At 36.6% G+C, this 142,784-nt stretch overlaps 5 protein-coding genes, 1 long non-coding RNA gene and 2 pseudogenes across 12 annotated transcripts; 3 read left to right on the top strand and 5 right to left on the bottom strand.

Annotated features, from left to right (window-relative positions):
- Positions 1 to 42,735: 42,735 nt before the first annotated feature.
- On the top strand, positions 42,736 to 48,730 carry LOC114261522 (E3 ubiquitin-protein ligase ORTHRUS 2-like; annotated as a pseudogene). The gene is made up of 9 exons (XR_014331097.1): positions 42,736 to 43,328; positions 44,543 to 45,073; positions 45,832 to 45,957; positions 46,807 to 46,897; positions 46,993 to 47,053; positions 47,116 to 47,218; positions 47,395 to 47,521; positions 47,642 to 47,859; positions 48,383 to 48,730. The product of XR_014331097.1 is annotated as an E3 ubiquitin-protein ligase ORTHRUS 2-like (transcript).
- A 32,389-nt stretch (positions 48,731 to 81,119) lies between these two features.
- On the top strand, positions 81,120 to 82,016 carry LOC145792101 (G-type lectin S-receptor-like serine/threonine-protein kinase At1g34300 pseudogene; annotated as a pseudogene).
- A 5,301-nt stretch (positions 82,017 to 87,317) lies between these two features.
- LOC114261523 (uncharacterized) lies at positions 87,318 to 88,457 on the top strand. Its single transcript, XR_003628977.2, has 2 exons — positions 87,318 to 87,957; positions 88,037 to 88,457. It is a non-coding gene; the product is annotated as an uncharacterized LOC114261523 (long non-coding RNA).
- A 913-nt stretch (positions 88,458 to 89,370) lies between these two features.
- Positions 89,371 to 94,562, bottom strand: LOC114261524 (ethylene-responsive transcription factor ERF113). Of its 3 annotated transcripts, none has more exons than XM_028201791.2 (2): positions 92,937 to 94,562; positions 89,371 to 90,399 (listed from the first exon to the last, which is right to left on the bottom strand). In XM_028201791.2, exons 1-2 carry the CDS (start codon positions 93,073 to 93,075, stop codon positions 89,702 to 89,704), a joined length of 837 nt encoding a protein of 278 aa, XP_028057592.2. In that variant the 5' UTR covers positions 93,076 to 94,562; the 3' UTR covers positions 89,371 to 89,701. The 3 variants fall into 3 exon arrangements, with proteins under 3 accessions (XP_028057592.2, XP_028057593.2, XP_082727645.1); XM_028201792.2 differs by having other exon boundaries at positions 89,371 to 90,393; positions 92,937 to 93,697; XM_082871519.1 differs by having other exon boundaries at positions 89,371 to 90,390; positions 92,937 to 93,697.
- A 5,893-nt stretch (positions 94,563 to 100,455) lies between these two features.
- Positions 100,456 to 111,612, bottom strand: LOC114261526 (protein MEI2-like 4). Of its 4 annotated transcripts, none has more exons than XM_082871514.1 (15): positions 110,666 to 111,612; positions 109,627 to 109,810; positions 109,418 to 109,463; positions 107,718 to 108,071; positions 107,085 to 107,518; positions 106,815 to 106,973; positions 106,507 to 106,623; positions 106,272 to 106,420; positions 104,895 to 104,992; positions 104,385 to 104,801; positions 103,521 to 104,154; positions 102,543 to 102,627; positions 102,385 to 102,453; positions 102,064 to 102,243; positions 100,456 to 101,270 (listed from the first exon to the last, which is right to left on the bottom strand). In XM_082871514.1, the coding sequence occupies exons 2-15, from the start codon at positions 109,702 to 109,704 to the stop codon at positions 101,121 to 101,123; spliced, it is 2,970 nt and encodes a 989-aa protein (XP_082727640.1). In that variant the 5' UTR covers positions 109,705 to 109,810; positions 110,666 to 111,612; the 3' UTR covers positions 100,456 to 101,120. The 4 variants fall into 4 exon arrangements, with proteins under 4 accessions (XP_082727640.1, XP_028057594.2, XP_082727641.1 ...); XM_028201793.2 differs by having other exon boundaries at positions 107,718 to 108,047; XM_082871515.1 differs by having other exon boundaries at positions 102,076 to 102,243; positions 107,718 to 108,047.
- A 6,083-nt stretch (positions 111,613 to 117,695) lies between these two features.
- On the bottom strand, positions 117,696 to 118,091 carry LOC145792100 (uncharacterized). The gene has a single exon (XM_082872595.1). The coding sequence runs from the start codon at positions 118,089 to 118,091 to the stop codon at positions 117,696 to 117,698; it is 396 nt and encodes a 131-aa protein (XP_082728721.1).
- A 3,475-nt stretch (positions 118,092 to 121,566) lies between these two features.
- Positions 121,567 to 122,565, bottom strand: LOC145792099 (uncharacterized). Its single transcript, XM_082872594.1, has one exon. It carries the CDS (start codon positions 122,563 to 122,565, stop codon positions 121,567 to 121,569), a length of 999 nt encoding a protein of 332 aa, XP_082728720.1.
- Positions 122,566 to 132,347: 9,782 nt separating this feature from the next.
- On the bottom strand, positions 132,348 to 135,068 carry LOC114261494 (protein FAR1-RELATED SEQUENCE 5-like). Its single transcript, XM_082872592.1, has 3 exons — positions 135,003 to 135,068; positions 134,050 to 134,067; positions 132,348 to 133,925 (listed from the first exon to the last, which is right to left on the bottom strand). Exons 1-3 carry the CDS (start codon positions 135,066 to 135,068, stop codon positions 132,348 to 132,350), a joined length of 1,662 nt encoding a protein of 553 aa, XP_082728718.1.
- Positions 135,069 to 142,784: the final 7,716 nt, after the last annotated feature.

Raw genomic sequence — 142,784 nt, 5'->3', positions numbered from 1 at the left:
AGTTCCTGACAAAATAGGACAGGGAAACCCTACCCCAACATAGGGGTGTTTTGGCTCTCACTTGCTTGCTATGTGCTTTTAGAAGTGCGTCTCTACCGGAATGCATGTATCAGTTTGCAAGTTTGGGCATCCGGCCTATGGGCACCAGTATCGGTATTTTGGGAATCAGTTATCTGCGGGTATCAGATTCAGTTTTGGGACAGTAATTTGGGGAACAACGATTAGTGGTCGAATACAGTTATTCAGCTATGTATTGATTGGGCTGAGATGCTACCTGTTTTCTCTTTCAGTTCAGAGATTCAATTCAGAGCAACCAGTGTTCTCCTTTGCTGAGGTAAGACAGAAAAAGGCTCATTAGTTCATCAGATCTGTCAGTCACCAGTCCGGTCCATCTGATTCGTTGGTCACCAGTCATATCACTTCTGTTTGGTTTAGCAGACTCGTGATGACGCAAAATTCGGAAGAAATTGTGGTCATGGCAGCGGCATTGAGCCAGGGCCAAAGAATCATCTTGCAGAGTGAGACCGACGTTGAAGTACTACACCCACCCAGGACGCCTGCCGCACACCTATTCAAGCTCGTGAGCCCACCACGTTTGAGTTGATGGGAATAATTGGTGACCTTCAGAGGTCTATGGCTGATCTCGCCTATGGAATGTCAGCCCCGCCACCAACTGCATCGTATGCTGGGAACTTCATGCCACAAGAGCCCCCGCTATTAGGGCGAATTGTAATTGAGCTCAGCCAACCTGAAGCTGTCTCAAACTTCGGCAATGACATGTCGACGACAACGGGGTTTCGCACTGAAGCAGCAACCCAAACCGTCCACCAAGCTGAGGCTAATGGAAAGAATAAGATGAAGATGGACGTTGGTCCCGTTAAACAACTACTGTGGGCAGTCGAGGCTTTGAAAGCCGGGGGGTTGAATAAACAACAAGTATTCGGCTAAGATTGTGGATGACGCTTTCCCCACTCTAACCGAGGGCAGTTCAAGCCAAGCGAAAAATCAGGATAGGCCCCGTCATGCCAGAACCGTTCCCTCCAATCCTACACCTACACCCGGAAAGGATCAGAGAGCCAAGGCAGCACCTGCCGATCCTTTTGCTAGTGCGTCCGGCAAAAGTCAGCAAACCTCGAAGTATCTGCCCCGAGGTCGCAGGGTATTCCACGCTCTTTATATGCCTTTATCTAAGGCGCTCCAAATCCTTGCTAAAAAGGGGCATCTTAAACCCCTTGAGCCTCGGCCTCTCCCGAAGAATCTCCCTCTCTTACATAATGCTACCTTGTACTGCGCGTACCACCAGCAAACCGATCACAGCACCGATAACTGCTTTCGTCTTCGCCATGAAGTGCAAGATTTGATCGACAATGAGGTCATCCTCCCACCTACCTTAGCGAAGTCTGTCACCGCTGAGTTGTTGGACTTCGAGGATAGAGGATAATACAAGTATGTGATCAAGGGTTGAACCACCTACAGGCGGCGTTCTGTTTAGTTCAGATGTGGCGTTCGGTACGCACTATTTTGAGCATTTGCGAATGCTGGTTTTGTAATTTCTGGCTTGGGTGCTGAGTCAGTTCTACGATTTTGTTTTGAGTCTATCTCTTTATTTTGAGTCAGTCTTTTGATTAAAGGTCTGTCTTGTTGTATCGAGTCAGTCCTGTTGTACAGAAGTTGGGTGACTCCGAGGGTGTCACCTCGGACACCATTTTTGATTTTGTGATTATCCTTTTGCTTTCTCTTGAGTCTGTCTCTACTGTGGAGCCAGTTGCAACCAGGAAATCTGAATGAAACAGCTGTGGCTGTCATGTTTTGTGCTTATTGCTACTTCGAGCCTGTTGTGCCAACAAGTCTAGAATGAAATGGCAGAGCATCTCACCTGCTCTTTTGCACCTTTAAATCATTGCATTGACCTAAGTTTTTCAAAACTTTTTGAACACTGCGGTGAAAACGAAGAGGAAGGAATTCCTCGGGATTTGCAAAATTTGATCAAACTGCGAGAAAGAGAGGCATGCTAAGCCTTTAATGAATGAAATCATGCTTGTTGGTGTGAGTACTGAGAAGGATCCTGGCTTGATCCAGATTGGTCCTACACTATCTTCAGCGCGAGCGATTTGTCGCTTTCTTAAAAAATTTTCAAAAAAATATTTTGCGCGATCTTGTGAAGACCTGTGTGGAATCGCTCTTGAGATTGTGCAGCCTAGGATCGCTCTCAACCTCGAGACTCAACCCCTTGCTTTCAAACCTCGAACTCGGACTCAGAAAGTTCAAAAGTCAACCATAATGTGAGGCCTGTGTGGCCAGATTCGAAGCAGCCCTCGAACTAGGGGCAAGGAAGTCAGATCAAGAAGATCAGATGTCATCAAAAAAAGCTTGCGAAGCTAGATCAGGAGCACCCCTCGAACTAGGGGTAAAAGATGTCAGATTATGCTCGAAGAGTCAAGAGATAAAGATCGACAAGAATGCCAAATCCCAGAAGGGAGGAAAGAAGAAAGTATTGCTGAAAGATAACCGAGTTCCTATCCACAACACTAGGGGCAAATTCAGCCCCCCATTGGATGGACTCTTGCATCGTCAGCGAACAACAGTCATTCTCCTGGATTCAGATGACTTCAGGATCTCAAAACCATTTGACATGGACAAAGCTACACTTTTACCCTTGAGAGGCTCGCTGGGCCGAAAACCCGGAAGGGCAACCCAGGCAAAAGTTAGAGCAAGAAAAAGAACAAAAAGAACAAACAAAAAAAAACAAAACAAAAATATAATAATAATAAAAATAAAAATAATAATAATAATGAAAAAAGAAGAAAAGAAATGAAAAGAATTGAAAAGAAAAGAAGAACAAAGCTCGCAAGGTAGAAAACCTAGAAGGGTGGCCTTGGTAAAAGTTAGAGCGTTAAAAGTGAGAGGTTAATACCTGAGTGTACCTTAACCCTGAACGACGTAAGGCTTGATTCCCATCTTTGAGATACGTAGGCAACTTCATCCTGAAGTCCAGCCATAAACACTTCTAAAATGACCATGTCCATGTAATGGTTCTGATCATCCTTGCCTTCTCTGTATCCGAGAGTTCGGTTGTGATCGTCACTTTGGAGACTGATTACGATGCGCTGCGGTGCCATTCAAACAAGGGACAACTTTCCGTTGTCATACAATGTGCTGCGGTGCTATTCAGACTAGGGGCAACTTTCAGTTGCCATGCAATGCCGTTCAAACAAGGGGCAATTTTCCATTGTTTATGGGTCCGAGGTCGTGCATCTCAAGAGTAGGTTCTGTGCTCATTGAGCAGTGACTGTTTGCAAAAATAGTTTTTGAAAATTTTTACTGAGGTTGACTAATTTCTCGAAAATTATTTCATTTTCCCAAACTGGACCATTTCTTAGACCCAAAAAAGGGAAATTTTCAGCGCTCATAACCTGACTTGCATGATTTCAAATCAAAAAAATCGAACAAGTATGTTAATCTAACTCTCATATTGGTCACAATTGTTTTAGTAGAAAACCAAACCAAAAAAATGGTCAAAATGATGAACTAGGGGCACATTTGAGTCAGGTGTTCTGTCTTTTCTCCATTTTCAACATACTTGCCAGAGAAGGCAATCTACTTGCCAAGAAGGGCACTCTACCTGCCAAGAAGGGCATTCTACCTGCCAGAAATGGCACAGCTGAAGCTATCAATAAAAGCTAGAAGCTCTCTCACCCTCCAAGCAGTGAGGTATCAAATCAAGTGCGAAACACGAATTGGAATGGATCAAGATACTCCACTCCCTCATCTCGAATGTCGACTAGACGTCGCCAGAGGAAGTAGCTGCGAGCTAACAATGTTGGGCATAAACCCACAACTTTCTGTTCATTCATCAACCACCTAGGAAAGGGATGAAAAATGAGAGATTGAAGAATAGAGAGATGTGCGATGAGAGAAAAAGTGAGGAAAAATGAGTTTTTCAAAAAAAAAAAAAAAAAAAAAACACAAAGCCTGAGGGCCGAGTGATGTGAGAATCACAAATAAGGAAGGGTTGAGAAACAATACCCGGAGAAACTGTGTTATGAGCCGTGTGTTCAGATCGAGCAGAGTTGTGATATGAGCTGCGTGTTCAAAATTGAAATGAATGAGCTGCGTGTTCAGAAATGAAATATAGAAGCTGCGTGCAAATGAGATGAATGAGCTGTGTGTTCAGAAGTGAAGTGTATGAACTGTGTGTTCAGTATGAGCTGTATGTTCAAAATTGAAATGAATGAACTGCGTGTTCACAAGTGAAACCTATGGGCTGTGTGTTCACCATCAAGAGTTTGGGCTGCGTGTTTAACTTTCAAAAACTGTGGGTTGTGTGTTCACTATCAAAAGTTTGGGCTGCGTGTTCAACTCTCAACAAGTGTGTGCTGTGTGTTCACATTCAAAATATGAGCTGCGTGTTCAGAGATTCAAAAGTTTGGGCTGCATGTTCAACTTCTTTCAACAAGTGTGTGCTGCGTGTTCACAATCAAAATGGATTGCATGTTCAGATATTCAACAATTTGGGCTGTGTGTTCAACTCTCAACAAGCCTGTGCTGCGTGTTCACCTTCAAAATATGGGCTGCGTGTTCAGAGATTCAAAAGTTTGGGCTGCGTGTTCACAATCAATATGAGTTGCGTGCTCAGAAATTCAACAGTTTGTGCTGCGTGTTCAACTCTCAACAAGTGTGTGCTGTGTGTTCACATTCAAAATATGAGTTGCGTGTTCAGAGATTCAATAGTTTGGGCCGCGTGTTCAACTCTCAACAAGTGTGTGCTGTGTGTTCACATTCAAAATATGAGCTGCGTGTTTAGAGATTCAAAAGTTTGGGCTGCATGTTCAACTTATTTCAACAAGTGTATGTTGCGTGTTCACAATCAAAATGGGCTGCGTGTTCAGAAATTCAACAGTTTGGGCTGCGTGTTCAACTCTCAACAAGTCTGTGCTGCGTATTTACCTTCAAAATATGGGTTGCGTGTTCAGAAATTTAACAGTGTGGGCTGCGTGTTCAACTCTCAACAAGTGTGTGCTGTGTGTTCACATTCAAAATATGAGCTGCGTGTTCAGAGATTCAAAAGTTTGGGCTGCGTGTTCAACTTCTTTCAACAAGTGTGTGCTGCGTGTTCACAATCAAAATGGGTTGCATGTTTAGAAATTCAAAAGTTTGGGCTGCGTGTTCAACTTTCAATCAGTGTGTGCTGCGTGTTCACGACAAAAAGTTCGAGCTGTGTGTTCAAATTTCAAGAAAATGTGGACCGCGTGTTCACCGCAAGAGTTTGAGCTGTGTGTTCAAATTTCAAGAAAATGTGGGCCGCGTGTTCACCGCAAGAGTTTGAGCTGTGAGTTCAGATTTCAAGAAAATGTGGGCTACGTGTTCACAACAAAAGTTTGAGCTGTGTGTTCAGATTTCGAAAATGTGGGTTGCGTGTTCACGACAAAAGTTTGAGCTGTGTGTTCAGATTTCAAAAATGTAGGCTGCGTATTCACAACAAAAGTTTGAGCTGCATGTTCAGAAGTTCGAGTGTTTGAGCTGTGTGTTCAAAACGCAAACCGAATGCTGTGTTATGGACTGAGTGTTCAGATTGAGCAGTGTTATGAGCTGTGTACCCGAAGAACGAGCTGTGTGCCCGAAAAAATGAGCTGTGTGTCCCAAAACGAGCTGTGTGCCCGAGATCTGTCGTGTGCCCGAAAATGAGCCGTGTGCCCAAAAATGAGCTGCGTGCCCCCGAAACGAGCTGTGTGCCCAAAAAGTGAGCTGTGTGCCTAAAAAAATGAGCTGTGTGGCCGAGATCTGCAGTGTGCCCGAAAAATGAGCTGTGTGCCCCAAAACGAGCTGTGTGCCCGAGATATGCCGTGTGCCCGAAAATGAGCCGTGTGCCCAAAAATGAGCTGCGTGCCCTAAAACGAGCTGTGTGCCCCAAAACGAGCTGTGTGCCCGAAAAATGAGCCGTGTGCCCAAAAATGAGCTGTGTGCCCCAAAACGAGCTGTGTGCCCGAGATCTACCGTGTGCCCGAAAAATGAGTTGTGTGCCTGAAAATGAGCTGTGTGTCCAAAAAGTGAGCTGTGTGCCCCAAAACGAGCTGTGTGCCCGAGATCTGCCGTGTGCCTGAAAAATGAGCTGTGTGCCTGAAAAGGAGCTGTGTGCCCAAAAAGTGAGCTGTGTGCCCAAAGAATGAGCTGCGTGCCCAAAGAACGAGCTGTGTGCCCAAAAAGTGAGCTGTGTGCCTGAAAAACGAGCTGTGTGCCTGAAAACGAGCTGTGTGCCCGAGAACGAGCTGTGTGTCCGAAAAATGAGTTGTGCGCCCGAAACGAGCTGTGTGCCCGAAAAATGAGTCGTGTGCCCAAAAATGAGTTGTGTGCCCCCAAACGAGTTGTGTGCCCGAGATCTGCCGTGTGTTTGAAAAAACGAGTTGTGTGCCCAAAAAATGAGCCGTGTGCCCAAAAATGAACTGTGTGCCCCAAAACGAGCTGTGTGCCCGAGATCTGCCGTGTGCCCAAAAAATGAGTTGCGTGCCCGAAACGAGCTGTGTGCCTAAAAGAGCCGTGTGCCCAGACAAACAGAGTGCTGTGTTTTGAGCTGCGTGCCAAATGAACAGAATATTGTGTTGTGAGTCGCGTGCCAAACAAACAAAGTGTTGTGTAGTGAGCTGTGTGCCGAATGAATGGAGTGCTATGTCGTAAGCCGTGTGCCATTACTTGCATTGTGTATACATTTTATCGCGCTATTTTGCGCATCGCACTGTTTTGTGCACTTTACTTGCATTGTTTATGTATCTTATCGCACTTCTTTTGTGCACCTTCTTCACACTTTTTGTACATTGTATTTCACTCGCATTGTCTTGTGCACTCGCGTTGTCTAACGCATCGCGCTATTCTGCGCATTGCACTGTTTTGTGCAGTTTACATTCGCGCTATTTTGCGCATTGCACTGTTTTGTGCAGTTTACATTCACGCTACTTTGCGCACCTCAATCGCACTATTTTGTGCAGTTTACATTCGCGTTGTTCTGCGCATTGCACTGTTTTGTGCAGTTTACATTCGCGCTATTTTGCGCACCTCAATCGCACTGTTTTGTGCAGTTTACATTTGCGCTATTTTGCGCATTGCATTGTTTTGTGCAGTTTACATTCGCGCTATTTTACGCATTGCACTGTTTTGTGCAGTTTACATTCGTGCTATTTTGCGCATCGCACTGTTTTGTGCAGTTTATCATTCGCGCTATTTTGCGCACCTCATTGCAATGTTTTGTGCAGTTTACATTCGCGCTATTTTGCGCATCGCACTATTTTGTGTAGTTTACATTCGCGCTATTTTGCGCATCGCACTGTTTTGTGCAATTTATCATTCGCGCTATTTTGCGCATTGCACTGTCCTGTGCATTACATTCATTTGTGCTATCTTGCGCACCTTATCTGCATTGCACTGTTTTGTGCATTCTCTCTGTATCGCACTGTCTTGTGCACATTGTATTTTTATATCATTCGCACTGTCTTGTGCACTTTCTGGTCTAGGAGACCTTAAATCCTCTGGTCTAAAAGACCTTAAATCCTCTAAAGGTGCAATTCCTTTGGTGTTTGTCGTGCCCGAACGACTTCCGGTGGTCTGGTATAGCCACCTGCCTGTATTTGCGGTGTGTTCCTAGGAGACCAACTTAGACGGTGGAAACTAGAGTTCGAATGACTCTTGCCTAGAACGCAAAGGTTCGGAATTTCCGAGACTAAAGTCTGGTTTAAATACCCAGAGGTATATCCTCGGCTTGAAATCTGTATGGCAGCCCCGTAGATTGAGATAGCATGTGTATGCACCTCAATTCTGGATACTGAACCAACCTAGTCTGTCACCCTGTTAGAGAATAGGGAAAGCTACGACCACAGTCAGGGAGGAAAGCAGTACCTGTGGTTCAACCGAAAAGAAGGGGAAGATTCCCACATCAGTATGAGGTAAGACATTGCTGAGGTAGGTCATTGCCAATTGCCCCTGTAAGGTACCTTCATTTCCTATCTATTGCATCACATTATGTTTATTGCATTGAATATAGCATCCATCGCATGCATCCTTTCCATGTTAAGCCTAGTCTGGCATGTACCCATACTTTTCACGTCAAAGCATAGTTATGAGATTTTGTGTATGCACCTATTCCATTAAAGGGATTGTGGTTTGAGGGTGACGGCACCATTTCCGTGTTAGACGTGGTTTGTTTGTGTCCATGCCTTTCCTAGGCAAGATACGGTTTGGCCGTACGCCTTATCCATTGCATTTATTGCATTGTAGTGTAGTGTATTGCATCCAATATTTAAGATCGTGATCTTTTCTCAGCAGATCATTCCTCACTTATATCATGCCACCCAATTACTTGTATCTTGTGTTTCGTCTACACACACATTGTTCTGTATGTGTACGTGCCTATTCCACTGATGGGATTGTGGTTTGAGGGTGTCAGCACCTTTTCTATGGTAGACGGATTTTGCATCTCCATCATCTTTATGATATTTGTGTGGTTTTATATTGCTTGTGGTTTGATCATCTCAAATGCATTGCATATCATTTGCATTGTTTACTACATTGTTTTGTAATATAACATATCATTTCGCATTTTGCCCCTGCCTACGGGCACATCTCTTTGATTATCTTGCTTGTTTGTCTAAGTATTCGGGCTTGTCAAAAATGGATCGTCTTTGGGCATTGACATTCACTCCCGTCACTTATGACTTTCGAGTTCTGTCAAAGAGAGGCAACTGTAGACACCCCATTTTTGACCGACCTTAAGACTCAGACGTCACCAATTGAGTGCTCGGTGATGATGCATATTGTGCTTGTTCTGAGGTTTCAGAGTCTCGGCTACGAGCCTTGCGTCCAGACTTCGGGGCTCTTTTGTGCTTTGCCTCGGTTTGCGAACCAGGTCTTGTTTTCTCTGTTTTCTCTTCTCGAACGGAGGGAGAGGTCTTGTAGACCATCTCTCAATGGCCGTAGGCTACGTTTCGTGGTCGTAGGCCATTCTTCCCGTTTGGAGCCCAGTTTCCGATTTTCGAAGCCGTCGACCGTGTGCCTCGATTCGGGACCGCTTAACTACCTCCGTTTGCTCTGGTTTTTGGTACACACCTTGTTTCCTCTCTTTTGAGGGACACTGTGGCCCGAGAGACCACCTTCGTGGTCGCACGCCACTTCCGGTATCTAACAGCCTGTTTTCGGGGCCCCAGGTCGCGTATTTTAGCCCCCGAACCCTCGTTTTGCATCGGTTAAGGTTCATTTTTGGTATGGACCCTATTTTCATTGTTTGGAAGGTGGTAGGATGGTGGGAGACCAGCAATTATTTTGAAAATCATTTTCTCTCTCCTCCAGCTGGTTTTCTTGACAGAAAGCTGGTTTTTCTCACTTTTGGACATTAATTTCTGGTCTCTCATACCACCATTGTGTTGTACTCATCTGGGAGGCCATCAATATGGGTAGGCCGACCAGCTTTTCTTCCTGACCCTTTTGAACCTTGCTAGAAAGCTGGTTTTTCTCTCTCCTGGGTCACATTTTCTGGTTTCCCACCATACAGCTGTATTCTACTCATCTGGGAGGCCACCTTTCTAGTATGGCCGACCACCTTTTCAACTTGACCTTTTTGACCCCTGGTCAGCCAACCAGGGGGAGTGGCCGGCCGACCACCTTAACTGGTCAGCCTGCTTCCTGCTTTTTGGTCTCTTTGAGTGTAAGCCAACTGTGCCAGCTGGAAGCCTCATAAGTGATCCTCCATACACGTGTATGGAGAATTTTTGAGATTGGTTTGAAGCTTCTTAGAGAAGCTTTGGCCTTTCTTCTCTATAAAGGGAGGCCTCCTCTTCCATTGCTAGTGTTGAACCTTTTGGTTAGGGCATACATACACTACCCTCCATATCTCTCTCTTCCAAGCTCCAAAACTCCATTATTCTTGGCCATTTGCACTACACCTCCTAACACAACACCTCCACCATCCATCCAAGCACCTTGGAACTAATTTGCAGAGGTTGAAGGCTCATTACCTTGGTCCAGAAGTTGCTGAGGGTCGGCTCTACAAGGGTAAGCCTCTGTTTTCCTTTTTTTTGCATTATTTTGCTTCATTGCTTAGCCATACTTTCAAGCATTTTTGGACCTCGACATAAAATGGAAAAAGTTTTGTTTTGAGCTTATAAACATATTTGTTTAAGATACTTTTTCTGTTTGGGGTTATCTTCTCCTTTGCATGCTTCATTTCCTCATGTTTTGAGCTATGCATTAGAGCATTTGTGTTGGCCTTGGTTTGGCCTTTTAGCCACTGAAATAGATGTGTTTTGAGCCCTAAAATCAGAGAGGGGTGACCCTCTCACTCCTTGTTCTCTTTACTAGCTTTGTTGGCCTTCCAAAGGAGCTCCATTTTGCATGTTGAGAAGTCTTGTTTCAAGCCATTATTTGTGAGTTTCAAGGTCTACCTTGACTCTGTCCAAAACCCTTTTGGCCATATTTTGTGTCTTTGATGCATGTGTAGAACAACCCCATTCAAGGCCTTTCAAAGGGACCTTTATTTGCATGTTTCCTAGACCCCTTTCAGGCTCTTTTTAGTGGGTCTTAGGACCCTCAAAACCTCTGTCCATAGGTGGTTTTGCCATTGTGTGTGTCCATCATGCATGTGTAGAACAACCCCCTTATTGGCCTTTCAAAGGAGTCCATCATTCTTGCATGCATTGACTGAGTTTCAGTGGTTATTTGGGCATATTCTGGCATCGCATACTTCTGTTTTTGGCTGGTTTGGTGAGCCTTCATATGCTCCATATAGTTGTAATGCAACTCATGGTTCACTAGCTTTCTTTGCATGCTTTGTTGACCCTTGATTTTAACACTTTTTGGCCATGCCTTAAACTGATATTGTGCTTATTTTGGACTGTCTTAGCTCTGTTTTTGGGTCTCATGGTTGAATAATGTTGGTTTTGCATGCTTGTAGTTCAATACCCATGCTTAACTTTGAGTTTCGAGGTTCATTCCATGCATATACTGAGGTATGTTCATGTTTTGGGCTCATTATACATCATATTTTAGAGCTTGTTTGAATGCCATATTGCCATGTTTTATACTCTTTAAATGTGTTTGAGAGTCAGACTTGTATGCCTTGTTTTCAGACCATTGAATGAGCTCCATTTCGTTGCATTCCGAGCCATCATTTTAGGCCATTTCCCCACTGTTTCAGACTTGCCTAGGGTCTGTTTGGGGTTGGTTTTTCCATTAGTGCATTGCTTTGGGTACCTTTAGTGTAACGCACTTCACTAGTTTCGGTACCTGGGCTCCCCCTAGCTTGCATTGTGTGCCATGTTTGCATGTTTCGGGACCATTGTTTATCATGTTTCAGAGCTGGAGAATGTGTATTTTTTATGCCATACTTCATCCTTTGCCATGCTTAGTTAGAGTTGCATGTTGTGCCTTAGGATCGGTCCTTTGCATCAGTGCATGTTTGCATGTATTTCGGTTGTCTCATTCCATCATATGGCCACTGATTTGAGTGTGGCTGAGGTCCACTCATATTGGTTTAAGTCCACCTTGCATTGTGTATGCCATGTTGCAATGTGTTGTGCATGTTATGTTGTTAGCATTGTGTATGCCATGTCATTCCTCGCATTGTGTATGCTAGGTTGTTAGTCGCATTGAGTATGCCATAGGTTGTTAGTCGCATTTAGTTCATGAGCATTATGAATGCCATGTAGTGTTAGCATTGTATATGCTAGGTGCATGTTTGCATTTCATCCCTTGCATGTTTGCATCATTCAGTGGCATTGTATTTAGGTGGCGACTCTGTATCTGGCAAAGCTGTCCATGTTTGACACTTCTTTAAAAAAAAATCTGTTTTCAAAAACGATTTGTCGGATTTGGACTCTTTGATGATTCATCAATCTTGCATTGCACTCTGCGAGATTAGATACAGGACCGTGACATTTGAGTCCTGAACTGTAGTGAGCCCATACGAACAAAACGAGATTTCTCTCCCGGGACGTTCGGGGACGTCTACAACGGGGAGTGTGATCTCCGGCCCCGCCCCGCTCCATTGCCATTCCTAGTTATACAATGATCATTGTATTCTCAAGTTTAATTTACTATTACTACTCTCTAAATTAATCTGCATATATTATAAATAAAATTGTCATTTATTATTATAAATGAATGTTATTTTGTAAGAAAGCTAAGGAATAAATATTTATTAAAGTACACACAAATAACTTTTATTTCGTACAAAAGTTAAGGAATAAATATTTATTAAAGCACACATAGAATTAGAAGTTTTCTACAATAACTTACTTTGCCTTGTTCGGAAATAATAAATGTGTTCTTTGGATAATTTTATCACATAGTTGGTACACTATATCCATGATGTATCAAAAGCAAGAAGAGTTAAACACTGCAAAAACGAAAGAAAACAAAATACATTAGCTTCCCATTCAAATCAAAATACATAAAATCAAATAGAAAGCAATTTAAAATTTTTAGCAGGGCAAAGGCTTATCTGAAATTCTTTTTGTTGAGTGAGAAGTGGATTTGTAGCTTCCAAAAAATGTTGCCTCCATTATTCTTCGATGAAACTATGGTCCGAATAATGGTAGCTGTTGGCTACATATTTTGTACAAGCCAATTACAATTCGACGCGTGGCAGAATAAGGGTAATACAGAAAGACTATTCAAGTCTTCGATCCTGATCGTACACGTGGCAATTAGTATTGGTTATTACGAGATCTGAGTAGTAGTGGATCAACAAAGAGATGCAAGGTGATGTGGCTTCAACAGTTACTCACATTTAAATTCAAATTTAAGAGGGAAGCCTAACTGCAAGTGATAGCATAGTGGAGCTAATTATAAGGCAACATGATCAGCGACCATGGAGGAGCAATTCGACGGTTAGAAATGCAGTTCGATGGTCATCCTTGAGAAGTATGAATAGCAGAGAAGGCCCACAAAAAGACCCCCAGACTCAGATCCAAAAAATCAGTCTTATTATACTTATTTTCCTTTCCAGTTTTACATTTCCAGTCTTACATTTCTTGTACTTTAAATTCCTGCATTGCACTTCGTTCATAGTAGTAGTTTTAAGTAAATTGTTGCTGTAAACCTCTACGAGGCTGAGTTTGGATCATTATAAGTTTTTCATTTTAATAAAATACTTCAACTGTTCTTCATTTAATTGTTATTTTGCTTAATTCTCCTAAATCAAGCCACCAGTAAAAGTCCTCTTCATTGAGGCTGAAAGAAATAAAGCACAATCGTCTGATAATTGGTTGGCAATTAATTTTCTGTAAGGACTGATTGATGGCACGCTCTCAATTACAATAATAACCTTCGAAAGCCAAAAAACCAACATATATTTTTGGTACGCCCGGTGGGACCAATTAAAATGGCTAGACGTAGGAGACAAGGAGAAATTGAGCATTTGAAAAAAGGCGTGGAAGGAGAGGTAGAGATACCTAATCCAGAGGATAATGTGATAACACATCCTATGGAAACTCCCATTTTATCAGAACCTATGGTTGAACAGACCAGCACTTCAGAACAAGTACCACATGTTCATAATATTATATGAGACCAAGGAATTGGACCATCCACTGTTCCATCTACTTAGCCAATAAATCCATGGGGTGGCCTAGTAGATGCCATGGGACAGCAGTTAATGAACACGATGGAAAGGTGGGCAACATCCTTTTTGGATCGAATGAATAACCACCAACCAACAAACGCAAGACATATGGTGGAAATTTTAACTGTCCCTCAACAAAGATTGGCTAGAGATAAACTGCCTATGCAAGTTAACGGACATTCTAATGGTCAAACTAGTAATCAGAACAATGAAAGACCATCACCTCAGTCTTGGTATGAACCTATTTTGAGGCCTATGGCAGGTCAAAATGTCTCAGTACTTAACAGTAAAGCCATGCAAATTGGTGGATCTGGCCCAGTACAAGAAAATGGTATAAGAATGATTCCAAATCCCATGTTCGAAGCCATACCTGGCACAAGGGGGTTCATTAATCCCTTATTCGAATTTATACCCAAGGGGTTGGAAGATTTTCCTACAAATGGAAAGGACACAACACGTGTTCCAGCACCTTTCGCAGGTCCTTTCGCAGGACAAGCTCAAAAGGGTTACCTACACCCCCAACAGCAACCTGTACCACAGGGACAACCAATCCCAAATATACCACCTTATGGACCAAGAGGACCACAGGTACAAGGTTGTCCACCAAATCCTGTGTTTGTCCCTCCAATAGTGGTTCAGCAGGTACAAAATATGGTCCCTAGGGACCAAATTGCTAACATTGTTAGAGAGATGTGTAGACCGATGGCTCAGGGGGTCCAGACTCTTGTATACAGGAAACCATACCCAGAATGGGTAGATAGGGTACATGAATACCCAAGAGGTTTCAGGATACCAAATTTTGTCCTTTTTTATGGGAATGGAAACCAATCAACAGTGGAGCATATTGCTAGGTTTGCTGCTCAATGCGGTGAATTTACTAATAATGACTATATGAAGTTAAGGTTATTCCCAAATTCCTTGACTGGGGGAGCATTTGTATGGTATATTAACCTTACACCTGGCTCTATCCAAGTGTGGCAACAAATGGAAGAGGCATTTCATGCCCAATTCTTCCAATCGGAGCCAGAGGTTTCCATGGCAGACTTGGCAAGATTGAGTCAAAGGCCTGATGAGAAGGCTACCTAGTTTATTACCAGATTTAAAAGGGCTCGAAACAAATGTAGGGTCATCCTACCAGAGCCAGAATTCGTGAGATTGGCTCAAAATGGTTTAGAGTTTAGGCTTCGAAAGAAGTTTGACTCAACTGAGTTCAGAGACTTAGTGGAACTGACTTATAAGGTGTCTAGGTACAAAGCATTACTAGAGGAGGAACAAGATCGAAATAATGCATCGTACAAGACATATTATAGAGATCCTAATTATGAGATTGATGCAGCAGAGATTGTGGGGAAAGAACCTGTGATCTGTGAAACATTAATTCATAAGGATACAACAATTGACTAGCAGTTTAAAAACAAAGACCTTCACAGGAAATACTCTTTCGATTTAACTAAGGCAGATGACATTTTTGATCATTTGCTTGTGGCCAACTTCCTTAAGTTACCAAAAGGAGTTAAAATTCCATCTCCAGATGAACTTAAAGGAAAAGTATATTGTAAGTGGCATAATTCTTGGTCTCACTCGATTAAGAACTGTATTGTTTTTCGAGACAGGATCTAAGAACAAATTCGAAAATGAAGTTTGAAATTCCCAGCCAAAGCAGAAAAGGCCATGTGGATTGACAGTAATCCATTTCCAGAAATTGGAGAGGTGGCAACCAATGTCATAATGCCAGACTTTCGAAGCTTGCCCTTAAAAGAATTGGGAGAAGTCAATTTGCAGATGCATGTTGCCAACCAGACAACTATCAAGAAGGACATTGGAAATCTACTAGCTATTTGGACAAGGTTTCTCACACCAGAGGAAAGACTCTGAAGAAGAAGCACTGGATGATGATTCTTTAGAGGCAGTTGTAATGCAAAGGATGTGTCACAGGTGCAGACTGAGCTACAAATGGTTGAAACGGCTTCCAATTGATGGAAAACAATATTACAAGGATGTGCAGAGGCGTCCTAAACCAACCAATGCTTTCAATAAAAGGTCATATCCATCTGGTGTTAGGTAGCAGCCATTGATGGTTGAACCAGTAGCCGATAGAATGCATTCCAAAGGCAAGAGGCCTTTATATGAGTCCAGGCCACCTAATTATCACAGAATAGAGAGCAGTCATTCTGAGAGGAGACTGGAGAGAGGTTCAGTTTATGGGATCAAAGCCAGAGATTGGCCCCCTAAACCAATCTCACGCAGGACAGAAAGTGGACACCTTCATCAAAGGCCTGAGTTAGGCCCAAAACATGAAGTCAAGACCAAACAGTGGCCTTCACAGCCGCCTTCGAAGATGGATTCGAAGGAAAAAAGAAGCAGTTCAACAGCTAGGTCAGTAGGTTCGTGGGTACGTGGAGTTCCAGACTAGTTTGTGATGTAGAACAAACCTAGGGAAGTGTCTACCCAGAGAGATATTGTTGGAAACCAAGGTAGGATCATCAAACCTCCTTTGGTGGCTCCAAATAATTGGGTATTGCTTAAACATCCAAAAACAAGGGAACCAGATATGATTCTCGTGATTTCTAGATCACAAATGAGGAAGATTCAGCGTAGATACACTCAGTACCAGAAGGACTTGAAAGAAAGTGGAGAGAGTTCTTCATTGGTCCAGACAGAAGGAAAGAAAAATCCAAAGTCAGACCATACTCCAAAACCAACTCTACAAGGTAAAACGGTTTGCAACAGAGAACAGTTGGCCAAAGTTCACTCTGAACTGAAAGCCATAGAGAGGTCTAGTTTAGCAGGATTGGAGAAGGCATTGATGGAGAGTGATAGCGAGACAGAGAAAGAAGTTGGCTTAGGCCAAAAGAAAGAAATGGTTGAGGAAGAAATGTTCGAAGCCTTCATGGCTGAACAAACATTTTTGGTTGAAAAACCGGTCGTGAAAGACCATTCGAAGGAGTTTGTTAGTAATGAAGTGCCAGAATGCAGCATGGAGGATGCTTCTGGAGTAACTGAACAAGGTGGCCAAGAGGAGAAACAGACATAGCCAGCCATCCACTTTGGCTCAGTGTCAGTGAATATGGTACACATACTATCACATGAATTCCAAGCTGGAGATGAGAACCAAGAGGGGCAAGAAATTGACCCAATTCTAGTCTCTAGTGAAGACTCACAAGTGAGTATGGTGCAAGATGAATCCGGAATGGCTACCCCAATGGAAACTGAATATGAGAGTGAAGAAGAGGTGAGCATTAACCTCTCATATCCTTTTGAGTATCCTTCAAATTCTATGACACAGCATGTCAAGCCTTTGTATATCAAGGCCTTTTTCGATGGGATACAATTGAACCGAGTCTTTGTGGATAATGGGGCAGCGGTGAACTTACTACTGAAATCTTCTTTGAAGAAACTAGAGAAAAGGAATCCCAGGTTAATCTCAACCAGCACAACCATTGCTGGTTTCGCTGGAGATAGACAGATGGCTCAGGGAATTCTGCCCATCAACCTGAGTGTGGGAACCAGGGACTGCATGACAGCATTCTTCGTTATTGACAGCAATGCTAAGTACAATGTTTTACTTGGTAGAGCTTGGATTCACACTAACAAGCATGTGCCTTCCTCTTTGCATTAGAAAATAATGATGGCCTTGGGTAATGGAGAGACAGAGGAAATTGATGCGGATCCTCAACCCTTCATAGCCTGTGCAGACTTCGCAGAGGCCAAATTGTATATTGAAGGAGTGACACCACTCAATATACTGAGGAAACCTAATGACTCAGCCGAAGTGATAGCTGATGAGGAAGTGACACACCTGAAGCACTTAGTCCAGGAGAGTGCTGATGAAGAGGTTGTCGTTAAGGATGACAATGATGCCTGGTTATAGGCAAAGAGGTGAAGCACAAGAAGCCAAGTCTTTGGCTCTAATTAAGTTCTCAATGTTGAATGTAAAATCAATAGTCCAGAAAGTGCAAGAGCAAGAGAAAGAAGCCATGATAATTGGCTGCAAGCAGGAGCAGCAAGAGGCCAAAGTTTTGGCCCTGGATAAATACTGTGCATTGGACATTGAAACAAAAGTCCAGGAGATACAGGAAGAAGAAGTCTTGTAGACAGACTTTGTCTATGAAGAGGAACGTAAAGATGTTGAATCAAAGAACCTGGAAGCAGAACACAGCAAGGAGATTGCTTCGAAGCCAAAAGGAATCAAAGAAAGAGCTTCAGTAAGTTCTCAGATACAAGACCCCTTAGAAGAAATAAATTTAGGGGAAGGTTCTATACAACAGCCCATTTATATAAGTGCTTGGTTGAATGCTCTTGACAGGAAACAGTTGTTGGTTATTCTGAAGTGATATAAAGATTGTTTTACATGGTCTTATAATGAACTACCAGGATTGGATAGGTCATTAGTGGAACATAGGCTCCTTATGAAGCCTAATTTCAAGCCATACAAGCAAAAACCAAGAAGAATGAGTCCAGAAGTGATTCAGAAAGTTAAGGAGGAAATTCTTAGACTACTCAAGGCAGGCTTTATTAGGACAGCCAGGTATGTTGAATGGCTATCTAATATTGTGCCTGTAGTTAAGAAGAATGGTAAAATGAGGGTATGCATTGATTTCAGAAACTTAAATCTAGCAACTCCAAAAGATAAGTATCCTATGCCTATAGTAGATTTATTGGTAGACAGTTCAGCAGGGCATCAAATTTTATCAATGATGGATGGGCACTCTGGTTATAACCAAATTTGCATTGCAGAGGAGAATGTTCACAAAACAGCATTCAGATGTCCTGGGAATATTGGCACCTTTGAACGGGTTAAAATGCCATTTGGTCTAAAGAATGCTGGGGCTACATATCAGAGGGCTATGCACACTATCTTTCACGACCTGGGTATTTAGAGTGTTATATTGATGATATTGTAGTTAAATCCCAATCCATGAAGGAGCATCTGTTTCACTTAGAAGCAGCTTTTGAAAGAATGAGAAAGTTCAAGTTGAAACTCAATCCTCTTAAGTGTGCTTTTGGCGTATCATCTGGAAATTTCTTGGGCTATGTAGTACACAAGAAAGGAATACAAATTGACCAGAATAAAGCCAAAGCCATCATTGAAGCCAAACCTCCATCAAGTAAGAAGGAATTACAAAAGTTCCTTGGACAGGTTAATTTTCTTCGAAGATTCATTTCTAACACTGCAGGGAAAACTAAAGTATTTTCTTCCTTGTTAAGATTAAGAGATAAAGAGGAATTTGTGTGGACAGCAGAGCATCAAATTGCTTTCGAAGGAATCAAAGCGTACTTGGCCAATCCTCTAGTGCTAATGCCACCAAAGGATGAGAAGCCCTTGAAGTTATACATAGATGCAGCAGAGGATTCATTGGGAGCTTTCTTAGCCCAAGACAATGAAGAAGGCAATGAGCAAGCTGTTTATTACCTTAATAGGTGTTTAAATTCTTGTGAATGTAAATACTCAGCTGTAGAAAAGCTATGCCTTGCATTGTATTTTGTTGCAATGAAATTAAGATACTATCTTTTACCTACAACTGTCTTGGTAATTGCAACCACAGATTTTGTTAAGTATATGTTATCTAGACCTATGTTGAAGGGAAGAATTGGCAAATGGATACTAGCCTTATTAGAATTTCATTTAGAATATGTTCCCCAAAAGGCAGTTAAAGGACAAGTTTTAGCTAATTTTTTGGCAGACCATCCATCTCAAACAGAAAGCCAAGAGATAATGGAACTTGGTATGGCTAGTGTTGAGCCATGGCAAATGTGGTTCGATGGATCAAAAGCCAATGGCCTAACTGGAATTGGTATAGTGATTAAGTCACCACAAGGAGTAGAAACCACACATGGTTTCAGAGTGGATGAAATTACTTGTTCTAATAATCAAGCTGAGTATGAAACCTTAATAGTGGGACTGAAAATTCTTATTGGGTTACAAGTTCATGCAGTTGACATATTTGGAGATTCTCAATTGGTGGTTAACCAAGTAAAAGGAATTTTCAAATGTCAAAGTATAAGCATGTTGCCATACTATGTTGTTGCATTACATATGCTTTCTCAATTTCAAATAGCAAATGTAACTCATGTCCTAAGATTCTTGAATAATAGAGTTAATGATGTGGCTCAGAAAGCTTCGAATTTCAAGAGAATGGATAATGCTCAAAGGGACATACGCCAAACAACATATCAGAAATTAGTACCACCCTTAAATAAAAGGAATGTGGTCCTGGAAGTCAACCTGAATGACTTACAAGAACAAGATTGGAGGCATCCAATAATGCAGTACTTGGCTGGCCCATCTTCGAAGGCCAGTAGAAAAATTAAATTGCAATCTATGCAATACGTGATGTATGGTAATGCTCTCTACAAAAGAGGGGGAGATGGTTTTATTGCTGGAATGTTTAGGCTCATAAAAAGCATTAACAGCTATGGCTGAGGTTCATGAAGGCATCTGTGGTGCTCATCACCCTGTGGTGAAAATGAGATGGTTGCTTTGAAGGCATTCCTACTATTGGCCAACTATCCTTAAAGACTGCATAGAATATGCAAAAGGTTGCCAGGCATGTCAAAAGCATGGCACAATAAGGCATGTGCCCATAACTGACCTGCATGCAGTAGTGAAGCCTTAGCCATTTAGAGGATGGGCTATGGATATGATGGGGAAAATACACCCACATTCTTTGAAGCATCATTGTTTCATTTTAGTGGCCACTGATTACTTCACTAAGTGGGTTGAAGCTAAGCCATACAAGGCTGTAGACCAGACTGAGGTCATTGGATTCATTAAAGATTTAATCTATAGATTTGGTATCTCACAGACTATAACTGTTGATAATAGGACTGTATTTGATGAGAAGATGGTAAAGTCTTTTATGGCAGAGTTTGGAATTAGCCTTGTTAATTCCACTCCCTATTATGCACAAGCCAATGGTCAAGTTGAATCATCCAATAAGTCCTTGAAAAAAGAAATACAAAAGGTTGTGGAAGATAATCGTAGGGATTGGCATAACTTATTGTTGGATGTGTTGTGGGCTTATAGGATTTTCCCAAGGTCAAGCACAGGAGTCACTTCTTATGCCTTAGTATATGGGCATGATGCAATGTTACTTGTGGAAATTAATGTTAAGTCATTAAGGGTAAGATGCCAAGACCAGTTAGATCCTGCGTAATACCATCAGAGTATGTGCTTGGAATTAGAAAGCATAGATGAAGCTAGAATTCTGGCATTAAATAACATTCTTTTACAAAAGAAGAAAACAACCAAAAACTATAATAAAAAAGTCAAGTACATTGGCTTTGATGAAGGTGATTTGGTATGGAAGATAATACTCCCAATAGGGATTAAAAGCCATAAGTTTGGCAAATGGTTACCTAATTGGGAAGGACCATATCAAATTCATAGAGTCCTGTCTTTTGGAGCATACCATTTGAGAAATTTGGATGGATACATACATCCCAAAAAGATTAATGGCAGATATTTGAAGCCTTATTTTCCAACGATTTGGGAAACACAAGGAATAAAGTAAACACTAAGTACAAGAACACGAGAATACTCAAGTGATAAATAAGAATTTGTTCTTCATAAAGAGTTAAATATATTCTGCCATAAATTGGCCCAGAAATCATTACAATGCCTCAGTTGTTCTTTTACAATGGATGCTCTATTGTTAAAAGATGAAAACAATTGGATGGCCGTGGTCATTTCCTGCTTTTGGTCAGCCAATCCTTAGTTGGTGATCTGCAGTTTGGTGTCAGTTCGAATTAAGGCCTGGTTCACTGCAGATAACTCCTCCTCAAGTTGAGCTTTCTTCTCCAGTAGTTGAGTTCGAAAATGGGAGACAGAAGAATGTTGTTCCTTTAATTCTGATACTTCAGTATGCACTGTGGAAACAAAGCTCTAATCTTTAACCAATTTCTCCTCTGCAGCCTTGGCAGCATGGCAAATGCTAATATAGAAATCAATAGTGGCTGCTGCCTGAGATAAATGACTTGAGACAGTCATGCCAGATTGCTCGACAATCTTGCAGCACTGGAGAAAGCCGTTTCTTATTATTGTTCTCCCTAAGGCCTCAAAGGAAATCTTCGAAAAAGATGTCAATAGCTCCAGACAGTTTTCCAAATCTATCAGAGATGAAGAAGGCTTACTATTAGAGTAAGAACTCTAAAAAATTTCTAGCAAGGAGTCAACCAGAACTAACGGCTCAATCTCATCACTAGCCATTGGAGAGGTAGAAGGCATGTTGAAGAGATTAGCTAGTCTTGCTTCGAAGATGTCTACCTCATCCGTGGACATAAGGGGTACAGAAAGAGCTTTGGTGGAAGGCATGAAGGACTGCATAGGGATAGGAGAAATGGGTGGAGCATCTTCAGCAGTCTCTATGGTTCTAGCCACCAATAAATCAAGGGAAGAAGGGCTAGAACTAGACAAAGGTAATAAACTACGAGTTGGAGAGCTGCCAACACCCTCTATAAGGGAATCAGCTACCATCGAAGAGAAGGTAATAGCTGGGATTTCCTTAGGAGGAAAAGGAAGAGCAAGGCTCGAAAGAGAATAAAATCGAGATAGATCAAAGGACAAATAAGGGAGGTATGGATGTAAGCCAAAAGAAAGAAATGCAGGAATACTTGGCCTCAATGAGGGTACAGAGGATGTAGGCCTAGGAAGTGGGAGTATTATCTGAATGGATCTTACATTTTGCAATTGATCAACTTCAACTGAAACTGAGGGAGTCCTTATTGGAAGAATAGGCTCAGTAGTTGTTGTTGCAAAAGAAGAAGTACAAAATAATGTCAAGTCTCAATACCAAAAGTTTGACAAGGAAAAACAGTAGAGGCTTGAAAGAAGTTACTTGTTTCAGAAGTGATAGCAACAATAGGAGAGCTACGAAGGGAATAGTGCTCAGTAATATGTTGCCTTCTTGCATTTTCCCTTTGGATTGCATCAGCAGCAGTAGTTTCATCTGTTAAGAATTGCTGCTGCCGTCTCTTCTCAGCTCTCTTAAAAACAATTATGGCCTTAGAATGTTCCTGTTCTACTGCCTTAGTAGCTGCTTCATGAATAGGGTCTTCGACCAAATCAGAAGGAGAGATAGTCATCTTACTTCTCTTTTTTCTCTGTATTGGTCTTGCTTGTTCCTTCTCAATTTCTCTCTCTTCGATCTGGGATTCAGACTCCTCAGAAGTAAGTTCCTCTTCTGTTACTCTAGCAGCTGTCTCATAAATAGGATCTTCGATTGAATCAGAAGGAGAGACAGTTATCTGTTTCCTCTTTTTCCTCTGTAATGGTACTTCCTGCTCTTTCTCAATCTCTTCCTCTTCAATCTGGGATTCGGATTCCTCAGGAGTGAGTATCAGCTTCCTTTTCTTTTTCTGCTTTTGTTTGTCCTTGAGAGTAGCCAGAATTTCAGCCCTCTTAGGAGATCCTTCTTGTGGAGACCCTGCACCAAGAGGTATGAATGTAAAGGAAACAAACAAAAGAGTCTAAAAAAAAAAAAAACCTGAAAATACTTACCCCTTTTTAAAGCAACTCTGGTAACTCTAGCAGGAGAGGATGAGGCTACAGGAGCAGTTTTGGCAACTGTGGAAAGAGAGAGAATGTTCTCAACTATTGTTGATTTAGCCTTCGAAGGCACTCCTAACCCTATCAGTAAATCATGAGGGTGTACGGATAGGCGCACTTCCATATGGGCCGTTCACCAGTTTTGAAATCTTTTCAGAGCCAGGCCAGAAGGAAGGAAGGGGACAAATTTGAACTCGCTCAATTCTTTCAACAATTTAAATGTTGCAGCCTCTAGTTTTGATTTGGGTATTCTCAGGTCTCTGGCCGTAAGATGGACATTCGAGAGGCTGCAAAGTGGAACAGGAATCCCCAGACTAAGCCCAAATTGTCTGGCAAATTGGGAAGGACAGTACACCTCAGATATACATTTATAAGCTCGAGGGTTTAAAGTACCTATGAACAGCTCCCTCGGTAACAAAATAGAAGCCCACATATCTTTGTGGGGTGGGATGGAACATTCATGGTCAGCCAAGAATGCTTGCAGCCAAGCAGGTCCTGTGTTGGCATCAAAGGGGCAGAAGAAAGAGGCAGATGGAGAAATAAGAAGTTGATGAAAAAAGGTGAGGTAATAGGCAAAGGAAGCAGGAGAAAGAGCAATTCTAGCATACTTTTCCCCATAAGTGCTAGGATCCTGAACAAGGAATTTTAAGCATTTGGAATGCAAATCAGTGAAATAGGCGAAGAGCTAGAGTTGGAGTACCCAAAGGGGACCTTCCTGGTTGATGTCAAGAGATTTCTCACAAAATTGGGAGCAAGTTCTATAAACATGGCCTAAAAGACATGGGGCCAAGGCTATACGTTTTTTCAAAACAAGGGCCTTCGCAAGTGGGGCAAATTCAGGCAAAATCCGTTGAGATGATGTACAAAAGAGAAATTTACACAACCAGCATAAAATGAAGGAAAAGAGTTCTCTATCTCTCACGGGGCCTATCCTTTTGTTTTTAGGAAGAGAAAACTTAACAGAGGGGTCTGGGCAACTAGGAGAGAAAGGAGTGCCAAGGGGTGAAAGCCCTAAAAGATGGCAGATATCAAGAACGGTGGGGGCCATCATGCCACACCGAAACTGAAAAAAATTGAAAGCCATATTCCAAAAGCAAAAAGCAGTAGGAATCAAAAGAGGGTCTTCAGGAATGATGAACCTGGAAAGGCGGAGGGCGTCGAGAATACAGAGCTCTTACAGGTCATCTTCTCGCGCAGGTACAACTCTGTCATACCATTTAGGGATGGGCGCGGGTCAGTTGAGGCCACGGAACCTCCAATCCGCCATCCGTCCGCCAGATTGGCAGATTGGAGAAAATCAATCCGTATCCGTCCGCCAATCCGACGGATGTGGATTGAGCGGATTAACGGTTTGGTGGATGGATGCAAATCGGTTTGGCGGTTAAAATTTTATAAAATTTCAACATAATTCAACTTGTGCACTTCCTCAAAAAAAAAAAAAAAAAGTATTGCAGTTAATGACTTAAAAAAATATTACAATCACTGCATGCTTCATCCAAAGCAAGAAAGTTTGAAACTTTAGAATATCACAATCATTGCATGCCTTATCCACATACTACAATCACAACATGTCACATCCACATAAAGTATTACAATCTGTGGTTCTTAAAATATAAAAACAATTCAAACCACCAAAACCATGAACAGAGCAGTAGTAGAGATTGTATGTCTCTGTATTGTTACATCTATATCTGTTTTTGAAAACAAAAACCAACCAGCATATATCATATTTTCTATTTATTAGTTTTAGAGATAGATTTAAAAACCAAAAAATATAGATAAATAATACGTTTATCTTTTTCAATTCACAAAAGATATTCAAGTTGAAAACTTTTTTTTAATAGAATATTTAAACTCTTTTTTAATTGAAAACACAAACAGAATATTTAAACAAACAAACTGAAAACACAAAGTCTTATAAATTACTAGGGATGTAAGCGGTTTGACGATTCGGTTGCGGCCAAAGGACTCTCAAATCTGCCATTCGTCCGCTTGATTGGTGGATTGGAAAAAATCAATCCGCAACCGTCCGCTCGTCATCACGCATCCGTCCAAAATGCGGCGGATTGGTTCGGTTCAGTCAGTTTTGGTGGATCGATATATCCGCTGCTCACCCCTAATACCATTCTTCCCATTCAGCTCTCAATGTCGGCCAGCAGCGATGAGATCGGGTCACCCTCCAATTTCCCCAGTCGAGCCCTCCTTCGTAGAGAAGAAAGTGGTCCTCCAAGCGAGGGTATAAAGCTGGAAGTTGGGTAGGAGCTTCTCGGAAGATGGGACCCAAAACATATTCTTGCTTGTTGCTGTGGCGAGGAACAAAGAGGCATCCGTCTATGGCACTTGACCCATCAGCTGTTAACTTGGCAATCTCTTCATCAATACATCTTTTCAAAGCCATGGTTGGGCTTATACGATCACCAGCAAGCACTTTTAGAGAAGAAGAATCCATTGGTAGCAAGCAGCAAGGAAGAGGCAAGGAAGAGAGGGTTAACAGAGGAGAAGGGTTTGTGTTTTGAGCGAGCGAGTGATTTTAGAGCACGAAATAAAAGGGTTTTAAAAGCCTTTGTGTCTGCAAGATATATCGCGTAATTTGTTAAGTACTAAAAGTAAAAATACGAAGAGCTTCCTTCAATATTGATACTTTTGGAGGGAAAAACACACCCCGATGTTGAGGCCAGCTTCGAAGTATAGTATTTGGCTTCGAAACTAGATTTTGGCGCCAAAAGTGAAATAATAAACGGCTTCGAAACTGAGAAGCTGACTTCGAAGTACATTTCATACCTATGGATGTAAGAATGCTCAAGTATTTGTTTATTTAAAAAAGATTAAAGACCTGTTTTAGGTTTCTCAATGAAAGTAATGTCCGTCGAAGCAAAACTTGAGATCTCTTAAGGATGGGAATTGGTGTTCGAAACATCAAGACCAATAGTTGGTTTATACATATTCAGAGAAGATTGTCTTTTCAGACTAAAACAGTGCAGCCCTCAAAAGGAGCTTCCATATTTTTGAAAGTATAGACTATTGTTCAAAGCAAAATGGTTAATTTAAAACTGATTGATCATACTAAATCATGACCATATATTGGTTATAATTGAAACGAGTTTTAAGGGGTAAGATTGTTAGATTCGAAGCACGGATTATGAATGAAAAATCAGCAAAAACTATCAACTGCATTCCATAAATTGGAAAAGTTCACGTTCGTTTTTGTTAGTGTTTCATTTAAAACAATTAAATCCAGATTCGAAGGATAAGATTATGCAGTTCGAAGCCCTAAATTTGCTTTTAAAGACAAACGGAGACAAGACCAAACAATGCCAAACAAATAGAAAAGTCTTAGTTGTATTAAAGCAAAAGCAATTACATCGAATGGCCCTTTTTGGGTACAAATTCAAGTTCATAAAAGTAATGAATAGAATAAATAACAAGATCATGAAATTTGGTCCAACTATGATCAATGAATTTTTGTTCTTTATTTATTCTATCCTCTATTTCTTCTAGGATTGGCTGCATAAGTTGATGTGCTCTCACTTCATAAAAGAGCTCTTCAACCTTTATTTCGAATGCTGTTTCTCTCAATTCTTGTTCTAACTCGTCTATATCCAAGTCATCCCAGTACGCAGAGTCTTTATTCTTGAAGTTATCGAATTCTTCAATGAAGTTCTCTGCTTCGTACTGGGCATGAATTCGAAGGGTGGAGAGTTAGTCCAAAGATTGAGTGGTGGCCACAGAAGTTCGATGCCAGTGAAGAAGCAGCGGAAGTTGGTCCAAAAATATATGAAGTTCTGCTTGGGAGAGGGGTTGAGGACGTGACCCCGAGTCAGAACATCACAAGCCCATCGAAGGTTCTTGAGAGAAATATCGTCCTCAAGAACATTGAAAGGCAAATGAGAGAAGACCGCAAGTAGAAATGGGGCTTGCTTCCGCTCAGCTGGAGTAGGGGAAGGTGGAGGCTTGTAAGGAGAAAAGATCTTATCCGCAGAGAGGGCAAGCCTCAGTCTCTTTGTCCAGCAAGAATTTGGTGGAGGAGGAGGTATGGGAGCTTCCATGTCAGGAGAAGGAGCAAGGGCAGAATGAACAAGGGCATTAATATAATCAAGCCAGTCAGAAGAGCAAAGCTTTGCCTTCTGAGCTAAGAACGATGGATCGTTCCCTTGTGCCTCTTCTAGGCATCGGGCAGCGTGCACTATCTTTGTAAGCATGGAGGATGTGTACCATGCTACAAGCAAATTCTCCTCCAAACTGCGTCGTCGGTCGATAGGCACGTAAGGATAAACCACCGAGCTTCGCACATACGAAGGAAACTCTAAAGGATCAGTGAACTCGATGAAATGATGGTTAATTCGCTCCCTCAAATCATGGGCCTTAGGTTTCGACCAGCTTGCCTAGTCAGAAGCCACTACAAGAAAAAACACTTTCAGTGACTAACATTTTGGTCGCTAAAAGTACCATATTTGGTCGCTAAAACCTTTTCGCAACCAAAATATGTTGGTCGCTAGTTGGTCGCTAAAGCCTCGTGATAGATAGTTTTCTGTGACCAAAAAAGCCTTTGGTCGCTAAAGTGACCATTCACGACCAACTTTTTTGGTCGCGGAAAGTCCAATTCATATTAGCCAAAAGGGAACTTTTAGTGACCAAAAAAAATGACAATTGGCGACCAACTTTTTTGGTCGCGGAAAGTCCAACTCATATTATCCAAAAGGGAACTTTTAGCGACCAAAGATAAGTTGGTCGCCAAAAGTCAGCGCCTTGACCCAAAAAAAAAATAATTCTTTTATGCTGCCTGGGACTTGAACTCTCCCGACCAAGGAGTCACCATGCACCCAATCCACTCTGCCAATAACATGTTTCTTGTTCATATTTGGCAGAGAAAATATATAACCCATAAAAATTGGGTTATATATTATTTTATAAAACTTTTAATGCCTAAACAGAAAAATAGCATGTAATTACAGTAGTATCCGTTTTTTTAAAAATTTATCCCGCCATAACTTTCTGTGACCAACTTTTTTTTTGGTCGCCAAAGGGTAATCTTTCGCGACCAAAAAAGCCTTTGGTCGCCAATAAGTATACTTTCTGCGACCAACTTTTTTTTTGGTCGCCAAAGGGTATACTTTATGCGACCAAAAAAGCCTTTGGTCGCTAAAAGGTATACTTTCCGCGACCACCATTTTTTTTGGTCGCCAAAGGGTACACTTTCCACGACTAACATTTTTTTAGTCTTCAAAAGGTATACTTTCCGTGACCAAAAAAGCCTTTGGTCGCAAAAGGGTATACTTTCTGCGACCAACATTTTTTTTGGTCGCAAAAAGGTGATCTTTCGCGACCAAAAAAGCCTTTGGTTGCCAATAGGCACACTTTCCGCGACCAACTTTTTTATTGGTCGCAAAAAGGTGATTTTCTGCAACCAAAAAATTGTGGTCGCCAAAAGTTAGATTTTGGTCGCAGAAAGTTGACTATTTGCGACCAAAAAAAATAGGTGGTCGCTAAAAGTGTTTTTTCTTGTAGTGAGCCCTAGAGGAAGAAGAAGCCACATCCCATGCAGAGGGTTGTGAAGAAGAACTTCCTATGTCCATATTTGCGACTTTCTGAATCAAAGGATTGAGAGCAGTTCGTTCGTAGTCCAAGGGTGAGTCAGAAGAAGAACTTCCCATGTCCATATTTGTAAGTTTCTGAATCAAAGGATTAAGGGCAATGTATTCATAGTCCAAGGGTTGATAATTTGCAAAGGCATCCATGACCTGAATATAGAAAGGTGGGTAAAGGTGGCTAATTAATGCATGAAGGTTCTTTCGAGGAGAAACAGCATCATCAGATGACTCTTCATGTGCTCGATCAATGGAGGCGAAAATCGATTCGGCCATAAAAAATATATATCAATCTGTTCGAATACTAAGGTGGTGGGGGTATTCAAAAGATTGAAGGAGAGTTTAATGCAGATGATGAATGACAGTTGCATTTCTGGAAGAATGTAAAGCCCATGCACGTTCTAAGACGTGGATAAAAGACCTAGATCCACTAATATCATCAAGTATTGGGTATATTAGTGCGGGGGGTAATGTTGGCTACATATTTTGTACAAGCAAATTACAATTCGATGCGTGGCAGATTAAGGGTAATACATGAAGACTATTCAAGTCTTCGATCCTGATCGTACACGTGGCAGTTAGTATTGGTTCTTACGAGATCTGAGTAGTAATGGATCAACAAAGAGATGCAAGGTGATGTGGCTTCAATGGTTACTCACATTTAAATTCAAATTTAAGAGGGAAGCCTAATTGCAAGTGATAGCATAGTGGAGCTAATTATAAGGCAACATGATCAGCGATCATAGAGGAGCAGTTCGACGGTTAGAAATGCAGTTCAATGGTCATCCTTGAGAAGTATAAATAGCAGAGAAAGCCCACAAAAAGACCCCCAGACTCATATCCAAAAAACCAGTCTTATTATACTTATTTTCCTTTCCAGTTTTACATTTCCAGTCTTACATTTCCTGTACTTTAAATTTCTGCACTGCACTTCGTTCATAGGAGTAGTTTCAAGTAGATTGTTACTGTAAACCTCTATGAGGCTGAGTTTGGATCATTGTAAGTTTTTCATTTTAATGAAATACTTCAACTGTTCTTCATTTAATTGTTATTTTGCTTAATTCTCCTAAATCAAGCCGCCAGTAAAAGTCATCTTCATTGAGGCTGAAAGAATTAAAACACAATCGTCTGATAATTGGTTGGCAATTAATTTTCTGTAAGGACTGATTGATCCTTGCCGGCACGCTCGCAATTACAATAATAACCTTCGAAAGCCAAAAAGCCAAGAGTAGCATTTGGTACAAACACATGTTGGCTTTTGGTTGGTGAGCCAACAGTAGTGTCTCATGTCAACCACTTGAAAGGATTATGGGAAAACACATTAGGCACTCCCAAATAGAGCAAGCGGGAAACAACTACATAACTGTTACAGTAAAAGGTTAATAAGAGCTATGTTTGGGAAGTTTAATTGTGATGAAAATAGTTACTCTTGTAAGACTTGTTGAGTATATCATTAATTAAGCATTCATAGTCACATGATCAGATGATATTTATTTTTTTAAAATTAACTAATCAGTATAAATTTGATAATAGACTTTTTTTTTCACATAATTAATACTCAATTATATAATTATCAATATCCAATTAATTGAATTTTTTTAATGATTTTATTGATGAATTCTACAAGTTTTTTAACAATCACAATAAAAACAACTTCCTCCACCACATCATGGATTGTAAGCTGCAATCTCTTTTTCTAGCACATGTATATATTTATCTAAACTTTTCTTCAAATAGTGTGCAAGAAACGGTGCAATGGAGATTGAATATAATTTCTTTTATAAAGATGGTGAAAAAATTATTTTACGGGAATAATCAATTAATCTACTAAATATTTTTGAATTTTTCAAAAAATATACATAATATTTAATTTTTCAAATTAAAAAAAAAATGACCTGTACCTCTTGTATTAATAAAATACTCAATAAAATTGGTGGTATTGACAAAATATATGAAATAATTGGATGAGTGGTGTTATATCTCCCTAATTTTGCCCTCCTAATTCCACCCTCAATGACATGGCCTGCCCTCCATGTGAAGCAATTCCACACCCTTCTCTCTCTTATATTTAGCATCCCTAATTCCACATCATTGAGAGTGAAATTGCATGAGCAAAATTGGGGGATTATTATAATTAGAAATCATCTTATACATAGTGAAGTACTCATAAAAGCAAAAGTTAGGAAAATTAACTTTTATAAAATTAATGAACAAAAAAGAATGTCCAAACCAGACAGAAAAATGAAATTGGATAGCCACCACTATAAGAGATTCAATTATTTGGTCGTTATTGAACACAAAGGAAAATGATTAAAAAAAAGGGTCGATTGACAAAAAAAGAAAAAATTTACAAGATAATAATCTATCTGAACCTAAAGGATCAATTCCAACAAATATTGGATTTGACAATAAGTCTCGGAACCTAGATTTTTCTAGATGGGTGGTTGTGTAGTGGAGATTAAATTTATGTAGTGTGAGGTTCGTATGTAAAATAAATATGAATAACAAGATAACAATTCTAGGTAATTTCTGGATTCATAGTATTACTATTAACTTAAATCATAGTATGTTTATTTGTTAAATATTAAGTTTTTTTCAATATTAAACAATGTTTGCTTAATGTTAAGTTTTTGCTTAATTGTTGAATATTATAAGAGTAGTTTGTGTGATGGGCATATTATTATTATTTTTCAAATTGATGATAAGTTAATTTTTTTTGATAATGTTATATGATTTTTTTTAAAAACAAATTATGTAAAAACGTAGCTCCAAATTGAGCCGAATTGTGTTTAAATGATTTGTGTCAGATTGATTTAATAATTTTAATGATTTAATTTGATTACAATTTTTTTAAACCGTAGACAATTAAACTAAAAAAAGGGAAGGCAATTTTGGGCAATTTGACATTATTTTGGCGTTTTGTGTTAGATTCAAGCACCTTTCATTCTTTTATAGATGTTATAGATACAAAATATCTTTAAATTTGGTATATGCTTGGATTAAAATTCAAATGCCCTATTTAAATTTAGGCAGATTAAGATAAAGATAACACAATACAAAATTTTATATTTTTCGTTTCATTCTCACAAATTGTAAAGACTATCGAGTGATTCATCAGTTCTTTAATTCTTATCTATCACATTATATTAATTATTTGGCTTGATATTACTAATGATTTTACAAATAAAAAAATATTAGTCGTCGTTTGGCAAAAAAAAAATTAGTTGACTTTTTCGAGTTGGAATTTTTTTAGTTTGGAATTAAAAAGTTCGTTTGGCAAAAAATTTTAAGCTTTTTTTGACTTTTGTAAGAGAAAAAGTGAAATAATTATGATTTAAATGTCACATGTTATCTTATTGACTCATTTAGCCTATTTTATCTTTTGTACTTTTTTAGTCTCAACCAACTTAGCCAAATAAAACCTTAATTAACTTTGTTGCACAAAAAAAAAAAAAAAACTCAAAATTTTATGCAATTTGATTATCTCAGACCTAACTTGGGTTGGACTTTACAAGATAATCTCAAATTACAATTCATATTTTGATATGCCTAGCTTGGGCAGCTCTTAGCCTAACTTAAATTGGGTTTGGACAACCTCTTGATTTTATGTGACGTAGGGTTGACCAAAATTTTATATAGTTAACTAATTAGAGCAATTTTTAAGTGTGCAAATGCATGTCATATGCACTTGCGTAAGTTCTCACGAATATACGTAAATTATCTTACAAAATCATGTAAGTTTTCACAAACATACGTAAATTAACCCATAAAAATTTGAGAAATCGTAACTTATATATATTTGTGAAAACTAATGCAAATGCATATGATATGCACCTAGACACTTCTTAATTAACTAATGACAAATGCTATAGCATTACCATTGTTATAATTTGACAATGAATACTAGCAAATTATTCAAATTATAGCAATGATACTCCAATGGTTAAATACCATTGTGGCAAATCTTAACCAACTCTGTAGAGTCTTTCAGTCGTCCTATGTTTGGTCCTCTGTGTGAGTAACATTGATGTTACTGAAATTGTATAAAATATGAACAAAAAATGGAAGAAGTGAGGTTTTGCTTGAGTTGGCACATATAGCAGTTGCCATATGGCATCATTAGAGCACCACTTTTCATCTTCTACTGTCAAATTACAGCAATAGCAGCTCCAATGGCAAACCATTAGAGATGCTCTTAGCAAGGGCCATCTTAACTAGTCGGTAGAGCTTACCATGTGGTCATTTATTTATTTAATTACAATACACAAGTTAAAATATTTTTATTTTAAGTGTCAATTAAACACTGAAAAATAAAAACATTTTTTTGTTTTTGTATAGAATATTTTACGTTGAAACAAACAAATAAGGCCTAAGTTTCTTTAATTTTTTTTTTGGCAACAATTCAATTTCCAAACGAACCAAATCAATTCTTTGTTATTTATTTACTACATCACACAAGTTAGGTTTTCCTAATTTTTTTGCAAAATCAATTTAATTCCCAAATTGTAGGAAAAATAAAAAATAATATAGAGCGAAAATAAACTGATTTAGATATACTTTTTACACTCAAATTGAATCCATGGATCATGTGGTTGAATCACGTGCCTCCACTGATGTCTTTAAATAATTCTCAACAGTGGGGTAAAACTCCTAGATAATTACCTACACTGTTCACAATACAAAGTCGTGGTTCTATATTTCCATGGAGAGAGAAAGAAGAGAAAGTCTAGGAGAGAGAGAAAATAGATTACCCATACTGTTAAAATCTTAACTTCCCAAAATATAATGCATATATTATGTGGGAGAGTTATAACCACCCACAACTCTATCTCCTTAAGAGATGAGATAGTGGGTTATGCACTTATCCTCAAGACAAGTTGATTCAAAATGAATCTCTCCTAACATAGTCTCTTAATGGGTCGTGGGTCATACCACCATGGGCAATCCAATCAGGTATGGGTTCTAAACCCAACCCAATTTCTAACACAAGCAATCCAAATCAATTCCCAAACAAACTTTAAGAACTTTCCAAGACATCTAACAGAATGGAAAATTATGAGTTCATTTAAACACAATGTCTATTTTGTATAGGAATTTCATCCAAAATTATGAGTTTTGTTTCTCTAAACAACTCAGGTTGTAATGATTGTTTGCTAAACTCACAAAGTGAATTTTCTAAGACATCTAACGGAATGGAAAATATTGAATGTGCAATGCGACCTCTTACCAATAACAATGATGCAATTCCAGATGAAGCCACAGTAACAATGATATGCCCAAGGCTGTGATATTTTAATGCAATCGTATTTTACAGAAATGTTTTCCCCATTCCAGCACCCCCATTAAGAAAGAAAACAGTTCATTTATTTTGAAAAATTGAAAAAGTGATTGTGTTATAGGCATTTCGCTGTCTATTATTGAGATAATCAATAGTAATTTGTGGATCTGCCTATTGTGCCTCATTCTGTAGTTGTTGATGTTCGAATATCAATCAATTACCAACTAATGCACTCCAATTTGCAGCAGGTTGTGGCATGGGTGGGAAGTCAATTAAACTTTTGCCTAATTCATGAAGCATTTGATTCAAAAGATGAAGACCATAATCTTCAACTTGAGCCTCGGTTGGGTTAGAAATGACAAACGATGTACGAATCTTATATACAAGATCATCACGTATATGTGTTGAGAATTGATTCCATGCACATGGATTTAGTGGAGAGCACTGGGTGAGAATAATACTAAACAATCTCCTCAATTGGTATCCAGTTTTCATAACTACGGCCTCTTTCAAGCATTGTATCCATTCTTCATCATTTTCTAAAAGCCCCCCATTGCAACACATGCTAATTTAAATGTGTCATGCACAATATTATCGATCGTGCGTAAAGATTGAAATGACTTTAGTCCTTTGACAACAGTTAGTAACAAACGCAGATAAAATCTTTCACCATAATTAGGGCTAGCAAAGTACATTCTACCAATTGCATATCCCCTTTCTCTTGATTTCTATCTCTTTTCCGACTTGAGCCAAATAAAATACTGTGGAAATTCTTGATAAGTGAACAGACATTCATCTTCACTGGCAGCACAATATGCAAAGAAGCCAATAAAAGTTGACATTTGTTGACCAACTCTAGATTGAATCGTTTCTAATGACTCTTTTGGGTTAAAAACAACGCGATGCATTCTAGGTAAATGAAATGCCAATCGTACAACTGTTGGCATATCTGCATGCAAAGGATGACCAAATATTCACCAAGCGGTTTCTGGAGGTCCAATATACCTTACATCGAGATATTATTGAATCTCATTTATCAATCCCAACACCATCGTTGCACGATTATAACCCTTGTAGATGTACTTATGTATATACTTGACACATCTCATTCTGGCACAAATTTCCACATTTATATGACAGTTGAAAAGTTTAGAAAGATATGCATTGTATGGTACGACATCCCTGTTACCAACTTCTTGCCCCCTCACAGTATTTACTTAACCATTATTACGACGACGATAGACAGGGTATCCATCTTGATCCATAGTTGTTATTTCTGTGAAAGCTCGAAAGTATCTCTTAGTGCATCCGCCATTTTCCAAACATAGTGCTTGCGGATTTTGAGTACCACATGGTCCATGTACCATACAACATTTGACAGTTTCAAAAAGCATAGGATTATCTTTTGGGTCTAGAAATTCTGCACAGACCAATTTGTCTACTTGATCACATGTCCGAATTTTGTTTGAACCCTTAAGAAATAAAAATTCATGCATATGAGGGAGACATCGTTTTTGAAATTTAATTGTTAAAACATGTGCAACTTTATTTCCAAACACATTATTTGTTTCTATCTCTTTCATCAAACACTTTCTGTTCAACTCAAAAACACGGATAATTAAACCAGGAAGATCAATAGGTTTTTGATGTAGTAATAATCTGAAGTAATTTTTGACCAATTAGGATTTACAGTCATTGTAATAAAAATATCTGGGTATCAGTTGTATCGCGTGATAGCCATTGAATCTTGAAAGATTTCAAATATCTATCTAAGACTACTAGTAAATGAATATGGCAAAACAAACCTTTGACCAATTTGACCATGTCGTACATAATCTAGATTAATATCTGACAACTCTTAGTAAAGCTCAATCCGAAATTTCCATTGATTAAGTTTGTAGTATGTCAATCGATTTTGCTCAGTTGTTGCCCAAGAGTCTACCAAAAACTCTTGAAATAGTTTACCATCTCTCAAAATTTTTGAATACTCTGTAGGTCGTTCAAACAAATGATAACTATAAAAATCCATCTGAGTAAGTCGATCAATTGAAGGTCAATCATACTGAATGTTCCACAATTTCAGCTTAGGTTCCCATCCAAGCTCACCACATGGAAATAATAGAATACAATGTAATGGCAAGTATGCTAGGTGACATTCATTAATTTGCATCAACTTATTATTTCCTTGAAAATGTAAGATAATATCTCTTATTCCACTTACCTCTGTTCCATCACCTGGTATTACAATCGCAATCTCATCTGCAGTTGGTAGGTTGTACCAACGTTGATCAGTTGTTGAATTGTAATGAAGATGAACAAGTACATTGTGTCCTGCCGAGTCTAAGTGATGTAAAATGGCATGAGCCTGGCAAAATGTAGCTACAAATGCATTGATTTGCAATAAAAAATCCTGAATAGTTTTAAGAACATCTTTTTTTAAGTTAGGATTTCTACGATTACAAATTTCTAACGCTGAATCAGGGTCATAGATATACAGTTGAGCATAACTCACATCCTACCTTGGTTGTGGCTGTAGTGATCCTATTTAATGTTGTAATTCCCTATGAATTGTGAATGATGTAGGGCCTCTTCCACTAAATACTTTAGGATCCAATGTAGCACCAAGACTCGTAAAAGCATTGGCTGCATTGTACACTCAAGTTTAACTTCGAAAGGATTTTGATTGATCATTATTCCCATCATATAACGCCTGAAGTGGTGAAGGGGGTGTAATAAGTAAAGGTAGCCTCATCTTTCCTTCCAATCAGCAAGTTCCAAATAAGGGACGCTTCATAGATGATTTTGTCAATTTTTCATCCATCCAATATAAGGCTGAACAATAAGAACATAATACATTCATCTTGCCAAGATAATGGCGGCAAGAATCTTTGTGAATTTAGGTGGTTAGATTCTTATTGAAAGGTTATCGGAGGTCATAACAGGGACTAGCATAGTCTCACTTAAAAAAGTCTCTGAAATTTGAAGCAAATCGAAAATAACTAGATCTAAGTTGCTAAACGCATCTGAAACTCCATTACACCATAACTTTCAACTTGAAATCTAAAGACCTTATATTTATTGGTTAAGATAGAACATTGAGGTTGAGGTAGTTGCCTAACGTGAAACGAACACGTTAAGCAGCGTCAGTCTTCAGATTGTGAGAAGATTTAAAACCAAATCTTAAAGTTTTAGGCGTGAGGGTAAAAGTTTGGGTGCAAGTAAAATATCAGATCTAGAATATCGAAAAAAGGGAGAGGCGACGCCAACACCGATGGCCAAAGGTAGATTTGAAGGAGATGATGCAGATCTAGTGAGGGTGTATCCATGGAGGTGAGAAAGTGGCAGATTTGGTAGTAGTGTGGTAGTGGCGGTGCTGAAAATGATTGGAAGGACAAACTTCATTATTAAGCAAAAAGACAAAGAAAAAGTGAAAAAAAAGTGGAAGGAGGAAAGAGGAGGTCGGCAGCCGCAACCCCACCCTACCCAGCGAAACACCTAGCAGAAGGCTTATAGAGGAAGGTTTAGAGAAGGAGACTTAGAGAGAGAAGCTCTGGGCATTAGTTTAGAGAGAGATGCTCGGAGACTCTGGAATATTTAAATATAAGTTAAAGTGTTATATGATAAAAGTTATAAAAGTATAGTTCAATTTTATGTGTTAATATTTGTTAGTTTATAGTGGTGTGAGTATTCTAATAATATATTTTTATTAAGATGCATATTAAAAGTATTTTTCTGGTTATTCAAATTGTTAGAGTAATATTTTGTTTATTATGTTATATTTTTAGACAAATACTAGCCAATGGATTGTCATACATTGTTTAGGGTGTGTTTGGTAACGTTTACGTTTTCAGTTTATATTTACAAAAAATTTATAAACTGGTTTTTGTTTATTTTTGGAAAAACATAAACTACAAACGCGTTTGGTAATTGACAAAATGTTTAACAAATTTTAAAAATATAAAAAGGAGTGAGAAATGGCAAGTGGTGGCAAGTGGTGGCGGAAGACGGTGGTGGAAAGTGGTGACGGTGGGTGGTGGGTAGCTGGTGGCAGTGGGTGGTGGTGGTGGATGGGTGGGTGGGTGACGGTGGCGGGTGGTGGGTGGTAGTGAGTGGGAGGTGTGGGTGGTGGTGGTGGTGGCAAGTGGGTGGCGGATGGCGGGTGGTGGTGGCAAGTGGGTAGTGAGTGGCCGATGGCGGGTGGTGGTGGGTGGCGAGTAGGTGGCGAGTGGTGGTGGTGGTGGTGGGTGGGTGGGTGGGTGGGTGACGATGGCGGGTGGTGGGTGGTAGCGAGTGGGTGGTCGTGGTGGTGGGTGGGTGGGTGACAGTGGTGGGTGATGGGTGGTAACGAGTGGGTGGTGGCTGCGGGTGGTGGGTGGTGGGTGGTGGTAGCAAGTGGGTGGCGAATGGTGGGTGGTGGCGGGTAGGTGGCGGGTGGTGGTGGTGGTGGGTGGGTAGGTGACGGTGGCGGGTGGTAGGTGGTAGTGAGTGGGTGGTGGTGGTAGTGGTAGGTGGTGGTGGCAGGTAGGTGGCGAGTGGTGGTGGTCGTGGATGGGTGGGTGACGGTGGCGGGTGGTAGGTGGTAGCGAGTGGGTGGTGGTGGTGGGTGGTGGTGGCAGGTGGGTGGTGGGTGATGGTGGTGGTGGTGGCCGGTGGGTGGCAGGTGGCTAGTGGTGGCAGGTAGTGAATGGTGGTGGCAGGTGAGTGATGAGTGGTGGTGGCAAGTAAGTGATGGGTGGTGGCGGCGAGCAGTGAATGGTAGTGGTAGGTGGTGGGTGGATGACAAGTGGGTGGTGGTGGTGGTGGTGGGTGGATGAGTGGTGGTGGCGGGTGGATGACAAGTGGGTGGTGGTGGTGGCGGCGGCGAAGGGTGGGTGGTGGTGGCGAGTGAGTAGCAGGTGGGTGGTGGCGGCGGGTGGTGGCGGATGGTAGCAGGTGGGTGGTGAGTGGTGGTGGCAGGTGGTGGTGGCGGAAAACGGTGATGGAAAATGGTGGCGGGTGGTGGCTAATGTTGGGTGATAAAAAAAAAAAACTGAAAACTCAAAATGGAAACACATTTTTTGTGTTTTCATTTTTTGGCCAAATTTATAAACTGAGACCACTGATTTATAAATCAAAAATTTTACCAAACAAGTTTTTATTTGAGTTTTTTAAATTTTTGTAAATATAAACAGAAAACTGAAAACGTAAGTGTTACCAAATGGCACCTTAGTATTGAAATTTGAATTAAAAGAGATTTAAAATAGGTGAAAAAAATATATACAAAAAATTATTTTGAATATAGTGAAAATTAATATATTTTTTAATAAAATAAAAATGGTTTTGTATTATTTAAATATATATATATATATATATTGGTTTTCACTTGAAGAATATTCTTTAATCAAATCAAATAAAATTGAATGGAAAAATAAATAAAATTACTAATAATTTATAGAAAAATTTTAAAACGACATTAATTTTTAAAATCTAAGGGTAATTAACAAAAAAATAATAGTAATAATAATAAATAAATAAAATCGTATTGGGTGATGGACATGCCTTAATTATAAAATCGTATTTGGTCGGCGTTGCTGAAAATTTCCTATTTTTGGACAGTGTACAGAGGAAGAGAAGAATTCAAAATCATTCCTATAATTCCAAATTCCAAATTCCAAATCCCAAACCCGTCATCCCCCATCCCGAATCCAGATCCTCGGTTGCCTTTGCCTGTAGCCCTTTCCTGTAGCGCCCCAAAACGACGTCGTTTTGGGCAACTTTTCAAGAAAAAAAAAAAAAAAGAGCAGAACTTAGAAAGGGAAGGAGGAAGAAGAAAGAAAGCAGCGGAGAGGAGCATGGATGAAGCGGATAAAGAAGGACATGAGGCCGGGTTTGCTGGTTTTCTTTTTCCTCTTCTTCTTTCTTATTCTTCTTCTTCTTCCTGGTTTTCTTCTTCCTGGTTTGCCTCTATCGGACTTCAATGGTGGGAAGATCAATCCTAACTCTGTAAAAATCAGAAAAAATAGAGACACACACAAAAAAAAAAAAATTAATTAAGTGCTTCAAACACAATTACATCAACAACCCAGATCAATTTACAATCTTAAAATCCCCTCCTCCAATTTTTTTTTTTTTTTTGTATTATTTGTGCTTTTGCTTCATTCTCTTTCTCTCTCTGTTTTTTTTTTCTTTTTTTCTGGGTTTGTTGTTGATGATGATTATAAAATTATTTTTTGTGTTCTTGGGAAAAATGGCCATTTTGGATGATGACCATTGCCATTTTGGATTGTCCAAATTATTCTATGTGTTCTTGGGAAATTATTCTTTGGATGACCATGGCCATTCGACAGAGCTCTGTTCTTGGTAAGTCATGGTAGACATAGATAGCCATCTTCTTCCCTCTTTCTCTCTATTTCTGAGTTTGTTTTGTTTGTTTGTTTTTTTTTTTTTTTCATGAAAATTTGCCCCAAAACGACCAAGAAAAAAAGGAAAAAAAAAAAAAAAAAAGAGAGAGAAAGAGAAAGAAACAAAAACACAGAGTTGGATCTGGATCTCTTCCCACAACATGGGTTTGTTGGTGTAGATTCAATTGTTGATGAAGATGAAGATGGTGATCTAGGGTTTTTGAACTGTGCTTTGATGATGATCGTGCTTTTTCTTTTGATGAGGACTTGTGGATGCTAATGCTACACCCATAAACACAGAATTAAGAGGAAACAGAGAGATGAAGACCAAAAAAAAAAGAAAGAAAAAAACGAAGGAGAGGGAGAGAAAGAAAGCTAAGAACAGAATCAAACCCATTTTCTACCCAAAAAATGTCAATCAAAAATTTCAAACCCAAAATTTCCTCCTGTGTTCAAACCCAAAATTTCTTCCTGTGAAATTTCCTCCTGTGTTCATCGCCCTTACCTACCCAAAATTTCAATCAAAAATTTCAAACCCAATCAAATCCATTTTCCTCCCGTGTTCATCGCCCTTACCTACCCAAAATTTCAATCAAAAATTTTCCTCCTGTGTTCGACGCCATTAATGGGTTCTTCCCCCAATCCTAGTTCTGTTCTTCTTTTTTTCTCTCTCTTTTTTTTTTTTCTTGAAAAGTTGCCTCAAAACGACGTCGTTTTGGAGCGCTACAAAGGGCTACAGGCAAAAGCGATCGAGGATCCGGATTCCCCCCATCCCATTCTCGAACCACTCACTACTACAATTATTATTATTATTATTATTATTATTATTATTATTATTATTATTATTATTATTATTATTATTATTATGATTATTTGGTGTGTTTAAATGAAAAAAAATTTATAGTGGTAATTGAGACCACTAATAAAACTGTTATAAATGTAATTTTACTGAGCTGGTATCTATTTATAATAAAAAAAATCAAAATAAAGAAAAAAGATAAAATATAAATAAAAAAAAAGATAAATTAATGTTTGTTTAATGCTCGTCTTTTAGTGGTCTAAACCCTTTTTTAAAGAGTTAGAGCATCTCCAATCGTATTTGCTATAATACCATTGCTATTGCTATAATTTGGCAATGAATAGTAATAATTTGCCAAATTATAGCAATGGTGCTCCAATGGTACACATGCTATTTTGGCAAATCCGAACCAACTTTTCCTCTAAATTTGTAGGTGTTGTTTGAAAATAAGTTTTTTAGTAATTTTTTTTGTTTATTTTATCTTTTGTGACCATTTAAAAAAAATTTCTAAAAAGATTAAATAATTATATTCTATAAAAAAAAATTTTAAAAATGAAAAAATAAATTACTCTTATTTGAAAAAAAAATATATATATATTACTCGCTTAGATAAAACCCATTCTAGAACCTTCATACCAAACTCTCCACCCACATGAGATAAAACCCATTGGAAATAAAACCACACTTTCATTCTGCTTTTCTGAGCTTCAAAGGTAGAACAACCTACAACAACCAACCCCATCTCTCTCTCTCTCTCTCCCCAATCTTTCTCTCTTACCACCATGTTGCCTCTCTTCCTCTTAATTACTCTATCACCTAAATCGAATATGAAAAAAACCCTAAATCAAAGATGTAGAAATCCGAAACTCCAAGTCAAACCCTAAGCACGAAAGATGAAAACGAAGAAGATGAAGAAGATGAAGATGAAGAAGATGAAAACGAAGAAGATCAAGCTGAAGTTTCAGAATGCTGAAATAATCTGAAATCCATCAAGCATCTTGAAATCTAGGTATTTATTGTTTAGAATTTGCTTTAAATTTATTCAGATCACTTGAGATTTGCTTCAGATTGTTTGAGATTTATTGAGATTGCTTCAAATTTGTTTGAAATTGCTTGATTATTGTTGTTTTTAACCTGATTCTATTTTTTTTTTTTTTTTTGGGAGGGGGGGTTAATGGAGAATTTTGTTTCAAAAAAAAAAGAAGAAAGAAATTGGCAATTGCCAAGTTTTAAAAATTTGGTGAACGAATTCAATTTTTCTGGGTGAATGGATTCTGTTTTGTCAACTAAATTTAGAGCCAAAAATCTGTTGATTCTTGATGATGTGGCATGTTTAGCAAATGTCATTTCTGTTGTCAAATTTGACAACAGAAATGACATATGCTATGTTTAGCAAGAGAAATAACATGCCATTGAAGAACCCTTTTTTTTCACTTTTGCCAAATTATAGCTTTGGCAGCTCCTTTGGCAGTACCACATTGGAGATGCTCTTATTCATCATTTCATTTTCATTAATCAATTAATCAGATCAGACGAGACGCGACGCGACGCGACGCAACGCAACGCAAAAGCCAAACCTTAACCGGTCTTCTTCTATCCTATCAACACGTCACACTCTCTGCTTATCCTCCACTTCTCCTCCCCACCCATGGCGCACGATTGAAACCTGCCCTGCGACGGGGATGACATTTGCATGATCTGCAAGAAGAAGCCGGCGGAGGAGGAGACTCTGACCTGAAAGACCTGCGTCACTCCGTGGCACCTCACTTGTCTCTCCTCCTCCTCCTCCACTCCCCCTCAAACCCTACTACTAGCCCCCCATGCTCTCCAATGGGCTTCCCCGACTGTTCCTCCGAGATGGCGTTGGTTTCCGGTAGATCTAAAACATCATCATCATCATCATCCGGCAATCTCATCGTCGCGATTCGAATGATCGAGTTGGACCAGTCCCTCACCGACCAGGAGAAGGCTAAGCGACGCCAAGACCTCCTCATGAGCAGCAGCGGATGAGGAGCCGCCGCAAAGGAGACGAATCCGAACAAGGGGAAGTTGAACGGCACCTACGAAGATGTTCACGATATTTTTTATGGGAGTTTGAACTGCTCCTTTTGCGTGCTGCTCCCTGAAAGACCTGTCACGGTACATATATTTGCCTTCGCATCGTCTGTGACTGTGACATATGTATGCATATGCTCGATTTCCTTTGATTTCTTTCATCTGAAAATAATAACCAACTCTCTCAGAGCCAGAGCCAGAGGTATACAATTTTGAGCCAGTTTCTGTGTTTCTTCTGCACAGATGGCAGCTGCCAAAGCTCGTGTCAAATTTCACACAAGCTTTGGCATTTGCTAAATTTGGCAGCTGCCATTTCTCCCCATTGGAGCACATTTTTCTTCAGCTCCTGCCAAGTTATGGCAATAGCAGCTCCTGCTCTAAGGGTTGCACTTTTGTATTTTAGTTATTCACTAAAATGCATATATAGTATTTACTCCATTTATGTATATGCAATTCACTGCAATTGCTCAAGCTGACAATTTTGCTTAGCTGGATGATTCTTAATTCCTTTTGACAGTAGAAACTAAGTTATACAAGAAATAGTATCCTTTTCAGCATTGATTTGAGCATTATATCTCACAATTGTTTGCATTTAGAATAAATAAATAAATAAATAAAATTTAGTGACCCATGGTAAGGTCAAGTTATTATCCTCTTCTGCACTGTTATCATGCAACATTTGACAAGAACCAGCTAAGCATTTCCCTGGTGGTCCACTTTTTTGTGATTACTTCCCAAATATTCCTATACTCTCACCTACAAGAAAGCTTATCCATCATTCTCTCTTATATATACACCATTCATTTTTCTCAGAACTTGAATCTTATTAGCTTCTTCTAGACTTCAAATGTTCTTGATGCCATGCATATTCTGGTCCTTGCTTGTTGTTGGTCCTATTCTGTTGTTTATATTTCTCTGTTCCAAGCCTGGGTGCTGAAAGCCAGTGGCATTCTGTATGCACACTAAGGCTGTATTTGGTTGGAGGATTTAGGGAGGGATTTGGAAAGGAAAAAAAAAAAAAGGTGTGAAATATGGATAAAATATAACTACATTTTACTTAGTTTCACACATCTTTTCCCTTTCCCTTTCCCTTTCCATTTCCAAATCTCCAAACCAAATACAGTGTAAAGCATACCTCAATTTTCATTCTTGTACTTTTCCAGAAAAAAGAACTCATCATCTCTTTGTTGAGATCAGTGTCTGCTCTGCATTTGTATGATTGCTTTCCTGTAAATCGAAGAGTCATAATTTGGCTGAAGGGTTTAGCAATTGGCTAATTTTCATGACCTCATTTACAGACACCATGTGGTCATAATTTTTGCTTGAAGTGCTTCCAGAAATTGGTTGGGCTGGGAAAGTGCACATGCGCAAATTGCCCTAATGCAATCCCACCAAAGATTGCAAGCCAACCTTGAATCAACACTGCGCTTGTCATTGCCATCCAAATGGCCAAGATGTTGAAATTTAATGTTTTGGGGGCCCTGCCAAAAGTCTACCATTTTGTCCACAACCAAAACCGACCTGACACGGCTTATACCACTGAGCGAGCAAAGAAAGCAGGAAAGGCTAATGCTTGTAGTGGTAAAATTTTGTCACAGTCCCTCCTGAGCGTTTTGGACCAATTCTAGCAGAGAATGACCCAGACAGAAAACAGGGTGTGTTGGTGGGTGAGACCTGGGAGGACCGGATGGGATGCAGGCGTTGGGGAGCTCACCTTCCTCACGTTGCAGGGATCGCTGGGCAATCAGATTATGGAGCCCAGTCTGTGGCACTCTCTGGGGATATGAATATGATGAGGATCACGGTGAGTGGTTCCTCTACACAGGAAGGTATGTTCATGTATGCATTTGTTATGCCCTTATTGGAGCAATGGTTTTCCTTTTCAACAGCATCTTTAGTTGCCAATGATTAATTACGTTGTTTAAATAATAGTAGCTTTTGGCTGTAATTAGAATTGAACTTAACGTCTGAACCATGTGCAAAGAAAATAAAACTGCAGTCTATGATTTTCTTATTTGTAAAACAAAGGTCATTGTTTATTGAATGTTTTTGTCATCGATAAGTACTTTGAGCCAAGTTACATACTTCAGGTATTCTTCAACTGCCATGATAAAGCAACTGATGACCACCGTAGTCAAATAGTTCGGCTTAACAATAAGGGCCCTTTTTAAATTGAATGATAGTCGTTCATAAAGGATGGATCCTGGATAAACTATACAGTTCTAGCCTTCTAGGTAGAGGCTAATGAATGATTGATTGCATGGACTACTAGGGAAAAGCTTCAGCCGATATTTATCTTATAATTACAAACTGCTGTTGTCGAGTTGCAAATGAGTCATTAGTGGTGCATTGTTATTTGTTGCCGGATTTTTTCTGTGTTGATGCTTTATCATACTTCTCTAAAAATATTGTGGTAAGATTTATCCAAAGTTTCATTTTACTACGAGTCGAGTTTGAATTTTTGGGCATGAGCCCCATTCTGATTGTATAAATTCTTCATAATTTTCTGATTCTTGTCTTGCATGTGTTGAGGTTGATCCTTTTTCTTCTGCTTCCTTTCTCCCTCTTATCTATTTTTGGTGGACAGTGGTGGACGAGACCTCTGTGGAAATAAAAGAACGAACAAGTCACAGTCATTTGATCAGAAGTTTGAGAAACTGAATGAGGCGTTATGTGTCAGTTGCCGAAAAGGTTATCCTGTTCGAGTTGTGAGGTGACTGTGTCAGTAAGTTAACAATAATGAAATTAAATATTGAGTCTATGTTCTTGAAATTTTCATGGGATGGACAAGAATAGTAGAATTCTGATAATAGTTCAGTTTTGCTTTTGGTTTGTTGAAGTATTTAATATTTTGAGAATGCAACATAAAGTCATGGCCAGCTGTAAGTTTCGATTGCTGGATGTTAACATATCCTTTTACTCCAAAAACGAACCAACAGATGAGACATAGACTAGTATACCCAATCTGGGAAATTTTTTTTGGTTTCCTCTGTGGCATAAATATAAGAAATAACAGTTGGGTGCCTAAGGTGTTAATCTTTGAAGTGTAAGCGGTGTTAATCTTTAAAGTGTAAGCTGTGCACTTCAATTAGAAAATTTATTCTCAGATAAAAATTAAGATCCAACGTGTAAGTAAGAAATAATTTATTGGTTTAAAGTGAAAGCAGTGCACTTCAACTGGCAAATCTATTCTCAGATGAAAATGAAGATCCTTTGTTTAAGTAAGAAATAATTTATTGGTTTTTTCCTTTCCTTTTCTTATTCAATTAGAAAAAAGCATCTAACTTTACAACCCTCCCCCTCGTACATTTCTCAACCTAGTTATGGTGTTAGCATTTTAATTCTTATGGTGTTAGCATTTCATTACAGGCATTGCAAAGATACCTGAAGTCTTCTTCTGTTTAAAAGAAAGTAATGCTGTTGCAGTTAGAGCAATGCTATATTGCCTTATCAACTGGTTAGAATTTAAGCCTTGTGGTTTTTGGTTTTTATTTAATTTATTACATTGTAGTTATCAATTAAACTGTTCTCTATTTTTAACAGGGCAGTTTTCTGATGGCAGGTCCCATAAGGAGAAACTGTCCTCTTATGCACCAGAAACAGGAGTACGATATGATGGGATTGAAAAATGTTGGCACAAAGCTGGAATTCAAGTAGGATAATTGCTAGCAGTTGTTATTGCATAAGAAGAGATGAAGTAGGCTTTTGGCCTTTCTAAATACGATATCTGACAGTTTTACTATATTAGGGATTTAAGGTATGTCGACACCTTTTGTTCGATGCGACAAAGCTCCTGCCCCATGGACAAGGTTTGTTACTGTAATTATCATCGCAATCTGTATGTGTGTAACTTTTTTGCACTTATCTGCAGTGATGACCATGGGGACCATCCAAGGCCTTTGCCAACCATTAAAGAGTTGAAGAATGCAACCGACATTACTGAAAGAAAGGGTGCTGCCTCTTGGGATTATGATGTGAGCTGCCTCTCCCAATCTTCTTTAAGGAGACTTTCTTTTGTTGGCCTATTCATAGCAAAATCAACCTACAGGCTATAGGTCCTACACTATTTGGGAATAATCGAAGTATCCAATCTTGCCTTGGTACTGCTAGACCTTTAGTTACTGATACTTCTATTTTATTTGACATGCAGGAGGAAAAAGTTTGCTGGATGTGGAAGAAACCTGCCCCGCATAGTAGAACACAAGCGGACAGTGCATATTCAGGGGATGGAAAGAGAAGATGCAAGATACCATCCATACAAGAAAGGCTTCTCAAAGGTATGTTGTCTTATTTAAACCTTATTTCTAATGCACTTTGTTCTCAGATTTACACGTGAATTCCTAGAAACTATTAATTTGGCCCTTTTATTGCATTATGTTCTGAACAATGTCCAATAGAATTCAGTCGTGTTATCTGCCAAAAAGTGATGAGTCTGCCCCTTACTACCCCCTGTGCTCATAATTTCTGCAAGGGCTGTTTGGAGAGTGCCTTTGCTGGTCAAACTTTCATAAAAGTGAGGACATGTGAAGGCGGCCGGACATCATGAGCAAGAAAGAATATCATGAAATGCTCATCTTGCTCAAGTGATATTTTCGACTTCCTTCAGAATCCACAGGTAAGCCTAGCAGCTCTGTTTTACAATATACCATGCATTTTGAGAAACATAAGGCACCATCCTCAAATCTTTTATTTAGTTAGGGAGCATGATTAATGTTTATAAGCATATTTCAAGGAAATTTGTTGATACAAACATCACTTTATATCTGTATTTAAAGATAAGTATTCGACCTCTTAAGATTTTCAGCAGTGGAACAAGAAATGAGAAGAAAAACTACTTCCAGAATAACTTAACTAGTAAAATTTTTAATTCAAAGTCTGATTTGTTTGCTTCAGTAACATAGCTGAGAGGACGGTGGCATTCTTGAATCATGTATTTGGGTTTCTCGGCAATGATATTGGTGTTTGTTTGGAATTTGTGGTATACGTGCTCTAATATTTCTGTTTCTGAAATGCCACCCCTGTACACGAGTTGCATTTTATTCTAGTGATTGGAGATGGAAGTGACTTTGCTAAAATGGTACGTGACTTAAAAAAATAAATGTTGATTGCCCTTGAAGATACTTTCTTTTCCATAATAGGTTAACAGAGAGTTGATGGGCGTGATAGAATCGCTCCAGCACCAAAATAAAAAGACGGAAGACAATGAATCAAGTGAAGAAACTGATTGCACTTGCGAGAAGTCTGATGTTGTTTCTGGAGATGCAGAACTTTGCAATGTAAATTCTGACATTCTGGAAGAAGATGATGGCAAAAAAGGTAATCAAAATTCTCCATCCAAATCCAACCACAGCAAACTTACAAGCGAAAGAAAGCTAGAGGTGGTGATTGCATATATGAAAAATCACTTGAGAAGACTGATGCAGTGAATGATGTTGATATTAGCTCCGTTAAACATGAAATGTCCAGCAATAAAAAAATAAAGGAAACTGTTGAGGATCGGGGGCACACCAGGGAACTCAAACAAGCAATAACACACAAGTTTTAACGTGGTTCGGCAAGTCGCCTACGTCCACGGGCAGCGGATTCACTATATTGAACAAAATGGTGAATTACAACACTCTCTGTAATTCTCTCTCTCTTTGCTCTCAACTCACACCTCTCAGCTCCACATCTGATATCTATATCCTCTCCCTCCCGTCTCTATTTATACACAAAGGAGTAGGTGGGAGAGCCCTCATTCTTTGACTTTTGACATGGTTGGTGGCCTTCCATTGTTGACATGAGGTTGGTGGCCTTCCATTGTTGACATGAGGATCACCCCTTTCACATGGGGTGACCTCCAGAATCTGTAGCCAATTCAACAAATCTCCACCTTGGCGAGGATTCTCTTATCCAACATAGTGATCGATCAACACTGCCATGCACCCGAAGGTGCTCAGTTCCGAGAGATGTTGACCAAGTCCAAACAATGTTGGAACTTGATCCCAGAAACTACCTTTGTGAGCATATCGGCCGGATTATATGCAGTACCAATCTTTTGAAGCAGAATATCCCCTTCATTCACAATTTCTCGGATGAAATGGAAACGGACATCAATGTGCTTGGTGCGGGCATGATGAACCTGGTTCTTTGCCAAACAAATGGCACTCTGACTGTCACAAAACACCTCAACGTGCTTCTGAACAATTCCCAAGTCTTTAATCAACCCATGTAGCCAAATAGCTTCCTTAAAGGCTTCCGTTACTGCCATGTACTCTGCCTCTGTAGTAGACAAAGCCACCGTTGACTGAAGCGTTGACCTCCAACTTACCGGCCCTTTAGCAAGCGTAAATAAATACCCTGTTGTTGACCGGCGTTTGTCTAAGTCACCAGCATAATCTGAGTCCACATATCCTTCCAAATTCTGCCCGAGTCGGTTATCTCTCTCGAACTTCAATCCCAGATTGACCGTGCCATGTATGTACCTTAGGATCCATTTCACTGCCTGCCAGTGATCTTTTCCTGGATCATGCATATACCTGCTTACCATACTCACAGCATGCGAGATGTCAGGCCGTGTACAAACCATAGCATACATTAATGCACCAACTGCATTTGCATATGGAACCTGTGCCATATGCTTCCGTTCTTCTTCTGTGCGTGGAGACAACGAGGCACTAAGCTTGAAATGAGAGGCCAATGGTGTACTTACAGCTTTGGTTTTCCCATTGATGCCAAATCTGTCTAACACCTTTTTCAGATACTGGGTTTGTGTCAGACAAACCGTGCCCTTCTTCCTGTCTCTCTTGATCTCCATGCCAAGAACTTTCTTTGCTTCTCCCAAATCCTTCATTTCAAACTCCCTTGCTAACTGTGCCTTGAGTTTGTCAATCTCCACCTTGCTCGTAGATGCAATCAGCATATCATCTACATATAAGAGCAAATAGATGAAGGAACCGTCGGGAAGCTTACGGAAATATACACAATGATCAAATTGACTTCTTGTGTATTCTGTCTCCATCATGAACCGATCAAATCGCTTGTACCACTGTCTCGGGGATTGCTTCAATCCGTACAACGATTTGTTCAGCTTACAGGCCCAATTCTCTTTTCCAGCAATTTTGAAACCATCTGGCTGGGACATGTATATCTCCTCTTCAAGATCTCCATGTAAGAAGGCAGTTTTGACGTCGAGTTGGGCGAGCTCGAGATCAAACTGTGCAACCAAAGCTAACAAGATGCGAATAGACGTGTGCTTCACAACAGGTGAGAATACCTCATTGTAGTCTATTCCTTCCTTCTGAGCATAGCCTTTAGCTACCAATCTAGCTTTGAATCTGATGTTGTCTCTGCCTGGAATGCCTTCCTTCTTGGTGTAAACCCACTTACACCCAATTGCTTTCTTGCCTTTTGGAAGTTGCACCAACTCCCAAGTCTGGTTCTTGTGAAGTGACCCGATCTCTTCATCCATAGCCTCCTTCCATTTGACACTTTCTACATTATGCACGGCTTCTTTGAAAGTGCAAGGAATATTGTCTTCAATGATTGGAAGTGCATAGGCTACCATATCGGTCATCCAACTGGGTTTCTTAGTCACCCTTTTCCCTTTCCTGATTGCAATGGGTTCTGATTGATGCGGAGCCTCTGGATCTTCATTTTCATCTGAACTCTCTTCAGAGCTATCCTCTGAGACTTCTTCAGGATGGTTGATTGGCTGACTAGTCTTTGTTGGAGTCTCAAACTCCACCTGCACTGACTTCTTCAATGCTTCCTCATTCTGTTGAGGATCTGATTGCTTCAGCATTACAGACTCATCAAAGGTAATGTCTCTTCTGATGAGAACTTTCTTTGATTCAGGGCACCACAGTCTGTATCCCTTGACACCGTCACCGAAGCCCAATAAGATGGCTTTCTTGGCTCTTGGATCCAACTTAGATTCTGTAACATGAAAATATGCTGGACATCCAAAGATACGTAACTGATCATAATCAGTAACTGGGACTCCTGACCATACCTCCATGGGAGTCTTCCCATCTAATACTGCAGTAGGTAGTCTGTTGACAAGATGACGAGCATAGTTCAATGCCTCGCCCCAAAATGCCTTGCTCAATCCAGACTGTGACAGCATACACCGGACTTTCTCCACCAAAGTGCGGTTCATGCGTTCTGCAACTCCATTCTGCTGCGGTGTTCCAGGAACTGTGAAATGTCTCACTATCCCTGCATTCTGGCAAACCTCAAAGAAGGGATCTGATGTATATTCTCCACCATTGTCAGATCTGAGCTTCTTGATCCGTCTGCCTGTCTGGGTCTCAATCATCTTCTTCCACGTAAGAAAGATGTTTAAGACTTCATCTTTGTGTTTCATTGTATAAATCCAAACTCTTCTAGAGAAATCATCAATGAACGACACAAAGTAGTGTTTACCTCCCAACGAAGCAGTCTTGGAAGGACCCCATACGTCGGTGTGGACGTAGTCTAGAATCCCTTTGGTACGGTGAATTGCAGTACCAAACTTGATTCTTGTTTGCTTGCCCAATACACAATGCTTGCAGAACTCAAGCTTCCCCGTCTTGGCGCCTTTCAACAGGCCTTGCTTTACCAATCCTTGTAAAGCCTTCTCACCGACATGCCCTAGGCGCATGTGCCAAAGTTTGGAAGTGTCTGATGCATCATCTTCTGAGCTGGAACTGGTGGAGACAGCCACTCTCCCTGTGACTGTAGAGCCATCTAGGAAATATAAATTTCCCTGTCGAGTACCCTTCATTACAACCAATGCTCCTCGAACAACTTTAAGGACTCCACCTTCCATGGTTATTCTGTAACCTTTGGAGTCTAAAACTCCCACTGAGATGAGATTCTTGGTTAGATCTGGTACATACCGTACATCTTCAAGAATTCTGATTGTTCCATCATGGCTCTTCAGTTTAATTGTTCCAATCCCCTTTGTCTGGCAAGCTTGGTCGTTGCCCATCAGCACAACTCCTCCATCGAACTCTCGTAAGCTCGAGAACCACTGCTTGTTAGGACACATATGGAATGAACATCCGGAATCTATTATCCATTCATCCGACTGGCCATATGATGAAACTGTGAAGGCTCCTCCTTCATCATTATCTCCATCTCGTGCAATATTCACCTTCTCTTCTGTCTTGTCTTTATTTGGACAATCTTTTGCCCAATGCCCCTTCTGGCGACAAGCTGCACACTCGTCTTTTGCAAGACGTCTTTTGTCTGAAGGTTTCCCCCTGGATTTTGAGCGAGACTTTCCTCGCCCTGTATTTCTTCTGTTATTTGTTCTGCCTCTGACTGTTAATGCCTCGGATGTTGAGTCCCTGTTTGCAGACTTATCTTTCCTTCTGAACTCATTGTTCACCAAGGCGTTTGCAACATCAATATACTTGATCTTCTCTTTACCGTACAGTAAAGTAGTAGTGAGATGATCATACGAGTCAGGCAAGGAATTTAACAATAACAGTGCTTTATCTTCATCACCAACATGATCATCCAAATTCTTCAAATCCGTAATAATTTTGTTGAAGTTATTTAGGTGTTCGTTCATCGAAATACCTTTAACGTAGTCGAAACGAAACAACCTCTTCCTCAAGTAGAGCCGGTTCTCAATGCTCTTTGTCATGAACTTATCTTCCAGCGCCTTCCAAAGCTTCTTCGCAATATCATATTCTGTAAAGGCATACTTCTCCTCTTTTGCAAGGCAAAGTCGGATGGAACTACAGGCCAGGAGATTCACCCTCTCCCATTCTATCTCGTCCATGTCATCTGGTTTGTCTCCCAGAGTGAAGTGCAGGTTCATTTGGACAAGCATATCCTTAACTTCGCATCTCCACATGCCGAAGTTGCTGCTTCCATCGAACTTCTCTACCTCGAACTTGGCATGGGACACCGGGGTCCAATGCCTAGAAGTGCTTGTACTGGCTGGATTACTTACGAACTCGGATGCTCTAGATTCTGCCATTTTTTAGAAACTTCAATTCAAAAAACTGACCGTACAGATGTGTCCGGAATACTCCAAATAGTTGGGAAGCACTATTGGATCGTCAAAAACGGACTCCGAATGGCTCCGATCTGGCAAAAATACTTTGGACGGGTCAGATCTGCGGAATCTGGTGCGCTGAGATGCACCGGATAATTTCTCCCGTCAACGGCTGGTCAACGGCTCGGTCAACGGCGCAGGCGGCGCGGTCAACGGAGGATCGGCGGCGCGGTCAACGGCTTGACGGCTGGTCAACGCGGCTGGTCAGCGGCTCAGGCTGACTGGGCTGACACGTGGCTGACACGTGGCTGACACGTGGCCTGACTGTCGGACGCGTGGCGATGACGTGGCGGATGACGTGGCGATGACGCGGCACTGACGTGGCGCCACGTGGCTCGTCTTCTCCCTGGAGACGCGCGTGTGGCGCGTGGATGAGACTGGGATCACGCGCCGGTTGCCTGAACGGCGCGTGGTGGCGCGTGGTGCGACTGGGGCTGACGCGCTTTGTTCAGAGAGCGCGTGAGGGCGCGTGTGAAGGCTTCTGGGCTCTGTTTTTGCTGTTTTGGACTCCTCTCGGGGAGTTCTTCCTCCTGGTATGGTCAAAAGTGGATTTTGAGCACTTCGAAATCTGGGCACTTTCGGGAAAAATTCGATTTTTCGCAACCCGAGCTCTGATACCAATTGTTGAGGATCGGGGGCACACCAGGGAACTCAAACAAGCAATAACACACAAGTTTTAACGTGGTTCGGCAAGTCGCCTACGTCCACGGGCAGCGGATTCACTATATTGAACAAAATGGTGAATTACAACACTCTCTGTAATTCTCTCTCTCTTTGCTCTCAACTCACACCTCTCAGCTCCACATCTGATATCTATATCCTCTCCCTCCCGTCTCTATTTATACACAAAGGAGTAGGTGGGAGAGCCCTCATTCTTTGACTTTTGACATGGTTGGTGGCCTTCCATTGTTGACATGAGGTTGGTGGCCTTCCATTGTTGACATGAGGATCACCCCTTTCACATGGGGTGACCTCCAGAATCTGTAGCCAATTCAACAGAAACAGCAGTTGACAACAAATTTAAGAGAACTTACAAGCGAAAGAAACCTAATGATGGCATTTGCTCAACAAATCTGGATTCTGAGGTGAACAGGATCCAGAAGGCTAAACAACAGTAATGGTGGATGACGACCACGATGACTTTGTGTGAATTCTTTATTTATATTTGATTTGCAAGGGTTTTTTTTTTTCATATATATAGTTTTTTGCAGGTTGCAAAATATTTTGGGTTTTTTTGTATTGTATGATTGATAGAGTTTGAGGGGTGTGGCATTTGGATGTTTTGTGGAACACTGAAAACAAATGCAATATGGTTTATTTTTTGGGCTTATATTTGTTATTGTTGTTATTATTATTAAGAATCAAGGTTTGACTCCCGTCTTCCCAAATTTTCTCTCTTATGTAGAAAAAAAAATTCTATTTTATGATACAAATATTTTATATTTTCTGATTAAATTATATCAAGACTCTCAATTATTAACAAATATTATTTTTTTACTTCTTTATTTATGAATATGTATATATGTATCTTTTTTAACTACACATTTTTTATAAATGCTTTCCTTTTAGAGATTTCGAAGGGCGGGTGGGTGAAAGTGATACATTTTTATAGATGAAGAAATTAAAATGTACCGATTTAAAGATGAAGGGTTAAGGGTGATATTTGTTAACAGTTGAAGGGTATAGGTGCAATTAATGTAAAATTAGCATATCATCCATGCTATACACGGGATAAAATTATATATTATTTAATAAAAATATGATAATTATATTTAATTTTTTTATATTATGTAAAATAAAAGTTAAATAGAAGCTAGCCAATCAAGATTTTCTTAATTGTTTAAAATTAAGAAAATTTTTAAAAAGTTGTATGAAATTTTGATCAAAAGGCTTCTCACTAAAAATTTCATTTTGCTTATATAAATGAGAGTATAAGATTCATTTTATATAAGTGAAACAATTTACTTTTTTCTTCTTTTCTCGATATGGGATTATAAAATAAAAGTTAAATGAAAGCTAGCCGTAAGGGATTTTCTTCATTATTTAAAAGTTAACAATTATTTGGGCGGGAAGTTTATTTCGAATCAAGCAATCTTACCCGTTTAATCTTTAATTGGGTCAATCTTTAATTTATTTCGAATCAAACAAATTTAATCGATATATTTTGATAAAAACGATAAAATCGCAGTTAAACTAACTAAACAGTCAAACAAAAAATAGTTCACCCTATCGGTTAGGTCAAAGGACCAACCAACTTATACAAAAATTAATTAATTAAAACTTTTAAATTTTATTTTAATTTTAAAATTTAAATTCTTTTGAACTGAAACATACACAATACTACAATATTAAATGGGAACATAAGGTTTATATATAGTGAAACAACTTATTTTTTTCCTTCTTTTCTTGATGTGGGATTATAAAATAAAAATTAATAGTTGTTTGGACGGGAAGCTCATCTAATCAAACAATATCAGTCGTTCAATAAGGTCAATCTTAGTTTATTTCAAATCAAACAAATCTAAGCAACATATTTTGATAAAACAACTAAAACCGTGGTCAAACCGGTGAATCAGTTAAACTGAAAACGATTCAGCCTAATCGACTAAGTCAAAAGACCAACCAATTTACAACAAAATTAATTAATTAAAACTTTTAAATTTCATTTTAAAATTTAAACCATTTTGAACTGAAACATGCAAAATACTATAATATTAATGAATAAAGAATAAAGCTTGGTAGCTCAAAATTTTCGTGGCTCAAATGATCCGAATTTCAAAACGATGTTGTTTGGATTTATTTCTTTTTTCCCCTCTCTATTCTCTGAAACGGGGAGAAGGCGGAAGAGAGAAGAGGGAAGAAAGAGAGAAAATGCGATGGCGGCACAATGATGAAGGCGATGGAGCAACGGTGATGGTATGACAGTGGGCGTGACAGTGATGGCATGACGGTGGGTCTCTTACTCCCTCTTCTCTCAACAGATTTATGTGTGATTTGGTTTTGATTTGTGGGTTTGTTTTTTATTTTGATTTGGTTTTGATTTGTATACACAGATCAGTTACTGTGGGTTTGTTTGTGGGTTTATTTGTGATCAGTTGTTGATTTTGATTTTGATTTTGTTTGTGGATTTCGATTTTATTTTGTTTGTGGGTTTGTTTGTTTGTTGATCAGTTTTAATTTGTTTGTGGATTTTGATTTTGTTTGTGGGTTTGTTTGTTTATTTGTTGATTAGTTTTGATTTGTTTGTAGATTTTGATTTTGTTTGTGGGTTTGTTTGTATACACAGATGAGAAGGTTAGAACTTCACTCGATCATGTTTGAGAGAGAGAGAGAGAGAGAGTGAGGAAACTGTGTTAGTAGAAGGCAAGGAATGAAAATGAAAAAGAAAAATAAAAATAAAATAAAATCGGGCCATTCGAGCCCTGTTTTTTGAGCTACGTAGCACGGTTGAATATTAAATGAGAGTATAAAATTCACTTTATATAAGTGAAATAACTCATTTTTTATTTGTTTTCTCGATATGAGATTGTAATTATTTTTAAGTTAAATATTATAAGAGTTTTAAAATCTCATACAAAATTATTTTTAAAATCAAAACGTCTATGTGAGATTGTACAATAAAAATCAAATGAAAGCTAATCAATGGAGATTTTCTTAACTGTTTAAAATTAAGAAAAAAAAAATGGTATTGATTATAGGGCTTCTCACCAAAAATTTTCTTTTGCGTATATGAATGGGAGTATAAAATTCACTTTATATAAGTCAAACAATTCAATTTTTCCTTCTTTTCCTGATGTGGGATCATAAAATAAAAGTTAAATGGATATGTACATTGGATTGCAGATTGAAACTGTGTTTACACAAGCACCTTCACATTACACATTCACATAGCACGGGTGATATGATAGGAGTATTGTACATGTGTACTTAAATATACAAAACAAAAAATTGGTATTAATTATAGGGTTTCTCACTAAAAATCATCTTTTGTTTATATAATTGAGAGTATAAGATTCACTTTATATAAGTGAAACAATTCACTTTTTTCTTCTTTTCCCGATGTAGTATTGTAAAATAAAAGTTAAATGGAAGCTAATCAATGGGGATTTTCTTAATTGTTTAAAATTAAGAAATTTCAATAATTTATATAAATTAGGGCATAAGATTCACTTTATGTAAATGAAACAATTCACTTTTTCCTCTTTTTTTTTCCGATTTGGGATTGTAAAATAAAATGTAAATAGAAGTTAGCCAATGGAAAATTTTTTAATTGTTTAAAATTAAGAAAATTTAATAATTTTAGAATAAGGGTTTGGACCTTCGAGAAGGCTTCTCCCTTAAAATTCTGTTTATAAGATTCATTTTATCTAAGTGAAATAACTCACTTTTTCTTTATTTTCTCAATGTGGGATTATAATTATTTTAAAATTAAATATTATGAAAGTTTCAAAATCTCATACAAAATTATTGTTAAAATCAAAACTATGTGGGATTGTAAAATAAATGTTAAATGGAAGCTAATTAATAGAGATTTTCTTAATTGTTTAAAATTAAGAGAAAAAAAAATAAGTATGAGATATTGATCATTAGGTTTCTCAGTAAAAATCTCATTTTACTTATATAAATGGAAGCATAAGATTCACTTTATGTAAGTGAAACAATTCATTTTTTCTTTTTTTTTTCGATGTGGGATTGTAAAATAAAAGGTAAATGGAAGCTAGCCAACGAGAATTAGAGAGGCATAGTTTAGGTTAGTGAATTTATCAAATTCGATCATTTTGTAAACTCATATGCATATTAAACAAAAAAATCAAATTCATTCTAAAGTCATGTTCATGTGATTTCAATGTATTTATTTTTAATAAAAATATATGGTCTATTTATAAAATTATATATATTATTTATTTTTAAAAATTAAATATAATAAAATTACGTGATTATAAATGATAATCTCGCTCAAAGTAAATCGAACCTTAATTTGTTCACAATGTTACTAATAAAAACTAAAAATAAATCAAAGTCAATCAATTGATATTTTTTCATCTCTGACAAGTGTCTTTTTACATTGTCATCCATGTGGTCATAATCGTGAAATTAACTTGCATCATTGCATTTGGAACAAAAATATTGTTTTAAAAATATAATTAATTGTAGTCATGCAAGCAAGATAGACCCAATTGGGTTCCGAAACCCTTTTATTATAATAATAATAATAACATTTAGTGTGTTTGGTTTGAATTTTTTGGATTAAGTTTTTTGAAAACTGAGTTTTTTGGTTTTCACGTTTTTTTATTTTTAGTGAATATCTTTAAAATTTTGAACTTTTTTTTTTACTTTTTTAGATGTATCTTACTTAGATATATCTAAAAAGTAAAAAAATTGTGAAAAAATATTTTAAAAAATTAATAAATACATAAAAACATAAAAAAATATACTGAATTCTCGTATTTTTTTTTTATACTTTTGGTATTTTGTGAATTTTTAAAAGATTTTTTTCACAAATTTTTTACTTTCTAAAAAGTAAAAAAAAAAAAGGCTTAAAATATTTAAAAAATTCAGTTAAAACAAAAAAACACGGAAATAAGAAAATAAAATTTTATGAAAAGTGTTTTTAGAAACATGGAACCAAACAAAGTTAATTATTAAAAAAGCCTTTAAATTATATAAGTTGGCCTCCTATTAAAGAGGCATATTTTCAACGTCCAATTTGGTGAACCATTAACCTAAACTATGATAAAATCTTCCAACTTAAACTATCACAACCTAAACAATTCACTTTTTCCATCTTTTTCCGATGTATAATTATTAAATAAAAATTAATTAATGGAGATTTTCTTAATTGTTTAAAATTAAGAAAATCAAGAAAATTAGTATGAGATATTAAAACTCTCACAAGACCCTTCACTAACATATTTTTTTCATTCTTTTCTCGATGTGAAATTATCAAATAAAAATAATTATTTAAAAATAAGAAAATTAAAAAAATTAAAATGAAGATTTAGACCTGCTAAAAGACTTCTAACTAAAAAGTTGTTTTTCCTTATTAATGTAAAATTTCATTGGGCCGAAGTAGAAATTTGTAAAATTTGGGGGCTATATCCCCTCAGAGAGGCCCCGTGCATTGATAGTAACGATGTGGAAGTGGACGAGGAAGCTGTTAGTATTGCGTCGAGACAAAAAAGAGAAAAAAAAAAAGAAAAAAAAGAAAGAAAGAGAAAACTCTTTCACTCTCAACTTCAAGAGTTTGAAAGCAAGAGGGGCCTATATACACACGTACATACAAGGGGAGGCTAGGTAAGACTGCTTCCAAAGTGCAAGCACTCAGCCTTTTTTTAATCATCGGACCTTCTTACTCATCTTTTTTATTTTGTGTTTTGAGTTAGTAAAAACGTGGGCAATCTATCATATATAAGAATGGAGAAGATTTATAAGTGTCTTTAATTTGTATTTTGAGATAAATTTAAAAAAAAAATTAGGGAGAGAGTTTAGAATTTTTTTTGATTTGTTTGGTTATATATTTTGAAAATAGTTTTGAAATTTAAGAGTGTGGAATAATTTGATATTTTATTATAATTGAGTAGATATATATATATATATATGAAAGAAAAAATGATTAAGAAAAAGAGAGGAAAGAGAAAAAGTAATTAATTAATACGTAAAAAAAAAGTAATTTTAAATTATTTTTAAAAAAATTTTAAACCAAACAAAATTTTAACAACTTTTCTCAAAAATTTTGGGAGTGGTGATAAAGGGGGCGGCAAGTGACACCACTTAAGCTTCAATTTTTTTTTTAGTAGATCCCATTCAATTTTTTTTTGAGATTTTACAAAGTTAACCCAATAAAATCAACAAACATAAAAGCAAATTTATGAGTTTAATAAATTGACCCTAATGGAATAAAAGAAAACACATGAAAGCTAATTTTTTGTGTGTCTTCTAAACAGGGAATGCATCCCATGCATGCCAAGGATACAGGGCCGGTCCTCAGTTATTAGGGGTTTAAAGTGAATTTTTTAACTTGGGTCCTTCATGTATCATTATCTTAAAAAAAAAATTGTTTGGATAAAACAAAAAGAATAAAAATTTATTTTTATTGCATTACAATTTAACAAAATTTAGATAATAAATATACATATACATATATATATATAATAGTTGAACTTCAATTAGTTGAATTGAATCTTTATTTTTTAGCTTATCAATGCTATAAGAACTAAAATTAATTGGGGGTAAGGATGAGAATTTTCGATACAACTCAAGCAATATATAAAATTAGTAAGTTAGGATTGACTATTTTTCAATATGACACGACTCAATAATATGAATTATTAGTTATATATTTTAATGTTTACTAAGAGATGCCATGATATTTTTTTAATCTTTTATTTAACTCTATGTAACTGAATAAAAGAATGTGTAAAATAATAATTAAGGTTAATATCTTTTTTTCATTTAAGATATGTATTTTTTTGTTACCTATTTTAGAGTCAATCTAATAAAAAATATATAGTAATAAGGTACAATTTTTTTTAATTAGAAAAATGCAATTGAATTAAAATCAAACATTCTATGAATAATTTCATTTAGTAAAAATAAATTTTATAAAATTCAACTTATGGGAAAAATTTTAATCTCTTCATACACTTGCTAAATTATTTTTAATTAAAAGTAAAAGTTTTCACATTAAATATCAATCGGACACGAACGAAAATAACACCACATAACAACATGAAAATAAAAGAATTGAACTAATATTAAAGTAATTATGAAATAACATAACATGATACACTCCCCTAATTAAGAGTCCTAAATTTTGTTCAAAATTGAAGGCTCGAGGCGACTGCCTTAATGACCTCACCTCAGGGCCACCCTGCAAGGATAATCATGAGGTTGAGACTCATTCTTTTTCTTTTTCTTTTAAAAAGTTAATAAGTTGGTTTATTAATTTGAAAAATATATTAATAAAAAGTTAAGTTTAGAATAAGTTATATTATTTTGCACATTTATAATTTTTTGACTTTTGTAATGGTTATATTCGACAACTTTGTTAGCTTTTATAAAAATTTAACTTCTTTTACTATTTTTTCTTTTTAATTATATTGTTTAGATGTGTAATGATTTTTGGATTTTTTTTTTTTTTTTGAAAGTGTTTGTTTATTTTGAGGTCTCAAATGAAAATCCACTTTGAAGGATAAGGTGACACATTGTTTTTCTTTGTTGTCGATGTCCACGACAACTTACTCTATTTACATTACTAAATGGTAATTTTTTTTTCCCTTTTTGATGAATTCTTTAACCTACTAGTATTTAACACTTAAATAATTACCGTATACCCTACTTTATTGATACGGACATAATTATAGTTTTTCTATTTTAGCAGCTTCATTCACCTACTATTGTTTAATACTTCAACAAGTTCAAACCAATAAATTCCATCCCATTTGTATTCATATAGGTTGTATTTAATCACACACCTAACGTGGAATCAACTAAATGATATAAACTTTATAGATAAAACTCACCTGTTAAAATTGATTTAAAGGGAAGAATGCACCATTCCATATCTCTTGTAGAGCTATCAATGGTAGGAAAAATATAATTTCCCACAAGAAAATTAATCAATGAAAATAAAAATTAATGCAGAAAAATTAAATAAAAAACAACACGAGAATTTTACGTGGTTCCCTCAATGTAAGGTATGTCCACGGGATCGAAATCCGATTCCACTATCAACCAAATAGTTTCCAAACTATTACAAACGAGACACGAATGGTCTCACAAAATCACTCATAGGTGAATTCCAAATAATCACAAATAAACAAGAGAAAAAGACCTCACCAAAATAAGAGGAAAAGACCCCAACAAAATAAGTGAAGCTAACCCAAACTTTTCTTCCACCGAATTGATATATTAATATGCAGCATCCGCACCGAGGATGAATGAAAACAATATTTTAGCCATAGCACTTTGGAACAATATATATATATGTATATACATATTGTTGAATATTAAATCTTGGACTTGTTTTTATCAAAACCCTAGTTATTATCAAATTAGATTGGGTTTCCATAAGTTAGATATAATATATATAAAATATATTATACTCAAACCAAACCAAATTAGAATTCTTTTAACAAACCAATTGGGTCTCAAACTCCAATAAGGAGATATACCCTAACAATTCTCCCCCTATCAACTTAGGTGGAGACATCAACCATACCCGTCAAAGTTCGATACTCCAAATGTTTGTCCCTCGACAAAGTCTTTGTCAGCATATCCGAAATATTATCATTTGTGTGAACCTTTTCGAGTTGCAACAATTTCGAATATAACACATTACGAATCCAATGGTATCTCACATCAATGTGTTTCGATCTCGAATGAAAAGTAGAATTTTTACTCAAGTGAATAGCACTTTGACTATCACAATAAAGCACATACTTTTCTTGCTTCGAACCTAACTCTCGCAAAAATTTCTTCAACCATAACTCTTTTTTGCAAGCTTCCGTAATGGCAACAAATTCAGCTTCGGTAGTTGAAAGAGCAACACATTTTTGTAATTTAGATTGCCATGCCACAGCTCCCCCTACAAAAGTCATCAAATACCCCGATGTAGATTTTCTAGAATCAACATCACCGGCAATGTCAGAATTTGTGAACCCATCAAGCATTGACTTACCATCTCCAAAACACAAACATACCTTCGAAGTCTCTCGAAGATACCTTAGAATCCATTTTACCGTTGTCTAATGTTCTTTACCCGGATTAGAGAGAAAATGACTCATCACACTAACTACGTGAGCAATATCTGGCCTTGTACAAACCATGACATACATTAAAGAACCAACTACTGAAGCATACGGAATTTTCAACATCTCTTCCTTGTCTTTCTCACTTGTAGGACATTGATTCGAACTAAGCTTGAAGTGACCCGCAAGTGGACAACTAACCGGCTTTGCTTTATTCATGTTGAACCTCTCAAGAACTTTCTCAATGTATCTTTCTTGAGACAACCAAATCAGCCCCTCTTTGCGATCACGAACAATTTTCATACCAAGCATTTGCTTTGCCGGTCCCAAATCTTTCATAGCAAAAGACTTGCTCAACTCCAATTTCAACCTGTTTATCATGGTATAATCTTGACCCATAATTAACATGTCATCAACATAAAGCAACAGAATAATAAATTTACCATCCGGGAGATTTTTCACAAACACACAATGGTCCAAAGCGATTTTAGAAAAATCATTATTCATCATGAAAGAGTCAAATTTTTTATACCATTGCCGCGGGGCTTGCTTGAGGCCATACAAACTTTTCTTCAATTTGCAAACAAATTTCTCTTATCCTTTCTCCACAAAACCCTCCGGTTGCTCCATGTAAATTTCTTCTTCAAGGTCACCATGAAGAAATGCGGTCTTTATATCAAGTTACTCAACATCAAGGTTCATACTTGCGGCCATGCCAAGCACAACCCGAATAGAAGATATCTTCACAACGGGCGAGAAAATCTCATCAAAGTCAATACCTTTCTTTTGCCCAAAGCCTTTCACAACAAGACGTGCTTTGTATCTCAGATTCTTACTATCATTCTTTAATTTGAAAACCCACTTATTTTTCAGAATTTTCCTCCCCTTAGGCAACTTCACTAAATCATAAGTGTGATTTTCAAGTAAGAAATTCATCTCCTCTTCCATTGCCTTTTTTCAATTATCTTTCTTTGCATGCTCAATTGCTTCTCGGTAGCTCTCGGGCTCCCCTTGATCGGATATCAATACAAATTCATTGGGAGGATACTTTCTTGAAGGTTGCTGGTCCCTTGTAGATTTCCTCAACTCAAGTTATGGTGGCGGTTCTTGAGTTGGATGCTCTTCTTCAATTTCTGGCTCAACTTCATTAGAATTAGCATCATCCTCCACATCTTCAATAGGTGGCTGCACATCTCCCTCATTTTCATCATCAACTGAAGATGAAGGAGATGGATCTATGTCAATGAGATCACTAGTTTTTTGCTCCGGTTGATCACCTTTGCCAAAGTCTTCAATTGTTTGGTCTTCAAGAAACACAACATCACGGCTTCGAATAACTTTCTTGTCGACCGGATCCCATAATCTATACCCAAATTTGTCACGCCCATAGTCAAGAAAAATACATTGTCTTGACTTACTATCAAGATTAAACCTCTCATCCTTTGGAATGTGAACAAAGCCTCGGCAACAAAAACACTCTCAAGTGCTCATAAGACACATCTTTACCGGTCCAAACTCTTTCTAGAACATCACCATTCAAAGAATAGGAAGGGGATAAATTGATTACGTCAACCGCTGTCTTCATTGTCTCACCCCAAAAGGATCTTGGCAATTTAGCTTGTGAAAGCAAGCACCTTGTTCTTTCCACAATGATGCGATTTATCCTCTCGGCAATGCCATTTTGTTGAAGAGTCTTCTTAACTGTCTTTTAGTGCCGAATACCTTGGCTGCGACAATACTCATCAAATGGCCCAATGTATTCACCACCATTGTCTGATCGGATGCACTTCAATTTCTGCCCTGTTTCTCTTTCAACCATGGCTTGAAAATGCTTAAATACTTCTAGAACTTGATCTTTAGTTTTTAGTAAAAAAGTCCAAACTTTCCTTGAATAATCATCAATGAAAGTAACAAAATAAAGTGCACTACTATGTGTTCTAACTTTTAAAGGACCACAAGCATCCGAATGAATCAACTCCAAAACATTTTCTTTTTTAAAAGTAACATTTTTCTGAAAAGAAACTCTATGTTGTTTACCCGCCAAACAATGAATACAAGTTTTGAGATGTGTACCTTTCAAACCGGGTAAAAGCTCTTTCTTGAACAAAACTTGTAGCCCATTTTCACTCATATGGCCAAGCCGCTTATGCCACAATTCGGTAGAAGTATCATCTTAAAGTGCATTGACAACACCTTTACAAATTTTTTCTTACATCGAATAAAGTGTATGAGTCTTCTTGCACTTAGTCACCACCAAAGAACCCTTTGTGAGCTTCCATATTCCATCACCAAATTTGTTGTTGAAGCCTTCATCATTTAGCTTCCCAGTAGAGATCAAATTGAGGCGAATGTAGGGAACATGCCTCACATCTTTAAGCAATAACTTGCAGCCTAAATTTGTTTCCAAGCAAACATCACCCATACCAATAATTTTGGACAAACCTTCATTACCCATTCGAACAGAACCATAATCTCCTTTGGTGTATGTAGTGAAGAAATCAACTCGAGAAGTCACATGAAAAGAAGCACCGGAATCAATCACCCAATTGCTCTATTGGCCCACAAAATTGATACAATCATCTTCACAAACGACCATGAGATCATTGGTAGTAACTATCATTGTGTCTTCTTGCTTCTTATCCACACTTTTGTCACGCATTTTCTCCTTGTTCTTGAGCTTTCGGCATTCCCGCTTCATGTGCCCTTTCTCATGACAATAATAGCACGCAATGTCTTTCTTTAAAAGCGAACCATCTTTTGATTTGTCACGGCTTTAATCACGACCATGAGAAGTCTTACTTCTCCCTCTCACAACAAATGCTTCCAAATAAGAGGAACCCGCTGATTTTCTTCTAGTTTTTTCATTCAACAAGCTGCTAGTGACTTGGCCCATTGTGACAACTCCATCGGGTGCCGAATTACTAACTGTCACAACCAAAGTCTCCTAACTTTCGGGCAAAGTACTAAGTAGCATCAAAACCTGCAACTCATCATCAAAAACAATTTTCATAGAAGCAAGTTGGTTAACAATACTCTTTATTTCATTCAGATGTTCCGGAATAGGGCTGCCCTCTTTATATTTTAAATTAATCAACTTACGAAACAGAAACGTTTTATTTGTAGCTGATTTCCTATCATAAAGGCCTTCTAATTTTTTTCATAAATCATGTGCTGAAGATTCAGTAGCAACATGATGAAACACACTGACATCAATCCATTGACGGAGAACACCAACGGCTTTTCGATTAAGCCTATTCCATTCATCATCTTTTATACCCCCAGGTTTCCCACTATCACCCTCAATGGGTCCATACAAATCTTTACAAAATAATAGGTCCTCCATTTTAATTTCCTAAGTTAACCAATTACTTCTATTGAAACTAAACATGCGACCCACATTCCCCTTCATTAATTTATACAAATAAATAAATCCAAATAAATCGTAAGCTCTGATACCAGTTGTTAGGGAAAATATGATTTCCCACAAGTAAATCAATCAATGGGAATAAAAACTAATGCGAAAAAATTAAATCAAAAGTAACACAAGAATTTTACGTGGTTCCCTCAATGTGAGGTAGGTTCACGGGATCGAAATCTGATTCCACTATCAACCAAATAGTTTCCAAACGATTACAAACGAGACACGAATGGTCTCACAAAACCACCATTAGGTGAATTCCAAATAATCACAAATAAACAAGAGGAAAGATTTTACTAAATAGATGAACAAAAATCTTCAAACTAGAGTTGTAGAATACCCAAAAATAATCACCCAAAACAACTTCACCAAATCAGCTGAATTTTTCAACAAAATAAGTGAAGCTGACCCAAACTTTTCTTCCACTGAATTGATATATCAATATGGAGCAGCTGCACCGAGGATGAATGAAAACAATATTTCAGCCATAGCACTTTGGAACAATATATATATATATATATATATCTTGCACTTGTTTTTATCAAAACCCTAGTTGTTATCAAATTAGATTGGGTTTTCATAAGTTAGACATAATATATATAAAATCTATTATATCCAAACCAAACCAAATTAGAATTTTTTTAACAAATTAATTGGGTCTCAAATTTCAATAAGAAGATATATCTTAACAATTAAAATGCATAAGTATAAATGCCCTATCAGATGCAATATAGGGTGAGATGATTTTTTTTTTTTTTTTTTTTTGGATATTTAAAAAGTTTAGGTGAGGGAAGATTATTCCAATTCAAGACGGGGACAAACTGCCGCTCTCAACGAGAATTTATATTGAGCTTGATATATTTAAAACTGCTACCAGGTACGATGCGCAAAGACAGGGCGCCATGAAGAGCTAGACAATTTCAATTTCATTCATAATTATAAATATGTCATACCATATAACAAACAAAAATATGATGTAAAAATATACTAATAAATGTAGTATTGTTGATCTTAAAATTAGGGACAGGGGGGAAGAGCTAGACAATTTCAATTTCATTCATAATTATAAATATGTTATACCATATAACAAACAAAAATATGATGTAAAAATATACTAATAAATGTAGTATTGTTGATCTTAAAATTAAGGGGGGGGGGGGGGGGGGGTGGGGGGTTGATGGGCCGAAAGCATATATAAAAACACGCACTGAGAGAACAAAATCTAATTGAGTATTGACATATAAAAGTAACAACTTTGATGAGTTTGAGTTGAGTAGCAATAATTATACCCTCACATCAAACCAACATATAGTGGTGGACCAAGTTTTAAAACCACGCTTCATGAATCGAAAAAAAACCACGCTTAGCTTCGCAACGATTTGATGACGTCATCAATCACGCGGGTTTGCCCAAAAATGAAAAGGGACAGACAGAAGCTTCTTCTTAGTTTCTCAGGTCAAGTTTGGAAACACCTCAAAAAGTCAAAAAGTCAAAAAATTACTTAAAAAGTTAAAAAGTTATTACTATTCACCAAAAGTCAACAATTACGGCTGCACAATTCCCAATTCTAATTTTCTCCTACAAATCAATTTTTACAATTTTTTATTACTTATTTTTCCATAAAAAGTCAAAAAGTTAACCCAAACATTCATATTTTCAACCTCAACTTTTTAGTCTAAAAAGACAAAAAGTGCACTTATTTAGTCTTCCCAAACTTGGCCTCAATCTCATTTTAAAAAAAGGAAAATGACTCGTAACTCAAATTTTGTGACTTAAAAGTGGTTTAAATGGTCAAAATGATGTCATTTTGGCCATTTTTATGTTGTTCTGTACTCAAAACGACGTCATTTTGGTCATTTTTATGTTGTTCTGTACTCAAAACGACGTCGTTTCGGCCATTTGAGCCACTTTTGAGCCACAAAATTTGAGTTACGTAACATTATCGTTAAAAAAATCCTTAACAAAAATTATTCAGTACAGTTGGAACAATGTTTAACTATGTTTTAAATTAAAGAAAATTTATCTATAAATTTCATATTGAAGAATGATAATTTATTTAGTTTTAAAGATTTTTTTATAAATCAATTAGTCTTATTAATTTTAAAAAGATAAATTTAATATATTATTTAAAAATTAGATTTATAGTTATACTCTTATTTCTATTATATTTCTTTCTTTTTTTTTTTTTTTTTTTTTTTGCTAGAAATGTAAGATACACAATTTATAGGAATCAAACTTGGGATGAATTTTTATATGAGAATTTTTTTCTTTTGGAAAATATTTTAAAAGGAATATAAAAATTACTTGAAATATGAAATTCTTTAAACATTTCAAAATGATGTGAGATTCTTCAAACATTTCAAAATGAGTACAAAAACTCCTTAGTAAATTTTGGACAACTGCATAATTTCAAACTATAACACTCTAATATAACACTTTAAAAAACTCTTTAGTATACTTTTTCAAATATAACACTTCAAAAAAATTCTTCAGTATAACATTCTAATATAACACACATAAAAATTTCTCAATGTATTTTTTTCAAATTTAACACTCCAATATAATCAATCTCATTTCAAAATAAAAAAAAAAATTTATTCAGAATTGTTGGAACACGGTTTAAGTATGTTTTAAATTAAAGAAAATTTATTTATAAATTTCATCTTGAAGAATGACAATTCGTTTAGTTTCAAAAAAAATTTATAAATCATAATGTCTTATTAATTTTGAAAAGGTAAATTTAATATATTATTTAAAAATTAGATTTACGGTTATACTTTTATTTTTATTATATTTCTTTTTCTTTTTTTATTTTTTATTTTTTTGTGCTAGAAATGTAAGATACACAATTTATGGGAATCAAATTTGAGATGAATTTTTATATGAGATTTTTTTTATTTAAAAAATATTTCAAAAGGAATATAAAAATTACTTGAAATATGAAATTATTCAAACATTTCAAAAGGACGTGAGATTTTTCAAGCATTTCAAAAGGAGTACAAAAACTCCTTAGTAAGTTTTAAACAAATGTATAATTTCAAACTGTAACACTCTAATGTAACACTTTAAAAAACACTTTAGTGTACTTTTTTCAAATATAACACTCCAAAAAAATTCTTTAGTGTAACATTCTAATGTAACATACACAAATTTCTTAATGTATTTTTTTCAAACTTAATATTCCAATATAACACTCCAAAAAAAGGATGTGTGATTCATTAAACCATTTTAAAAAGATATGTGATTCTTTAAACTATTTCAAAATGTGTACAAAAACTCCTTAGTAAACTTTAGATAGTGTATAATTTGAAACTATGAATGTTACATTTGAAAAAAAGTATACTAAGAAATTTTTTAACGTTTTTGTAATTAGTGTGTTATATTAAAGTGTTACTTTTAATGAAATATTACGTTTAGAAAAAGTACATTAAGAAGTTTGTTTGTGTGTTACATTAGAGTGTTAGGTATGAAAAAAGTACACTAAAGAGTTTTTTTTTTTTATCAGCAAATATTAGTTGTTAGTTATTAGATTAGCACATATAAAAGAAAATCTCTCAATCCTTAGCAAAGCACCTAAGTATTTGCACACCTTTAATTCAACTCCCTTAAGAGGAATTGAACCCATGAAGTGTTACGTTGCTACGTTTAAGAAAAGTACACTGAGGAGTTTTTTAATGTTACATTAAAGTATTACGTTTTTTGTTCATAATTTGAGATTTGTTCCAGAAGAAGAAAAAATCTAAAACCTTTATAGTGAGGATTATTCAAATGTATAATTTCACATTTGGAAAAATTTACTTTTATCCTTAAAAAATTAGATTCAAATGTGTAAGTGACTATCTTGTTATATAATTTCCACTTTAATGAGACTTTTGGGTTCATAAAAAAAAAAGACTAAATAAATCACAAAATCATATTTTACTAGTACTTCACCCTTAAATTAATAAATATTAATCTGAATTATAATATTAATCACATTTATGTTAATAATTTTTTTAAAAACAAAAGTAAAATAACAAATAAAAAATAAAAAATAATATTATTCTAAAAACATTGAATAATTTCTTGCGCAGTGATTGAGGGCCCGACGTTTCGGGGCTCGAATGCCCCGAAATTCCGTTTAAGGTAAAAAAAAAAAAAAAAAAAAAAGGAAAAAAGAAAGAAAAAAAAAACAGTTTCCAAAATTAGAAATTAGGGGCATTAGGGGCAAATTTTTTAGGGCCACCAATCATTTTTGTAATTTCTTGCTTATCTTTTTCACAACAAACACCACTTTTTTAAAGCCTAAAAATCTGTTTTGGGTTTTGGGATTTTGTTTTGGGCGAGTGGGCTCCTTGCAAGTTGCATGCGCATATCTATCCTAGGAAAACAAAAAATATATATAATTTATGTATAAAACGTTGATACAAAATATCATAATTTATTAAAATATCTATATAATAAAATAGAATAATTTTTAAATTTATCTTATGTACATTTATTCTATTAGAACATTTGGATAATTCAGATCTATTCAAATTATAAAACAACGGTTGAGATATATTTTTCAAAAAATATCCTACATGTACATTTTTGATTTTCCCGCTTCTCTATCTTACTTTTTCCTTTTCTCTCTCATCCTTCTATGATTCCATGATCCCACCTTCCTCTGTCTTTTCTTTTTATTTTTTTATTTTCTCTCATTTTTATTTTTCTCTCTATTTGTTTATTTTTTTTATTTTCTCCTTTTTGTTCACTTATTTTTATTCATATTATATGAAAAAGTTTGCGATCCCAGAATTAAGAGCCATATTTTACTATGTGTAATGGAGATTATATTAATGAATTTTTTAGTCCACAAGTTAAATGAATTTGAACAATTAATTATTATTTTTAAATATATTGAACACCTAATAGATTTCGTAAATTTAGACCTCATATGAATCTTCAACATCTATATAATAAAGCATGGTGATTTTTGAATTTGTCATATACACATTTGTCCTAATAGGACATTTGGACAGCTTAAATCTATTCAAATTATAAAATAATGGCTGAGATATATTTTTCAAAAAATATCCTACATGTACATTTTCTATTTTTCAGCTTCTCTCTCTTACCTTTTCCTTTTCTCACCCATCCTTCTATTCTTTCATTTCTTTTTATTTTTTTATTTTTTTCTCTATTTGTTTATTTTTTTTATTTTCTCCTTTTTGTTCACTTATTTTTATTCATATTACATAGAAAAGTCTGTGATCCCAGAATTAGGAACCAGATTTTACTATGTGTAGTTGAGATTATATTAATGAATTTTTTAGTCCACAAATTAAATGAATTTGAACAATTAATTATTATTGTTAAAAATATAGAATACCTGATAGACTTCTTAAATTTAGACCTCATATGAATTTTTAACATATTTTAATAAAGTACGATGATTTTTGAATTTTTAACATATTTTTGTCATATTGGGATATTTGGATGGCTCAGATCTGTTCAAATTATAAAACAATGACTGAGATGTATTTTTCAAAAAATGTTCTACATATATATTTGCTACTTTCCTGCTTCTCTCTCTCTTACTTTTTCCTTTTCTCACACCCCTCCTTCCATTATCCAATGATCCCGCCTTCCTCTCTCTTTTATTTTTATTTTTTTATTTTCTCCCGTATTTATTTTTCTCTCTATTTGTTTATTTTTTTATTTTCTCCTTTTTGTTCCATATATTTTACACATATTTTTATACAACGTATATATGCCCGTAATACACTAGGACATTACGAACATATATACAATTTTCATATAATTATATAAGCAAAAGCATTATTGTATATATGCCCATGGAATCTATATAATAAAGTAGAATGGTTTTTAAATTTGTCCTACACACATTTGTCTTACTAGGACATTTGGACAGCTCAGATGTATTCAAATTATAAAACAACGGCTGAGATATATTTTTCAAAAAATATCTTACATGTACATTTTTTATTTTCCCTCTTCTTTCTCTTACTTTTTCCTTTTCTAACCCATCCTTCTATGATCCCATGATCCCACATTTCTCTATCTTTTCTTTTTATTTTTTTATTTTCTCTAATTTTTATTTTTCTCTCTATTTGTTTTTTTTTTTCTCCTTTTTGTTCACTTATTTTTATTCATATTATATGGAAAAGTCTGCGATCTCAGAATTAGGAGTCATATTTTACTATGTGTAGTGGAGATTATATTAATGAATTTTTTAGCCCACAAAGTAAATGAATTTGAATAATTAATTATTATTTTTAAATATATTAAACACTTGATAGACTTCGTAAATTTAGACCTCATATGAATCTTCAACATCTATATAATAAAGTATGATAGTTTTTGAATTTATCCTACACACATTTGTCCTAATAGGACATTTGGACGGCTTAGATCTATTCAAATTATAAAATAACGGTTGAGCTATATTTTTCAAAAAATATCATACATGCACATTTTCTATTTTCCTGCTTCTCTCTCTTACTTTTTCCTTTTCTCACCCATCCTTCTATGATCCCATGATCCCACCTTCATCTTTTGTTTCTTTTTATTTTTTATTTTTCTCTCTATTTGTTTATTTTTTTAATTTTCTCCTTTTTGTTCACTTATTTTTATTTATATTATATAGAAAAATCTGCGATCCTAGAATTAAGAGTCAGATTTACTGTGTGTAGTGGAGATTATATTAATGAATTTTTTAGTCCACAAATTAAATGAATTTGAACAATTAATTATTATTTTTAAATATATTAAATACCTGATAGACTTCCTAAATTTAGACCTCATACGAATTTTAAACATATTTTCATAAAGCAGGATGATTTTTGAATCTTCAACATATTTTTCTCGTATTAGGATATTTGGATGGCTCAGATCTGTTCAAATTATAAAACAATGGCTGAGATATATTTTTCAAATAATGTTCTACATATACATTTTCTACTTTTCTGCCCCTCTCTCTCTCTCTCTCTCTTACTTTTTCCTTTTCTCACAACCCTCCTTCCGTGATCCCATGATCCTGCCTTCCTCTCTCTTTTCTTTTTATTTTTTTATTTTCTCCTATTTTTATTTTTCTCTCTATTTGTTTATTTTTTTTTTTTCTCCTTTTTGTTCAATATATTTTACACATATTTCCATACAATGTATGTATGCCCGTAATACGCTAGGACATTACGGACATACATACAATTTTCATATAATTATATAAGCAAAAGCATTATTGTATGTATACCCGTGAAAATTGTATGTATGCCAGACACATCTATCTATCTAGCTATATATTGCATAATCAAAAACGAGTTTTCGTGAGGAATTTATGAGAACTCCAAAATTTTATAATAAATTTGTGAATTTATCAAATTAAAAAATAAATTTAAATAGTATTAGGATTACAATTATATTCTAATCCTAACATTATTTATACCGTGTCTTTAAGTACGGGCATACACTAATCTATATAATAAAATAGGAGAGTTTCTGAAAATATATCAAAACATTTTAAAGATACATTTTGTTTCAAAGGTTAAGATTAATTCTCAAATTCATTAAGGGCTAAGATTTCTTTAATTCTCACTCACCCACCTTCTTTTTTCTCTTTTTTTATTCACTCATATAATCTCTCTTTCCTACCCATCTTCCTTCCTCTTTCCTTTTTATTTTTTATTTTTTATTTTTTTTTCTCCTTCCTAATTTTTTTATTTTTCTATTTTTTACTCACTTATTTTATTTGTATTGTACTTTCAGATACGAACCTACACTAATAAAGTTATACAAAGGGGAAATTAGGACTCAAAATCTAGATACTTCAAAAGTAATGACTATGTTTTGAATTGAGTTTTGAGAAATGGGTGTACAATTATGATTTGAAAGCTCAAAACAAACAACACACTCAAATCAATAGGTGGAACTATAATTTGAGAAGCTTACCAAACGGAGCCTAAGTCTTTACCCAAATTTGCCTTAAGTTTGACAAATCTTTTTTGTCACATTAAAATAATACTAGTGAATTGGCCGCGTGCAAGGCACGCTAACAAATGCCCATTATTGACGTTTATTGGTGCCCATTACAAGAAAAATTTAATTTTCAGAAATTAGGAAAGATTGATGCATAGATATAAGCCTACTTGGAAAATGTAGATAGCCGAGTGTCATAGAAGAATGAACACTGGGAAAATAATTCAGACAAATAGGCTAAAACTACTTGAAAAGAAGATTAAAACAAAACTTACAAAAAGAAATGCTTATCGACAATCTATAAATAGAAGTGTGCTGGATTTGTAATCTCCATTATCCACATAACACAACTTATAAACAATGCTAAAGACAATGTAACCATGTACTATAGAAAATAACCAATTCATTCAAATGCACCATTTTTTCATCTACAAACTTTCCATTCTTCAAGCTTTCTTATCTAATAAGTTTAGTCTCCACTTCTTTCCAAAGGCATCAACTGCAGAAAGTAAATTAAATCCCTAGACAATATAAAGAGGTTAGACATAGGGATTGGAAATCTTCCATTACAACTATGTAATGGAGATGATCTGAATCTCACACCCAATATAATTCAATAATCAATAGAATTAGTAATTTCAAAACTAATGATTTCAAAACTAATGATTAATCAGTAAACAGGAAATGAATATTGTTAGTTAAGCAGAAAACAAAGTAACAAAGTCAATGAAAAACTTTGAATCAAAAGGTGTTAATAGGAAAGGAAGCTCATAAATTCCCAAGCCGTGAATTTACCTGTTCATTCTTAATATAATTATGTACTAAGAACCATTCCCTTAATAACCTCGTGCTCAAACAAATTCAACAAAATGGTGAAATGAATGTTGACAATCTTTGCAAATACATAGAATCTGGTAAGGACACTCTGCATTCTTGTAGCCACATTCACAAAATTTCGTATGGTTGCTATGTAATTGTGTGGCTCAACCAATTTACAAGAAAAAAACACAAAAAAGAAAAGAAAAAAAAAGTGTTTTCAATTAAGATGCACCCAATCTTTGTCTATTATCATAATACCGCAATGTAGCTTGTTTCTGGTATTACCAATTCATAAAAATAATATCCAGATCAAAAGGTTTGATGGAAATATATTCAATCTCTTTTAATCCTCTACCAATGTCAATGTGATTTTTGATTTCACATTTTGGATACAACTAAGTAGTAAAGGAGCTAAATGGTTTTTGAAAACTAACATTGATATAGATCTATTAGAAGCAACAACATTTTTATTTTAATAAGAATAGTAATAATAATAATCATGTAATTACTAAAGCATATTCAAGTGTGGGAAGCAGACACTATCTCACTTCAAGTCAATTGCTACAATTCAAAATTCTAAAACATAAACTTCCTGATAACTTGTCATGATTAAATAGAACTCTTAAAATCTAGCAATTGAAGAATTGATAATGAAGGTCTCCAAGTGTAACAAAATCTAATTGCCAAAGTCAATAGGATGTGTACGTAGAAATGAAATAAAACAATAAATAATGAAATTTCTAATTAGAACCTACACAATTGTCAAAGAAATAGATGCACAATTCCAATGACATTTAGATTATCAAGTGTTGCCATAACATTTCATCAAAATACTTTGCAAAATTCTTTACAAAAATTTAGCATCATCAAATTAGAGCCCTAATGAATCACTTTTTTTGTAATCTAGGAAAAATAGTGGCAGTGGCATGTGGTTCACAATGATCAGCTACTTTCAATGATATTAAAACAAATTGGAGGAAATCAAACATAGTTTGCAAACATGGGCCAGTGTATCTTAATACCTCATGCATAACAATACAGAAGAAATCAATATTAAGCCATAGAATACCTTCAAAAAACGAAAAATAAAAAAATAAAAAAATAAAAAAATCAATTTTACATTGTAATGAAGGAGAATTGAAATGCAGGTCTTGAGAAGGAAATTTTTTCAAACATAACAACTCAAACCTAGTGAGCTGAGGATTCTCCACACAAGATAATGAAATGACCCTTCAACCATGAAATACGCAACAATATGGCAATGTTTCTTCACCAAATAGGGAGGGGGTAAACATAGAAACAACAAACAAGAGAGTAAAGGTCAATCTTGATACACGTAAATATTATATGAAAAAAAAGGCAAAAAGAATAAACAAACCTTTTGAATTGAAGAAAAATAAAAATGGAACCATAGAAGACTTGGGGAGAGCAATCCTAGCAAATCGTGAAAGATAGAGGGAGAAATATTTGAAGATTTGAAATTGACAGAGATTGTCGTGTGGGAGAAGTTTTCACATTATTTTTTTTTAAAATGGGAAAATATGTTGGGTTAACAGGTTAAAAAGAAAATATTTCTATTAATTATAATTTTTGATAGCTTTTGAAAAAAAAATGCTATGGACGTTAATAAATTAAAGCGTTTTGGGGAAAAAATAATGTGAACACATGTTATTAAAAGCTGCTTCTATTGTAGTACAAATCAAATCAAATGCACTATTATTATCAAGATTTCAACCGAAGCCCAAAGACAAAGAGTAAAAGGTCAACTATACCTTTCATGATGAAAATTTTGCCCCCATGTGATATTATACACACCCACACCCACACCCACACTAACACTATTTCACCAGGGCCATACCTATCACCTATCTTTTAACAATGAATCTAAGAACATAAAAACCAAATATAGTATTGGACACAAAATATATTAATCAACAAATTTTTTTAGGTATGGCCACACCTTGTAAAGTTATGTTAAAGCATGTATTCTATGTTTGATTTTGTATTTGATTTATGGGTTCCTACACTTATTGTAATTTCTAGAGTTCCAAAAAAATAACAAAAAAAAATACTAACCTTGTGATCTACAAAGGAAATAAAAACATTAAAAAGGTGTGCAAATATCATTACTTATAAGGGAATTTCTACGAACTTGATCAAGTTTTCTATTACATTTACAACCTCAAAACATGAGTACAGCCAAAAGATTATAGAATAGTAGATTTGGGTATGAATCTTGTGTATAATTTTATCTCTACCAGTGTATTGATGAAACAATATCCAAAATAAAATAAAAAGAAAAGCAGTGAGAAAAATAATAAAGAACAAATAACAAAGAAAATATACAAAGATGACACATGCTGAGCTAAATCCAACCCAACAAGGTCTCTTCTGCCCAGCAAATGTTGAAAACCAATGAGGAACAATTAAATAACGCTCCAAAAGGAATAGAAGAATAAAAAACAAAAACCCAAAAGTATACATGGGTATAAAAAAAATAATAAAAGAACATTTTATCTTCACATAACCAAGAACGAAGAATCAATCAAATTTTGCAAATTTTGCGTAAAATCTATTATCTTCCTTCACTTGAAGATGAATAGTAGTTCCCGCAATGGCAATAACTATGTATCCAACCATGAAGAAAAATAATAATACTAATAATAATAACAAATTTAGGATAGATTTTAACAGATCTCTTTTCATTTGAAGCATGGAAATGTATTTTTTTTTTATTTCCAAATTATGTTGTATGTTAGTTAGATCATTAGTTGAGATGTTTTTTTTCCTTTCCCAAACCAAGTCAAGAATTGTCTAATTCACGTGAGAGTGAGCTTCAAATAGAGATTCCAAATCCAATGTTTAGTAATTACTCCTAAGCATACGACAACACACCAACAAAAGGAACAACATGAGGGTTCAACTAAACAGAAATTTCTCACATGGCAACCAAAGAGAAAATAATTCTTGATTGATTTTGAATGTCACGACACAACCAAATGATAGTTAAAAAATCTGTGAAAAGTTGCAACTTAAATTTTTTTCCAAATGAATCCAAACAATAGCTAAAAAATCTGTCAAAAGTTGCAACATAAATTTTTGCGAATGAATCCAAATGATATGTACCAGACTCAAAATTATAGTTTCAACACCTAACCTGAAGAATTCCTTTATGTCAATTTCTGGATCAAAATAGCATCGCGTGTTCTACATGCCTTGCCTGCACCATAAAATCGATGAAAATACAAAAATATTATTAGTTAGTTATTCATGTCTACAATTATGTAGTTGGGCTAGTCTGCAGATACCGAAAACTTTACCAAGACATATTTAATCTTTTCATGGAGTATTTGTAGATCAAAAATATAATACAAAACCATTAATGTCATGAGTATAACATATAGGCATAATTTTTATTTATTTATTTATTTTTATTTTTTTTGTGTAAAAATCGATTTGGGGATGGGAAAGTGGAAGTATATATATCAATTTACAATTGGAAAAATCAAGGTTAAGTGATGTGCTTATGGTTTAAAAAATAATAAATTCCGGAGATGGTGGGCTAGTACCTTGTAGGGAAAAAAAAATAAAAATAAAAATAAAGAAAAGCCATAACTTTCAAGGATTTTTTTTATATTTCCCCAATGTAATCAAAGTATAATCTAAAATTTTGTGAAAAACATATTATATTCAAAACTCTCTACAGGGAGGAATGATTATCATTTTTCACACATATGACTCTCTCTTTCAGGTTTAGAGAACTAAAAATGAGAAAGCAAAGCTTGTGCATTTTTTTAACCTTTCTATGACTAATATTGCAATTGGAAGGTTTTATATTTCTATTAATATCATAAAGCATTTAATGAGTAAAATACTTAGTTTTGACTCAAATGTGTTTAGTAATAAAACTTAGTATTAATAAACATTGAATATAAATCATAAATGTCATAAATTTACCACTATAAAGTCTTAAAAAATTGATAGATTTCATAAGTATATAGATAACATAAATGAAAAGATAAAAAGACAACCCTTGTAAGTTAAAAATATTATACTCACCAAGAAAAGCAAAAACCAACTAAAGAAATATATCAAGCACGATAATAGCACAAAAACTAAAATCATAGATAAGTATTACAACTCTAAACATTACTTTCACATCATGAGTATTTATTATAAATACCTACAAACTAATACGAATAAATTTAAAAACATATAAAAAGGTCGAACCAGAGAAACAACAATTAACATAACAGCATAATATGAATAGAATTTTTTGCTCCCCACAACCTTGCAGAAGAAAAAACAACGACGAGCATCTCTAGCCCTTACCCTTTACCCATATAAGATTGAATTCCAGAATAAATACAATATAAACCCTAAAGATATAAATATGAAGAAACCCTAATTTTATTAGGCAAAATCCCAAAAACAATCTACACAATTTTTTTTTTCTTTCTATTTTGAATTGCATCCTCTTTAGTCGATTTAGGTATAAAACATCCCCCCAAAAAAAGGTAAAATTAGGGTTTGGTCCTTGCAATTTCTTTTACAACTCACAAAAAAAAAATTAAAAAAAAAAATTAGATTTGTATGTATGATAACCCTAACTTCTGAAAAACGAACCTGAACGATGGGAGAGGGGAGTGTGACAACTCTGGTCTTCCTACTTCGTCTCCTTCGACTTCTTCTCTCTCTCTCTCTCTCTCTCTCTTCTCTCCGTCTTCTCCAGGGAACACAAGTGTTATTTGTGTCTTGTTGGTCTTGCTTTTAGGCTTTATAAGTAAAGGGGCAAAATAAAGAGATCGGTGAGAGGACAGAGGTGGGAGGAAGGCGAAAGAGATCGGTGGTCGGTGAGAGGAGAGAGGAGAGAGGAGGCGGTCGAACATCGTCATCTGTGGAGGGAGATCACCGTTGGGAAGAGCATAGAGGACAGGAGAGAAGAGAGGGGAGGGGGGTTCTCTGAGACAGAGTGTTTATGGATCTTTTCATTTTCATAAAAAGCGAGCAAACAAATTTTGAAGGCAATTTTCCATCAATACCCTTACTTCCAAAGAAGAAAAGTTATAAAGCATAAGGCCAAAATTGACTTTTCAGTTATTCCAAACATACTGTTCATAATTGGCTGAAACTACTGTTCACTTTGCATCCGTGCTTTATATATATTGTATAGAAATCATGAACACGGTAATTTTAGAGAAGTAGATTTAATAATTAAAAATAATATGAGAATTGATTGTATCAAAACAGTATATTAACTATTAGAGTGGTATAGTTAAAAAATAGTTTAATTTTTTTTTTTTTAAAACATTATAACAAGCTAGAAATTAACTTTAACCAAAAAAAAAATATCAACATGATCCAACAACTAAACTTATGTTTCTCTCCCCCATTCTCCATGATTATGTCTTGTGTTATTTTATTTTGTAGCATCTAACTTTAAATTAAGTTGGCAAAATTTAATTATGCAGTATGTACTATCTTATTTTAAAGGGTAAATTACATTTATTTTCCTTGAAGTTTCTAACAAATATAGGGACCTCTCATATGGTTTGAATAATTATAATAACTTCCCCTGCTTTATCCGACAATGTCAAGATTTCCCCATTCTGTCTATTTTGCACAAATGATGTTAGCATCCTATAGAAAATGACCATATTACCCTTACTTTTGCCTACGAAAAGACAAACAAGCCCTTTGTTCAAAACGAACATCACTACCCGTGACTGACCAACACAACCATGACCCCCACTTTTTATGCTCCAAGTCCATAAGGACTTGATCTCTTTCTATCTCTCTTTCTCTCATGCTCCTCTTCTCGCTACACAACCATACATATTAGAAGTGAGAGACTAGAGTGCAGAAGAGAGAGAGAGAGAGAGAAAAAGAGAGTGGAGAAAATGAAGCCATTGTTGTCAATTATCTTCTTGTTCTCTGTGTTTTTCATTGTTCGCTCACAAAACATTCAACGTAGTTTAACCCTCTTGGCTTCCAATCTAAACCAATCATGGCCATCCTCAAACAACACCTTCTCTGTAGGTTTCATCGCCGATGGCTCCGCATACTTCGCCGCCGTCACCTACAACGGCATCCCAGTCTGAAAAGTTGGCGGTGATTCCGACGCCGCCGATTCCTTCGCCTCTTCCAGTTCCTCATCTGGTAGTCCAACATCACCAGCTGCGGCGTCTCCTCTGCCACCCTTGACGACTTAAGTAACTTCGTCCTCCAAAATTCCACCAATTTCGTATGGTCTACCTTTGATAACCCTATTGATACTCTCTTGCCTAATCAAAGTTTCACTAGTAGCAAAAAAATTAGAATCTAGGTTATACTCTTTTAGACTTTTAATCTTTGGAAATTTGACCCTTCAATGGAATAACACAATTATGTATTGGAATTCGGGTGTGAATTCGTAGATTAACATAAATTTTACATCACCCATTTTACGACTTCAATCAATTTGGTTGTTATCACTCACATATCCAACATCTTCTGGCCTTGTGATCATGGCTTATGGCAGTGATTATGCTGAAGACTCTGATATACTTTGGTTTTTGAAGTTAGACAATAATGGGAATTTGAGGATTTATAGCTCTCCTAAGGATAGTGGATCAACTGCAACTAAGAGATGGGCTACTGTTAGTGATCAATGTCAAGTTTTTGGGTATTGTAAGGATTTGGGTATTTGTAGTTACAACGACACGAGTCCAATTTGTGGATGTCCTTTGGAGAATTTTGTACTGATTGATCTAAATAATATTAGGAAAGGGTATAAGAGGAAGATGGAGAGGATTTAGGGCTGTTTACAGAGGTGTTCTTGCTAATAAAACTATTGTTGCAGTGAAACAGCTTAAGGAAATTAAGCAGGGTGAGAAACAGAATTGAGTAGGGTGAAAAACAATTTAGAAGGGAGGTTACAACTATAAGTAGTACCCACCATTTAAATCTTATGAGATTGCTAGGGTTCTGCTCTGAAGGTCGTCACAGGCTTTTGGTATATGAGTTCATGAAAAATGGATCCCTCGATAATTTCCTCTTTACAACAAAACAACAGTTTGGAAAATTCTTGAATTGGGCACTTGAGGGCATTATGGGCATTTTAGTGTTTACATTTGATGACATCAGTAGGTCTGTTAGGTGTATAAACAGCTGTCAAATTGTCACGACCCAAACCCGCCCTTATGGGTTTAGTACCGTAACCAGCTAGTAATTCGAGATTACTGAAGGCCTACTTAACAGTAATATAATAAAACAGAGTACAGGGGTATGGCGGAAGCCAAAACAGTAAATAAACAATGTCCAATGAGCTATGACAGTCTATATGCCAAAAAGACTTTTCATACACATATACATGAACAGTACAGAACAGTATGTACGTATATACAATCATTCAGTTCAGGGACCTAATCCCTATCAAACAATCCAGTAACAGTCTATGCAGTTATACAAACAGATACAGAGACAGACGGGGAAATTAAAACACCCCTAAGCCATAACTTGATGGGCGCGGAACCTCGTAGTGAGGCACAGTGGTTGGCTTGACAAAACTGGAGCTTACCCCGACGCTTCTAACCACGGTCTGGTGCCTGTACACCTACATATATATATGAGCAGTGAGCTAAAGCCCAGTGAATAACGTAATGCGTAAAGAGGTTAAGAATGAATGTCCTTACAGTAATGAAAACAGTTCATTAATTCAGTATATCAGTCATTCAGTCATATGTGGTACATCCATTAGCATAACAGTACAGTAAACAGTAGGTCTTAAAAGACTGAACAGTAAATGATGGCCATCAATCAGTAACAGTAGTGGTTCCAACAAAAGAACCGACAGAGATCTCTGTAACAGTAACAGTAAACAGTAGTTGCTAAGGATGCCACAATACAGTTCAGAATATAGGACATACATTCATTCAATTAACAGTATCAGTTCAGAAAGCAGTACAGTTCATTTGTTCAGAAGATAATCATTTTGAACATATCTTTACACAGTTGTTACTCACAGAGTTCTGCGCTACAGTAGAGCCAGAGCGCGTCCCCAGTCGCCAACCCTATACAGTTACAGATTGAACACACACTAAGCTACACAGTTGGGAAAGATAATAACTTAATCCTTTATTTGCCTCGGTGTGGTTCTCTATCTATATCCTCATTAAGATGCCTTAAACTAGGCCTAATAATGCCTAGGATGAGATGAGGATGCAAAGATGCACTTTAAAAATATTTTTAAAATTTTCAGAAACAGGGGTCACGCTCGAGCGTAGGTTACTCCGCTCGAGCGGACATGCAGACAAAGGTTTCCGCTTGAGCGTAGAATTACCCGCTCGAGCTTTCAGCAAAACAGTCAAAAATGCTGGATAGGTGGAAATCACGCTCGATTGGGCGCTCGACACCCGCTCGAGCATGAGACACAATGTCCCGCTCGAGCGTCAATTATGCTGCTTGAGCGGACATCAAAACAGTGCAAAGTACTGGGAGCACGAATTTCACGCTCGAGCGCCAGTCACCCCGCTCGAGCGTAAGTCCAAAATTTGAAAATTCCAGATTTGAAACTCAAGCTCAAAACCATGTTTTAAAACATAAATTTCGATCCTCTTGGGCTAGTTTGCTGGAAAACACATCAAAACTCATAGTGTAACATGATTCAAAGCTCAATCGTAAAATCAAATCCCCAAAGGAAGATCAATTCAACTCAGTTTGAAACCAATTTTCATGAACATAAGTCAAGCATGACATGCATGAATTTAAACCATTTCAAAGCTTCCAATACTTGCTCTAATGAGCCAATTCCTTCAAAACCAATATGAGTTCAAGGTCCAATGCAAAAATATAAACATGCATGTACCAAATTCCATGTATTCAACCTCAAAGTGCTAGGATATAAGCATGCATGCATGGAATGAACTTCAATTCAACAATTTAAAGTTAATTCATGCCCTTAATCTCTAAACTTCCATAAACCATGCAACATATGACTTGATTACATGAACAAGAAGGTACAATCTCTACCTTAAGTCTAGAATCAAAGGCAAGGAGGCTCAATTATGCAATCTCTCTTCACTTCCCTCAAATCTCCAAACTAAAATTGATGAATTCAAGTTGAAAACACTCTTTTCCTCTCACTCTCTCACTCTAGTCGGCTATGCTCTCAAAATGGTTGAGGAAGAGTTGTGTAATGCAAGACTAAGCCTTAGACAAAGTTTGGTGTAATGGCCCATTCAAATGGCAAAGTTGTAATTAAAGCCAATATATGTAATTTATCAATATTGATCCAATTTAATCATACCAAATCAGTTTTCAAATAAACACACCATAAATTCGCATAAATTCTATTGATCACAAATCATCAATCAATTTCAGATTCGGCCGCCGATAAGGCCTTCAATTTGCAATTTAAACACAAAGGCATGAACAGATAATCAAACAGTCAACAGATAGATATACAATTAAACAGATATACTTAATCAATTCAGTTCCAAATTTCAGTCAATCAGTTCAGTACTCTCAGTTTAGCAGTAATCAGTGGTTAATCGGTAAACAGTGACGAGAGTTGTTACACAAATTTTGAAGAATCTTGACATTGTCAAATAAAGTAGGGGAGGTTACTATAATTATTCAAATCACAGGGGAGGTCCCTCTATTTGTTAGAAACCTCAGAGGAGGTAAATGTAATTTACCCTATTTTAAAAAAAAAAAATTGAGTCTGACATGCTAACTAACTTTTGTTTAATAGGTACTATAAAGCAAAGAATGACTCATTAGTCATCTATCTATCTATACAATTATATATATACTAAATTTGGTATCAAAGCCTCGCAAACCTTCTTCTCAAGCCATGCCTTATTAGTATATATTATGATCTTTTATCTATCTATCAGACTTGGGAGTGCTGCTATGTCCCTTTGTGGGAGTTCGTCCCAAATATTTTTTGATAATTTGAACCGTTCATAGTGTAGGGTTCGTCAAGAATATTATTCATGTAAAAAATCAAATTAATCGGATATTCATAACCTCATGATTAGGTCTTAATTGTTTTTAAAAATTTATGAAAGTTATGTTAACCGTTAATTTTTATAAAAACAAATGCGCTTTGGTTATAGGGCTGCAGATATCCAATCAATTTGATTTTTTTGCATGGATGATTTACTCGATGAACTCTACAATATGTATGGTTCAGATTATCGAAAGAGGCTTGGGACGACACTCCACAAGGGAGCATAATAGCCTGTTGTGCCCAAAGGCACAATAGGATTCCTAGATCCCTATCTATCTATCTATACTATTGTATGTGTGAACACTAGATTTAGTGTTCAAACCTCCAAACCTTTTCCTCAAGGCATGTGGCAGATTTTTATATGTTAAAATAAAAAATTATTATACTATAACACAAATAAGGTTTGAATCTAAAACTTAGATTTCATTAAGAATACACTTACCATTTAAGCAACTTACATATTATGATATTAATTTTTATATTATCTATTTTTATTCTTACTTATCTAAATTGTACACGCATCACGTGTATTACCCACTAATTGATATAAAATACTACATAAATTGAGAGAATAATTTTTGTAGACAAATTGGGCCGCGCTAGGCAAGATTATCTGTGGAGGTTGGGCTGCGTAGTGGGTTGGTTTGAGAGTTGGGATAACTCAATCTTAGGTTAAACAGGCACTAGGCTGGTCAAAGATGGGTTGCGGGGGCCTAGACCTAGCTACATAAAGGCAGTCCGTTAGTGGACTGAGATGTCTTCACTGTAAAGAGCTGAGCTATGGGAGCTTGGCAAGGTGCCAATTTATAGCCATGGTTCACGCGGTTATGCCAAAAGAGGCACAGAGCGAGATAGCTCGGTTCACCGTAACGATAGCTGAGCGAAGAGAATTGGCAATCTCACTTGATTGGCAGTGAGAAGGGTGTTCCAAGGATAAGCGTTATCCTTTGGGAATGTGATTCCTAGGAGAACTCTGTTAAGGAGAGTTAAAGTTCTACTAGAATTGTGCCACTTGAAATCATAAAAGCTCATGACAGACCATTTTTCCAAGTATTGCAATTATGACTCTTGAATACACAGAGTTTTTTTTTTCTGTTGTCCACTTGCTGATTTAGGCATCAGATGGGTTCCGACACACACCCACCGGCTAACTCATATTTGTGGTTTCAAGTGATAAGACGATGATATTTGAAAGAGTTCAAACTTGATTAACAAAATTATACATAAATAATTATTTCATGCTCGTACATAAATAATGCTCATTATGTCATGAGAACATCTAATAATTTTTTACAATTTATTCAATTTTTTTAGTGATCTTAAATCATATATTTTGATTTGATCATTTGATGCGATTGATGGAGGTGATCTCGAAGCGAATAATTGTGCACGCTCGAGAATCTTTATAAAGTTGAATTTTAATTTCCTTTTTAATTTTGTATAAAGTAGATTATTTTGATAAGTGTAACTTAATATCTGTCCAAGTCCAACGACAATAGGATTTCAATTTTTGAGTTAATCCAACAAATATGATACTACTTCTTGGCCATAAGAAATCAAGATGACTTTTTAAAGTCATATTTGAATGGTAAATATTTTGAGAGAATAAAAAAATTATTATTAAAAATAAAATATATGTATTGATAATATAATTTTTATATTAATATTATTCAAGTGTACGATTTCATTAGAAATTCTCAAGAGAAAAGAACAAAATTTAAAATTTTATGAATCTAATATTCTCTCTCTTTTTCTTTTCTTTTTAAAATTTTAAATGGCTAACAAACTTTCAAGAAAGCGGAAGTTTTATAGAGTGTAATACGGTACGGATACTTGGTTTGAGAGCGTAAGAAACCACACTCTTAGAGTTGGTTTTCAAATGTTAAAATTGTAAGACTCAAAATTATATTCATATTTTTATTTAAAAAAAAAGGTTATTATTCGAACTGAGTAAACCTTTGCTCCATCACAAGAGAGATCAGGGTTGTGATTGATTGCAATATGATGCACATAATTGCTAGTTGGTCTCTCACATGGGATGGACAGAAACTTTTTCATCATTCTTTTTTTATATATATGTTTTGTAATGTTTGCTTTTAGTGATATGTTATTTCTTATCTTGAGTTGCATCATTGTTGCCGACCTTTCTGGCTGGAAAACTGTGCCTTTCATGCGCTTGAAAGCGAAATTGAAACCCTCCCTCCCTCCCTCCCTCCCTCCCTCCCTCCTACTGTTACATTCTAGAAAATTATCTTTAAAAAATGAATTAATAAATTATATTTATTGTGAATGTAAATCACATTCTATTAAATTTACATTATACACTTATCTTTTAAAATAAAATATATAATATATGTTCATGCATAATATTTTTTATTTTCACAAACTAAACAGATTTTACATACGAAATACATAATGTAGAACACTTTGTCGAAATCGTCATAAAACCTGCAATATAGAGCAGAGACTTACATTAATATTTTTGACAAAAAATATTTTTTAAATAAAAATAGTTAGAAAGTCATATATTCACGGTGGTAGTAGTGGAGATGATAGTAGCCGTAATATTAACATACGTATGGGGGTGGGTTGTACTTGGTTCAATTGAAGGATTCCTTAATTGGTGGGCTGGGTTTAAATTTAAGAAGCTTGAGTGGATGATTTGGAAAACAATTCCTATGGCTTTGCTGTGGTCCATCTGGAAGTGCAGGCATGATTGTGTCTTTAGAGGAGTTCAGCCACAGGTGATGGATCTTTGTGAGATGGTAAAAATTAGGATTGCTTTGTGGGATAAGTATAATAACTTAAGCTTTGCTTTTTCAGGGCATGATCTGGTTCATAATCTGCAGCTGAGTAGGGGCCACGCATTGTGATCTTCAAGGACTTGGTGGACTGATGGAGTTGGGAATCTTGGTGGCCTGACGCTTGATGGTTGCTCCATGCTAGTAATGACAGGGGTGAAGCAGAGGAGTACATCATTGTTCATTATGCTGTTGCTGATATTGCTGTGTGATCTATGAGGATTTGGGAGGTTAGTTTGGTAGTGTGATTGGGTGGTTTTTGCCTAGCCTTTTTCTTGGAACTTGGCGAGGTGGTTATATGATGGGTTGTTGATTTTGGTGGCTATATGTTGGTCTCTTATCAATTTTTTTGGCTTGAGCTTACACATCTTTTTGGCTTGAGCTTACACATGATTTGATATTTTTCTTGGTGTCAACCTAATTGGTATTAGGAGGTTCATTATGATGCCTGTTGCTCTTGTCTCTTTTTATTGATGTATTTCATGTGTAGTGCATTTTATTTATCAATAAAATTTATTTTCTTTTACCGATTAAAAAAAATAAAAAAACTTTAAGTATGAGTTTCATTTGAACGTGTATAAAATTGACATTTTAGTGATTCTTTTTTAGTGTTTTTCTGTCTTTAATGATTTTTTTTTTAAAATTCAAAGAGTTTAACACCTTTAAATTATACTTGATTAGATGAACTAAAAAAAGTAAATAAATAAATAATCACTAAAGAAAAAGAAAAAAAGGCAAAAAAATTATTTTTTTGAATTTTTTGTCATTAGTAATTTTTTTTTTAAGAGTTTCATCCTTCAAAGGCAAGGCTTCCATACTAATTATCAATTGTGACGGTTGCTTTATTGCATAAAATACATAGTCCACTATCTAAATTAATTAGTTAAATGAAAAAAGAAAACAGAAAACGATCAATTACATGAAAAAAGGAAAAAAGACATGCTGTGATTGCTTATAGAATGTCGGTATCTAATATGCATGTGCGCTTTTTTCTAAGCAAAATGGTAAGACTTGCATGGTCATGGCATCTAAAAAAAGAAAACCCACAAGAAGTGAAAAGCTTCAATAAAATATTTCAAAGATATACCCTAAATATATTTATTATATTATATAATTAATGAAAAGCAAGTGAACACATTCAAAGTAGTATTAAAACTGAAAACTTCAATATTGTAGTGTCATTTTTCAGTAGTCCGCGAAATGACATAATGATACAGCTTCCAAAAGCCTACAATGGAATTTGAATAGGAAAAAAAAATCTTCAATTTTGGGAACGATGCAAGACATTGCCAATAATACTTTGGAGAAGAACATGATTCATGATGAGATGAGAGAGTCATCAAGTATAACTCCAAATAACAACAAACTCCAAATCCTATCATTGCCACCAATCAACAAACTGATCAATAAACGTCTCTTTTGATCGATCTTGTGCCGTCGTGCAGCCATTCTATTGTTCTCAAATTTTTCATAGCAATTGAAAATGCAAAACTCAAAAACAAAACACGATAAAATAATATCATACTAACACTTGCAATTGCCAATAATACTTGCAATCGCCAAAAATATTTACAATTCTACTCACTTACTAATAAGCTAGAGTGGTGATATAGATCTTGTCTCCCTCACGCACACATAAAATCTTGAAGACGGTAGGCTACTGAGTCGGGTAGTTGCGCAGGGGTTACTAGGTAGAACCGAAGTGCTTCCCATGCTTGAGAAAATCAGAAGTAGAAGAGGAGCTTCCCGACTGCGATGAAGAATTCAAAAGCCCCTGTTGTTGTTGTTGTTGTTGTTGTTGTTGTTGTTGAGGATCTGAGGTAATGGAGGAAAATGGTGGTGCACTTGTGGAAGAGGGCGAAACATAGAATTGTTGTTGTTGTTGATTATAGAGAGCTGAAGTGAAATAAGGGAATTCAGCATCATCGCTAGAAAGAAGTTGTGCATACTGAAGTAGGTCTGGATAACTCTCTTGTTGTCCCATCGACGTGGACATGGACATGGACATAGACATAGGAGGAACAGGAGGAGGAGGAGGAGGTGGCCTGGTGGAATTGGGAATTGTAATATTAATGGTGGAATGATCCCCTGCTTCATGATGACTAGTATTGAAGAAGTAATGGCCAGAGGAGACGTGGTCGTCGGTGATCCCTTGAAATTGAAGTCTTGCAGGGAAATTGAGCTTGGCTTTGGTGCCTTTGAACCTCAGAGCAGCTTCATCGTATGCAAGTGCTGCATCCTCCGCGGTGTCGAAGGTCCCCAGCCATACTCTGGCTGCTTTCTTTGGATCCCGTATTTCTGCTGCCCATTTTCCCCATGGTCTTTGTCTTACTCCTCTGTAATGTTTTCTCCTTATCATGTCTCCTCCTCCTCCTCCTCCTCCTCCTTCACATCAAATTCAAAACATAAATTTATAAAATACTCCTCCTATAGAAGATTTTCCAAATTATTAACATATTAAACCCATAATGTGCAAAATATGAAATATAACATTAATTACTCCAAAAATATTGAATAATTTCTCTCCCCCCCCTCCAAAAAAAAAAAAAAACATGCAATAGCTATTCCCTTAATTAGAGATATTCATAGGATGAAAATCATATTCTTCTTCTTGTTTTTCTTCTTCTTTTCTTTTTTGGTAATAAAACACTTATTTACCATTTTTTTCTTCTAAAATATGCAAATAATGTCAAGGGCACTAATGAATATAGTGACAAACGTAACAACTAGACACAATATTAGATGGATTTCAAATCAATTGATAAAACTTTATACAAGCCTTGTGCCTATATTTGCTATTGCCCTTTAAATAAAAAAGATTTATGAACAAAAGATGTCCTACAGCATCGATGTGGAAATAATAATATTGAGAAGTATTTAAGTCATTTTAATGAACCTTTGACTTTAAAATTGAGAAAATCCAATGCTGCTATATCATTCTAGATGAAAATTCTAAACAATTATATTTATTTATATATTATTACTATTAGTTGTTTTTTGCGCCTTGCAAACATGCGTCTAACAAAATTAATTTTGTAATGAAAAATGGATGACACTAATTCCATTTTAACTCCTAGCTTTTTAAACAAAAGTACTGAAAGACTTGTCGTTGTTCTCGAATGAAAGAATTTTATACATAAGAAAGATGTGGATCAAAAATTGGTGAGCTCGCAAAACGATAACTTTTGACGCCAAAATTTAAAGCTTAACCCTTTCTCCCATGTTAAAAACATGACTAAATAACTAAAACTAGGGATCCATATGCTTCTTTTGTCGGTGAGAAAATTACATTGGACGAAAATATATGTGTCCTGATTGAAATTGGGAAAAAACAATAAACATGCTAAAAGAAGACATGATTCACACAACCATTTCGGTAGGTGAGAGAGTGAAGGAACCTCTTTGTAGAAAGCGACATACACCCAACAAAGGACTAAAGAGTGTACATTTATGTGCTCTTATTCAATTTTTTTTTTATTTTTTTTTTATTATTAAAATCAAGACCTAACATTTTATGAATACTCAATGCATTGGAATAGCTTTAATCTTTTGGTTCCTTGACTATTTTTTTTAAAGTATTTTTACCATCAAAATAATTTTTACACAATTAAAAATCAGGATAAATTACTAATAAGTCATAATAATTGGATTTAATTCTTATCAAATTCTATTAAAAATAAGTCATAATAAAATCGTCGCTAAAACTAATTTTTTTTATGACGATTTTTTACATGTGTCGCTAAAAATTGACAATTAGTAACTTTATTTTATTATAATTTTTATAAGTTATCACTAAAATTTACAATCAGTAACGTTCTCCTGTGATAATTTTTGAAAATGTCATTGAAAGTTAAAAATTAGTGACATTTTTTTGTGATGATTTTTTAAACTGTTACTGAAACTTATAATTAGTGATTTTTAAATTTTTAAACTGTCGGTGAAAATTAATAATTAGTGACGTTTTTTAATACTATTTAATGAAAAACGCCATTAATTCTCAGGCCTATTGGACAATAAGTTCACCTATTAGGACCTACGTGTAAGTACCCATTAAATAACTAACATTATGATGTAGTATTAGATTTTTTTGTTACTTCTTTTTTTTTTTTTTTTTTTGTGGTATGTGTGATCTTTATAATGAGTCACACGTAATTTAAATTCAAAATTTTATTTTTTCTAAATGTTAGGATAGATAGATTATGAGTCACTAGAAAAACCTTGGTCAAATTAAAACACAACAAAAATATCCATTTTTTCTTGATAAACAATAAAATATATGCATCTGGCATCTGCGTGTTTAACTACAACACGGAAGTAAAGATTGCAAGCTTATCTCTTTATCTTTAAAAAAAAAAAAAAAAAAAAAAAAAAAAAAAAGAGGAGGGGGGGAGAAGATTTGAATAGCAACAAAAGTCATACAATTAAGAAAGATAGCCTCAGTCATATCTTTTTAAAAAAAACAAAGCCTCAGTCAAATCTTTATTTGGGCAATTTTGAGAGATCACTTCTAAGGTACTTTGGGCAATTTTGAGTGTTCCAAAAAAAAAAAAAAAAAAAAAAAAAAAAAAAAAAAAAGGGAAGATAGAGATAGATCACTTCTAAGGCACTTTGGGCAATTTTGAGTTTTCAAAAAAATAATAATAATATATATATATATATATTTATTTATTTTTCACAATCAGAGGCGAATAGGGATAAGGGGGAGTAGCATATCACGGGATGATACTTGAACTCAAGCATCATGTCTGGTAAATGAGCATCTCAACCACTAGAACAAACCCTATCGATGTTGGGTATGAGGCTTAGTGAGATGATTCAGAAATCAAAACTCAAAAAACTTCATATATATATATATATATATATGAAGATAACTTTTGAAAAAGAAATGTATAGAGGGCATGACATGATATGATAGTGGTTACCTTGATGTTGCGTGGCATGAGATGGGCGATGGTCGGAGATAGCGGATGCAGTAGTTGATTGCACCGGTACAGCCGGGACATTAAGGTTATGGTCATGAGTTTGAGTGGTTCCAATAATACGGGTGAGAGCCGAAACCATGGTCAACGTATCTTTCTCGCTCAGAACTGATTGGTAAGCAGCAGTAGCTTCTTCTTCTTCTTCTTCTTCTTTCTCCTCCAGTATTTCCAAGGGTAGTGGCCTCTTTCCATGCCTTCGATCCACCTTTATTTGATCTTCTTAAACCCTAATTAATATTGCACTATCACCTCACCTCATGGGAAAAAAAGAACCAAGTAGATGATCCTTTTGTCTTAACGGTGGTGTGGTTAAGATCAAGCTAACATAGATTCCATAGATTCTAAGCTTGTATCAAAGAGAGAGTGTTGTGCATGTGCTGTGTTTGAATTGCAGATCAGTGAGGACTGAGTAAGAAAAAGGGAGTAGAAGAAGTAGGGCTAGAAAGGTTTTATACTGGCGAGAGTTTTTTATTTATTTATGAGCAAATTATATATAGTTAGTTATTGCATTTTGATATTTATGTCGTTTTAATCTTAGCCTCTGTTTGGGAAGTGAGTTGGTTTTTTAATTTTTTGGTTTTTTTAATTATTTTAGTTTAGGTTAAAAAATTTGGTTTAGGAAGGATTTTTTGATTTTTTGACTTTTTTTTGTGAGAGAAGAGTGTAATAATTATGGGTTGGATGTGATATTTTGTTTGTTATGGCTAAAATAGCCTATTTTGTCTTTTGTGGCTAAAATAGCCCGAAACTAACTTGCCAAACGGACCCTTAATAATTTCAATTTACTTAGCCTTCTTTTGAGAAATGGATTGGTTTTTTTGATTTTTTTGACTTTTTTAGTCTGGGGCTAAAAAGTTTTATTTGGGAATGACTTTTGGCAGCTTGATTTGGGAATGACTTTTGGGTTTTTTGTGAGAAAAAAAATGTAATGATTATGAGTTGGATGTGATATTTTGTCTTATTAAGTTAAAAAGCTTATTTTATTTTTTGTAACTAAAATAGTTAAAAAAACCTCAATCTTGCCTTCCCAAACGAAGGCTTAATTTTGTCTTTAAATTTATGATATTATCTCAATTTAATTCAGTTGAATACAATTAATAATATTTTTAATAAAAAAAATATGCACATAATTAGCATGTCTTGATTTTAAGGGCAAAATTATAAATTTGTTCAACTCAGTGAAATAAGGTTAGATAGGTTTTCTCTTTCAACTCTTTAAAGTGAAATTTTAGCTTCACAAAAAAATTTCAGTTGATGAGTTAAAATTTCTCTAATAATATTATTAAGGGACCTTAATTAATAAGAAAAAATATATTGTACCTCTCCTACTACTCAAAGTTGGAGAGAGAAGTTTCACTATTTTTCGGAAAAAAAAAAAAATCTATATAATTTCGATTCACAATGATATCACGATCTTGAATCTTATCACTTGAAAAATAAGAGTAATGCGATTATTCAAATGGAGCTTTTTTGATAAATTCTCTTTTTAAGAGTTTTATTCCATCCAACTCGTGTTCTTTTTACTATTCCATTAGATCCTATTTGAGGTAAGAAGGTCAAAACACCATCAATCTCTCTTATCCCTATTAATGTTGATATTTAATATTGATTGTTATTATATTTTGGTAATCCCTATGTATCAAGATGTTGACTGTCATTATATTCATATTAATTTGAAATGAAATTTTGTTATTGTATTGCCAATTACATGAGTGAATATTCACATCATATAATTGAAATAAATATTCATATCATTATATTCATATTAATTTGAAATGAATTTTTGTCATTATGTTGTCAATTACATGATATGAATATTCATACTAAAACATACGAATATAAACGTTCACATCACTACATTAGATGAGAGAGAATATTCATATGTTGTAAACATTCACATCACTACATGTTGTAAATAAGATGTGTTGTCAATTAAAAATATAATGAGCGTCATTTTTAATATGTTGTCAATTAAAAATAAGAAGGTTCACATGTTGTAAATGTTCACATCACTACATTAGATGAGAGAAAAAAATTCGGAAAGATTTTGTGAACGTTCACATCAGATGAGAGAGAATGTTCACATTATTTTTAATGTGTTGTCAATTAAAAATATATTCACATCAGATGATAGAAAATGTTCACATTATTTTTAATGTGTTATCAATTAAAATATATTCACATTATATAATAATAATAATAATAATAATAATAATAATAATAATAATAATAATAATAACATCAATGTTATTTAATTTGTGTATGAAATTTTCTATGCCTTGCTCCTTTTCCTTTTTTTCTCATTCCCCAACATTAAATATCAATATTAAATATAAGGGCATAAGAGTCTAAGAAAATAATGTAAATTAAGAAAAAATGACTTCATGAAATAAAAGTATAAATACATGGGATTAAGTGGGTTAAAAAATTCATTCATGGACTTCTTAAGTTAGAACACTTCTAAATGAGATTTATCAATTAAAATCTAAAAAAGTTAAACTCATTTTTAAATCTAATAATGTTGTAATTTTTTAAAATATTTAAGATAACTTTCATTTTTAAATCACTTTTTTTTACATATCACTAAATTTAAAAAGTGAGTCAATATTATTTTTGACAAACCGACATATTATTTTATACAAATTTTTTTTTAGTGAAACACTTTCCAGAATGATGGTGAATACCATCTCATTATCTATTAGATCCCATCTTTTATCTATAAATAGCATCCACACAATATTGTATAAACCCCTTATTATATAATGAGTAAGGTTAGAAATTCTAAATATTCTACTAAAAGTTTTACCAAATGTCTCACATGGATATGGGATCCACACAATGTGGGTTCCATGTGGATCTCACACCCATATGAGACATTTGATAAAATTTTTAGTAGAATTTTTAAGACTTCTAACATTTTTGTTATATAATATGAGTAATGTTTGGTGAAAAACCACATGAAATAATACCTAAGTGTGTGCGCGTATATACTAGATGCGGTTCACCAGACTCACCAAACAAAACATTTTACTCAAATAAAAAATATAAAATATTAAAAAAGGGCACAAATAAGCTAACTATTAGGGTATTGGCGTTTAGCGGACATTCCTCGCAAGAATTAATACATTTTATGAGGGACCTTCTTCTTCTTTTTTTTGGGTAAGTTTTTATAAGGACCTTCTTGCACCCTAATAAACCCATGCAACTCAGCAATTATCTTACTTTTTGAAAATTTTATAATAATGATGTGCACCATACAGATTTGGGGTGTCTACTATGCACCTAGCACACAGTAGGCATTGTTGTGCAGCTTTATGGACTCATTTTGAAATTCAGTTTCATGATTCGAACCATTCATATTTTAGAGTATATTCAATAGAACATACTTGTAAAAAAATCAAGTTAATCGGATATCGTTAACCTTTTCATCTACTCACAGTGCCTGTTGTGTTGGGTGCACAACAAGCACCCTAGATCCGCGTCATATCAATAATAGTGAACTTAGGATATGTTTGATTGGGTGGATTAGAGTATAGGATTGGAATTTTTAATCCGTGGGCCCAATTATCCTATGTTTGTTTTAACATTTTAATTTAGGATTATTAATCCAATGGATAATTAATCTAACAAATTTATAGGATTATTAGTAATGGGGTAAGGGTTGGATTATTAATCCAATGGATATTAATCCAATTGGATAGTGAATACTACACTAATTTAATAGAATTATTAATATTTCACTATTAATCTTGTGAATCCCTTAATGATTACATGATCTTAAAAACAAACTTGTCCACACAATTAAATATATTAAAAATTAGTATAAGATCTCTCAAAATAGTTCCATAAGTTGCGAAGTTCTTCTATCAATTGTTTTTTTGACATGTAAGGTCTTCTAAAAACAGTGTGTTTAGGACGCAAGGTTCATGTTTTTAGTGTCAATTTTGTTTTCAAGGCAAATTGGCCCTTCCACAATAGTAGCGAAATTTCTTTGTTCGTTGCTTAAGCAATTTATTAATAGAGATATTTCTTTGTTTTGGTGGTGGTGGTGGTAGTAATAATGGTGATGGTGAAGGTGATATATGTTTCAATAAATGTTTTGTGGATGGAATTCTCTCTATGCCTTCATTTGAGATGTGGGTTGACTTTTTGACTATTTTAACCTGAAATTAAAAAGTTTCATTTGGGATAGACTTTTTGAGTTACTGACTTTTGTGGGGAAAAAAAATGAAATGATTATGATTTAGATGCGATATTTTGTATTATTAGATTAAAAAATTTATTTTATCTTTTTGTAACTAAAATAGCCCAAATCCAACCCAAACCTTCATGCCAAACATAACCTATGACAATGTAGGCAATAGAAGTGTCGCTATAAGAGTATTTTGGTTATAAAATGAGCTTTTTGTGATGTTAAGGACCTTGTATGCATATGAAATCTTTAGAGCGATGCATGTAATATTATTGTAAAACGGTGTGTCCATATATTGGTAAAAAGCCCTTTATGATTATTGACACCACATAGAGGGAGAGAGAGATAGATTGGCTTAATAGCATATTAGTCAACCTTAACACAAATAAAGTTGGCCTGTGATATGATATATAATGTAGCAAATTACACAAATTTCGTGCCTTGCTTGTCCATCATATTTTGACCAAAAATTTCTTATCAAAAAACTTTTTGTCTCTTTCCTTTTTTTAAAAAAATTAATTCAAACAAGTTTGGTCTCTAGTTCCCAACGATTTTTTGTCTTTATGCTTCACTTTGCTTTCCTTCTCTCCGAATAAAAATCTTCCCTTAATTAGTTGGGAGTCTTTGAACTGTTTAGATTACATGCTACAGATTCCCCACCAATGTTTGCTCGTTCTACATCACCATTGAATTTTGTAAAAAGGGACTTTTTTTTATAGTGCTAGTAATTGTGTTATATGAGCGGCGGTGGTACGGGATAGCCGTGACAGTGATGGTGGAGATTTCGTTATGGTGGTAGAGGTGGTGCAGTGGATAGAGGTAGCAACGGTGGCAACAATTGTGTGAAAGTGAGAGCTATGTAGTAAAACATTTGAATGGAAAATGTTTGCTCTACGTAGTTAGTGAGACAAACCAATCTTACCAATGGCACCAATTTCACCGATAGTAAGTAAGAAGGCTATAACTTGAAAACAGAGTAAAGAATTTAATATCTTTCTCAACACGCCATGCATGCACTTAAATCTAATTATTAATTTCTAAAGCATAATCATCAGTATATTTTGTCTTTCTTTCCATCTCTCTCTCTCTCTAATCTTTTGTTTGTGATTTATGAAAAAATAAACCCATACACATATTTTTAGTTTACATGTGACTTTTTTTTTTATACAAAAATAACATTAACATGTCCGTATAACTAAATTACAACTGAAAAGATTTGCCGCTGTCAAAGTCCCAACACCTTATGTGACCTTGTCAACTCAGAATAAAGACAAGACAATAACTTAAATTTAGAGAAATTAACACGTATGTTTTCAGTTTTCTGTTTATATTTACAAAAATTTTAAAAACTCAAATAAAATCTTATTTGGTAAATTTTTGATTTATAAATCAATGGTCTCAATTTATAAATTTGGCCAAAAAATGTAAACTCAAAAAATGAGTTTACGTTTTGAGTTTTCAATTTTTTTTTTTTTACCACCCAACACTAGCCACCATCCGCCACCATTTTCCACCACCGTCTTCCGCCGCCACCACCCACCCCCCACCACCACCTGCCACCACCACTCACCACCCAGCCACCACCACCACCCACCTGCTACCCACTCCCACCACCACCCACCCCTCGCCGCCGCCGCCACCACCACCACCCGCCACCCGCCACCGCCACCCACCACCACCTACCCGCCACCACCCATTACCCACCGTCACCACTTTCCACCACCGTCTTCCGCTGCCATCACCCGCCACTTGCCACCACCGTCTTCCGCCACCACCATCCACCCACTCGCCACTTGTCATTTCTCACTCTTTTTTATATTTTTAAATTTTTTAAAATATTTTGTCTAAACCAAACGCGTTTATAGTTTATGTTTTTCTAAAAATAAACAAAAAAAAAACAAAAATCAATTTATAAAATTTTTATAAATATAAATTGAAAATGTAAACATTACCAAACAGCCCTATACAGTATTACATGTTTTTGTTTTTGTTTTTATTTTTTTCAAGATAAGAATTTTCCAAGAGTATGATCATCATATTGTCATTTTTTATTTATTTATTTTGGGTTCCACAACTCCAAAAAAGGTGCCCAATTTTACATGGTAAAGATAATAGGAAAATTTACCCATAAGTCCTAGTTTTTGAAAAGTTAAATCATTTAGTCCTAAAAGTTTTCTTATACTCCATTTAGTCCCATTTGCACATCAATCTAATGTTCAAAACATTAATCTGATGTTCGAAATCTAATGTTCAAAACATTAATCTGATGTTCAAAATCTAATGTTCGAAACATTAATCTGATGTTTGAAACATTGTAATGGGACCTTTCAGTCTATAAGAAAACTTTTAGGACTAAACAGTGTATAAGTTATTAATTTGAGATTTATTAGTGCATCCTCCAAGATAATATATATATATATATATAAATTCTCAAGTTGTAAGAAGGTCCCGTAATGTAAGCCCGGTTTACGGGAAACTGTCGCTTGGCTTCTCAAGTCTGGGCGGTAATAATAAAAATATCACAACACTCAGCAGCAATTAGGACAGAATGAGGATTTCATTACCGAAGAGACTAAAAGAAAAATAATTTTTTTTCCTCAGATACACAAAAACACACACATACATAATATATATATAAATTATACATACATTAAAAAAAATTAAATAACATATAAATAATTTCTAACAAGATGAAGAAGTTTTTTTCGTGTAAAATAGAGAATTCAATATGAAAGAAGAATGACATATATATATTTTTATACTGGAAAGTCATTTTATGTATAAAATATATATATATATATATATTTAAGGTTCTATGAAAAATAATAATTTTTACAGAAACAGAGGGCCATAGCCCCCTATAATCTTCTCCTAATTCCGTCCCTAACAGTAATAATGATAATTTAACCAGCTAAAGAAAAGTTAAAACAGTGTAATAAAATCACAAAAATTGACCCCCAAACAAAAATTTTGATGTGGCAAGTCTTAATACTATACTTTTAAAGCAATAGGTTCAACATAGCTTAAGAAAACCTAACAAACCCCTTCCCTATCTACTCTTTGCAAACCAGTTGTGTACAAAACAGGTCATGAGAATACATTCAAGACATCAAAAAACCAAACTGAACACAACTTCAAAGCTTCGGCGTGAGCATACAAATTAATCTACCCGAATAAAAATAAAAAATAAAAATTGAAAACACAAGTTTCATAATATTCAATTGACCATTTTTCCAGTTAATAAGACCATAAAAAGATTGCACCTCAAAATGAAAACAAAAATTGAAAAAAAGATTGTTATTAGATAAACCAGATATTAACAATAACAGATCAAAATAATACATACCTAGGTAGGTACAAAAAAAGCAGAGTATCTGCATTTAGGAGAGAACGGTGACAAGCAAGCAATCAATCGCATAAGACCCAGCCCCCCAACACCTCTCTACAGATGCCAAAGTAAATGGTGTACAAGACAACTCATCAGTTCATCACTGCAAAAAATTTCAACAATCCAAGTTCGCTGTCTCTACCTCTCTCTTAACAGACAACAAAAAAGGGAAAGTGAAATGCCGGAAATACAGAAAGAAGAGTACATAGTAGAGAAGCCTCCTCAAAAGTGCACCAAATATTTCTTCATTGCTCGGAAACTACTACACATATATAATTTCAAATATCATTCCCAAAACCGTCCAAAACTTCAAAGCTCCACTTCGTGCACCTTTTTTTTTTTTTTGCTTTTCTTTTTCTTTTTTTAACTGTTTTAGTATTGTCAATAATCCCAAAATGTGTACCCCATTAATTTTTGGAGGCTTTCTAGAGGCACAGAAACAGAAATACCTTTTTTCCTCCTCTTTTTTTTTTCTGCTTTTTCTGTTAACTACCTTTAACATGATGTCACTAGAAAGTTAGTGCCACCAAAAAGGTGGGCTGCTTGCTCAGTCTGAATCCTTTGATGACGAATCCCCATTGAAAGATTCCTCCCCATTTGCCAAGTTTGGTGAGGTTTCTTGATGGTTTTCCTCACTGGTAATACCTCGAGTTTTGCTGGGTCTGGATCGAACATTTACACCCATGGGAAAGGGCACCTGCAGATAGAAAAAGCAACCGTAAGCTATGTTTATTCTACTTTGTACTTTTGCTATTTGTACATTGTAATTGCATTGTGGTGTCCAGAGTGGCAGCGCCAGAAATTTAATGTCTGAGCACATATTAATCACAACATTGAATTTTATTTTTTTTACAATTATCCTAAGATTTATATTAACGTGACTTATAAATTCACAATCAATAACTAAATTATATTAACCAAATAATCAATAAATTCAATCCTATCAACTCAAAAAAAAAGGACCCCACAATGAGGAGAAATAAGCAACTAAACAAATCTCATAATAAGAAATGAATTATCAATTGATTCAATTCTTATCTTAACCTATCAATTAAAAGTGTACAAGAATAATCAAAATAGAAAAATAGAAAAATTTTAAATTTTGAAAAATACAAGAAATTTTACATAATTGAAGGAGGGTCACTATTAAATTTTATAAAGGATAAATAATACATAATTTTTATTTATATGGGTAACAATATAACTATTGAAAGTTTAGGGGGAGCACGTGACCCCCCTAAGCCTTAGGTGGCTCCGTCCCTGGTGGTGTCTGCACATCCCATGGCACATGAGAAATAATGAGAAAGCAATATGATATATGAAATTAATATAGAGTATTATGAAACCAATTTTGGTTTTAAAAAACACCAATTTAGCAGGTTTCACATTAAGTTTCCAGTGCATTTTGGTGTTCAAGTAGATATGGAAAACTTTAAAAACATGTGTGAACGAAACAGAACCCAAAACATGTGTAAATGTGATGCTCGTACCTGATCACCTACATTGGGACCATCAGTGTTGAAGAGGATAGGCCGGCATCGCTTATCCTCATTCATCAAGCTTGAGTTCTGAAAATGGGCAATGAGAGCAGCTTTTCCTTGTATGCGAGCATAAGCAAGTGATGCCACCTTTTCGCTGTTAAACTTTTCCCATTTCTTCCCATCAAATGCCTGTGAAAAAAATAAGTTCTCTCTCTATTACCTTTAATCTTCATAAATTACAAGTTAATATTCAAGTACCAGCAGAGATTTGCAACAGTGACACAAAAAGAAAAAAACATATCATCCTCTTTCAGCATTGATAAAGCAAACCTGATAGAATGGAACGATCAACGAAGGATTGGTCATGTTGATGAATGCATAACCCACATTGCATTTGTTCTGCAGCAAAAAGTAAAGGCAAATAATTATTCTATGAATGAATCCTCTGCTTATATAAAAGCTCTTCGCTGAGGTGAAAATTCACTTGCCTTAAAATCGATGGGTAGATAAATGAAATCATAAGTTCCCCTATGGTGTTCATCAATTGCAGCTAAAAGCATCTTTGAAGTATACCTACAATTGAAACCAAGTTAAAATGGAACCGGTTAGCTCTTCTTAGTAGAGAGAAGGGAAAGAAGAAGAAAAAAAAAAACCATTCCGATGCATCCGAAAGATTACTTCAAGCTGAAACAACATTACAAAAATACGAAATAAAGGCATATAAGAAAACAGAAAATGAAAGTCAACACTTCCATTGCATTATTATTGAGGGCAATAGATGATTAACTTGGATTCATGGGGCAATGTTTTCCAGGCCAAATAAGCCTGATTTCGATGGTCCAACGCCCGACTCTAATATTTCTAATCAAGAGTTTACGCAGAAAACAAAAATCATCTACTTTATTGTAGCTACTTGATGGAGGATGTAAATACTCAACTCATAAACCAGGTCACAATTATCAATGGGTGTAGGCAGCCAAGAAGCTAGCCCTAGCAATGTTTAAGCATCTAATTTGTGTACATGTTATGGAATATGTTACATCATTACAGCAAGTTGCCAAGTTGTATACAACATGGGATACCCAGTAGAGTTCTCATCAATCACTGTAAATTTTCTAAGCAAATTGCAATGCATAAACCTTATCTAACAAAAATTACTTTGAACATGAATAGTTACACAGTAAATTAGAACAAAACAAGAAAGACAAAAAAGGCATTTGCTAAATCAAGCACATAACCGGTGAAAGGATAATAAAGCGGTTTGCTTTTATGTGTGGATTGGTATTTCGTAGCAAAAAGGGTATGGGGATAGAGCAATAACTACGACCGACTTTCAACCATGACAAAACTTTGGAACATCTTCGAAAGAAATATTGACTTCAATTTTGATGGAGTATCGATTTGCATCTTAAATTTTGACAAATAATTAATTTCAAAGATTTTATGGTCAGTAAAGTATTGCATACTTGTTAGGAATGTTCTTTATCATAAGTGTTGTCCGGTTGTCTTCCCCTCGCATTATGCGGTCAATGTCAAGTTCAAACTGTTTCTTGTTGTCAGCCTGATTGGAATTGCCTTCATTTCTATGGCTTCTAGCCCGTTCATTAGGAGAATCGAATGGACTCATCATAGGAATCATTTGGCCTCCGCCAGGAAACATCAGGCACCCCTGATGAGGGGAGTGCAGACCAACATTTTGGGAGGGAATCGGAAGGTCCATGCAATTTCCACCAACACTAGGAAACATGTTTTGGGGGATAAATTCCAAATGATGTAGTGAGTTACCAGAAATTCTCATATTCCCAAGAGAACCACGATGAAAGCCAGAAGCATCGGGGGATTCCCCAGAATAGGTGTGTCGTCTTTCCCAGAGAGAAGGATTCACAGACGGTGCTGATCCAACATGGTGGTTATTCATGGGTAAAAGTGTGTTCATCATATGAGACGGTGCTCTGGGAAATGCATGCAACCGTGGAGGGGGATGAGTAGTGCAAACCCCATTGGGCCACATCATGCCTTGAGGCTGAGGGGGATTATTTGAATTACTCCAAATATAATGATGTCCAGGTGAACAGCTCCCATTTCTAGAGGAACCAAAAACTGAGAAACACATAATTAGAATATTAGAAAATCAAACAGTACGCACAACCCACTTGTTACATGAGTCACTGTACAAATCTTTTTCTCTTCGCTTTCTTGTACACAGTATTTCACTGAAAAAACTTAACATTACTAGTACGGCATGGGCTTGACCAGCCACTAAAAAGACAGAAAATTTCTTTGACATGCATAAAAGAAAACAATGTCACCTTGTTATCTAATGCACTTACCAGCATCATTCAGTTCAAGTGGATGCCCATTTGAGCTTACTCTACAGAACTGGCGATTCTCAATTCTTTCAGATGGACTGGCACTAATATTTGCAGCCATGCCCGGGGAATTACAAGAAGCACGATTAGTTAAACCATCCTGATACTCTGGAAGTGAATGAGGATGAAAATTGGGTGTTCCCTGGAATTCAATTTTTGGCTGGCCTGGTGAAAGGCCGGGCTCAGGGAGGCCGGATTGATTGCCAAGTAATTCAACTCTCACCAGAGAGGGTAAACTGTTAGGAATGCTAGATGAGATCCCATGATGGAACACTCTTTCCATGAAGGGACTAATAGGTGATTGGATTGCAGTGTGTACCCCTGAAATAGTTCCATTATCCATGCCTGAAGATGTGATTCCCCCATGGGAAATTGGTCCTGTAGAACAATTATTGTAAGGCAAAAGTAACACAAAGCCTTCTTTTGAATCAATTTCTAATGAACAGTGTATCTCACTGGCAGTACTCATACCAGAAAATCGCATTGTTGAGTTATTAGGAGAGCTAATTTGTTGTAGATATGGACCAGATTCATCTTGCTCAATTTCTGAAGGAAATGGTGGCATCAAACTGCACAGGAAAAAGGAGGAGAAGACAAACAAAGGTTTATCCAAGAGGTCAAAAACTAAAATCAGCGCAAATTAAAATAAGTCATTGTCCAATATCAATGACAATGACATGTTGAGCTTACAAGCATTAAAATTAGAGGTGTTCAGAAAACCATCTGACCTGACCTGACCTGACCAAACTGACCACACCGGGCCGAACCACTCACTTTTGTGCAGTTTTTTAATATGTTTGTCAGCTCTGTTCTCTTTTAAAGGAAAATTAGTTCTTCGGTTCCGTCCTGGTTTGTAATATTTTAAGTGCGAAACTAACCGACCCCAGTGGGTAACATACATACTACATATATATAATTCTCTCTCTCAGAAGTTAGAAGCCTGAACACTTAGGCCTCTCTCTCTCTCTCTCTCTCTCTCTCTCTCTCTAGATTCCCCTGTCTCAATCCTTCCCCATAGCTGCGTTGGAGGCCTTGGAGCCATTTCAATGCATGAAAGCAGGTCCACTTAGCAACAATGGCTGTGTTTGGTCCATCTCAAACCTACTTTGCATCCAGATGCAACAGGAAGTAGCAAGGCTCAAGCAGAGAGTGGAGGCTGCTCCAAGGAGAGACGGTGTGGCAGTTGCAAGAGGGAGAAGGGGGCAGCGGCAGCTGGCAACAGTGGCTTCCACACAGACACTGATAAGTCTCTCCATCTGCTGTTGGGGTTGTTATTGTTGAAGTAAAGCACAGTCATTGTTTTTTGTGGTCTGTAGATTGTTTTGTTGATAGATTCAACTGATCGTTTGGGAGATTTTGTGAATTTGTGATTGTCTTTGTGGGTTTTTCTCCCTTCCTAATCCTCACTCTCTGAGTCTTTGATCTCCCTCAGACCCCTCACCCACCCACCCCCCCCCCCCCCTCCCCTCTACAATCTCCATCACCCTATCAAAACTGACCGTCAATCCGAAGCACCCGAAGCCATTGGTTTCCAATTGTACTTGGTCAAAATCAGATGTGGATACTTTGACTCAAAAGTGGTCGGTACGGGTGGTGGGCCGGTGGTAAAACTGACCCGACCCAACCAATACCTAACTAAAATATGAAAATTTGCAATAAAATTTCATTTCTAGCAAAATATGCACACACAAAAAAAGGGAGGGGGGGCAAGACAACCTTCAATTTTCATTTTGATATAGCCTGGCACAAAAGGAATAACAAGCAAGAAGATAAACAAATAAGGAGTAGTAGAGGAGGAGAAGACATCACAAAGAAATATAAGAATCAATGGGATTAGGCAATACCCACCGTCTAGCACCCCCAGGATGGATTGGTTCAAGCTTAATCCGCTTCCCTGCAATATCACTCCTATTTAATGCATGAAGAGCAGCCTCCGCAGCCCTAACATCATAAAATTCTATAAATTTGTGATGACTTCTGTGTGGAGTCTCACGGATCTGCAGTTTGGAAACAAGGATTGGTGTATCATTGAAATGCCAGTTGAACTTTGAAGTCCAACATAAAAATTGGGAAACAAGCTCACCTCCTTAATTTCACCATAAGCACCAAAAATTTGCCAAAGTTCCTCATTTGAAACAGAAGAATCATGGTTAAAAACCACAAGAGTGCCTTGGTTAATATCTTTCTGTGAAGCATTGTCCTGACAAAAGATAACAAGCCAGGTGAGAAGCCACAACTTGTGCACTGACGGATATGTGATGAAGATCTACCAGTGCAACAAGTGTATGGTCATCATGATTACAATGACAGGAATAATGACTAACATGGAGACAAAAGAAGAAAAGAAAAATTAATGGCTCCATTAGGAAGAATGACACAGCAATAGGGTACCTTTGGAATTGAGAAATGTATGTCAAGCTTCCTACGTTTCAATGGCTTGTTCTGAAGCGCTCTCATAGCATTTTGGGCTGCTCTAATATCATAATATGATATCATAACAAAGCCCCTGTTCTTGCATGCAGTATAAAGAGTGCGGACATCCCCATATTGCTGAACATTACATGACATTAAGGTCAACAATAGATCAACAAAATGCTCAACTAAAGATATGTATGAAATGTGATTAGAAACATCAAAAGAGCGATAATGAGAATAGCACACCTCAAAAAGGGCCTGTAACTCAGAATCTTCAACATTGCTATTTATATTTTGCACGAACAGTGTTCGAGATGGATGTTCCCCATAAGTGTGTTCCCCGGCAACCGAACTAAAAGATCCCCCCATCTGATTATCAGGACTTCCACCAGAAAATTCAGAATCTCTTTGTCCTGGAAGGAAACCATCTTCTCCTAAGTCCAACCCCCCAACACTACTAAAGAAGTCTAAATCTTCAATATCATCTCCGATATTGGGTTGGGCCACATAGTCAAGCCCATCAGTCACTCCAGAAAGCAAATCATCATCATTAGGGAGGAGATTTCCAATAGTTTGTGCCTCAATTTCCTCAAGTGATTGAAAAGGTTCCTCTTCCTCGTAGTGGGAGGCAGCACCACCAACAGAATGGCCATACAGACCATTATTTGATGTTAATCTCACTGAAACAGAGAAACCCATATTAAAACAAAAGGAACAGATTGTATCAATGAATCAGTAATTGCATCTAGCTTAAGAAAAACAAGAAGCTATGAGCTGATTCCATATATCAATTCAATCAGTGGAATGACAAATATTTAACAAATCAAGTGTGTTGGCTAACACCAGCATGGAGAAACTTCCAAATAAATCAACCCTTACATTTTCTGCCAAATAATTCAGACAATGAACTTGAGAAGAGACCATTCTCATAATGAGTGCCCATGGCATTAATTCCTTCACCTTCCATAAAATAAGTTGCTGGTTCCATCTTCAAATTAGATCTTGCTGCTGGGTCATGGTCAACAGGTCTCCGCAAGGAACGACTGGCTTCTCTCTCTGCTCCCACTGCATGCTTCTCTAAGGTAAGATTGACTTTCCGGTCTCGAATTAGGTATTGATCAGGAAGTTTGAAAGATTTAACCATCTGAGATTCCACTGACATCTGTTTCTCGAGGGGTGATGAAACAACTGAATTTCCGCCTGTTGTACCTATTACTCCATCCATTTTTACGACTGAATCAACTTAGAATTCCCACAGCATGATATCAGTTCAAGAAATGGTTCAAACAGCCTACAAACTAAACTAACAAATCCAACATCAAATGCATTAGTTGTGCAAAACACAGAAAAAAAAAAATTCAATTGTAGCCTTTTAAATGCAGGAATACCTTCCATTTCTCTTGGTAGTGCCATAGTCTTTCTCATAAAACAAATAAATTAAACAAAGTCTTTTTTTAAATTCATATGCAATTCCAATAGGTTGTATCCTGATAAAGAGCATTATAAGATTCTTACAGGGAAATCAGTGACAATATCATTCATTCAGTAAATTCAAATATTGTGGATCAACTGATCAAGAAAGCTGCCCTTAAATTCAATTATGGGGGGTATTTTTGGAATGCGCCAAAATTTCTTTTTCTAGAATTCAACCTTTTAACTGTGAGTCTTCATTTGAATCATTTCAGAGAATCTCTCAGTTGTAGGCTGACTAACCATTGTTTGTTGCTCTGCAAATGTTATCAAATTCTTCATTGTCTTGACTTTATACAAAGGTCACATGAAAACTGCATAGATTGTGCCTTTTTATTGTATAATTTCTTATTTCTCCCAGCAAATCCACACTGCTATCCATACTAGAGAAAAGATCAGTTTCTAATACATGATTATAGAGTATGTTTAGGTCAGTGCAAAAAATAAAAACCAAACATATATACATTTAATTTAAGACTCTATGCTTTACGTAGGGTTCTATGAGTTTTTATGAGATCTACTAGCAGCCCCCAACACAATCCCATGACACCAATTGGAGCCACATACAAATAATGCTGCCAAAGCATCAAACTAGAGACAATCCATTCTCTTGCATGCATTTTCCTAGTTTTCCATGTAATTCTACTTTCTGGATGACTTCCATCAGAGAGGCTTGTTCAATTTGATTCTTTGAAGCCACTCTTTCTAATTATTAATCTGGGGGTCAAATTGCCACATCATGACAAAGATTCATCCCTAAGTCAACAAAAATATGCAATTATCATCTGTTTGGCAAACTTAACTCCTGCATATCTATAGTGAATGAGACACCTCAAAACATCCAACAGATAGTTAAAAAATGAAGTGTGCTAAGTTAGACATACTGGACATGTGTTTGACATGAAGATGCCACATATTGTTGTGCAACACACACAACTTATTCTTTACATCTATGTTATTTGTAGTTAAAAAACTTTTTATCACCAAACAAAAAAAGTAAAAAAAAAAAAAAGAGGATTTACAATAAAGCTCCACACAAGGAATAAATAACAACCGGAATGAAAACCCAACTTTGAGACCCACATGGTATATAGATAATTACTACTCACCATAATGATCAGGCATGGTTTCTGTCTTCCAAAACCCAATCTGTCTCTGCCAATTGTAGAAATAGAAGGGATAAATAACGATTGGAATAGAAATATATTTATAAAAAGAAAAAAGGTTTGCCACAGATTAATTGAGTTCTTATCTATAAATTTGCATATACAAACTGCCTAACAAGAACAGAATTGATAAATGTACGAGAAATCACTACCTCATTAGGAAAACATACGTCCTCAGAGAAGAAAGATGATGACGACAAACCCTTTGGCTGCATCATTTCTGATGGCATGGTGAACCCAGTATTGAAAAAGAAGACGAAAACTGAAAACCGTTACTCAACAGGCTATCACCGGTGAACCTACAATTGAAAAGTTTCCAGCTTCCGTGAAGAAAATCTGCATGGAGGATAAATAAAATGATTTATTATTTTAATGGGAATTGAAAATTAGCAGCCCAATAACACCCTGAAAAACAATATGAGAAAAACTAGGTACTTTTTTTTTTTTTTTTAATATCAGCCAAACATCAGAGAGGTAGAAATGCATTAAAGAACATAAACAAACATCTTCATCACATTTTGGTGGAGAGAAGAGCAAATAAATACAAAATAAATAAAACTAAACAAAGAAATAAGCAATCAAAATTAAAAAGCTGGCGTAATTTTGAGAGATATTGAACATTGGATTGAATTTTTGACAGAAATTGTTGCAATTAAGTAAGTTGTTCAATTCTGACAAGAAGGCATCTCTCCACTGAATGACGAGATGATGCATTTAAGAAGTTAAGAATTAAATAAGCAGATAATTTGAACTTTATAACAGATGAGAGAAGGCATAATTATCAAAATTCAACAACTACCAAAACGAATTCTTCTATTCTGGTAAATGCAGATGTACAAGCTATCCTCAAATAGGAAATTTTCATTTTCCTTCTTAAAAAGGGGATAAAAAAAAAAAATTCAATGTCAACATACAGGTCTTAAACGAGAGGGAAAATTGAAATCGCAGCGCCCCAAAAGGAAAGATCAGCTCGAACTCGAAATCACACAGAAGGGCCCCAAATTCAACGGCCGATCGCAGAGCATACATTGTTTAAAAATAAAAGATAAAAAATGGATAAAGATACCAACTTTAAACATTAAAAAAAAACAACCGATCAAAGGATCGACGCCTGAAAATAGCAAGTAGAAAGATCAAATGCAACAAGAATTCAGCCAAAACAAAAAAAGAAGGAAAAATTAAAGCGCGTACCTTTAAATTGTGAACATGAACGCCATATCCGATAGAGTCAAATTGTGAGTGCAGTTCTGGAAAAGGATTTGGGAGAGAAAGAAAGAGGCATGGGTGGGAAGAATTTAAAGAAAGGGAAGGAAAGTTAATAATGATTGAGAGACATAGAAATCGAATGGATTACGGCAAAAGGCAAGGGGGGAGATTGAAGAAGGGATCTAGGCATCTGTGCCGTGCAAGAACCTCCAAAGCCTTGATGCCTTGTCTCTCTTCAATTTCTTCCTACATTGCACGTTAACCACATGTATTCTCCCATTGTTATTACTTTTTTTTTTTTTTTCCTCCCCGTTTCTCTCTCTTCTCCTATCTCTGTTTCTTCAACTTCCTTTCCTCGCCGGTTGATTCAGAGCCTCCTGCCGGATTTCATAGAGTTTCCGGCTAGGTACGGCTTTCTCCCGGCGAGATTCCGATCCCTTGCCCCCGGGCTCTCTCTCTCTGTCTCGCTTCTTGAGAGAGAGAGAGAGAGAGAGAAACAGATCGCCCTGGTTTTCGGAATATACAAAATGAGAAAAAAGAGAGAGAATATAGAGGGCGGGGTGAAGAGGACCGGACCAGACCAGACCAGACCCGCTCCTACAAACACGAGAACTCCGATGTGTTAGATCATGATATGAGACGAGAGAGAGAGAATCAGAAACAGAGAGAGAGAGAGAAACGAAAACAAACAAATAATCATGAGGAGAGAGAGGGAGACCCGTTGGTCGCCGTTAACTGTTAAACGGCGTTTGCGTCCTAATCTAAATCTGTTGCGTGGCCTGTGGGTACGAGGGTGGGCATAAACGAGACTCCGCCATTTTCTCCTCCTTGCTCTTGTCCAAGACACGCTGGCTGGCTGGCTGGCTGGCTGGATTGATCTTGTTGTTAGCTAACATTATTTCTTCATAATTTGTCAAGTGACGAGAATCACCTTGGGGATGATATCATTGAGTAATTATAAACAAAATCTAAGTCATAGTTTGGGAAGTTAGTTTTGGTGAGTTAGGGGTTAAAATAGTCACAAAAAATAAAATAGGCTATTTTAATCACAAAAAATAAAACATCAAATCCAACCCACAATCATTATATTCCTCTTTCACAAAAAAAGTTAAAAAAGTCAAAAAGTCAAAAAATTCTTCCCAAATTAGACTTTTTAATCCCAAATTAAAAAAATCAAAAAACCAACCCACTTTCCAAACGGAGGCTAAAATCATACAAATTTCATATATCAGCCAAATTATTTAGACAAAAAGTGATGCTTTTTTTTAATAAAATGGCTATCAATAAATCACCTCATTATCTATACAAAAAAAAATTAAAAAAAAATATTTGTATTTAAATTATAAGTCTACATTATCAATGAAAGTTTAGGTAATCAATCTGATTTAGCCTCCGTTTGAGAAGTGAGTTGGCTTTTTAGTTTTTTTGACTTTTTTTACTATTTTAGCCTGAGCTAAAAAGCTTGATTTGGGAAGGACTTTTTGACTTTTTTAACTTTTTTTGTGAGAGAAGAGTGTAATGATTATGGATTGGATGTGATGTTTTGTTTTTTGTGGTTAAAATAGCCTATTTTGTCTTTTGTGGCTAAAATAACCAAAAAAACCCACTTTAGTTCTTCCCAAACGGACCCTTAGTTTTATTCCCATCATCCCTCCTAATTATTTTTTCATGGTGATTTTTTATGTTTTAAGTAAATATATTATGTTAGAATAATTAAGCAAAATATGAAGTTATGTCAAAATTATATTATTTTAGAAAATTAGACTTAAATATAAACAAAATGATTAATTACACAAACAGCGTCTAAAATATGCAATATGTTAGACTTTAATTCTAATAGCATAACCGTTCAAAATCTCAATCACAAAATAAGAGGTATTTCGTAATTTTACACATACTGTGAGAGGGCGTAATATCCTCTGTTTTCCGTACTCCTTGCAACTAAAGTTTCGCGTGACGGCGTCCAACCTGACAACACAGAGAACAGTGAGCTGCCCGGCGGTGGTGTGCCGGATAGACCCTCCGACGATCAAGTCAGATCACTTGAGGAAGAAGAAGGCTATTCAAGAGAGAGAGAAAGAGTGTTTAAGATAGCGCAAGTTGCTTACCCCCAACGTTCATCCTCCCTTCCTTTTTCTAAGCTGGCTATGCAGCCTTAGGATTGTGCGCGCACTACCTCTGCTGTCTTTTCCTGGACAGTTGGCTGCGCTCGCCTCCCACCACCTTACACGTGTAAAGGCCAAGTCCTCCATCCAGTACATGCAAGACTGCCAAACGGTGCTAACGCGTGCTCGAAGCAGATATCCTCTCCCTCACGCCATTAGCCCAAGTGACACACCCGACTGGCATACCAAGACCGGCCTATTCCTTGGGAGAAAATCACAACCACAAAGAACACGACCGATCCGCCGAGCTATCGGGCGCAAGCCGACCTCTTCTCGGCCTAGACTCTTTCCAGACCGCCATCTGCTCGGTCGCGCCGTGCTAACGCACGCCTACCGCCGAACGCCTAACAGCCACAGCTCGGCCAGGCCTTAGAGCATGCCTGGTCAGCAAACCTAGCTCGACCGTGTAAAACAAGGCCGAAGGGCCGTGCCGATTGAGGAGATAGCTCGGCACCGAGAGGCTTGCCACACCTGCGTTACCGTAGCTCGGCCGTACTGTCTGGTGCAAATCTCCCCTCTCAATTGCCCCTTAATCCCATCCGAGCTAATCGTGATTGGAGTTACCACCATGACCGAGCTAACGGTCCCTGAGCTGCGCCAGTACCAAGCCAAACGTGATTGGTTTGGATGCCGGTACCGAGCTATCCCATTTGGTCGGTCACTGCTTCAGCGGTCTCGTCGAGGGCCGTACAACCGTACTGACAGTCGTCCTTTCGATGCCACGTGGCTTTATCCCATTGGCCCCGTGCAGCCCCAAAGTTGTCTTTTTAAGCGCGAAATTCAAATGGCGCAGCCATTTGGTTTTTCCCACTTCCTTAAACACTTAAACGAAGGGTCACTTCTCCCTCACTATTCATCTTCTCCTTGAGCCAAAACCCTAACTCTAAAAACTCCATTTCCTTCACCGCCGTCGCTGCCTCTTGCTTCACCCATCGTTGCTGTCACTTCTGAAGCTGCCTACAGGCTTGTAGAGTCGAACCCCGCTCGTCATCAGGTTGCGGTGAGTTTCCCCACTCCCCCATTGTGTTTTCAGTTTCCATTTTCCAGTTCTTCATACCTGTTCTTCATTTTTGTGCTATTGTTCTTCATGTTCTTTGCTTGGGACTATCGACGTTCCCTCTTATGCATAGAACCTGTACACCCTAGGGCAAATGGAAACTGTAGGAATGGAAGGGGCCCTCGTGCCCTTGGTTCGAACGAACGAGCCCCATTTTCTGGGGTGAACAGTTTGAATCTGAGTAGAACCGAGCTAAACGCTCAATTAGATTCGTAAGTGGAGCTTCAACCGAGCAAAAACCTGGTTTGTGGCTTCTTCTCGGGGCCTTGACCGAGCTGAATACTTAATTAGATCGGTAAATATGACTGAACCGGGCCAAAACTTGTCCGAGTCTTCTTCTTGGGCCTTGACCGAGCTAAAAATAGAGTAAGAACCAAACCATGAAGGCTGAATCAACCGTGCAGTCGAGCCGCGATAGGGGTCAGACCGGCCAAACTCCCAAAAAACCATTCCCTGAGCTAAGAGTTCCAATATCAGCCGTGCAATTAATGCCGTGCTAACCCTTGGGCTTATTTTATTTTATTTTTTTTTAACAATGCAGAATAAACTAGGACCGATCAGGCCAGTCCAGAACCCTCACTGGTGGAGCTCCAAGTTCGAGCAAATACACCAGAATTTTCTGTCGAGATACAAATTAAACCACTAAATAAGTAAAACCGAGGTAGATGGGGAAGTGTCGGTTCATGGTGAGCTTGCCCGGTGCACTAGCTGAGTTTCGTAGAGAGTATAACATTCCAGACGATGTCCATTTAGAGCTGGCCAAGAAGGGAGATACCCCATGGGGTGACCTAGATCGGTGCCCCTTCACGGTTGTATCCATCGTGGAAGGAGGGCTTCGCTTCCCAGTACAACCCTTGATCTGCGAATTTTTGAGGCAGACAAGGCTTTGTCCGACCCAAGTCTCGAACAACACATACAAGATAATAAACGGTGTGGCTGAGCTGAATAGGAGGCACGGTCTCAATCTCGGTCTCGCCGAGATATTACATCAATACAGCCTTAGCAAAAATAAGGGTGGGTTTTGCTGGTACCTGAAGGTCAAGAAGGGCCGAGCAAAATTCATAGAGGGTAACCCAGATAAGGAGACAAACGACGATGACTTCTTGTGGGTGTCCGGTCGTTATGAGGACACCGAGGCGTCCATACCAGGCTGGTATATTAGGAAAGATTTTGGCAGTGCTGGTGAGTAGCTCAGTAAACTGCACTACTTTCTTTTTGCACTGATTTTCTTCTTACCGATCTAACACTTATCCTCCTTTTTGCAGATTCCAAGCTCTTGGTCGACGACTACTCCCGAGCTAATCAAGAGGCCATCAGAGTTTTGCTTCGTCATCTAGCCGAGGAAAGGGAGTCTCCAAAACTCCTCGGCTTCGAACTGACCTACCACTACACAGCACCGCGCAAAAGCAGGGTGACTGACTTTCTTCGTGCGCCTTCTCCAGAACTAGATCCAAGTCTCCCAGCGATGAAACTTGTTCCCCTCACCGCCGAACAGGAAATCGCAAAAATTCGGGCAATCAAATCAATGATCACCGGAGAACTGAACGACTCCCAGCCACCAGAGGTACCTGGGGGGACTTCCTCCACTCCAGCCGAGCAAAGGGAGGGGGCTGTGCTGGCTCTTGCAAGCGAACATCCAATAGGCCGGTCGAAGAAGCGACCAAGAAAAGACCAAACCGGGCAACAACTGGTCGACGAAGATTCAACCGAGCACGCATCCACCGAGTTGGGTGACCAGACCGAACAACTGAGCGGGCCATCCAAAGCCCCAACGACCCCCCCGGTCTGGGCGCCCGAGATTAAGTACAAAGGCCGGGCTGTCTCTGAGGCCGACTCAGTGTACGCGGACAAGGATTACTCCCTCGGTTTCAACATGACCAAGGGGCTGATCCTTCCCGCCAACATGAAGAAGCACGACGAGCTGTCCGACCTGAATGTGCTTCGCTCGGAAGCAAAATCGATCGTTTTGGTAAGGTCCATGCGTTTTTCTGCAAGTTGTTGACCGGTTTTTGCTCGGTTTTCTGAGCGTTTACAATCTTTCATTTGTTTTCAGGCCGCGCAAAAGAACTATTTAGCGCACGACCGAATGATCGCAGTGCGGCAGAGCTTGCGGGATGTCATAGTTGAGAACAAGGCCCAAAAGGCCGAGATAGCGAAGCTTAAGGCCGCGTATGAAGCAGTTGAGGCCGAACGAGATAACCTGAGCCAAAAGGTTGACCGAGCTGAAGCAGACAAACAGCGGGCCGTGAAGTCAACCAAAGCCCGGTATCTCGCCGAGCTGAGGAAGATGCGCGATGCCCACAAAGAGGAGAAAGATAAGGCGGTTAACGACACCGAAGACAGGGGTTATGCTCAAGGCGAAAAAACGTATGAACGGCATGTGCATGCGACCAAGGACATCTTTTTCCAGTGCGATTAGAAAGCTGCCGTGGAGAAAGTTGGCCTTGGTCAGGATGCTGACATGTTCCTACATCCGCCTGCGGCCTTCATACCGCACTATATGTAGGCCTATGCGAGCGTCGCGCAGAAGAGACTCATAGAGGAGGCCAAAAAGGAAACCGCGGAAGAAGCTGCCGCCGCGCAACAAACCGAGCAAACTTCTCCGGAAGCATCTCAGGATGCCGAAGATCAAGTAGCTGATTGGGAGGTTGTCGCGGTGGAGGACGCGGATGGTGAGTTGGAAGAAGGCTTGCCCGAGCACAATGCGGAGGTTGCCGAGCAGACTCTGGAGGTCGCCGAGCAGACGGTTGACCTGGAATTGGATTGAAATGCCCCCTCCTATTTCCTGCTGTGTTTCCGTTTCTTTTCTTTCTTTGTTTAATGTAACCGGGCTAAGGCCCCACAATTGTAATGCAATTTCCTCAATCAATGAAATTTGAACTTTTTGCCCGCTGATCTTCTCTTTTTGTTTCGGTTGCAACATGCAAAATGTCTTGATTCAAACTTTAATGTACCATAATTGATAGGCCGGCTGGCCGCGCAATATGCCTAGCTAAAATCAGAACTTCTTCAATTTAAATGCTCGCGGCTGCTCTCAGCTCGTTTTTTTTTTTTTTTGAACGAACCCAAAAATTTTCATTCGGCCGAGCAAAAATTACCACTGCCGTTCTGGCTTTTACAACACTTCAAGTCTTGTGTTTGGGCGAGCAAAAATCATCTCGGCCCTGGAGGAAATTGGACATCTCAGTTATTTCACTTCGGCCGAGCCAAACCAGCTCGGCCATCAAATTGGACAAAACACCAATATTCCGACATGGAGTTGGACAGAACGCCAACATTCCATTTCTCCGAGCGAAGTCAGCTCGGCCTCTTGTAAGTTGGAGAAGGCACCAACATATCACTTGGCCGAGCAAAGTCAGCTCGGCTATTATTTATTGGACAACACCAACATTTCGTTTTGACCAAGCAAAATCATCTCAGCCTTAACATCGGGCAAAACACCAATATTTCATTTAGGTTGGTCATGACACCAACATCCCAATTGGGCAAGCAAAAAACCAGCTCGGCCTTGAATTGTTCCATATGCCAATCATTTCGTTGGACAACAATACACCAACTGTTGGTGCGGTCTGCTTCTATACCGGCGAGAGAAAATTAGTTCGGTCTCATTCAGGTCGGTCCCTTTGCCCCTGGCATCCACAGTGGCCTTGTATCCTTGCGCTGTCATTGTACAGAAAGATGTGATACAAAACAACAAGAGGGCTATTTTTCATTACAAAAAGCAGTGTTATCCTTACATTAAATGCCAAAAGGCTTAAGGTCTAGAAAGCTAAGCAACAAAAGCAATTACATTTTAAAAGTAAAAGATCTTAAGGTTGGCTGCATTCCATGGTCTGGGGACAGCTTTGCCATCTAAATCTTCCAGATGGTATGCCCCTTTGCCTGCGAGACCAGTCACCTTGTATGGTCCTTCCCAAGTTGCCCCGAGCTTTCCTTCGCCAGGGACCACCGTGTTGCCCAGCACTTTTCTTAAGACCCAGTCCCCGATCTTGAACAGCCTGGGGTGCACAGCCTTATTGTATTTCTTGGAGAGTTCTTGCTGATAGGCCGCTATGTGGATTAGGGCCCGCTCCCTCCTTTCTTTGGCAAGGTCTAGCTCCAATGCCACTGCTTCATTGTTCAAATCTGGCTGGAAGCTTTCAGACCGGATGGTTGGCATGCCAATTTCCAGTGGGATAACGGCTTCCATGCCATAGGCCAAGGCAAACGGAGTTTCTCCGGTCGACCGTCTTGGCGTAGTGCGGTACGCCTAGAGTACGTTAGGGAGTTCTTCAGTCCACCTCCCCTTGGCCTTCTCAAGCCGCTTCTTCAGCCCATCCAGGATGGTCTTGTTTGAGGCCTCTGCTTGACCATTTGATTGAGGATAGGCCGGCGTTGAATTATAGAGTTCGATCTTCAGCTCTTCGCAAAATCTGCGAAAGAGTTTCCCATCGAATTGAGTGCCATTATCTGAGATGAGGGCCTTGGGTATACCGAAGCGAGTGATAACATTTTGCCAAACAAACTTCTTCACATCCTTTTCCTTTATGGTCGCCAGTGGCTCAGCCTCAACCCACTTTGTGAAGTAATCGGTGGCGGCGATGAAGAATTTGCGATTACCCGGGGCTGCTAGGAGTGGCCCCACTATATCTAATCCCCAGAGTGCGAACGGCCAAGGACTTGTAAGGGGGAGCAATTCTCTCGCTGGCTAGTGGATCTGGTGAGCAAATTTTTGGTACTTTTCACATCGGCGAACGTATTTCTGTGCGTCTGCCTGCATGCACGGCCACCAATAAGCTTGGGAAATTACTCTGTAAGCTAGTGACCTACCCCCAGTATGGCTTCCGCAAATGCCTTCATGGATCTCATAAATGAAGGCTTCCACCTTAGCAGGGTGAACGCACTTCAGATATGGCCCGGTAAAAGACTTCTTATACAAGGCTCCGGACGGGGAGAGCCAAAACTGTTCTGACTTGGCCCGGATCTTGTTGGCCGCCTTCTTCTCTTCCGGTAGAACTCTATCTTTCAGGAAGACGATGATGGGGTCCATCCAGGAAGGACCCAAGTCGGCACAGAGCACCTCGGTCATTTTCGGTTCCTCAATGCTTGGCCGAGGTAAAAATTTTATCATCAAGGGGTTAGGAAAAGCTGTCTGAGCAGAAGCAAGTCCGGCCAATTCATCAGCCGTGTTGTTTTCCTCGCGGTTGATTTGTTCCATCCTTATTGCAGCGAACTTCTTGATCTCTGCTCGTACCAGCACCTGATACTTGGCCATTCTTTTGTCCTTTGCCTCATACTCCCCCGAGACCTGATTGACCACTAGCTTAGAATCGCTGAATACCATCAGGGCTGACGCCTTCATTCTCAATGCACTTCTTAGTCCGGCAATGAGAGCTTCATACTCCGCTTTGTTGTTGGATGCTAGGAAGCCGAGCGTAATTGCCTGCTCGATAATCAGCCCATCCGGTGAAGTTAGTACGATACCCAGCTCGGCCCCATGCCTGTTGGATGCCCCATCGACGAAGAGCTTCCACATCTCGCCAATAAACAGCTTCCAGCAATCAGAAGGGTTCTGGGAGCTTCTCAATTCCAAGTCTCTGATCGGTTCATTCTGGTCTCTTTCCTTGCCTTGATTGAGCACGTCTTCCAAGAAGTCACCCGACTTCTTTAGTGCGGTCGCTCGTCGGCCTTCCCCCGCTTTTGAGCCAACACTCGTTTCTATTGCCAGAACCGTGGGCTGTGCTAAATCCGCACCAGCCAAATCAATCGGGCAAACTGGATGCGTTCTAGGGGCGAATTCCGCCACAAAGTCTACAAGAGCTTGAGCCTTGATTGCAGTGCACGGGCGGAACTTGATATCGTACTGCCCCAATTCCACGGCCCATTTCAAAATTCTTCCGGTGAAGTCTGCCTTTTCAAAAAGCACCTTAAGTGGGAACTCGGTTAACACAACTATTGTATGGGCATAAAAATAGTGCGTCAGCTTTCTTGATATCATCATCAGAGCCAGCGCTAATTTTTCCAGTGGAAGATACCGCGTCTCGACCGTGAGCAAAGTCTTGCTTACATAGAAGATGGGCAAGTGCAGGATGCCTTCAGCGCAGACTAGGACGGCGCTCACAGCCTGTTGAGAGACAGCCAAGTAGAGATACAATTCTTCGCCCGACCGAGGTGTGACTAAGATAGAGGCTGAGGAAAGGTATATTTTTAAGTCTTCCAGTGCACGGTCACATTCATCATCCCAAAAGAACTTGGCCTTCAAAGTTTTAAAGAAGGGTCTGCAACGATCTGAAGACCGGCTGATGAATCTGTTCAGCGCGGCTGCCATCCCGGCAAGATGTTGCACGTCCTTCACGGAGTTTGGGCGTTCCAGCTCTTGTATAGCCTTGATCTGCGATGGGTCAGCTTCAATCCCTCGGTCTATGACCAAAAACCCCAGAAACTTCCCGGTGCCGACTCCGAAGGCGCACTTGGAGGCATTCAAACGAAGTTTGTGGCGCTTAAGTATGATAAACATTTCTGCTTGGTCGGTGAGGTGTTGAGACTTCTCCTTACGAAGTTTTTACCATATCGTCGATGTAGGCCTCCATTGTTCAGCCCAAAAGAGGAGCGAACATCTTTGTTACCATCCTCTGAAAAGTTACCCCGGCGTTCTTTAGTCCGAACGGCATGACTTTATAACAATACAGGCCTCTAGAAGTAGTGAACGACGTGATCTCTTGGTCCGGTTTATACATGGCTATCTGGTGGTAGCCGCGATATGCATCCAGGAAGCTAAACCTCTGATGGCCAGCGGTCAAGTCCACCAGCTGGTCAATTCGAGGGAGGGGGAAGCTATCCTTCAGGCATGCACGGTTAACTGTCTTATAGTCAACGCAGACTCGCCACTTGCCATTCTTTTTCGGGACTACCACCGTGTTAGATATCCAACGAGGGTATTGCACTTCTTCTATCGCTCCCACTTCCAACAGATTTTTGACCTCCTCTGCCACTACCTCGGCATGGTGCAGAGCCGAGCGACGAGTCCTCTGAATGACCGGCCGCGCGTTTGGGAAGACGTTCAACTGATGGCAAATGAAGTTAGGGTCGACGCCAGGCATATCGTAAGGCGTCCACGCAAAAGCCTCCATCTTGGAGACCAAGAAGTTGACATAATCCAACCACTCGGCGCTAGACAAAGAGGATCCCAAGAGGAAGAACTTAGTTGGGTCATTCTCGTCGACGTGCACTTCCACCAAATCCTCGACCGATTTTTTCTCGGCCTTTCTTCCTACGTCGTCAAGGACCTCCTTTCCCTCGGGTCCCTCAATCATTTGGACAAATCCTTTAGCTGCTCGGCTACCATTTACCGCAACGAAGCATTGTTTCGCCATCACCTGGTCTCCCCAAACTTCCTCTATTTGTCCGTTTGGCGCCGGGAAACGCAAGACCTGATGGTAAGTTGACACTACTGCTTGCATGGCGTGCAACCAGCCCCTACCTAAAATTAAGTTGTAGGTAGACGGGACTTTGAGCACCCAGAACTCTACTTGCTTTGTTACCGAACCAGCTTTGACCGGCAATATGATCTTCCCTACCGGCTACTCTGGCTGAGAGTTGAAGCCAACCAAAGGGGACGTCGCAGGGGCCAAGTCCTTGTCCTCCAACTTCATTTGTTTGAACGCGTCATAGTACATAATTTCGACTCAACTTCCCTGGTCGATTAAGATCCTCTTGATGTCAAAGCCTTTGACGCGAAGAGTTACCACTAGGGCGTCATTGTGGGGCATCTGGATCCGCTCCAGGTCCCTGCTCGAAAAGGTAAGAATGTCCTTCTCCTCGGTCTTCCCTTTCTTTACAGCGGGCCGAACGGAGAGCACTTCCCTTATGTGCTCGACTTTCTTGATCATCCCTCTGAGCTCGCAGACCCTTGCTGGTGCAACGATGCCATGGATGACGTTGATTACGCCTTGGGGTGCTGCCTCTAGGGCGGTTAGGCCGTTTGGCTCGGTTTGCCCCAATGGCGCGGCTTTCATACCCCCATCTATGTATTGGTCAAGATGTCCCGCGGCCACTAGCTCTTCCAAATGTTGTTTGAGCGGCAAGCAGCCCTCCGTTCGGTGTCTCCGTTCCTCATGGAAGGTGCAGCAATACCTTGAGTTGAAGCCTCTCTGTGCATTCCCCAACTTGGCCAGCCAGCGAACAAAAGGCTTGCCTCTGATCTCACTCAAGATGCGGTAGGTAGGGATTTTAAAGACCGTGGTGATTCCAGTCCGTGCCTTCAATTTTCTCTTAGCATCCTCCGCCGCATCACAGGAAGCGTCAGCTTGGTCGTTTCTGCGACCCTTGTTTCTATCATCGCGGTTTGGGCCACGTCGTTGATCTCTTGGCCTGTCGCTTGGGCGGTTATCCTCCTGCCCGACCAAGTGAACTTTCTCTGCTACCCTTCTGTCCGCTACGGCCGGATTAACCTTCTCGGTCGCGGAGGCGGCATCATCCTCTACACGAATGTGCTTATTGATCCGCTGCATCAAGGACTCCATTGTTATGGGTTGGTGTATTGTGAGTGAATCCCGCAGCCTATACTCGACTGGGAGACCCTGCTTGTATTGAGTGATCGCCAGATTGGTAGGGCAGTCGAGGATTTCGTTGTAGGTTTTCCAGTACTTTGCGTTGTATGCCTTCAATGATCCCCCTGACTCCATTTTCACGCCCAGAAGATAATCGACCTCCTTCGGCGTTCGAGTGTTAGTTTTGAATCTGGTGACGAAGGCTTCCGCCAGTTGCTGCCACCCCTCTATACTCCCTTTTGGAAGCCTTTCGAACCACTTTAGGCCCCCAGTTCTCCCAAGCTTGCAGGGAATATGAGGCACATCAAGGCGTCATTGCGCCGGTGGCCAGCCATTACTTGCTGGTAATGACTCACGTGCATGTACGGATCCGTTTTGCTGTCGTACAAGGTGAACTTAGGCTGGTGGAATCCGGCAAGGAGTAGTGTACTATCGATCTCCGGAGACAACGGCGTGGCTGTAAGTCTCGCCAGCTCTTTGTCCACTGGTGCATGGGCCATCACTCTGGGCGCTGGCATCGCCACTTCTTCGCTGCAGTGAACTGGGGCGCTCAACCTTTGCCACGCTGGCACTCTCTAAGCCTCTCGACAGCGCGCCCTCTCCTCCAATACATCTCTCAGGTCTCTAGAACGGGTGGAGAAAGAATATCGTGACGTCGGAGAATGGCGCGAGGGACGGTATGTGTTGTCTCGAGTGAGGGATTTGCCCTCCCTTCGGTCGGAATCTCCAACCCCATAATTCCTGGTGATGGAGAGAGAGTGGGTCTCTCCTGGAGGCGACTGCTAGAATGGGAGGACGGGGTGCGCTCACTGAGGTTGCCCTCTCCAGCAACACCCTTTCCCTTAATCTGACGTTTTAGCATCTTCATCTCCACCGTCATCCTGCAAATGAGGACGTCTTGGTCTTTGAGTTTGTGCTCCAAGTGCTGCGCACGGGACTCCCCCCGCCGCCGTCGGCCCTCTGGACTCTTTGAGCGATCAGTACTTCTTCCGCATTTGTCTCGCGCACCTCGCGAAGAAGTTTCTAGGCTCGCCATGGCTGGAACATTCGGGGGGCCTTCTCTCCGTCGGACAGACTCTGGTGTGACGCCATCGACGACAGACAGTGGAGTCTCGTCGTTGTTGGCCATGGAGATGGTTGAAGAAGCTTGAAAAACAAGGTTTGAGTATTAAAGAGCTTCCCACAGACGGCGCCAATTGTGAGGGGGCGTAATATCCTCTGCTTTCCGTACTCCTTGGAACTCAAGCTTTGCGTGATGGCGTCCAACCTGACAACACAGAGAACGGTGAGCTGCCCGGCGGTGGTGTGCCGGATAGACCCTCCGACGATCAAGTCAGATCACTTGAGGAAGAAGGAGGCTAATCGAGAGAGAAAAAGAGTGTTTAAGATAGCGCAAGTTGCTTACCCCCAACGTTCATCCTCCCTTCCTTTTTCTAGGCTGGCCATGCAGCCTCAAGATTATACGTGCACTACCTCTGCTGTCCTTCCTTGGACAGTTGGCTGTGCTCGCCTCCCACTACCTTACACGTGTAAAGGCCAAATCCTCCATCCAGTACATGCAAGACTGCCAAACGGTGCTGACGCGTGCCTGGAGCAGATATCCTCTCCCTCACGCCATTGGCCCAAGTGGCACACCCGACCCGCACACCAAGACCGGCCTATTCCTTGGGAGAAAATCACAACCACAAAAAACACGACCGATCCGCCGAGCTATCGGGCGCAAGCCGACCTCTTCCCGGCCTAGACTCTTTCCAGACCGCCATCTGCTCGGTTGCGCCGTGCTAACGCGCGCCTACCGCCGAACGCCTAACAGCCACAGCTCGGCCAGGCCTTAGAGCATGCCTAGTCAGCAAACCTAGCTCGACCGTGTAAAACAGGCCGGAGGGCCGTGCCGATTGAGGAGATAGCTCGGCACCGAGAGGCTTGCCACACCTGCGTTACCGTAGCTCGGCCGTACTGTCCGGTGCAAATCTCCCCTCTCACATACATACTAACATCAATTAAAAGGTTTTATACAACAAAAAATTGTAAGAAATGCATACTTTTGAAGCTAACATGAAACAAATTTCATGTTTTAAGAATTAAAACTCTACAAAATACTACTTTTAAGTCATGTATGCATTTATTTATTTTGGTTATTGTGGAACTTCTTGTAAATTATTTTAAATGTCCCAATTCCCATTATTAATTTTTATAAGCCCTAGTATTAAAGATTAAAGTGTAATAGGTCGCATATTTTGAAAATCAAATTGTAATAATTAAAAAAAATAAGAACTAAAGTATAACGGAACGTATACTTTTAAATCATTAGCATAATTGATCATAAACCAAATATAGACATGATAAAGTTAAATTTTGATTATTTTAAATAAAATTATCTTTTTAAATTGTTTGATACGGTTGATCTACTAATAAATATTTTCAAATTTTAATTATATGATTATGTAATATTTTGAGAAGTTGGTAAAAAATTAATTTTTTTTGTTTTTTTTTTGTCTTTTTAGTTTTTTTATGTAAAAAATATAAAAAGGGTTGTAATTTTTAAAAATTTAAAAAATTAGAAGACGGACTTTTTATTATGTTGTCAAAATGCTCCTTGAATATATATTTATTTTGAATTAGAAAACTAGATTTCAAACATTCAAACATAATTCTTAATTCAAATATATGTTTAAATTTTTGCGGACTTAGTCAGTGGGCCCAGGAGACACCTGTGTGACTTGTAAACAAATATGATCAAGTGTTAACGGACCACAGTGCTCCCTCATGTATGGGGTTACATGCGTAGGATTTATGATTCGTAGGCAAACGTGGCAGTATTCGAGTGGCTGAAGGACAGTGGCAAAACTGCAGTGCGTACAAGAGATGAAGTCAGGGAGATTCCTACCTTGATTTTGCTAACATGTAGGTGTGGTTTCGGAAGGTGGTTAGTTTTTTTACTTTTTAATTTTTTTGGTTTTTTTAGTATGGGTTAAAAAGTTTAGTTTAGAAAGGATTTTTAATTTTTTTGAATTTTTTTTTGAGAGAATAGTGTAATGATTGACGTTTTGTTTTTTGTGATTAAAATAGCCTATTTTGTCTTTTATAGCTAAAATAGTCCCAAATAGCTCTTCTCAAACGGAGCCATAGTAGGAGAAATTATTCAAGCTTCGGTTGGCATTATAAGATCGATGGTGATAGAGACCGCAAATTTAAGAGTGTTAATGTCAGTTTTAATAAGTTAGTAGTGCAAAAAAAAAATAAAAATAAAGGCTAAACTATTACATCAAAGTGGGACTCACAGCAATGCCATCTCATTAGTGCAGCTTTAGAGTTGTTATTTTAGTGGTCTCAAATATTATTCTTATAAGATAGGGTTAAAATAATTATAAAAGGGTAAATTACATTGATACCCCTTGAGGTTTAGTCTAATTACTACCCACTCCTTGACACTTTGGAAATTATATTCCTATCCCTATGGTCAATAGTCCCATTTCACAACCCCCTTCTTATATAAAAGGTAATAACTCTTAATAGAAAAACAGAAAAAATTACATTTAAAAAAAGTAAATAAAATGAGGAAAAAAAGAGAAAATAAAGCGAAGCAAAAAAAGAGTTCAATATCTTCATTCCGTCTAAATAATTACAATGATAAGGGGTTAGTGTAATTTTCCAAACATCAATGGTGATATATATTAAACCTAATCTCAGGGGTATAAGTATAATTTACCCATTATAAAATGGTGAAATTAGTCAAAAAAATTTAATAAAATAAAATATTATATTTAGGCTTCGTTTTTTAAGTGGGTTGGCTTTTTGACTTTTTGAATTTTTTAGTTATTTTAGCCTAGAATTAAAAAGCCTGGTTTGAGAAAAAAAATTTGGTTTTTTTGGTTTTTTTATAAAAGAAATAATATAATGATTATGGGTTGGATGTGATGTTTTGTCTTATTGAGCTAAAAAGCTTATTTTGTTTTTTGTGACTATTTTAGCCAAAAAAGCAGCCCCTAAAATCATTCCCCAAACATAGGCTTAAATTATAATTTTTTCTTTTCTTTTACAAAAGTTGAAATGGTTGGCTTCGTTTGGGAAGTGAGTTGGCTTTTAAGCTATTTTAGCCTAGAGTTAAAAAGTCTCGCTTGGGAAGGGTTTTGACTTTTTTGATTTTTTTGATTTTTTTATGAGAAAAAAGTATAATGATTGTAAGTTGAATGTGATATTTTGTCTTATTGAATTAAAAAATCTATTTTGTTTTTTGTGATTATTTTAGTCAAAAAAGCCCAAAAGTTGGCTTCTCAAACGAAGCTCAAAATTCATCTTGAGGCTTTTTAACTCAAATTAAAATAGTCAAAAAAATTAAAAAATCAATTTATTTTTTAAATGAAGGCTTATTGCTGGGATTTATATTTAGACTAGTGTTTAGTTATCTTTCTAAATAAGATATTTTAACTAATAATATTTAAGGTAAATTACAAACACACCTCTTGAGATATATTTAAATTATAAATTATTTATGTATTTTTACAAATTATATTATGCCCCCTAAGGTTTTTAATTTTAGAACAAATAGGTCATTTTATTAATAAATCATCAAATTAATTAACAATTTTTAATAATGTTAAAATTTTATTTCAATTAATAATTCAGATAATTTTATTATTGTATGAGTGAACAGTTAGAAATTTCACTTTTTTAATTAATTCTGTTAAATAAAAAATTTTGATAATAAAATATTTTTAATTTTTTAAACTACAAAAAATAATTCATATTTTAAATAAATCTCAAAAAATATGTTTATAATTTACTCTAATATTTAAGTTGAGCACCACCTAAATTTGTCCTGAGCTAATGAATAATTTCTCATATAGTAGATGATACAGCTACATCACTACGTACCGAAAATAACGTGAACTTTCTTATTTGATTGCCACATGTCTCGTGACTTGGACATAATCATGTCCATAAAAACGAGTTCGGATCTTCGACCGCACATTCCTACGGCCCTCCCAGCAGCACTACAAAACGACGTCGTTTTGTATATATATATATATATATATATTTCCTTCCTTTGTTTCTTATTCAGCTTTCCCCTGTCGTTTTGTATATATATATATATTATTTTTTTTTCCTTCATTTGTTTCTTATTCAACTTTCCCCTTTCCTTTTTTGAACCCTAGACACAGAGGCGACGAATCTGGACGAAGGAGGAAAAGACGACGATCTGGATGAGAGTTTGAGCCGACGAACGGAGAGGCAACGGAGGCGAGGCGCGGCGAGAGACGAACAGACAGAGTCAGCGAGAGACGAAGAGAGGGTGACGAGGTTCGTTTCTCTCCCTTTGGTATGCTTGTCTGATACTCTTTGCAATAGATTTTTCCATTCTTTTTTTTGCCCATACTCTTTTTTTTAAGTTAATGTTGTGATAATAAATTAGAATCATTCTGAATTTGTGTAAATTTATTATAATTTTTCCATTATTATCACAACAAATTAGAATCATTTATAATTTTTAAAAGAATGATTCTGAATTTGTGTACAAGAATGATTAAAAGAAATTTGTCGAATTAGAAAAAAATTTATCTAATTTGTGTGAATCATTCTTGTACAAAAATGATTCTAATTTGCAAATTATAAATGACTCTAATTCTAATTTGCAATATGATTAAAAGAATGATTCATTCTTATAATTTGTGTGATTAAAAAGAATGATTACAAAATCTATTATAATTTTTCCATCTCTGATAAATTTGTGTGAAGACCAGCCACAAGAATGATTCTGAATTTGTGATTCTGAAAGTGAATGATTCTGAATTTGTGATTCTTAATGATTCTGAACTTGTGAAGACCAGCCACAAGAATGATTCTAATTCTAATTTTTCCATCTTTGATTCTGAATTTGTGTACAAGAATGATTCTGAATGTACAAAAATGATTCTGAATTTATGATAAGTGGAAAATTTGAATTTGTGATTCTAAATGTACAAAAATGATTCTGAATTTGTGAGAATAGAATGCTCATATGAGAATAAATCCAGCATGAGTTAATGGGCTTTGAGAATAAATCTGGGAATGCAAACACAGATTACAGCATAGATCACAATAAATCTGGGAATGAGTTATTCAATAAATCTGTGTTTGCATTCCTCTGTTTACTAGTGGAAGCTGCATGGAGTCTTAAAACAGAATTTCATATATAAAAATATAGGCATGAAGAAACATATCTTGCTATTTCTCTGTTTATTCATTCTCATCTAGAAAAATGATTCTGAATTTGTGATAAGTGTAAAATCTGAAATTGTGATTCTGAATGTACAAAAATGATTCTGAATTTGTGAGAATAGAATGCCCATATGAGAATAAATCCAGCATGAGTTAATTGTCTTTGAGAATAAATCTAGGTTAATTGAGAATAAATCTGGGTTAATTGGCTTTGAGTTAATTGGCATGAGTTAATCCAGCATGAGAATAAATCCAGAATGCCCGTTTGAGAATAAATCTGGGTGTAAAATCTTTGTGATGAGTTAATTGGCTTCAAATAAGTGTAATGCTGGATTCCCTTTGTGATGAGTTAATTGGCTTCAAATAAGTGTAATACTGGATTCCCTTTGTGATGAGTTAATTACCTTTGAGAATAGAATGCCCATATGTTTGTCTGATGTATGAACTTGTTACCTACATCTCTTAACTTCAAGTGTGGTTAGATCTGTGTTGCATTTGAAATTGACTTTTGTGTTTACTTGTAATTATGATTGACATGTCAACGAGTTCAAACAATGATGCTGGATTTTTTCAAAATAAAAGATGCAAATGTGGGAAAAAAGCAGGAGTGTACATATCAGAATCAGAGAAAAATCCAGGGAAGTTGTATTTCAAGTGTGCAAATAAGGCTTGTGACTACTTTGCGTGGGGAGTGGCTCCTACTGGGAATGGATCAAATATCCAAAAGAGCAGGTGTGATTATGATTTTGTGAGAAACAATGAAGTTGTGCATATCTTGGAACGACTTGAGGCAAACCAACAAGAACGACTTGAAGCTATCAAATTCATGATGTTGACAACCATAGTGATGGTTGGTTTTACCATGCTAGTGGTGCTGCTGAAGTGAACTTGTATTTCTACTGAGTGTAAACCATTACTTGTAGAACTTGTATTTAGTTTTGAAACTTTTATATGTGCATGTAAAATCCAAACAATTTTTAATTAATGAAGTGACTATGCTATGTCAATTGTGTTGATTAATGATATTGAGTGTTATGTATATGATGTATGAAGATTGATGCTATGAAAAGAAAGTGAATATGATGTTATGTGAGTACAAAGTGAATATGATGTTGCATGATAGATGATCAATCCTTTACACAAGGCACTGTACTGCAATTCTTTCATGGGTTTTAGCATGTTAAATCATAAAAGAGGCATCTCAAAGTAATCCTCAAAGAGGCATCTCAAAACAAGCTTCCCAAATATTAAAAATAATAGGATCACTCAAACATCCTGCATCACCTCACCATGAGTCAACAAAATCAACATCTTGCATGACCACATCATGCCTAGCCACTTGAATTGAACCTGTGCCCCAAGGAATTTAACCTGTCCAACTTCCTTAATCACCAACCACTACAAAATATTGACTAACACAAACGTAAATAAAAATCTACACAATAAAGGCATTCTAGATGAAAATCATAAGAACTTTATATATGCATACACACAATTCCATGAAAAAGAACATTGTTCCCAAACATTAAAAATATATAAAAAAGATGTTTATCAAAAATATCTAATTCTCACCAAACATTAAAAATACATAAAAAAGATGCTCATCAAAAATATCCAATTCCCACCAAACATTAAAAACACATAACAAAAATATTCATAAAAAATATCAAAATCCCACCAAACATTAAAAAATACACCCAAATCCAGAAATATAATAACATCATCGTTCGGTGCAAGCGTTCCACGGATGTCCATCCACATGACTGTCAGCAGGACTATGTGAGGCTTGTGATAGTTGGACTGCAGTAGTACCTCGAAGCAATTCCTGAAACGACGTCGGAGTGGGATACACTAAAGGCATTGAATCAGGCGGCATTGATTGAGGCGTGTTATTTCCCTACAATAGTGATACATGTATTAAAATATTTATAGAATCTATACTACAATTTCAATGTAAAGTATGTAAGCAATTACAACTCACATCATATGCAGGATACATGACATGATGAACACTTGTACGACCCATGGAAAATGAAGGTTGAGATTGGGATTCAGGTCGAGATTGGGATTGAGATTGAGAAATATAGATTGCACGACCATGACCCTAAAGTAAACCAACATAAATAAAAGAAGTGAAATGAAAAAAAAGTAATAATGAATTTTCATTTTTAAAAACAGACAATATGAAATTTACCTCAACATAATTACTACGACCCATGGAAACAAAAGGTTGAAATTGGGATTCAGGTCGAGATTGGGATTGAGATTGAGATTGAGAAATATGGATTGCACGACCATGACCGTAAAGTAAACCAACATAAAGAAAATAAGAAGTGAAATGAAAAAAAAAGTAATAATGCATTTTCATTTTAAAAAACAGACAATATGAAATATTACCTCAACATAATTACTACGACCCATGGCAAAAGGAGGTCGAGATTGACCTTGTGGAGTGTAAACACCCTAAAGTAAACCAACATAAAGCAAAGAATAAGACAATGTGAAGAAAAAAAGTTAATAATGCATTTTCATGTAAAAAAACAAACAATATGAAATATTACCTCAACATAATTACTACCCATGGCAAAAGGAGGTCAAGATTGACCTTGTGGAGTGTAAACACCCTAAAGTAAACCAACATAAAGAAAAGAATAAGACAATGTGAAAAAAAAAGTTAATAATGCATTTTCATTTTAAAAAACAAACAATATGAACTTTGCAGAGTGTAAACAGTAACACCCTATACAACCAATGCACGCTATGTTGGTTCCGTATGAGGTTCAATTTCCCTAAGGTCTATGCATGTCAAAGGTTGCATACAAAATTAAATATTACCTGTATTGAATGATTACCCATGGCAGAAGAAGGTTGAGATTGACCTTCATAAGTAGAAAAAGAACCACCCTACATGCATCACAAGAGACCAAAAATAGTAAATATCACGCTACCAGTTGCAAGAATAACCAATCCAACAAATTAATACAAGGTTGCACACAATAATAAAAATTACCTGACTAGAAATATTACCCATGGCGATAGGAGGCTCAGATTGACCTTCAGGAGTACAAAAACCATCGCCCTGCAAACAACCAAATTATTTAATTCATTATTTTCCAAACACACATAACACAAAATTGATAACACTTTACAATCACACATAAAAAAACTAATTACCTGCTTAGATTGCATTTTTTTCTTTTTTGCAATAGATTTTTCCATCCCGCCCTTGATCCTCTTTCTTCCCTTACTAGTTGCTTGTCTTTTCGTGAGTCCCTTGGCTTGGATTGGACAATCTACTTCATCACTCTGTGGGCATGTGTTAGCTGAGGAATTTCTGAATTCAATGATCTCCACTTGACCACAAGTGTGCACACTTAATTTGTCTTCAACCATGGCACTCAGTTCTTCACCTTTTGTAAGTAACAAATGATAAGTTTCTTCACTTTCGACGGCTCTACTTGCTATTGCTCTAAACATATTCATCAATGACCTATATCGGTCGCTTTGATGTAGTTTCACATCAGCCTTGACATCATACCCACGCCTATCTTTCACACTTTCAGTCCTTGCTTTTTTAGTCCATCGTTTGAGTATGTATTGTGCAGAAAGGTCCTTTGCATTGATTATCTCTCTAAGTACCTTTAAACAATGTTGACACACTATGCCCTTCACTTCAAACTTCTTGCAACTACAACTCAAAAAACCATCTCTATCCATTGTCACATTCTTATCTTTTTTTTTCCATCTACATCCGTTTGAATTGTGAATATGGTACTCTCACCATCATGAATAGTGCCTACAATGGACGCTTCAATGGACTGTACGTACTCATTTTGGAATTCCTCAAAAATTGTTTTGGTGTAAATATTTGCCATTTGCTTTAACATCACAGTTGGAATGGAAACCCTTGGCAATTTTTGACACAAATTATACTCGACTTCCAATTCTTTATACCTCTTGTCATAAAGCACTCTCTCAAAATGCATGAAAAATTCCATCAAGTTATGATCACAATTGAGATAATCCTTCAAAAATGCATTGAATGATTCACTTAGTTGAGTACTACTCATTCTAGCAGCCCAAGAATTCATAATATATGGCCATCCCCATTTCTCATTCACACCAAAAGTTTGCTCCAACCAATGATTGTTGTGTGCATCATATCTATCAAGCATTTGGTCCCATTGTACTTTGAATTCTTCATCATCATCAATTTGATGCATAAATTTTGAAAACACACCCTTCACCCCAACATCTTCAAAGAGGGAACTCACATGCTTCACAGCATTTTGCATCAAATGCCATGTACAAAGTTGGTGGTTTGTACTACACATGACAACTGGAATGGCCTTAGCCATCGCAGCATCTTGATCTGTGAAAATAGTTTTTGGAGCTTTGTTTGACATTGCCTTCAAAAAAATCTGAAACAACCATGTGAATGATTCGGCAGTCTCATCATACATCAACGCTGCACCGAATATAACTGTTTCTCGATGATGATTAAATCCAACAAATGTTCCAAAAGGTCTATGTTCGTTATTTAATTTGTAAGTAGTGTCAAAGGTCACCACATCACCAAATTGAGCATAGTCCATTATCATTTGTGCATCGGCCCAAAATATGTTACTTATTTGCTCTTCATAATCTAATTGGACTGCATAATAAAATGATGGATTTTCCAAAGTTTTCTTATGAAAGTATTGCAACACACTACCCGCCTCTCCATATTCCAAATCTTTTTGCCTCTTCGATCTCAAGTAATTTTTTTGGTCCAATTTGGTGAAGCCAAGTGATGATCTTCTACCAGATTCCCTACCAAATAGCTCATAAGTAGACCTAAGAGGAATTTCAGATTCTGAAGCCAATTCTACTTCAATTGCTTGGGTGGTAGATATTTTTCTTTGGAATGGCAACATATGAATGCACTCTTGAGGCACAAGATCATGATTATGATGTTCAACAAAATCAATGGCAACATATTTTCCTAAATTTCTATCTAACTTGAAACTAAGTCGAGCACCACAACCACACCTCACCTCTTGTCTCGGAAATTTTACTAGTGGATCTCTCTTGTCAATACCCCGAGTTCCCTCTTTGTAACATACAAGAGTCCGTGAAGTTATTTCCTTAGTATGTTTGTTCTTGTGTACATATAGCTTCCTAATACTAAAGCCCACCTTTCCGCTATAGGTATTATAAAAATCATATACAGCTTGTTCAGAGTCAAATGACATGCCCAATTTCGGCTTCCAACCACAATTAGCCAACTCATCAACAACATTATTTTCTTCGATTACCTGCAATTCGATTTATAGGTTCAATGAATCAATTTATATTACTTCGATCTATGACTTGGATTTTTTTGGACAAGTATGCCAGTGTTTAATTTTCTATCTCTAACTTTGTAATTTAAAAAAGTACCTCTGTGCATCCAATTATCTAAATTATCAACATTTACCAATATCTTATACACAGGTATGCCAGTGTCTGTATTTAGATTATTTTTTTTTAATGATCATAAGTTCAAATCAAAGTTAAAAAATTACAAGTTTCTGCATCCTTTCAAATGAATGGACAACTTGAATCTAAAGGAAGACAATAAAATGTTTTGAGCATAATGCACTAGGGAATTGACTGCTTAGATGTGCTGCCCAACTTCTTTTTTTTTTTCCAGTAGTTACAATACCTACCTATCATTCATCATATAGGCACTAATAAATTTGATGTGCTAGGTATACTTACAGTTCATCTACTCATATCACTTGTACTAGTTTTCAAGCTGAAGATAGGGAAAAATAAAAGATAATAACAAAAGAATAAGGCTTAGCAATTATACATTTTTATCTTATTCAGCATTGACTTAATTTCTTTATACAAGCAGATTAGCAGTTTGAGGCATTAGGCTATCGGCAGATTTAGGTACGTGATACATAATTTTGTTATAAAAGAATTAGCAAGACCATATTTTTTAAACCATTTTCAAAGAAGATTTGGTACCCAAGACTATGAACAATGGAATACCAATTGCATCTAGATGGGAATGAATAAACAGAGAAATAGCAAGATATGTTTCTTCATGCCTATATTTTTATTAAATCTGGGAATAAATCCATGCAGCTTCCACTAGTAAACAGAGGAATGCAAACACAGATTTATTAAATCTGGGAATAAATCCTCCATGTTTCTTTGAATAAATCTGGGAATAAACAGAGGAATGCAAACACAGATTATAGCAAATACATACATACATAACACTATATACACGGCAAATACATATATACAGGATTCGAACATGGCTGCAAATACATATATACATAACACTAAATCCAAAAAAAATGTAAATATAGAGAAATGACACAGAGACTGAAATAGACCTCGTCATGGCTGCAATGTCGCCTTCCTGCCGTCGCGTCACAGTCAGACTCGCGTCCCTCCGCCATCGTCGCGTCATAGCCGAACTCGCATCCCTCCGCCAACCTCTCTCCATCACTGTCGCCTTCCTCCACCATCTCTCTTCGTTTTCACAGATGGCGTCGATCATCTCTCCGTTCTCCAGCTGCCTCTCTTCTCTTTATTTCTATCCAGCTGCGTGGTTAGGACTAAACAGAGGAGAGAGGGATGAAGATGAAAGTCAAAATAAGAGTTCCAAGTTCAAGTGGGAAACTCGAATTTTGGGAACAAAAAAAAATTTTAAAAAAAAACCCGACTAAATGAAACGACGTCGTTTTCGCCAAAACGACGTCGTTTTGGAGAGTGCGGCAGGGAAGGCAGCAGGAAAGAGCGGCCGACGATCCTTACTCCATAAAAACACTCATTAAAAAACACTCATTTAACATTGACTAATGTTATAGGTTAAGAATATTAAATTTTCTTTTAAATAAATTATCAAATATTTTATATGGGTGTGGAGTCTGTAATTTTGTAGACTTCATATTTGATCATCTATTTGGTACAACATATAAAAACACTCATTTAACATTGACTAATGTTATAGGTTAAGAATATTAAATTTTCTTTTAAATAAATTATCAAATATTTTATATAGGTGTGGAGTCTGTAATTTTGTAGACTTCATATTTGATCATCTATTTGGTAGAAAATTTAAAACCTATAGCATTTTTCATGTTAAAGATCCTAAAAAATCTACTAAAATTTCTACCAAATATCTCATAGAGCTATAGGACCCACACAATATAAGTCTCATGTAAATCTCACACTCATGTGAGACATTTAGTAGAATTTTTAAGATTTCTAACATTTTTATTTAACATTAGCCTTCTAATTTTACACACCTCGTCGCCCATCAATCTTATAAAATTGGATAAATTATAAGTACACCTCCTAAGATTTGCTTAAAATACAAATTGTCCTTTGTGATTTGAAAAATTACAAATACCTCTTTGTCATAATTTTTTATTTAACAGAATTAATTGAAAAAAGTGAAATTTCTAACTGTTCATCTATACAATAATAAAATTATCTGTATTATTAATTGAAATAAAATTTTAACATTATTAAAAATTGTTAATTAACTTGATGATTTGTTAATAAAAGGACCTATTTGTTATGAAATTAAAAACCTTAAGGGGTATAATATAATTTCTAATTTCTAAAACCATAGGGATAATTTGTAATTTAAGAAAATCTCAAGATGTATGTTTGTAATTTATCCTATAAAATTTATATCATCGGGGTCATTTTTGAGAAAATGATATATAAATTTCTTTTTTAAACTTACTTTTTTGATTCAGCAATATATTAAAAAAATAAATAATTAATAATTAAAGATATACAAAATATATATATATATATATCATCTTAAATTTTCTAATAGATAGTCACAAAAATGAGTTTAACCTTTTAGTTAGAATAACACCACTTCTCATCTTTACTAATAAATTTTTTGTAAGTAAATTTACATAAATTTAATAATTATATATTTTTTGTAAGTAGATTTACATAAATTAAATAATTATATATTATATATTATTGGATTATAAACAGTATCGGTTAAACTTATTAAATTTTGATCTATACAAAAATATAATTGGATCAAGAACACGCGTCTATAAACACGTAATCATAAGTATAAAGACCAATTAATAATTAAAAAATATATGAAAAAATATCATTTTAAATATTCTAATAGACTGTCACATTGTTGTAATTAAAAAATGAGTTTAACTTTTTAGTTAGAATGACACCATTCCTTTTGCTAATAAATTTTTTGTAAGTAAATTTACATAAATTAAATAATTATATATTATATATTATTGGATTATAAATTGTATCGATTAAACCCATTAAATTTTGATCTATACAAAAGTATAATCGGATCAGAAATACATGTCTATAAACAAATAATCATAAGTATAAAGACGAGTTGAATGGTTAACTTGTAGTTTTATTGATTTAAGATTGCCAATTATGAAAATGTGTTTTTATTAAAATCATCGCTCCAAACCCTAACCCCTATCTCATTCGTTTCTCATCTATACATGAGACAATTAGGATTTTAGAGGCAGAAGATGACAACCCCTAAAGAGCCTACTACATGAATTACCTTAATAACATCAAGTATTTTTAACTCATTTCTACCTTGCCATGATATGATTCATAGTGTGTTAGAAATTAACTTTTTTGTTGTTTTTTTTTGGTCTTTGATTATCTTTCTTTTTTGTTTTTTAAATCTTTATATTTTTAAGTTTTATTTGACTAGACAGATCCAAAAAGAATGTCCATTGAAAATTGAATAAAAAGAAAAAAAAAAAAGAAAATAAGGCTTCTTTTTTTTTTGTTGGATATATCTTTTTAAAATTTTAGATTCTTTTACACTAGATGAACTTAAAAGTAAATAATAAAAACAATAATAATGGCACAAATAAAAAACCAAATAAAAAATATATAAAAAAAAGGGGAAAATATGATTTTTTGTGGTGACATCCCAAACTTGCCCTCAATATAGAGACACCACATTACAAATCCATCTTTGCACCACTTCATCTCGTTGACATTCTCGACTATGGCAGATATCAATATAGACCATGTTTTGATGTTAAGGATGTGTGGTGAGGTGAGATTGAATGATGATATTAATAGTGCGGTGATATTAAGTTTACATATAAAATTATGTATGTTTGTTTTATTTTATTTTGTTGAAATTAAATTTATATAACTACATACAAAAATCTTACTACAAACAAATGTGTTACTTTGGGCTTATTATTTGGTGCAATTTTTTGTAAGCTAAAAAACGATAATAAAAAACACTTATTTCTCAGCTTCACAATGATCTTGTTTGATAGAACTTATAAGTTAATTTATTTAACTTATTTGCTTAAAAAAATAAGAGGATTTGATTGTAATTTTAAATTATAATTTATTTGACTTTTTCAGCTTGTTTGATAAAAAAAAAAAAAAGTGAGATTTTCATAGTTCCATTTATTTGTGTTTCGCCTGTTTAAAACGCTCAAATATGTATGAATATAAAAGTCCAATATATTTTTCACAATTATAACTTTTGAGGGTCATGCATATTTACAACAAAAAATTATATCACAACTTATTAATCAAACATGTTTCAATTTTTTCACATATTATTAGAAGTTATACCAAATAAATTTATAAATTATGTTAAGTTATTAAGTTAATAATTAAAAAATACAATCATAAAAGTTAACTTCTAATCTTCCTTTAAGAGTTTTTTTTTTTTTTTAAATATCATTTTATTTTTGTCCTTAGTAATTTTTTTTTTTTTTTAAAAGGTCAAAATTTTAGTTTCTTACGTAGGTCTAACCAAGACAGTTTTTATTTTATTTATTTTGTAAAACTCATCGAAAAAATTAAAAAAATCAATTTTTAAGTTTGCGCCGAATGAGGATTATTTATTTATATTTGTTGTTGTCTCATTATTTTTTGTCGAAGAGGGAAAACTCTAATATTACGTGGTAATATCATCAATTAATAAACAATCTTGATTTAATCAATTAACAAACAATCTTTGTGACACCCTGAACGTTTAATTAAATACCACATAAATATTTATAGTTATATATAATTGTGAGTGCATGTGATAATATATTATTAAATAAATAATAATAAATACAAAATCTAATATCAAATATGTGATTAATTAGGGATTATTATTTGAAGCCAAATTAACAGAAATATGGAACTATAATACTAGTTTGGCCAAATTAAAGTTAAAGATAGTAGATAAATAAATATAAAAGTAAGAGTAAATAGATAATAATAATAATGGGTGTGGTAGTAAAATAAATAATTAATTTTTTATTAGTATACGATAAAGAATAATTTAATTAGGGATTATTTTGTTTATATAGTTATATTAGAAAACTGAGCCAAAGTGTAATTATGTTAAATATTTATTAAGATAAGTATAAATTCATTTGAATTATGATCAAATCTGGGCAAGATTTGAACAGTGCCACGTGTTGGCCTCAGGATGCTTAAGCCTTTGCTTCCCTATAAACGGGGAAGAATTAATCAATATCTGTGGAGTTGATAAAATCAGTGGAGAGAAAAGGAAGAAAAAAAAAAGAAAAAGAGAGAGAGGGAGAGGTTCGTAAGTTGTTAGAAATAAGAATTTATAGTAGGAAGGTTGTGATAATGGAGTAAGACTAAGGATCAATATTAAGGTGAGTTATATTATATCTTGAGTTACCATAATATATTTTATATATGTTTTGACTATCTACATTATACAAGTTGTATTTTATTAGTTATATTAATACAAATTATGTTTTATAAATATTTCAATTACGTTGATTAATTTTTGAACTCTATTTGTTTAAAATGGAACCAATGGATATATTTGTTTAAATTTTAAAGAACATTTGACTATAACCTTATAAACAATTATGTTTTGTAAGTACCACCACGGTAGTTCCATGCCTTGAGGGACTTAAATAACCATTGGCCTCTATTTTGCCACTTTGTGGTCCTCTATTTGTCATGGATCCATTGACTTCTGTGACCTCTGTTGTGTTCTGTTCTGTACCGTGGTTATGGTTATTTATTTACATAGTTTCTGTATTTCAGTTTCTGCCACTTAAAAGATTCATTTACCAAATTGAATTATGTAAATATTTTTGCTTAACTAACTATCCATGGTTATTTTGTATTCCCTATACTCTTGACATAATATTTCTCACTCTGTTGTGTGCTTATAGCTATTACCCTTTCAGATGACGAAATGTAGAGGAAACTCATAACTTCACGAAATGGAACCCGCACGTAGATTGATGTTGAACTACTTTTTCTTTATTTCTTCTCTTTTTTTTTTTTTTTTTTTTTTTTGCTCTCTTTTGTTCTACTTGGGGCCGGTTACTGAATAATAAAATAATAAAAGCCTTGTAAATGTATTTTCTCTTATTAAAATAGTAAAATGGAGTAATTTTCTGTTTAATTATTTTTATTTCTGCTTGCACAGTTTAATTTGTTACAAATAGAAAAAGTTAGTAAGTTGCGATTTCAACCTTAAGCCTCTGGGATTGGGTCATGATAAAGGTGGTATTAGAGCAACGGTTCAAAAAAAAAAACTATTTTAATTTGATCAGGAAGTTCGAAAAGTTATAAATAAATCTATAAATAAAACTGTATAGCTAAATAAACATAATAAAATAAAATAAGATAAAATAAATAATAATAATAAATATTTACATGCAACGTTAGTCTTTTTGTGTAAAATCTCACGTTTATTCTGGTGTTGTAGGAATGTCAAATATTAATCTTGATGGTGCGTTTTGGGATGAGCTTGAGGCCATTAATTTAGACGATATTTTAGCCGAGCACCCCGCCCCCACCTCACCTGAGGGTTGGGGAGATTCAAAGGACATAATCAGAGGACTGCACCCAGGCCTTGCCCAGTTGATGGGTCGGCCAGTTTATATCCAGGCTGACCCTACCGATGTCCCACATTTACTGTGGAGGCAAAGCCATGTCGATACACGCAGACGTTTTCTTGGACCCACTCGTGTCCTTGGCGTTGCCACGGGACATGACCGCTCGCACTATATTATAGGCCCTCTACCTCCAGATTTTGTAGCCAGAAGAGGGAACGTGTACCCTGAGGACTATATTTTCACTACAATCCCTAACCCGTTCGAGATAATTAATATTCAAAATGTTTGACTTTAATAATGACTTTTTATATGTTGAGACACCCGGCTGGATTGTCGATCGAGCATTTTTGGGATACATACAGTCTGTCCTCATTTTCACAGTCCAGGCAACGTGGATGTGTTTTGGTGTAGTCCAGTTGGGATGGGAATTTGAGCTTTTTATGCAACACTATTTCTCATGGTTGTTTGGCCCATTTGACCCACCACTCTAGATTTGGTAGAAGAAAACCTTTTTGTATGTTGACCATGATTTGTTCTGATCCTTTTTTGTTGTTTTTTTGTTTTTGTTTACCACAGGGATGAGACACTAACATATTCTGACTTTTGAAATAAAGATGTAATATTAATTGTAAAAATAGTAAAGTTGGCATTTTATATAGATATAGATTGCGCTACACATGCTTACATATACACTGTGTTGTGAATGTAATGCCTCGTTTATTACTTTGTAGAATGACCAATAATAGTAACGGAAGCAAGTCATCAGTTAGTTGCACTGAATCGATGGAAAGAATAATGGAAAGAGCAGTTACTAATTTTTTGCAAGCCTTACAGACTAACATCAACAATGGGATGCTGGAACGACGAGAAGAGTCGGTTATCATCAAACAGTTCCAGGATCTGAAACCCACCACGTTTACCGGCGACCCAGACCCAATGATAATAGACGCTTGGGTTAAAGACATGGAAAAGATTTTTCGCGCCCTACCCTGCACCGAAAGACAGAAGGTAACTTTCGCCACTTTCACTTTCAAAGACAATGCACAGGAATTGTGGCTTTTCACTCTGGCCAAAGAAGAAATTACAACTTGGGCAAGATTCTTAGAAGTATTCTACGAAAAATACTTCCCAGATTCATTGCGGGAACAGAAGGCATCCGAATTCATACATCTAAAGTAAGGAACCATGACGGTGGCCAAATACGATAACAAGTTCACACAACTCATTCGGTTTGCAACATACGTCATCCCCATCGAAACTCGAAAAGCAAGAAAATTCGAAGTAGGATTGGATGCTGAAATTAAAGACAGGCTCGAGGTCTTGAAATTGCCAACCTATGCAGAAGTGGTAGACCGGGCGTATATTACAGAAAAGGGGATTAAAGCCTCACATTCTGGGGAACCAAGCCAAAAGAAGCAATTATGGGAAAAAGACAGCAGAAGACCTGGTGTTGTGCCTCCTAAAAAGGTGAATACGGACATAACTAGTTTAGGCCATTAAGGTCCTACCAACCCCCGACGTGGCACTGTTCCAATTTGTCCCACCTGTGGGAAGGCTCATTGGGGACAATGCTATCGAGACACGGGAATATGTTTTAAATGCGGTCAAGTTGGCCACTTGCTGAGGGATTGTCCAAAACTGGCTAATCCTACAGCCAGCTCCTCTAGCTCAGTCAGGAAACCCGCAGGACATGGAGGAGAGAGAAATGACCAAAAACGTTAAGGACGGACTTTCGCCTTGGTACTTGGAAAACCAGAAGTTATCAAAAATGTCGTGTCAGGTACACTTTCTGTTTGTGGTCATTTAGCTCATGTCCTCATTGACTCTGGGTTAACTTATTCTTTTGTTGCACCACGTTTTGCTACCAAGTTGGCATCAACACCCGAACCATTAAGATATATGTTATCTGTGTGTTTTCCTTTTGGTAAGTCTGCTTGTAGTACAAATGTGTACAAATCTTGTGCTATATTCTTAAAAGGCAAAACCTTATATGTAGACTTGATTCCCCTCCACATTGGAAACTTTGATGTGATCATAGGTATGGATTGGCTGGCTGCCAACCACGCCTCTATCAATTGTAAAGCCAAGAAAGTCTTCCTCAGGTTACCAAACCAACCCGAACTTGTCTTTGATGGAACTGGAGTTTCTAACCCTCCCCGTATTATATCCTCCATAACAGCTCAACGACTTCTAAGAAAGGGTTGTGGTAGTTATATTTGTTATCTAATCGATACAAAAAAAGAGGCCTCCACCGTTGATGCAATCCCCGTGGTTTGAGAATTTCCAAATGTT

Source organism: Camellia sinensis, chromosome 5 (assembly GCF_055761805.1).
Source record: "Camellia sinensis isolate YWXY chromosome 5, ASM5576180v1, whole genome shotgun sequence".
Classification (NCBI taxonomy): Eukaryota; Viridiplantae; Streptophyta; class Magnoliopsida; order Ericales; family Theaceae; genus Camellia; species Camellia sinensis.
Note: the sequence above shows the minus strand (reverse complement) of the source record. Positions and strands in the feature narration are given on the sequence as shown.

Coding starts and splice junctions, on each gene's coding strand:
- LOC114261524 (XM_028201791.2), bottom strand. CDS start 93,075: ATGGTTTCGGCTCTCACCCGTATTATTGGAACCACTCAAACTCATGAC. Junction 90,400..92,936: donor TCATGCCACGCAACATCAAG/GTAACCACTATC, acceptor TTTGATGTGAAG/GAGGAGGAGGAGGAGGAGGA.
- LOC114261526 (XM_082871514.1), bottom strand. CDS start 109,704: ATGCCATCAGAAATGATGCAGCCAAAGGGTTTGTCGTCATCATCTTTC. Junction 106,421..106,506: donor CTTATGGTGAAATTAAGGAG/GTGAGCTTGTTT, acceptor TCCAAACTGCAG/ATCCGTGAGACTCCACACAG. Junction 102,628..103,520: donor ATAAAGAACATTCCTAACAA/GTATGCAATACT, acceptor TTTCAATTGTAG/GTATACTTCAAAGATGCTTT.
- LOC145792100 (XM_082872595.1), bottom strand. CDS start 118,091: ATGGAAGCCGTTATCCCACTGGAAATTGGCATGCCAACCATCCGGTCT.
- LOC145792099 (XM_082872594.1), bottom strand. CDS start 122,565: ATGGAGTCAGGGGGATCATTGAAGGCATACAACGCAAAGTACTGGAAA.
- LOC114261494 (XM_082872592.1), bottom strand. CDS start 135,068: ATGGCGGAGGGACGCGAGTCTGACTGTGACGCGACGGCAGGAAGGCGA.